Raw genomic sequence first — 135,606 nt, 5'->3', positions numbered from 1 at the left:
CTGTACATAGTGCACCTCTGAACTCTGCAGCCTGTACATAGTGCACCTCTGAACTCTGCACCCTGTACGTAGTGCACCTCTGAACTTTGCACTCTGTGCGTAGTGCACCTCTGAACTCTGCACTTTGTATGTAGTGCACCTCTGAACTCTGCACCCTGTACGTAGTGCATCTCTGAACTCTGCACCCTGTAGGTAGTGCACCTCTGAACTCTGCACCCTGTACATAGTGCACCTCTGAACTCTGCACCCTGTACATAGTGCACCTCTGAACTCTGCACCCTGTACGTAGTGCATCTCTAAACACTGCACCCTGTACATAGTGCACCTCTGAACCCTGCACCCTGTACATAGTGCACCTCCAAACTCTGCACTCTGTACGTAGTGCACCTCTGAACTCTGTATGTAGTGCACCTCTGAACTCTGCACTCTGTACACAGTGCACCTCTGAACCCTGCACTCTGTATGTAGTGCACCTCCAAACTCTGCACTCTGTACGTACTCGTAGTGCACCTCTGGACTCTGTATGTAGTGCACCTCTGAACTCTGCACTCTGTACGCAGTGCACCTCTGAACTTTGCACTCTGTGCGTAGTGCACCTCTGAACTCTGCACTCTGTACGTAGTGCACCTCTGAACTCTGCACCCTGTACATAGTGCACCTCTGAACTCTGCACCCTGTACATAGTGCACCTCTAAACTCTGTACTCTGTACGTAGTGTACCCCTGAACTCTGCACCCTGTACGTAATGCACCTCTGAACTCTGCACTTTGTACGTAGTGCACCTCTGAACTCTGCACTCTGTATGTAGTGCACCTCTAACATTTGATTTTGGAACAAATGGACTTTACCGAATGAAAACCAAATACACTGTTAGAAATTTAAGATGCATTTTCCATCCTGCTCCTTCAGGCCAGGCTCACACCTATGCGAATTAGATGTGGGTTTCACCGCATCCAATTCATATAGCAGGCGAATGTGACTGGTTCCCTATGGAGCCGGTTCACATATCTCTGTTGCGGCTGCGGAGCGCACTGCACAGAACGATGTGCATCTTTGGCTCAGTTTCAGGGCCGAATTCAGGCATAGATTCGGCCCTGATTCCTCCCTGAAATGGGGAATAGGGACGCACAGCGCTCCTGTGTGATCCACAGCCGGTTCCAGTGTAAACCCAGCCTCAAATGTATTCATCGCTGCGGATAAAAATGAATGTCGATTTGACCCCAGGAATAATTCATCAATCAAAGGCCCTTAACTACTTCCAACTTTTTGTTCACATGTAAAAATCAGTATTTTTTGCTAGAAAATAACTTAGAACCCCTAAATATTATATATTTTTTAAAGCAGGGGCCCTAGAGAATAAATTGGTGGGTTTTGCAAATTTTTATGTCACACGGTATTTGCGCAGCGTTTTTTCAAGTGCAATTTTTGGGGAAAAAATACACTTTTTTTATTTTAATTGCAAAAAACACATGTCATGCTTAAAAATTGCACACGCCCGTGCAACGGTAGCAGACGATGTAAAATTTACTATCCGTAGGCGACGCTTTAAAAGCCTTTACGGGTTACCAGTTTAGATCTACAGAAGGGGTCTAGAATTACTGTCTATGATCTGACGTTCGCGGTCAGACCTTATATATTGATGTCCAACTTTCGGCCAACAAATGTTGGATGGCAGGCTAGTAAATTTTCGGCAGACAATGGTCTGTTGTAAGATTTTAGTATCGTCTGTACAGAAGTCCGTCACACAAAAGTCCAAAGTACAAACACGCATGCTCGGAAGCAAGGATGAGCTGGAAGCGGTCGGTCTTGTAAACTAGGGTTCGTAATGGAGAAATAACATTCGTGACGTGTCAAAATATGAAATGTCGAAATGCAGCGCACATTCTCTTCTTCTTTAATGGGATAATAATAAAGCTGCTTTGCTGGTGATACTGATAGAGTTATTGCAAACTTATTTGAAAAGGCTTTTTCTAGTGATATCAAAAACAATATTATTATGCTGTTGTTTTATTTTTTGGGCAAGTTACTACAACACCATTACCCCAGTAGTTTTTAAGATCGAAGATACAACTATGTTGGTGTCCCTTGTTAATTTTACATTGTATTTTTGAAAATTTAACTGCCTACTCCCAAACTGTCATTTGAAGTAAAACACATAGCCAAGTATTATTCTACACACTTGTTTTATTGTGCATTTAAAAAAAAAAGAAAACAAATTAAATTAGAGATGCTATCTACCATCCAAGTATAAAGAACTTAACCATAAAGTGCATTCTTTGCATACAAAAAAATAGAAAAAATATATATTTATATAACAAATAAAATCATTATTCAGCAAAGCAAAACAAAAAAAAATAGTAAAGGAGGTAGGGGTGCAAATCCCCAAGACCAGCTGCCTTGTTGGAGGTCTTGTGTCCACTGACCCCCATGCTCCTGTGGTGGGTGGGGTGGGTGGGGTGGCTGTGGTGTGTGCGTTGGCTGTGGTTTTCAGCAATTTGGCCCCTCACCCCCTTGTTGAGGAGCTGCAGGATGAGTTCCTGACACCTGCTCCTTTGCTCACTGTCCATCTGCCTTACTTTATTGGCAGCCAGCACGGCAAATCCCTCAGCCTGATCTGGGTCTGTCCGGATGGCACTAGTGGCCTGGCTGAGGAAGGCAGCTGTGGCCTCCTCCAGATTCCTGCTCTTCCTGACCTTTTTAGCAGGAGGGTGTAGGGGAGGGATCTGTGACTCCATCTGGCTGCTGACTGCTGGCTCCTCCAGACTGACACTTTCCTGGGTATGAAAATGGGACATAATTAGAATCTTTTTTAGGGTTTGGTCATCAATAACACACAATTTTGATCTCCTCACTGTTACAAATTGAATGTGGAGAAATAGAAAACACTATCATTCTGACCCCATCATTTTTCATTCTCGTTCAAATCATTTTGGTCACTACTGTCTATTGATATAGAAACCACTTTGTTAAGGCAGACATATTTGAACAATAACATCTAGTTATCATCATTGTATTTTTGGATACAAATATGTTCAGCAATGCTATACCTGGGTCAAGCTGGGCTCCTCCACATCTTCATCCTGTGCAGCAGGACCTGTGTGGACCTCAGGAGCTGTGGCCTCAGCGGTTGTCGAAGGGAGCATAGACAGCGATGGCCTGGGTTCTGTCTGGTCAGTCAAAAATTGCAGGCTGTTGTAATATCACAGCCTGGGGACATATAGGTCATCTGCCAAGGACCTTGTTGAGCTCCCTTTTAAACGTACTCCTCAGGTTGAAAATTTTGTTCTTGACATAGTTGATGTCTGCCCTGGGGTACAAAGGCTTCACCAACTCGAGCAGTTTCTCCAACGCTGCCTTCCTCAATATTTTATTGGAGTAATCTCGACTCTTGACCTTCCAGAGGCAGGGCAGCTCCCAGTACAGGTCAATGAATTGTGGTAAAAAATCAGGCGCTGTAAATTTATCCGACTGCTGAGGTGCAATAAGCCCAGGTCCCATCCAACTTACCATGACCACTTAACATACCTTACCCCTTCTTCCCATCCAATAAAACCACATACAACCATTAACGTTGGAAAGGGCAAGGCCACAGCTTTATTTTAACTCAAACATACATTAGATATTTAAACCGGGCCAGTCACAGTTGCACTGTGAGCACTCAAATTCCAAAAGTAAAAGGGAGATGAAGGAGGGGCCTGTCCTTACCATAAGTGCCGGACCGGCCGTTAATCTCCCAATTACCATCAGGGCATAAAAAAGGTTGCATATTTGCTGGCAAGGTCACCAAAACCGCCACCAGCCAGTCAGTGAGCTACTGACCAGCGCCCCACCGCAGCCAGCGCTTGTTCCACCCCCCTCTGAAGTCCCAGGTTAAAGATGTCCATATCAATCTCGTTGAGATGAACACCATCCCTCCTCAGCAAGTCAGTGTTGTTCCCTTCCAGATCTCTGTGACGGACCACAACCCCCCCGATTCTCTGGACAAATTTGGACACTTGAGCATTGACCTTTCTGCGGAAATTCTCCAAACAGGGGCCAGGGACTTCCCTTGCCCATATTGAGCGAGGGACAATTTCTGACCAGACGAAAGTCATGCAGTAAACATTGCAAGGCACTGAGCAATATCGCCCTTTATTGCGGCAATTAGATCCACGGACCGGGTGTAACCAACATCATTTCCGCCGGCGTGAACAACGAGGATAACGTGACCGGACACACGGGCACGGAGCTGCCAACATTCCGTCAAGACCTGATGCCAACGCAACCCGCGCAGGCCAAGCCAGCGGATTCTTGCCACGTCGGATGAAAATCCCAGATTTTTTCCATAACTACGAATCTCAGCACGACGGGCAGCCCAGAAGATAAAGGAATTGCCCAGTATCCATACTTGAGCCGGGGAAAAACCTGAAATTTTAACACAAAAGGTGAGGGCGAACATACAGCGAGAAACGAGACGACTCCCATCTGCCCAGTCGCTGAAGTTCCGTATCAGAAAACCCCAAACCAGAAGTGGCGGTAACAGCGCCTATACGAAACGAATGAGTAGAGAAGTCGCCCGCAGGTAAGCCTAAGGCCTTGAGGCAAAAACAAAAAGTCGGCATGCACAAAAAACGTGGGGCATGGGGGGCGCCCGGAAACAAATGGAAAAGCCAGGGATACGGGGCAAAATGGGGCGCCACAGTGGTGCAGCACCACTCGGCGGCCCCTGCCCAAACTGTCGGTCTTGGATGAGCGCAACAAAACCGTGACGCTGCGCTCAGCCAAAGAAACATCCTCCGACCTAATACCCCCGGGGGACGACCTGGATTTTGAAACTAATTCCCCGATACGAAAGGCTCCGAAAAACGCCCACGAAAAAGCAACCCGAAAAAGCAAGGTCTCGAACTCGGATGAGCACACCTCCGGCAACATAGCCAAAATATCGGATAAGATGTGAAGGGAAATAGGGGCCTGGAATCGGGAAGGTGTGTAATGCGTTTCCAGCCTCGCAATATCCGACGTACCGGAAAAGCTTTTGTGACATCCTCCCACCCCAGGAGTTGGAACCAAAAGGATAGGGCTGACATGGCAGAAGATACGGTGGAACCTGACACACCCTTTTCTTGTAGCTGGACCAGGTAAGCGAATAAGACCAGACGTCTATCATCCGGAGAAAAAACAGAGAACTCACCGCCCGATGCCTGGGACCACTCGTGCCAGACCCGACAATAAGACGCCCACGTCCGCGGAGAAAGCGACGATGGAAGCAGCTCTAGCAATCCCCGGAAACGAGGTTCCATAAGTGGGCCGGACAGGGGAGGCCCTCCAGCGAAGCCGACGGAGCCAAGGAACGAAAGCGAGGAAAATGTTGGCGGGAAAGAGCATCGGCAATATTGTTAGAAACTCCCGGAACGTGTTTTGCCTTAATATAAGTATTAAAATGCAAACATCTTAAAACTAAAAAACGCAACAGCGAAACCACCAGAGGGGAACTGGCCGATTGCTTGTTCACTACCTGTACTACACTCATATTGTCCGACCAGAAGATCACCTGATGATTGCGCAACTGTTCACCCCAAACCTCCACCGCTACAATGATCGGAAAGAGCTCCAAAAGGGTGAGATTGCGCAACAAGTCCATGCGGGCCCATAAGGCCGGCCAACATTCCGCAGACCACTCCCCCCGAAAGAAAGCACCGAAACCACAGGAGCCTGCCGCATCAGTGTACAGCTCCAGCTGTGAGTTCGATACCTCCTCCCGCAACCAACAAGACTGTCCGTTGTACGACTGCAAAAAAGTTAGCCAAATACCCAAATCAGCCCGCATGGGCTTGGTGATACGAATGTAGTGGTGAGGGGCCGTAACACCCTTCGTGGCCCAGGATAGGCGCCTGCAAAAAGCTCTCCCCATACGTATGACCCTACAGGCGAATACTAGGTGTCCCAATAAAGATTGTAGCTGTTTCAGCTGCAGTTTCTTTGACCCTTTCGCCAAACGGACCAAGGATAGAAGCTTGGTCAGCTTCTCCCTCGGCAGACGAAAGACCATAGCCACTGTATCAATCTCAATTCCCAGAAAAGACAATACCGTAACCGGACCCTCGGTTTTGTCCGCGGACAGTGGGACGGCGAAACGCCGACACACATCCTGAAAAACAGAAAGCAGGCATTGACACTGCCCACTGTCCACGGGGCCCACGAAAAGGAAATCGTCCAAGTAGTGCAGCAGGGACTGAAACCCAGCCTCCTGGGTGACCACCCATTCAAGGAAGCTACTGAACAACTCAAAGAAATAACACGAAATGGCGCAGCCCATAGGCAGGCACATATCGAAGAAATAGCTTCCTTGAAAGTAGCAACCCAGGAGAGGGAAACAGTACGGGTGGACCGGAAGAAGGCGAAAAGCGGACTCAATGTCCGCTTTTGCCAACAGAGCGGACCGCCCTGCTGCCCTAACGAGGAGAAGAGCCTTGTCAAACGACGCGTAGTTTACCCGAGATTCCTCGTGATCAATTCCGTCATTAACCGAGGAGCCAGAAGGGTAGGATAAGTGATGAATTAAACGAAATTTACCACTCGCCTTTTTTGGGACCACCCCGAGTGGGGACACCCGCAGGTTGTGAAATGGGGGAAGATCAAAGGGGCCCGCCATGCGCCCCAGTTCCAGCTCCTTCCGGAGCTTATCGGCCACTACTGACTCGAATTCTACAGCCGATTTCAAATTTGAGGACATGGAAGGGGCGTCCGACGGGGAAAAGGGGATCCAGAAACCTCTATCAAGGCCATCCTTCAGGATCAGGGCCTCCCTATGAAGGGGGTACCGGTCTAGCCAGGGAAGCATCCCTAAGACGTTCACCGGTGTCCTCCGGCTTAGGAAGGTCAGTCTTGGCCCCCGCTCTGGGAAGCATCTGTTTTCCCTTCCTAAAACATCGGCTGGCGGGGTGTGCGCCCCCGCAGCTGGAGCACTCGTGCCTGAAGCGACAGGCGGAGTACCATTTACAATGGCTTTCGTTGAATAGCCAGCAGACACCCCTTTTGGACGTGGTCGACGCTCCGGAATGAGGAGCGCCGACCGTGGATTGAAAGGACGAAGGCCTGTGGGGGCACATAAGCAGCAACCACAGGCTACCATCCTGACAGTCAAAGCGAAGCTTCTTTCGCGCCGCCATCTTCTGCCGAAATTGGGTGTCATACTGGAACCAACACTGCCCCCCGTAAACTTTATACGCCCCCCAAATGAGGTCCAGATAACAGAATAATGAAGTCGCCAACTCCGGGAAACGCTCGCAGAGCACTCCCGCGTAGGCACAGAAACCCTGCAGCCAGTTCCCGAAAGTCCTAGGAAGCTGTTTTACTTTATCGCCCTGCGCCGCAACGTCTACCCGCCGAGATTTGTCAACCGTTTCCCTATCCGGTGGCACTAGAGCCAGGAAATCAACGAATTCGCGATGCCAAATCCTCTCCTTCGTCTCCTCCGGTATATGGGTACCAGTGGGCGCTACTGCCCACAAGGCCCCCCCTGGAGGGGAGGTAGGATATGGCGCCGCGCCCGAAACACCCATGCTGGATAGGACCGATTTGACAACCGACGCTATGCAGTCTTTAAGGAAACATCAGCCGACCTACCCCAAATCAATTAACAATCATACTCACTGATCCTGGGGGGCATCATCGATGACGATCGATCGACCTCGTTATCCGGCACACCTCTGGAGGACTGAAGACTGATGCGGCCAGCACCGTGAGGATCCACGTGGCCGTGTATGTTCGGGCCGTCCCGGCCTACGGAGAGATCCAAGGGCGGAGGTCCCGTCACCAACTCGGAAGAGTCCCCTTGGCCGAGGACAGCGACTGTGCAGGTGCAGGAGCGTCTGTGAACTCTGGCCGGCTGACCCGGGGTGGAAGCTGCCGCCAGCCCGGGTCCGGAGCTCGAGTCTCCCGCCCAGCCGGGCGCTGGGAGACTGGCGCGACCCGCCTGATTAAGCGCGTGGGGGGGTAAGCCCCTGTGATGTGGGGGGAGTCACCCGCACGCCCTCCGCCCGCTCAGGAGGGCGGCAATAGGCACGGGGTGGAGGGGGAATGGAATCCGTGAAGGGCGATAAGCCCGAACCCGCCCTGTTGGGCGCAGAGGGGGCACCCCTTACCCGGGAAGCGGTGTGACGTGGCCCAGCCTGGGAATAGAGCCTGTCCCCCGCCCGGTCGGGCGCAGAGGGGGTCCTAAACCGTGAAAAGCCCACTCCTGATTGCCCAGGGGCTGGTTGAGACCCCTGCCAAGAGGGCACAGAGGGATCTTGAAGCAGCCCAAAAGCGTCAGAGGAGGCATTACCCCCCACCCAGCCGGGTGCTGAGGGGATCAACTGCTGCGGATCACCCTGGCTGGAAAAACCGCGGGCCGGCTGATCCCCCGCCCAGGAGGGCGCAGGGGGATACAGCCCATGTCTCTCTATCTCCCTGGGGTCATCTGCAGCATTACTACCCCCCACCCACACGGGCGCAGGGGGGTGCTGGTCACATTCACAATGTGACACATCCATGGCCAGTTCAAAATCTCCCGCCTGTCTGGGCGCAGGGAGTGAACTGGGCGCCAGGGGAAGCTCCGGAGCGCCGCCGACGCCGCTTGCCGAGGGATCCGCCGCTTGCTGGGATGCAGATGCAGGCGAAGGGATCCGGCCCCCGACCGCCGCTCTCTGGGAGTAAATCCTAGCTGAGGCACGGATCGGACGCCCGCCCGCCGCCCCCCCGCCGGCCAAGGGGGCGGAGACAGGTACCGCAGTACTCGAGGCCGAGGGATGGAGCGCTCCGGCCCGGCCTCGCGCCATGCATGGAGAAGGGGAGGGGGACGAGGGGGGGCCACCGAGCGGGGACTGCGCGATCTGGGACACCGAGGGGGGGGCGCGCATCAGACCAGCAAGGAGAGGGAGAACGCCGAGGGGGGGCACGCCGAGAATGGGCAACCCCCGCTTCCTCACCAGGGAAGACCCAGTAGCCCAAACAGGGGACGAGTGGAGGGGGAGAGAAGGAGGGGGGCAGTAAGAGGCCGCAGAAGGACTGGGACTGAGGCGGGAAGGCGGGCAGGCACGTCTGCGGGCCCTGTGTCCCGCTATCTCAGGGGGGGGAACAGGCAGCGGAAGGTGCAGGAAAAGGCACCCCAGGGGATAAGAGGGCAAAGAGCCAGTCAGCCTGACCTCTGAGAGCCTACTCACGGACCTTAGCCAGGAGGTGATCCGTGTCCATGGCTGGAGCCGCAGGGTCAGGTCCAAGCTCTTCCATGCTTTCGTCCGAAAAGGACCATAATCCCCTGGGGTGACGAACTCCTGAGCTCAGGCCCAACCCTTTGTCCCCTCTTGTGCCAATCCTGAGATAGCCAAATCTGGCCAAATCTGGCCCTGGCCATGCCCCATCAGTCAGGGCTCTCTTTCCCGAGGGGCTCAAGAGGCCTTCATGATAAATGATATGCTGCCTGCAAGACAACACAAGACAAACCATAATGTCTGGCTTAACTCACAACCTGCTCCCAATATAGGTCTCAATCTAAACAGTATAGGCCACTACCCACCTATGCCCCAAATTCTAATTGTCCCTTCATTTTATGGCTTCTTTCATGTGTTGGCGATGGCGATCATTCGTCCTTCACTCCAAGATCGTTCCTACGGCCGTTCCATCGACTGTGCGTTCTGGCTTTATATACACTGCGTGAAACTCCGCTCTCAGTGCGTCATGATGCTGGGGAGTGACCATCTCTCTTCTGGATGCGACACACACTGGAGGGACAACATGCCGGATTCTGCAGATTCCAAGCAGCCCCATGGTGGTGGAGCTCATAGGAAGCACAAAGCAACCCCCATGAGCAAAGGTGAGATGGTGGAGATGGTGTGCATCCTAGAGAAGCAGGATTATGACTGCAAGCTGCACAATTACAAAAGACCCAACAGCCGAAAGGACCTCATTTTGGAGAAGGTCATCAATTTTCGGTGGAACGATCAAAGGACCAAATCAGAAAACGATGGTCTGATCTCAAACACCGTGAACAAGAGCAGACGGAGTACATACATCAGATTATAAAAAAAAGTAATCAATATTTGTATCTAACCAATATGGATATGTGAAAATTAGCTGTCTGTATATGTTCTTTATACAAGTAGCTCGAGAGAATGCTATCTAATGTTTTCTAAAATCTTTGTATGACTTGGTATTCTAAAGATGAAGGTAAATGTAAAGCAGATATGAACATTCTTATTTGCTCCTGTTTTTGGACATTTCTTTATTTTTGGATCAAATTTATTTCTCTTCTTTCAACAGGGAGGCACCAAAAAAGGAGGCTACAGCCAAGCCACCACAAGGGATGAAGGGAGGCTACCCCTGCTCAAGCCCCAACAGGGAAGGCAATAAGGTCATCTTCCCCACAAAAACGTAAGTGCCAACTTCAAACACACTCATTTAGCCACCGACAGGGGTGTTTCTAGGTGGGCCAAAGGCCATGGGCTTAGGGCGGAACTTAAGGGGTCAGGAACACTTTCTGGTTGCTGCCTGACTCGTCAGTGCCCATTAATGCAGCCTTGCCAGTGTAGACGTGGGTAGAGGAGAGGCCCCGGGGATCACAGTCACACAGAGTCACACCTGCTAGGATGATCATCATATATCCCCTATCTCATAGGAGACAATAGGGGTGGGGGGCAACTGCTGGACTTTTTCAATGTTGGCACTTGTCCAGTGTTTGCCCTCTGTAAAATGACATCACCTTTCCTTTTCTATGCATTTTTCACAAAAAAACAACCAGAGTGCAGCATAGTGGCATCCACTAGTTGGGAGCAAACATTGACATCAGACCAAGTGCAAGGTTGGTCAACTAATGTAGCAAAATGGATACTAGAAACAGATGGGACTTGGTGTGGCTTAATGAATGGTGTATTGTTTCTTTTTAGAGGAAAGTGAGTGTGGTGAGCTCACACAGGATGTTTGTTTGGATCTTACTCCTGGACCCAGCAAAGACCTTGCCATTATGAACGTCAAATCCCCTGACGCAAGTCACACTGAGGGCCAAAGTGACCCAGAAGAGGAAGAAAGTATTCGGGAGCCTCTTGTTTGTGTAAGTATTCTTGGAATCTGCCTTCAAATGGTTATACATGTTGAGTGTTTAGAGGTCCAAACAAAACACCCACTTCACACATTAGCAAAGTATGTAGTGCCTTAACATTAGCATGGAAAAGGAAGAGGTGGAAGGAGATGGCAGTGTTGCTAGGTCCCCAAGTTTTGGAGACCCAGACACCAGGGTCAAGATTACAAAGTAGTTGCAGTGTGTACATTCCTAGTAGTGTAAGTGTCTGAAGGGCAAGCAGGTTGCAAGAAACAATAAACTGGGTAGGTAAGTATTTATGGAATTTGACTAGTAACTTGACCATAAACTTACTATGTAGGGCCTCAGCCACTTGACAATCGTTCCCTTAATACTTTTTACTCTTCTTACTAGGTCATGTTCTTCCACGATGCACTATTGGCAGAATGATTGCAGATATGTTGCATTGTTTGAAGGATCTGGAGCAAATCAAGGAGGCTGACACTGCTTTACAGCGAACAGTCTGAGATTTTGTGGACATGCTTGCCAAATTTTAATTTCCTCTTGCCTGGTCTGAAGTTTCTTGTTCCACTTGTTGGCTCCTGTATGCCCTTTAAATATTTACCATGTTTTTATGACTTTAAAATGTGAAAGTTTAGGGATAGAACTCAGTGTTTCTCCACTCCTCTAGGTGCACCACCAGGTCCTTTTTTTCTGAATTTTCCTCAGTGTAAAAATGACTATGCTAATTACTAACAGTGAAAATGACAGCATCCTCTGTGCCAAATTCAACAAATATAGAAAACATGACCTGGGTTTGCATCTTGAGAAGGAGAGTTGTGAAACACTGCCATAACTAATGTGAATTGGAATTTTTCTGTGTTTTGAAGAATAGCTAAGCCCAAATTTGAAGATGTCCACAAATTGTGCCTTAACATTCTTATTTTCCTCATGATCCCATGCCTAAAAAGTGTGTATTTCCATACATCTTTTTTGCTAAAGCTCCAAAACACACAGTGTGTCAACATGTGCTACCTCCCTTCACTGGGTATCAATGGACACATTTTGGGGGTGCAACCCCTTCCTCATAACTAAAGTAGGTCAGAGGAAGGGGTTGCACCCCTGAAATACGTTCATTGATACCCTGTGATGGGAGATAGCACATGTTGACACACTGTGTGTTTTGTGGGTTTCAAAAATAACATGTTTTGGAACTACACACATTTTCGGCAGGGGATCATAAGGGAAATTTAATAGTTGTGCCTCTACTTGTCCGTGTCTTCAAATTTTGGCTTTAAGAGGGGTGAGATCACCCCAACTGAGGAAGGCAACAGCCACACAGTCTTGGGGTACTAATGTCTTATTTGGCCTTTACTTTACCAAACTCGAACTTTGTAAGTTCCTGAGTTGGGGATGTTTATCTAATGTTTTCTAACATGCCTGTTTAGCCACAAAAAAGGAGAAATAATGCAAAGCATACATCTTTATACACCAAGATGTTTGTTTTAAAATCTTAAAACGCAAATGTGAATGTGCTTTGAGTAAAATGTTGTTTACTAAACTATGTGTGGCTTATTATTTCAATGCTCAATACCAGTGTATTTGATAAGTTGTTGTAGTTACAGCCACAATGTTCACTTAAATGTGGCCAACTCCGGCACATTTTATGCCTCCAAAAAAACTAAAGGAGTTGAAGAGGCATAATGTTTTTAAACTTCATGCATTAGAGCCATTAATAACCAAAACATTGTGTGTGTATCAGCCCCACAGCACACCATAATAGTTAGCTGAAGAAGAGATTGTCACCTCATGTAGCAAATAAGGAGTGTTTGCACTATTGTAGCAAGTGTCCAAAATAAAGGTACTTTGTGAAAATTTTAGAAACATAGACAACAGTAGTTCAAATGAAATATGAGTTTAGGATCAAAGAAAAATATTATTCCTGATCAGCTACAATTTGCTTCCAAGTGGTATAGTGGTTAGTACTCTGCGTTGTGGCAGCAGCAACCCGAATCCAGGTCACGGCATCTTTATGCGCTGGATGAAGTGTAATGTCCACAGCCACCTCTGTCACGGCCATGCCAGTTCCGACCCCTTAAGATACACAAGGAGGGAGTCTCTCTAAAGCCTCGTACACACTATCCGATTGTTAGCAGGGGATCGTGTGATGACAGAATGTTTGCCTAAAATCCGACCATTAGTATGCTCCTTCAGACAATTGTTGTCCAACTTTCGGCCAACAAATGTTGGATGGCAGGCTAGTAAATTTTCGGCGGACAGCAGTCTGTTGTCAGATTTTCGTATCGTCTGTACACAAGTCCGTGACACAAAAGTCCAAAGTACAAACACGCATGCTCGGAATCAATGCTGACCAAACACGACATTAGCAGAAGGTGCCCGCAGGGTGGCGCTCAAGAGCTGAAAATCCACGTAGTACGTCACTACGTTCGTGTTTGTTGGCCGACAATTGTGTGCCGTTAGTATGCAAGACAAGTTCCCACCATACGCCCTTCGAACAAAATTCTGACACTCTGTTGGCCAACAATCCAATCGTGTGTACTAGGCTTAAGGTTTCATATACACAGGACGTTGTTTAACCTCTCCTGAACGATTTAACTTGACAGCTAGAATCCGACATTTAAAAACATCTGTTCAGCCGCGTTTACATGTCGCGTTTAGCCGCGTTTGCATTTAGGAGCGTTTAAAAAAAAAATTTTTTTTGTTGAAATTAAAATTGTCTGTAATGCCCCGTACACACGGTCAGATTTTCCGACGGAAAATGTGTGATAGGACCTTGTTGTCGGAAATTCCGACCGTGTGTGGGCTCCATCACACATTTTCCATCGGATTTTCCGACACACAAAGTTTGAGAGCAGGCTATAAAATTTTCCGACAACAAAATCCATTGTCAGAATTTCCGATCGTGTGTACACAAATCCGACGCACAAAGTGCCACGCATGCTCAGAATAAATAAAGAGATGAAAGCTATTGGCCACTGCCCCGTTTATAGTCCCGACGTACATGTTTTACGACACCTGGTTCAGAACGATCGGATTTTCCGACAACTTTGTGTGACCATGTGTATGCAAGACAAGTTTGAGCCAACATCCGTCGGAAAAAATCCTAGGATTTTGTTGTCGGAATGTCCGATCAACGTCCGACCGTATGTACAGGGCATAAAGGAAATGCTGCTAAACGCGAGTTACCACGTTTAGTAGCGCTTACAAGGTGTTATAGGCGTTTGGCGTTTCAAATGCCTCTGAACGTCGGTCCTGAACGCATTTTTTTGCGTTCCAAAAAATGCTTCTAAACTCACCTGCCTAGAAATGACTATAAACGACCCTGTGTACATGTACTGATAAGATAACATAGGGTAGAGTTCAGGGGCAGCTGAAAAAAATGCCCAACTGCTCCTAAATGTCTGTTTACCAGCAGCAGTGTACATGAGGCCTTATGCCGCGTACACACAATCGAACTTCACGGCATACTTGGTCCGGCGTACAGGATTTCGTCGGACAATTCGATCGTGTGTGGGCTCCAGCTGACTTTGTTTTCTCAAAAGTTTGACGGACTTAGATTTGAAACATGTTTCAAATCTGTCCGACGGACTCGAGTCCGGTCGAAAAGTCCGCTCGTCTGTATGCTAGTCCGACGGACTAAAACCAACGCTAGGGCAGCTATTGGCTACTGGCTATGAACTTCCTTGTTTTAGTCTGGTGTACGTCATCACATACGAATCCATCGGACTTTGGTGGATTGTGTGTAGGCAAGTCCGTTCATTCGGAAAGTCCGTCGTAAAGTCCGTCGAAAAGTACGCCGAACAAAGTCTGCTGTAAAGTCCGCTCATGTGTACGCGGCATAAGTGTCATTTCTCTCTGCTGTCCTTTTCCTCTGCTATCTGCATGTGTCACTTCTGAGAAATTTTCCTGAGACCAAGAGAAACAAGGTGACAGGGGTGGGAGCTCCAGCAGATTGACAGCCTCAGCTCTGTTTCTGTGTGCTGTGTGAAAGGGGGGTGTGACTCTTCTCTCCAATCAGCTCTTAGAGCTCTCCTCACTGATGTAACTTCAGCTCTCCACCCCCTGCTTTTCATAGCTGAGAGAGCCTGTATAAATTCTGCACTTTGAATGGATGTAAGGGAAATACGGCTATAGATAAACAGGTGCAACTGATGTAGGAGAATTTGATTCATCTCTGTTTATCATCTGAGGCCAGTCACTTCACTGGTTATTTGTAAGGGTTTTGCAACCACTTTAGCTGGTTCAATACAGGGCAATTTCACCCCCTTCCTTCCCAGGCCAATTTTTAGTTTTCAGCACTGTCGCACTTTAAACGACAATTGCGCGGTCGTGCAACTTTGTACCCAAAAAAAATTGACGTCCTTTTTTCCCCACAAATAGAGCTTTCTTTTGGTGGTATTTGATCACCTCTGCGGTTTTTATTTTTTACGCTATAAACAAAAGAAGAGCGACAATTTTGAAAAAAACAATATTTTTTACTATTTGCTATAATAAATATCCCAATTTTTTTTTTAAAAAAACAAATTTTTTCCTCAGTTTCAGCCGATACGTATCCTTCTACATATTTTTGGTAAAAAAAATCGCAATAAGCTAATATTGATTGGTTTGCGCAAAAGTTATAGCGTCTACAAAATACGGGATAGATTTATGGCATTTTTAAAAAAAAAAAATGTATTTATTTTTTTAGCGGCGATCGTGATTTTTTTTTCGTGACTGCGACATTATGGCGGACACATCGGACACTTTTGACACATTTTTGGGACCATTCACATTTATACAGCGATCAATGCTATAAAATTGCGTTGATTACTGTGTAAATGTGACAGGCAGTGAAGGGGTTAACCACTAGGGGGCGGGGAGGGGTTAATATGTTTCCTTGGGAATGATTCTAACTGTAGGGGGAGGGGACGCACAAGGGGAGGAGACCGATCAGTGTTCCTCCGTTCTGGGAACACAGATCGCTCTCCTCAGAGCTGACAGGCTGTGGATCTGTGTGTTTACACACACAGATCCACGGTCCGGCCCGGTCAACAGGCAATCTCGTGTGCCCGGCGGACATCGCGGCCGCCGGGCACACGCATCGGGTCCCGAGCAACGCGGCGGGCGCGTGCCCCCTAGACGGCCGGGAATCCCAGGACGTCATATGACGTCCACCCAGGATGGGAGATCCCATCCCAGGACGTCATATGACTATGGCTGGGTAGGGAACTGGTTAAGGTTATGATCTGTGCTGTGCCTTATGTGTTGCTGTTAAAGTACAGTGGAACCTCGGATTGAGAGTAACTCGGTTTATGAGCTATTTTTGAAAAAAAAAATCCTGACTCAATTTGTGCGCTTTGTCTTTCAAGGAGAGCAGGATTCAAGCCGCTGGGGTGTGCAGTACTGCATTTGGCCAGAGGTGCAGGGGCGCTGGTGACACTTGGAGGCACTCAGAGACACTCTGAGTCACTTGGAGATACTCAGAGGCACTCTGTCCCAGAGTGTCTCCGAGTATCTCTGGTGCCCCCGCACCTCTGGCCACATGCGGTACTGCATACACCGGTGCCCCCGCACCTCTGGCCACATGCGGTACTGCATACACCGGTGCCCCAGCACCTCTGGCCACATACAGGACTGCATAGACCAGCAGTGGCTGTGGAACGGATTATCTGAGTTTCCATTATTTCCTATGGGGAAATTCACTTTACTATACGAGTGCTTTGGATTACAAGCATTCTTCTGGAACGAATTATGCTAGTAATCCAAGGTATTACTGTATACCTTAGGGAAAAGCTTTTTTTTTAGTTTTGGATAGATTGGAGAGGGATTAGAACACCTATCAGCTTTTATTGCTGTCTGTGCCCCCGTTAGGGAGATTTATCCTCTCTATTTATCCTGTTTACCATTATCATTGAAAGTGAACGAAAATCCCCAAATTTGGGTTGCCCCCCAAAAAAGTCACCAAGGGGAAATCTTCCAGTGGGGACACTAGTCCTGGTCATCTAGGGGGGCCAATTAATTTCCTTAATTTGCAGGGATTTCCTATCACTTCCTGTTCTGGCTATGGGACAGGAAGTGAAGGGAAATCTCCCCAATGGGACACAGATAGCAAAAAAGCTCCTTTATAACCACCCCTTACTGCATTCAAAATGAAAAAAAAGAATTTATGCCTAAAGTTCTATGTACATATGGATGATAAAAAATCATTTGTCTACAATTTTCTGATGCTCAAACTTACTATACCTGTCTGGTGGAGGCAGGAAATTCTACTTTCCTCTGCACTTCTTTACTGGTAAAAAAAGAAAAGTCTCTCTGCCCCTTTAACAAGGGTAAGCAAAACCTATAATAAAAAAAACTACAATAATAAGACTTGCCCCTGATTGACCACTATATTAGTAAAGATGGATGGTTATGAATTTGATCTGCTTTACCCCATACCAGTCTCCTTCTGCTGGAGGAAACAAATGCACACAGAGGGTTAACCCCTGGAAAGGAACGCTCCCCCTATGTCTGTACTCTGTGGCTTGTACAGGAATTCCGTATTTTCTTTCCAAAACTTCTACTACTAAGGCTTGGCTGTACAAATGTGTTTTACCAGAAGATGCCAAGCAATACAAATGGCTGTATTTTTAGTACCCCGTGCTTGTATGTGCGCCTGTCTTTTCATCCCATCACTAATTCCATAAATAAAAAGTGTTTCCTTACATGTGTCACTGTAACTTCCTATCTAATGTTAAATGTCAGGAGTCAGCAGGCTGCTTTGATTGTAACTGTTTAATTGTATATACTGTAATTATTTATTGGACCTGTACTTTAACCACTTCACCTTGGGAAGGGTTTACCCCCTTCCTGACTAGGCCATTTTTTGTCATATGGCACTGTATTACTTTAACCACTTCAGCCCCGAAAGGATCTACCACCTTCCTGACTAGAGCACTTTTTGCGATTCGGCACTGCGTCGCTTAAACTGACAATAGCGCGGTCGTATGGCGCTGCACCCAAACAAAATTGACGTCCTTTTTGCCCACAAATAGTGCTTTCTTTTGGTGTTATTTGATCACCTCTGCGGTTTTTATTTTTTGCGCTATAAACAAAAAAAAGCATCAATTTTGAAAAAAAAAATCAATATTTTTTACTTTCTGCTATAATAAATATCCCCCAAAAAATATATAAAAAAACAAATTTCTTTCTCAGTTTAGGCTGATATGTATTCTTCTACATATTTTTGGTAAAAAAAAAAAAAAATCGCAATAAGCGTATATTGATGTTTGTACAAAAGTTAGAGCGTCTACAAAATAGGGGATAGATTTATGGCATTTTTTATTATTCATTTTTTTTTTTAATTAGTAATGGCGGTGATCTGCGATTTTTATCATGACTGCAACATTATAGCGGACACATCGGACACTTTTGACACCATTCTGGGACCATTGTCATTTATACAGCGATTAGTGCTATAAAAAATGCACTGATTACTCTTTAAATGACACTGGCGGGGAAGGAGTTAAACACTAGGGGGCAATCAAGGGGTTAAGTGTGTCCTAGGAAGTGACTCTAACTGTGGGGGGATGGGCTACCACTGACATGACAGCGATCACTGCTCCTGATCACAGGAAGCAGTGATCTCTGTCATGTCACAAGGCAGAACAGGGAAATGTAAATGGGAAGAACCGCGCTAACACAAAAACATATAAGCAGCAGCATATAGTGTGATCACACCAAAATCTAGAGTCCTGTAAAAAGCTGCGCTAAAATTATTAAAAGTTCATATAAATGACATCAAGGGGATTTCTCCAAGTCCTTATTTCAAAGTGAAAACACCACCACCGTGCACTTCTAAGCAGTAGTGACAATCCACCCTAGTAGTAGAGCCTGCTTACCAGATGGCAAGCATAAAAGGGCAAGTGGCTTTAGCCTAGCCAAGGCCTTTTAGCTTGCTGACGCTCCCGATGTTCCTATGGGGGGTAAATCTCCAGGCTCCCTTAGGTTGTCCACATGTCACCATTCAACACGAAAAACCCGGATGACCAAACCAACATGGCGGAAGCAAGCCAAGTGCTCACATCTGAAGGCCAAAAGGTGTGAGCACTTGGCTTGCTTCCGCCATGTTGGTTTGGTCATCTGGTAAGCAGGCTCTACTACTAGGGTGGATTGTCACTACTGCTTAGAAGTGCACGGTGGTGGTGTTTTCACTTTGAAATAAGGACTTGGAGAAATCCCCTTGATGTCATTTATATGAACTTTTAATAATTTTAGTGCAGCTTTTTACAGGACTCTAGAACAGGGAAATGCCTTGCTTACAAAGGCACAGGGGCGGACTGACCATTCAGGCACTCGGGCACTGCCCGAGGGCCCCATGCCACTAAAGGGCCAGCCTCAATAAAACCAGGGACAGTATGTAAAAATCTGTGTTTTTAAAAAAAATCCCAAGATTATAGCTGCCCCGCCTCTCCAGTACCTTCTCTGTGTGTGTGTGTGTATTCTGTGTGTGTATATTATGTGTCTGTGTGTGTATACTGTATGTGTGTATGTGTATGTTGTGTGGCCCCATAATCTCCTATTGCCCGGGGGCCCCATAATCTTCTCCTATTGCCCGGGGGCCCCATAATCTCCTTATTGCCCAGGGGCCCCATGAGTTGTCAGTCCGTCCCTGCAAAGGCATCTACCCGTTCTTCCGCTCTGTGACACGATCGCGGGCCCCTTGTGGACATCAAGTTTCAGGGACCCGCGGGCATGGTCATGGAGTACGCGGCGCGCCCACAATGCTGCGATTTAAAGGGGACGTACTTGTACTCCCATTTCCCAGCCCTGCCATTGTGCCGACGTACATCCTTGTGCGCTGGTCGGCTAGTGGTTAACTGACAATTGCGCGGTCGTACGACACTGTACCCAAAAAAATGATGTCCTTTTTCCCACAAATAGAGCTTTTCTTTTGGTAGTAATTGTTCACCTCTGTGGTTTTTATTTTTTCCGCTAGAAACAAAAAATGACCGACAATTTTGAAAAAAAAACAATATTTTTTACTTACGGCTATAAAACATATCCAATAAAAAAAAATTTAAAAATCTAATTTCTTCTTCAATTTAGTTCAATGTAATGTGTATTCTGCTACATATTTTTGGTGAACAAAAATCCCAATAAACGTATATTGATTGGTTTGCGCAAAAGTTACGGCGTCTACAAACTATGGAATATTTTTGTTAATTTTTATTTATTTTTTTACTAGCAATGGTGGCAATCAGCAACTTATAGCAGGACTGCGATATTGCGGCAGACAAATCGGACACTAACTGACACATTTAATGCTTTTTGGAAACCAGTGACACTAATACAGTGATCAGTGCTAAAAATATGCACTGTCACTGTACTAATGACACTGCCTGGGAAGGGGTTAACATCAGGGGCGATCAAAGGATTAAGTGTATTCCCTAATTGTGCTTTCTTACTGTGGGGGGGATGGGCTCACTGCATGGACACAGTGGTCCGTGTTCCTGATTAGGTCCTGGTTAATAAAAGAAAAAATTATCACCGCTCTAGGAAAGCCGATTGAAAGCAAACATCTCCTCCATGCTGGAAGCAACAGGTGCCGGCAATGCTTGTACAACGAAGTAATTAGAGAAAGTCATAGACAGCCGCACTCAAATAAATTTGTTGCCTTTATTAAATAAAAGTCATAAAAGATACATGCCACAGCAGAAAAATGCAGGAAAGCTGACGCGTTTCACACTGTAGTCAGTGCTTAATCATAGCTATGATTAAGCACTGACTACAGTGTGAAACGCGTCAGCTTTCCTGCATTTTTCTGCTGTGGCATGTATCTTTTATGACTTTAATTTAATAAAGGCAACATATTTATTTGAGTGCGGCTGTCCAGGACTTTCTCTAATTACTGGGAAGGAGTTAATATCAGGGGCGATCAAAGGGCTAAAGGTGTGCCTAGCTAATGTTTCACTGTAGTGGAGAAGGTGCTTTTACTAGTGGAAAACATGGATTGGTGTTTCCGCTTCACAGAAACACAGGATCCATGTCCTCTGTACTCACAGAATGAGTCTGCCTTGCTCGCGCCCAAAACCCGGAAGTGCAGAATTGCATATATATATGTGATTCTGCACAGAGCAGTAGTCCTGTAGCAGTAAATCTGCGATGGGGCGGTCGGAAAGCGATTAAGACATAGTTCACTTTTACCAATGTAGCCATGGTGTTGCAGCTAGTAACAAACAATCCACCAATTCACCCCGCTGCCAGACTTCATGCATCACTTCCAGAGACAATGAACAGTCTTTTGCTGGTTTTGTTTTTATTGTTTTTATTGTTTTATTGGCGGGGGGGTACAACTTGGATAGGGATTGGAATATGGGATGCCCATAGGATTTATCATTGCCATCATATTTATAATTGAAGCACAAACAGCACACTGTTAGAGCCAGAAAATTGGATGTACATGAACATTAAATGTAAATCTCCTGCATCTTCATGCGGACTGTTACTCCCCTTGCATCTCCATGCAGACTGTTTCTTCCTAGAACTCTCCTCCTGCACAAACTTGTAGTTACTCTACCCACACTGGGTTCCTCCTGCACACACTAAAATGAAGCATGTCACATCTTCTTCTATTGGGTAATAGGGAACCACTCTGAATAAGTCCATGGCTCTGGTTGCTCGCTGCTACTAGGAGTGAGGCGTAGTAGGTTAAAAGCATGTCTTTAGGTGGTGAACTACTGTTCCCAGCCAGCCCAGCTTGCAAATCGTTTGCCCTCAGGCCACACCGACTTGACACAGATCCCCACAGTCTCTTCTCTGATCCAGGACTCCCCTTTAACCACCGTGTGTATGATGAAGACTCTGCTAATGACAGTGTAAAAGCAGAGTTCCCTCACAGGCTTCCTGGCACCTCCAGCCCTGCCTAGTTACCAGGGACCACAGTGAGTAACTAAAAAAAGTACTGGAGCAGCATTCTTACCAACCGGAGACAGTGAAACTTCAGTGGGAAACAAGCCAGGGACCCAGCCAGTGGAGATGACGCTTGCAGAGCAGCCTTGTGTGTCAAGCTAGGGACCGAGCAGGCCAGTGGGGTGAGGTATCTAGTGTGCCAAGCTAGGTACCCAGCAGAGAGGCGGGGGTGATGCTTGAGGAAGATACCACCGTGATGATCGGAGGAGCTCAAGGGATTCAGTGGCAGTGAATCAGCGGGTCTAGTGAGAGCCTGGGAGCTCAGTGGGCTGAAGAACTACAAGGAATGATTGTAGTGAAAGAGAAAGGAACTGTTGCGTTTGTGTTAGGAACTGTTAAAGATTGTTGCCATAGGAGACAGCATTCCTGCACATGCAGATATTGCGTCTTGCTGGATGCCTTTCCCTGCATGGCTGTCCTTCAACCAGGGCTGGACTGGGACAAAAATTTGGCCCTGCACTTCATCCAGACTGGCCCACTTTGACAGGTCTCTCCCATGCCGGCTGGACAAACCCGCCTCCCCCGGCCTGCCAAACAAGCCCCCCCTACCCCCCCCCTAGCCATTAGCCGTTCTACATTATTTCTCTTATAGGCAGTACCAGTGGGGAAGCTAGACATTATTTCACCTGGGGCAAAGAATCAGTTTGGCGCCCCCCCCCACTAGCCATTAGCCGTTCTACATTATTTCTCTTATAGGCAGTACCAGTGGGGAAGCTAGACATTATTTCACCTGGGGCAAAGAATCAGTTTGGCGCCCCCCCCCCCCCCCCAATGGGACAAGATTAGGCAGGAAAGTGAGGCCACCCTCCTTCCGGATTGTATGATGAGCTTCTCAGTGTTGACTCCTGAGCATCATGTCTGTATTCAGGCGCGCTGCATAACTAGCCAGGGAGAGGAGGTGAGCACTGCGGGGGGACAGAGGACCGGAGGGAGGCGGCGGTTCACTGTCACTGAAATCGGCCCACTGAGCCATCGGCCCACCGGGAAACTCCCTGTAGTTCCAATGGCCAGTACATGCTTGCCTTCAACTGAAGTCTCGGAGTCGGACAATTAATCTTGCAACTACCTAAGGGTGTCCTGGCCCTAACCCTCTTTACCCCATAAAGATTGTTATAGGAAATAAAACTTTCTTTTGCATTCAAGAAGTGTCTGGCGCCCAATAACTATAACTACTCTGTACCCACCATGCCTCACAACCCACTACATACAGAAGGGTGTCAGCTATCCCTGGCTCTGGAGGTCCTCATTAGACCAAAAGAGGCCTGGGACCTTGCTACACTAAAATAGCATGGGTGGAGAAACCTTCTCAGCCAGGTATTTTATTCACACAGCTACTGTTCCCACAGCTGTCAGCATACATGAACGTGACTGCATGTGGGTGGGGCTTAGGCACCTTATTGGGGACACTAGAACTACACTCATTATTGCCTAGGATCCAGGCAGGAGTTTACTTTCATGTAAAAATCAGCATTAGGTATAACTCACCTAGAAGTGAGCCACTCTGAGCACAGTTAACCTTCTAATAACTCATGGCTAACTGTACGGTTACACTAAGCACTACGAACATTATCACAGTTAAAGAGAACACCAACTCACAGGTGTGCAGAGCTTGCACTGGTATGCACCAACCCAGCAATACCTGTCACCTCCCTCCCAGTGACATATCCATAGTTACCAGTGGATACAGGAAATTACCCTCACTCTGTAATTACATGCTCACGCTCTCTCTCTCAGGGTCCCTCTAATTTTTTCAATCGTGATTTCCGGGCTAGGTCCCTAGGTACTCTGTGCTGCAGGTCTGGTCCCAACTGCTAGTTAAGGGGATGAGCTCAAAACCCCTTCACTACCACAGTAGTCATCACCCTACACCAGTCACCCATTCCCTGGCTGGTTGGGTGCATTAAGCTATATTATATATACAGTTGTCTCTAGCAACAGTAATATAGCCTACACTAGACAGCAAGCTACATCCTGGACTAAAGTGTACAGGGGTTTATTTACTAAAACTGGAGAGTGCAATATAAGGCTCACTTCTGCATAGAAACCAGTCAGCTTCCAAGTTTTATTGCCAAAGCTTAATTGAGCAAGCTGAGGCTAGAAGGTTGAGGTAGCACAGTCCATATAGTCCATGTTTGACAAAGGTCCTTAGAGGCTCCCAGTGGCCCTTCAGGACTGCTGTGGGAGAAACCCATATGACATCTAGGGCCCTGTCCCTTTAGATTCTCCTTAGTTCTTTCAAATGCTAACACTATTCAGTGGGTATGGAGAAACACGGGGTCTGATCCGGAGGGTCGGGACCCTGGCCTTCTGGCCTGAATTGGGGCAGCTCTAGCTCTGGACAGTTATTTGGGAAAGAACGCTGGCTCCCCTTTCTCCCACCGGGGGAGCGGCCAGTATTTCCCGAATGTAATTAGGTAGGAGGGACGGAACGACGGTGAAGCCTGATGAAAAGGGTTCTCTCCAAGCTTCCAGAACTCCATACCTTTCTGCCTGGGGTGGGGGCTGTTGTGGTCTGGGTTGTGGGTCAGGGTTGCTTTGAAAAGCCAGTGGTGAATGTGCCCCTGAAGTGGCAGTTCAGGGGTGCCGTACAGTCACTGTGTTTAGGCACTTGATTTTATGGCACCATGGTCACTTCACCACTACACACGTTTTTCACACCTGCCTCTTGGGCCGAGCCTTTTGGCTGGGACCAGGGGAAATTTTTATTCCTGGCCGTAGGGCCGGCCATTGTATTTCACAATGGTCACTTTCACTCTCCCACCTTCCTATCCCCCCACTCTTTTTATTTATTCCCCCGTTTGTCACTTTTTTGTATTTTTTTTGTTTGATGTGTGTACACGTTTTGTCACTGTGTAGCGAGTAGGGTGTGGGTCCTCGGGCCTACCCTGAAAGTCTTGGGAAGGGGTGGACATAGGGCTTTTGCCTTGGTTTGCCCTCTCCCTTGGGGCCTCCCTTCGGGGGAGCCCCACCTGTACTTGGGATGGTCTGTTTTGGCAGACCTTCCAGTAAACGGGAGTCCGCCTGGTTTCGGCCAGATGGATCCATTGTATAAGTACCTCAGTCCCTGTCTGGAGCCTAACGCCCGCGGGGGAACAGGGTAAGGTCTTTCCCTAGTGGAGGACTCTGAACACCCGTTGCACGTTTTTGTGTGTCACTCTCTATGTGTGTGCATTTTTTTTTGGCACCGGGTGGAAGTTTTTGAGGTGTGTTTCACGCCACTGGCTTTTCTCAACAAAGTGATTATTGCTAATTGAAAACTTTTCCCAATACCCCGCCATGATGACTTGAAATACAGTCAGCACTGGCAATTTTTGAGAGTCTCTGAGGAGACTGAGCAATGTGTTTTAAGCAGCAGATAAGTGATGGCTTCTTACATGCAGACTGAGATGCGTTAGAATTGAGGAAGTGTGTCACGGGCCCAGTGACACCATAGAGAGGTTTTGTGTCATCACGCAGCCTGGGTAGAACAATCTGTGATTGGCACGCGCCGCTCGATCTTCACTTGCCTGTAATCCAGAGTGGACTCTACCTAATTTTTTTGCCTGGGTTTCTTCTGCTGGACCTGGCAACATGAGGCTAAAGGTGAACTGTCTTTATTTGTAACCCAGTCACTGATTAAGAATACTGGAAGCGCAACTACCCCCCCATGCTTAACAAATGCAGGGGTGATCTCGATCGGTGGTCTAGATGTGGTCTGTCCTGGCTGGGAAGGGTACATGCTGTGAAAATGACTCTTCTCCCACGCCTCTTATATTTATTCTGGTCCCTTCCCATCCCGCATAAGAGAAATATCCTCCGCAAATTCCAAGCGGAGGTCACGCGCTTTGTCTGGGGGAAGAAGGGTTATAGATGCCCGTCCAACATCCTCGTTCGCCTTAAATCAGAGGGAGGTTTGGGGTTTGCCAGATCTCTGGGGATACTACCAGGCTGCACAAATAGCTCAGATCTCAATGGTCTTCTCCAGAGGTCCAAAACCTGACTGGCTCTCTATGGAAAGGGGGGCTACTCCTCATAACACACTCAACTATCTCTTATGGTGTAACCCCAAAAATAGACCAGCAATTCTGGCCCCCACTCTATCACACTCTGTTTCACTTAGCAAAAAATTTTTTAGACAAGCCACACTGACCTCGCCATTAAAACCACTATCACATATTTTCAATAACTCCGATTTCCCCCCTGGAGCAAACATTCAAGCATTTAGATGGTGGACGGATAAAGGCATGTACCGGATTGGCCACTTCCTTACCCCTGCAGGTCCCATATCACTCTCTTACTGTAAGACCAAATTAGAAATGCCGGATTCCGAAAAAATTTAGATTCTCCCAATTATCTCATTTTCTACAATCTATTTGGGGCAAATACTCCAAATCTCCATTTTTAACTCCATATGAGCACTGGTGCTCCAACACACAGGACCTGAAGGGGGGCATTTCTCTAATTTATACGGAACTCATGGCTAAGTCAGACATACCAGCCTACGCAAAGACCTGGGAGGAGGACACAGGCTGAACCTGGACATCCACAGAATGGTACAATTCCTGGATACGTTCCTATAAAGGTATTTACAATATCTCTCTTATAGAAGCAAGCATTAAGGTTATTTCAAGATGGTACTATGTCCCTTCTAGACTGGCATTGATCTATCCAGGAACTTCTCCTCTTTGCTTTAGAGGATGCTCGCTGGAGGGTTCAATGATTCACATTTGGTGGACTTGCCCGCGCATTAGAACATTCTGGCGGAAAATTTTTAGAATTATTAGCAATTTATTCCACACCCAGGTGGCCCCCAATTTACATATAGCCCTCCTCAATCAACCCGTCCCGGATTTGCCTAAAAATGCACGGACACTATCTTATTTTATCCTTCTAGGAGCTAAAAGTACCATAGCTAAATGTTGGAAAAAACACACTGTTTCAGCTATGAGCTGTATCAGGAAAGTTACTTGGATTATGTCTCAGGAGCAGTTGGTAGCAAAAATTAATGACAAAGTAGAAAAATTCAGGTTTGTCTGGGAACCTTGGGCCTCGCTCCACAACATTTCACTCATCCCAGGAGTTTCTGCCGGAAATGATATCAACTCTGCCACGCCCTGATCAGAATACGCTTTCACCCCCCTCCCCCCCTTTTTTTCTCACTTTTACCTTCTATATCTTCTGAGACTTCCTTGTCCATTACTTTTCGATAAAACTTTGGGATTACCATCCCTCCTCTAATGATGGACTGTTTACATGTATTTATATCTCCCCCAGAGCTGCCAGGAGTACCTCACTCTTCCTTAAACATTTGTTCTCCACGTCCCCTACAGTGGCATAGCGCCTTAGGGAGAGGATGGTATTCAGCCTACTATCTTCCCCCCTCAAAATTGCACTTAGGTGCTCTCTTTTGGAGTGGGGGGGGTTCTCGCACGTTCCTTCAGAAAGATCCCATTGGGGAGGGGGGTGCGTGACCCCTGTCCCAGTCCATATCGTATAGATCAGAGGAGGACTTGGGGACCCTGGCGGTATGGAGTTTTGAAAGTGCCTTATTGGTAATACAAACTAAAAACTTATCCCATGGTAGCGTTTTTTTTTTTTTTTTTTCCTTTTTTTCTTTCTCGATTGACTTATCTTTATATCCTTTTACATTACTTTTTGCCAGAGGCATCTGATGTCTTAGTTGATTTTACTGTAAATGATTCTATATTCTTGAATGTTTCTGAGTTTGTTTTCTGTAATAAGTTTGAAAATTAATAATAAAAATATAAATATAGAAAAAAGAATACTGGAAGCGTGTTGGTCCAGGGTTAAGGAAGCCAAGCCGCTGAAAGACCATTGACCTGTAGGTAAAACTAAGGCAGAAACTTTAGGCGTTCTCCACCTGTACTGGACTGGACCCTATCTGCATGATTGCAGGTTAGATTCTCCCTTTTATCTTCAACCTGTCCTAGAAAATTAAACAGGAGAGGACGACTGGCTAGTCTGGGCAAGCCAAATACTTGTGCTTTCAAGCACCCGGTCCCCTTGGCTGAATGGTCTTTTTCCACCATAGATGTCAAGATTCAAGCAGCTTGGACAGCTATGGAGAAGGAGCTTTCAGAGCCCGCAGGGCCGATCCTAGGGTCACAGACGCCTGGGTGCAGAAATATTTCTGGCGCCCCCACGTGGGCGTGGTCATCTTTACCAACTCCTCCCCTTTACAAATGTTACTATGGCAACGACTCAAACACAGAGATGATCCCCTAAGAAGTCATGTTAGGATCCTCCCATGATCTTTTAACAATAAAGAAAATACAGGAAGAGCGTACATTAATGAGACCTGGAGGGGAGTTTCTCTGATGCCCACAGAGATGTACCCATAACTCAGAATCATAGTACAGGAGATGGTCAGAGACTGCCGACATGGTACAGGAGATGGTCAGAGACTGCCGACATGGTACAGGAGATGGTCAGAGACTGCCGACATGATACAAGAGATGGTCAGAGACTGCGGGCATGATGCAAGAGATGGTCATAGACTGCAGACATGATACAGGAGATGGTCAGAGACTGCAGACATGTTATGAGAGATGGTCAGATACTGCAGACATATTACAGGAGATGGTCAGAGATTGAGGACAAACTACAGGAGACGGTCAGTGACTGGAGATATAATACAGGAGATGGTCAGAGACTGCAGACATAGTACAGGAGATGGTCAGAGACTGCAGACATAGTACAGGAGACGGTCAGAGACTGCAGACATGATACAAGAGATGGTCAGAGACTGCAGACATGTTACAAGAGATGGTCAGAGACTGCAGACATTTTACAAGAGATGGTCAGAGACGGCAGACATAATACAGGAGATAGTCAGAGACTGCAGACATACTACAGGAGATGGTCAGAGACTGGAGATATAATACAGGAGACGGTCATAAACTGCAGACATACTACAGGGGATGGTCAGAGACTGCAGACATACTACAGGAGATGGTCAGAGACTGCAGACATACTACAGGAGATGGCCAGAGACTGCAGACATGTTACAAGAGATGGTCAGAGACTGCAGACATAGTACAGGAGATGGTCAGAGAATGCGGACATACTACAGGAGATGGTCAGAGATTGCAGACATGATACAGGCGATGGTCAGAGACTAGAGATATAATACAGAAGATGGTCGGCACAGTGGTGCAGTGGTTAGCACTCTTGCCTAGCAGTAAAAAAGGGTCGCTGGTTCGAATCCCAACCACGACACTACCTGCCTGGAGTTTGCATGTTCTCCCTGTGCCTGCGTGGGTTTCCTCCGGGTACTCCGGTTTCCTCCCACACTCCAAAGACATGCTGGTAGGTTAATTGGCTTCTGTCCAAAATTGGCCCTAGTATATGAATGGGGACCTTGGATTGAGGGTAGGGATTGATGTGAGTGTGCGATGTTCAGGGTTAGGGACAAGGGTCAGGGTTGTAGACCCACACTCACTCAGGTTGAACTGGATGGACTGGTGTCTTTATTCAACCTTACTAACTATGTAACTATGTAACTATGGTCAGAGACTGCAGACATAGTACAGGAGACGGTCAGAGACTGCAGACATGTTACAAGAGATGGTCAGAGACTGCAGTTCCTATGGACGTTAGTAAATAATGGCTGATTGGCCCTCTCACCTGACCCAGCGATACAGCAACAACGGTTCCTCTGATCAGGAGTCTGCTCACTCTGAATTGCCTGTGGTGACCCCCGCTGGGTAGCACCCAGATCTGTATTCTGGCAATGACTCCATTCCTTTCTCCGCCTGGGATGGCGCTAGGCTTTGTGGCTTTCCCTCTGGTGGCGCAGGGCAGCGGGGTTCTCTCTCTGATGGTGTTCCCTCAGCACTGTCCTCTCCCTCTGGAGCCCTGGGTGTACTTCCCTGAAAGCTTTCCCGGGCTCCTGGCTCTCTCTCTCTCCCATTCAGCTGAGCATGCTGTGTGGGCTGCAGTTTCCGTGTTACAGTGGGGCTGCCAGTCCTCAGGACTACATATCCCACAATCCTCTTCTTTGCTCCATTTTTTTTTCTTCCCTGGCCGATATGAAGACGGCGGAAGAAACATAGTGCGCCGCTCTCTAGTACAGCAGAGCGCGTGAAGAGGAGAGGGAGAGGGGTGTCGTCCGGTGCGGTAAAACATGGTATCATCCCCCCTCCACCAACTATAGTTGCCCCTCAGTACAGACCCCCCTCTACTAAGTATAGACCCCCCTCCGTCAGTGCAGACCCCCCACTAAGTATAAACCCCTCCCTCAGTACAGACCCCAGGACAAAACACCCCCTCTATCAGTATAGACCCCCCTCAGGACAAACCAACCACCCCTCCATTAGTACAGACCCCCCCTCAGGACAAACCACCCCCCTCCATTAGTACAGAACCACCCCCCTCCATTAGTACAGACCCTCCGGGACAAACCACCCCCTCTCCATTAGTACAGACCCCCGGGACAATCCACCCCCCTCCATTAGTACAGACCCCCCGGGACAAACCACCCCCCTCCATTAGTACAGTCCACCCCCCTCAATTAGTACAGACCCCCCAGGACTAACCACCCCCCCTCCATTAGTACAGACCCCCCAGAACAAACCACCCCCCACCATTAGTACAGACCCCTCCAGGACAAACCACCCCCCCTCCATTAGTATAGACCCGCCCCTGGACAAACCACCCACCCCTTCATTAGTACCGACCCCCCCAGGACTAACCACCCCCCTCCATTAGTACAGACCCCCAGAACAAACCACCCCCCTCCATTAGTACAGACCCCCCAGGACAAACCACCCCCCCTCCCTTAGTACAGGCCCCCAGGACAAACTACCCCCCTCCCTTAGTACAGACCCCCCAGGACAAACCACCCCCCTCCATTAGTACAGACCCCCCAGGACAAACTACCCCCCTCCATTAGTACAGACCCCCCTGGACAAACCACTCACCCCTTCATTAGTACCGACCCCCCAGAAGAAACCACCCTCCCTCCATTAGTACAGACCCTCCCAAAACAAACCACCCCCCATTAGTACAGACCCCCCCACGACAAACCCCCCCTCCATTAGTATAGACCCCCCCAGGACAAACCTCCCCTCCATTAGTATAGACCCCCCCTGGACAAACCTCCCCTCCATTAGTATAGACCCCCCCAGGACAACCCCCCTCCATTAGTATAGACCCCCCAGGACAACCCCCCTCCATTAGTATAGTAGACCCCCCTCCATTAGTATAGATTCCCCCAGGACAAACCCCCCCTCCATTAGTATAGACCCTCCTAGGACAAACCCCCCTCCATTAGTATAGACTCCCCCCAGGACAAACCCCCTCCATTGGTATAGACCCCCCAAGGACAACCCCCCCTCCATTAGTATAGACCCCCCCAGGATAACCCCCCATTAGTATAGACCCCCCAGAACAAACCACCCCCACATTAGTACAGACCCCCCCACGACAAACCCCCCCTCCATTAGTATAGACCCCAGCCAGGACAACCCCCCCTCCATTAGTATAGACTCCCCCCCAGGACAAATCCCCCTCCATTAGTATAGACCCCCCAGGACAACCCCCCCTCCATTAGTATAGACCCCCCTGGACAACCCCCCCTCCATTAGTATAGACACCCCCAGGACAACCCCCCCTCCATTAGTATAGACCCCCCAGGACAACCCCACCATTAGTATAGACCTCTCAGAACAAACCACCCCCCGTTAGTACAGACCCCCCCACGACAAATCCCCCCTCCATTAGTATAGACCCCCCAGGACAAACCTCCCCTCCATTAGTATAGACCCCCCAGGACAACCGCCCCTCTATTAGAAGAGACCACCCAGAACAAACCCCCCTCCATTAGTATGGACTCCCCCAGGACAAACCCCCCCTCCATTAGTATAGACCCCCCCAGGACAAACTCCCCTCCATTAGTATAGACCCCCCCAGGACAAACCCCCCCTCCATTAGTATAGACTCCCCCCCAGGACAAACCCCCCTCCATTAGTATAGACCCCCCCAGGACAAACCCCCTCACCATTAGTATACACCCCCTAGGACAAACCCCCCCTCCATTAGTATAGACCCCCCCAGGACAAACCCCCCATCCATTAGTATAGACCCCCCAGGACAAATCCCCCCTCCATTAGTATAGACCCCCCTAGGACAACCCCCCCTCCATTAGTATAGACCTCCCCAGGACAACCCCCACTCTCTTAGTATAGACTCCCCCCCAGGACAACCCCCCCTAAATTAATATAGACTCCCCCCCAGGACAAATTCCCCCTCCATTAGTATAGACCCCCCAGGACAACCCCCCCTCCATTAGTATAGACCCCCCAGGACAAACCGCCCCCCTCCATTAGTATAGACCCCCCCAGGACAAACCGCCCCCCTCCATTAGTATAGACCCCCCCCAGGACAACCCCCCTCCACTAGTATAGACCCCCCCAGGACAACCCCCCTCCAGGACAACCCCCCATTAGTATAGACCCCCGACAAACCCCCCCCTCCATTGAGATAATTAAAAAACACCCAGGCAGCAGCTGGAGAGGAGAGGACAGTGTGCAGCCGCGCCGCGCCGAGCGTGTCAGGCTTGGGCAGCAGGCGGGAGTTGCTCACAGGAGGAGGAAAACTGTCTGCAACACGGACCGCCCCCACCCCTCAACCCCTGTGACATCACAACGCGGCTGGTCTCTCTGCACACAGAGACACAGCCGCTCCGATCTCCACCTATCTCTGCTCTCCTCCTCTGACATTAGGAGGGGGGATGGGCTTCGGCAAAAAACAAAGCAGCGGCGGCTGCGCTGACCAGCGGAGAGAGTTACGGACAAGGAGAGGAGGAGGAGGAAGGGGGGCACTCTGGCGCTGCAGCGCCCCCACCTCTGTGGCGCCCAGGTGCACTGCACCCATCCAGGATCGGCCCTGAGAGCCTGAATAAATCAGTCGGTAGAGCATCAGACTTTTAATCTGAGGGTCCAGGGTTCAAGTCCCTGTTCAGGCGGTGCCTTTTACCTACCTATGAGGCACTTGAGCTGCCGATAAAGTGGTCTTTATGCACATCTGCCGGGAATACTCACAGGCTGAGAGATGAAATGTCCTAACTTCCCCCTTTCTAGGCTCCTGGAATCTGCCAGAAATAAAGGTGGCTGAAGGTGGTTGCTTGACCAACTGTTTCCCAACAACCCTTGTCTATGGCAGCTTACCTGGGCTCCAGTTCAGGCATGTTGTCTAGCAAACTTTCAACAAAGGGTCCAAATCCTTCCACCCTGGACTTTTTTCAGCAGCATAGCTGTTCAAACACATACGCTCCCAGTGGCCTTTCAGGACTGCTGTGGGAGAAACCATCTGACATCTAGGGCCCTGTCCCTTTAGATTCTCCTTAGTTCTTTCAAATGCTAACACTATTCAGTGGGTAAACACTGCCCACTTAGGCATCGTCCCTGTCTCGTTAGCATGCCGAGTGCCAGAATGCTCAGCGGCCCACTGGATGACACTTATGTGTCTCTCCTCAATGTCAATTTCTCCTCCAAGGAAGGGCAGATGTTGGCAGGCACTGATTTGGTTAGCTTTGCGCAGTGGCAGTATCATAGCCAATGAGGTTTACCCGAGGTGTGATTATTGCTAATTGAAAACTTTTCCCAATACCCTGCCATGATGACTTGAAATACAGTCAGCACTGGCAATTTTTGAGAGTCTCTGAGGAGACTGAGCAATATGTTTTAAACAGCAGATAAGTGACGGCTTCTTACATGCAGACTGAGATGCGTTAGAATTGAGGAAGTGTGTCACTGGCCCAGTGACACCATAGAGAGCTTTTGTGTCATCACGCAGCCTGGTTAGAACAATCTGTGATTGGAACGCGCCGCTCGATCTTCACTTGCCTGTAATCCAGAGTGGATTCTACCTCATTTTTTTGCCTGGGTTTCTTCTGCTGGACCTGGCAACATGAGGCTAAAGGTGAACTGTCTTTATTTGTAACCCAGTCACTGATTAAGATTACTGGAAACGTGCTGGTTCAGGGTTAAGGAAGCCTTTCAGGCGGTGTCTTTTTGCTAGGCCCTTGTTTCCGGTGAAAGAGCATTGACCTGTAGATCAAACTGAGGCAGAAAATTTAGGCGTTCTCCACCTGGACTGGACTGGACCCTATCTGCATGGTTGCAGGTTAGAGTCCCCCTTTTATCATCAACCTGTCCTAGAAAATTAAACGGGAGTGGACAATTGGCCATTGGCCAGGGTTTAGGAGGCCTTTCAGGTGGTGTCTTTTTGCTAGGCCCTTGTTTCCGCTGAAAGACCATTGACCTGTAGGTAAAACTAAGGCAGAAACTTTAGGCGTTCTCCACCTGTACTGGACTGGACCCTATCTGCATGATTGCAGTTTAGATTCTCCCTTTTATCTTCAACCTGTCCTAGAAAATTAAACGGGAGAGGACGATTGGCCAGCCTGGGCAAGTCAAATACTTGTGCTTTCAGGCACCCGGTCCCCTTGACTGAATTGTCTTTTTCCACCATAGATGTCAATATTCAAGCAGCTTGGACAGCTATAGAAAAAGAGCTTTCAGAGCCTGGATAGCTCAGTCGGTAGAGGATCAGACTTTTAATCTGAGGGTCCAGGGTTCAAATCCCTGTTCAGGCGGTGCCTTTTACCTACCTATGAGGCACTTGAGCTGCCGATAAAGTGGTCTTTATGCACATCTGCCGGGAATACCCACAGGCTGAGAGATGAAATGTCCTAACTTCCCCCTTTCTAGGCTCCTGGATTCTGCCAGAAATAAAGGTGGCTGAAGGTGGTTGCTTGACCAACTGTTTCCCAACAACTCTTGTCTATGGCAGCTTACCTGGGCTCCAGTTCAGGCATGTTACCTAGCAAATTTTCAACAAAGGGTCCAAATCCTTCCACCTTGGACTTTTTTCAGCAGCATAGCTGTTCAAACACATACGCTCCCAGTGGCCTTTCAGGACTGCTGTGGGAGAAACCTTCTGACATCTAGGGCCCTGTCCCTTTAGATTCTCCTTAGTTCTTTCAAATGCTAACACTATTCAGTGGGTAAACAATGCCCACTTAGGCATCGTCCCTGTCTCGTTAGCATGCCGAGTGCCAGAATGCTCAGCGGCCCACTGGATGACACTTATGTGTCTCTCCTCAATGTCAATTTCTCCTCCAAGGAAAGGCAGATGTTGGCAGGCACTGATTTGGTTAGCTTTGCGCAGTGGCAGTATCATAGCCAATGAGGTTTACCCGAGGTGTGATTATTGCTAATTGAAAACTTTTCCCAATACCCCACCATGATGACTTGAAATACAGTCAGCACTGGCAATTTTTGAGAGTCTCTGAGGAGACTGAGCAATATGTTTTAAACAGCAGATAAGTGACAGCTTCTTACATGCAGACTGAGATGCGTTAGAATTGAGGAAGTGTGTCACTGGCCCAGTGACACCATAGAGAGCTTTTGTGTCATCACGCAGCCTGGTTAGAACAATCTGTGATTGGAACGCGCCGCTCGATCTTCACTTGCCTGTAATCCAGAGTGGATTCTACCTCATTTTTTTGCCTGGGTTTCTTCTGCTGGACCTGGCAACATGAGGCTAAAGGTGAACTGTCTTTATTTGTAACCCAGTCACTGATTAAGAATACTGGAAACGTGTTGGTTCAGGGTTAAGGAAGCCTTTCAGGCGGTGTCTTTTTGCTAGGCCCTTGTTTCCGGTGAAAGAGCATTGACCTGTAGGTCAAACTAAGGCAGAAAATTTAGGTGTTCTCCACCTGGACTGGACTGGACCCTATCTGCATGGTTGCAGGTTAGAGTCCCCCTTTTATCTTCAACCTGTCCTAGAAAATTAAACGGGAGTGGACAATTGGCCATTGGCCAGGGTTAAGGAGGCCTTTCGGGTGGTGTCTTTTTGCTAGGCCCTTGTTTCCGCTGAAAGACCATTGACCTGTAGGTAAAACTAAGGCAGAAACTTTAGGCGTTCTCCACCTGTACTGGACTGGACCCTATCTGCATGATTGCAGGTTAGATTCTCCCTTTTATCTTCAACCTGTCCTAGAAAATTAAACGGGAGAGGACGATTGGCCAGCCTGGGCAAGTCAAATACTTGTGCTTTCAGGCACCCGGTCCCCTTGACTGAATTGTCTTTTTCCACCATAGATGTCAAGATTCAAGCAGCTTGGACAGCTATGGAAAAGAAGCTTTCAGGGCCCGGATAGCTCAGTCGGTAGAGCATCAGACTTTTAATCTGAGTGTCCAGGGTTCAAGTCCCTGTTCAGGCGGTGCCTTTTACCTACCTATGAGGCACTTGAGCTGCCGATAAAGTGGTCTTTATGCACATCTGCCGGGAATACCCACAGGCTGAGAGATGAAATGTCCTAACTTCCCCCTTTCTAGGCTCCTGGATTCTGCCAGAAATAAAGGTGGCTGAAGGTGGTTGCTTGACCAACTGTTTCCCAACAACTCTTGTCTATGGCAGCTTACCTGGGCTCCAGTTCAGGCATGTTATCTAGCAAATTTTCAACAAAGGGTCCAAATCCTTCCACCTTGGACTTTTTTCAGCAGCATAGCTGTTCAAACACATACGCTCCCAGTGGCCTTTCAGGACTGCTGTGGGAGAAACCATCTGACATCTAGGGCCCTGTCCCTTTAGATTCTCCTTAGTTCTTTCAAATGCTAACACTATTCAGTGGGTAAACAATGCCCACTTAGGCATCGTCCCTGTCTCGTTAGCATGCCGAGTGCCAGAATGCTCAGCGGCCCGCTGGATGACACTTATGTGTCTCTCCTCAATGTCAATTTCTCCTCCAAGGAAGGGCAGATGTTGGCAGGCACTGATTTGGTTAGCTTTGCGCAGTGGCAGTATCATAGCCAATGAGGTTTACCCGAGGTGTGATTATTGCTAATTGAAAACTTTTCCCAATACCCCGCCATGATGACTTGAAATACAGTCAGCACTGGCAATTTTTGAGAGTCTCTGAGGAGACTGAGCAATATGTTTTAAACAGCAGATAAGTGACGGCTTCTTACATGCAGACTGAGATGCGTTAGAATTGAGGAAGTGTGTCACTGGCCCAGTGACACCATAGAGAGCTTTTGTGTCATCACGCAGCCTGGTTAGAACAATCTGTGATTGGAACGCACCGCTCGATCTTCACTTGCCTGTAATCCAGAGTGGATTCTACCTCATTTTTTTGCCTGGGTTTCTTCTGCTGGACCTGGCAATATGAGGCTAAAGGTGAACTGTCTTTATTTGTAACCCAGTCACTGATTAAGAATACTGGAAACGTGTTGGTTCAGGGTTAAGGAAGCCTTTCAGGCGGTGTCTTTTTGCTAGGCCCTTGTTTCCGGTGAAAGAGCATTGACCTGTAGGTCAAACTGAGGCAGAAAATTTAGGCGTTCTCCACCTGGACTGGACTGGACCCTATCTGCATGGTTGCAGGTTAGAGTCCCCCTTTTATCTTCAACCTGTCCTAGAAAATTAAACGGGAGTGGACAATTGGCCATTGGCCAGGGTTTAGGAGACCTTTCGGGTGGTGTCTTTTTGCTAGGCCCTTGTTTCCGCTGAAAGACCATTGACCTGTAGGTAAAACTAAGGCAGAAACTTTAGGCGTTCTCCACCTGTACTGGACTGGACCCTATCTGCATGATTGCAGGTTAGATTCTCCCTTTTATCTTCAACCTGTCCTAGAAAATTAAACGGGAGAGGACGATTGGCCAGCCTGGGCAAGTCAAATACTTGTGCTTTCAGGCACCCGGTCCCCTTGACTGAATTGTCTTTTTCCACCATAGATGTCAAGATTCAAGCAGCTTGGACAGCTATGGAAAAGGAGCTTTCAGAGCCTGGATAGCTCAGTCGGTAGAGCATCAGACTTTTAATCTGAGGGTCCAGGGTTCAAGTCCCTGTTCAGGCGGTGCCCTTTACCTACCTATGAGGCACTTGAGCTGCCGATAAAGTGGTCTTTATGCACATCTGCCGGGAATACTCACAGGCTGAGAGATGAAATGTCCTAACTTCCCCCTTTCTAGGCTCCTGGAATCTGCCAGAAATAAAGGAGGCTGAAGGTGGTTGCTTGACCAACTGTTTCCCAACAACCCTTGTCTATGGCAGCTTACCTGGGCTCCAGTTCAGGCATATTATCTAGCAAACTTTCAACAAAGGGTCCAAATCCTTCTACCTTGGACTTTTTTCAGCAGCATAGCTGTTCAAACACATACGCTCCCAGTGGCCTTTCAGGACTGCTGTGGGAGAAACCATCTGACATCTAGGGCCCTGTCCCTTTAGATTCTCCTTAGTTCTTTCAAATGCTAACACTATTCAGTGGGTAAACAATGCCCACTTAGGCATCGTCCCTGTCTCGTTAGCATGCCGAGTGCCAGAATGCTCAGCGGCCCGCTGGATGACACTTATGTGTCTCTCCTCAATGTCAATTTCTCCTCCAAGGAAGGGCAGATGTTGGCAGGCACTGATTTGGTTAGCTTTGCGCAGTGGCAGTATCATAGCCAATGAGGTTTACCCGAGGTGTGATTATTGCTAATTGAAAACTTTTCCCAATACCCCGCCATGATGACTTGAAATACAGTCAGCACTGGCAATTTTTGAGAGTCTCTGAGGAGACTGAGCAATATGTTTTAAACAGCAGATAAGTGACGGCTTCTTACATGCAGACTGAGATGCGTTAGAATTGAGGAAGTGTGTCACTGGCCCAGTGACACCATAGAGAGCTTTTGTGTCATCACGCAGCCTGGTTAGAACAATCTGTGATTGGAACGCACCGCTCGATCTTCACTTGCCTGTAATCCAGAGTGGATTCTACCTCATTTTTTTGCCTGGGTTTCTTCTGCTGGACCTGGCAATATGAGGCTAAAGGTGAACTGTCTTTATTTGTAACCCAGTCACTGATTAAGAATACTGGAAACGTGTTGGTTCAGGGTTAAGGAAGCCTTTCAGGCGGTGTCTTTTTGCTAGGCCCTTGTTTCCGGTGAAAGAGCATTGACCTGTAGGTCAAACTGAGGCAGAAAATTTAGGCGTTCTCCATCTGGACTGGACTGGACCCTATCTGCATGGTTGCAGGTTAGAGTCCCCCTTTTATCTTCAACCTGTCCTAGAAAATTAAACGGGAGTGGACAATTGGCCATTGGCCAGGGTTTAGGAGACCTTTCGGGTGGTGTCTTTTTGCTAGGCCCTTGTTTCCGCTGAAAGACCATTGACCTGTAGGTAAAACTAAGGCAGAAACTTTAGGCGTTCTCCACCTGTACTGGACTGGACCCTATCTGCATGATTGCAGTTTAGATTCTCCCTTTTATCTTCAACCTGTCCTAGAAAATTAAACGGGAGAGGACGATTGGCCAGCCTGGGCAAGTCAAATACTTGTGCTTTCAGGCACTCGGTCAACTTGACTGAATTGTCTTTTTCCACCATAGATGTCAAGATTCAAGCAGCTTGGACAGCTATGGAAAAGGAGATTTCAGGGCCTGGATAGCTCAGTCGGTAGAGCATCAGACTTTTAATCTGAGGGTCCAGGGTTCAAGTCCCTGTTCAGGCGGTGCCTTTTACCTACCTATGAGGCACTTGAGCTGCCGATAAAGTGGTCTTTATGCACATCTGCTGGGAATACTCACAGGCTGAGAGATGAAATGTCCTAACTTCCCCCTTTCTAGGCTCCTGGAATCTGCCAGAAATAAAGGAGGCTGAAAGTGGTTGCTTGACCAACTGTTTCCCAACAACCCTTGTCTATGGCAGCTTACCTGGGCTCCAGTTCAGGCATGTTATCTAGCAAACTTTCAACAAAGGGTCCAAATCCTTCTACCTTGGATTTTTTTCAGCAGCATAGCTGTTCAAACACATACGCTCCCAGTGGCCTTTCAGGACTGCTGTGGGAGAAACCATCTGACATCTAGGGCCCTGTCCCTTTAGATTCTCCTTAGTTCTCTCAAATGCTAACACTATTCAGTGGGTAAACAATGCCCACTTAGGCATCGTCCCTGTCTCGTTAGCATGCCGAGTGCCAGAATGCTCAGCGACCCACGGGATGACACTTATGTGTCTCTCCTCAATGTCAATTTCTCCTCCAAGGAAGGGCAGATGTTGGCAGGCACTGATTTGGTTAGCTTTGCGCAGTGGCAGTATCATAGCCAATGAGGTTTACCCGAGGTGTGATTATTGCTAATTGAAAACTTTTCCCAATACCCCGCCATGATGACTTGAAATACAGTCAGCACTGGCAATTTTTGAGAGTCTCTGAGGAGACTGAGCAATATGTTTTAAACAGCAGATAAGTGACGGCTTCTTACATGCAGACTGAGATGCGTTAGAATTGAGGAAGTGTGTCACTGGCCCAGTGACACCATAGAGAGCTTTTGTGTCATCACGCAGCCTGGTTAGAACAATCTGTGATTGGAACGCACCGCTCGATCTTCACTTGCCTGTAATCCAGAGTGGATTCTACCTCATTTTTTTGCCTGGGTTTCTTCTGCTGGACCTGGCAATATGAGGCTAAAGGTGAACTGTCTTTATTTGTAACCCAGTCACTGATTAAGAATACTGGAAACGTGTTGGTTCAGGGTTAAGGAAGCCTTTCAGGCGGTGTCTTTTTGCTAGGCCCTTGTTTCCGGTGAAAGAGCATTGACCTGTAGGTCAAACTGAGGCAGAAAATTTAGGCGTTCTCCACCTGGACTGGACTGGACCCTATCTGCATGGTTGCAGGTTAGAGTCCCCCTTTTATCTTCAACCTGTCCTAGAAAATTAAACGGGAGTGGACAATTGGCCATTGGCCAGGGTTTAGGAGACCTTTCGGGTGGTGTCTTTTTGCTAGGCCCTTGTTTCCGCTGAAAGACCTTTAACCTGTAGGTAAAACTAAGGCAGAAACTTTAGGCGTTCTCCACCTGTACTGGACTGGACCCTATCTGCATGATTGCAGGTTAGATTCTCCCTTTTATCTTCAACCTGTCCCAGAAAATTAAACGGGAGAGGACGATTGGCCAGCCTGGGCAAGTCAAATACTTGTGCTTTCAAGCACCCGGTCCCCTTGACTGAATTGTCTTTTTCCACCATAGATGTCAAGATTCAAGCAGCTTGGACAGCTATGGAAAAGGAGCTTTCAGAGCCCGGATAGCTCAGTCGGTAGAGCATCAGACTTTTAATCTGAGGGTCCAGGGTTCAAGTCCCTGTTCAGGCGGTGCCTTTTACCTACCTATGAGGCACTTGAGCTGCCGATAAAGTGGTCTTTATGCACATCTGCCGGGAATACCCACAGGCTGAGAGATGAAATGTCCTAACTTCCCCCTTTCTAGGCTCCTGGATTCTGCCAGAAATAAAGGTGGCTGAAGGTGGTTGCTTGACCAACTGTTTCCCAACAACTCTTGTCTATGGCAGCTTACCTGGGCTCCAGTTCAGGCATGTTATCTAGCAAATTTTCAACAAAGGGTCCAAATCCTTCCACCTTGGACTTTTTTCAGCAGCATAGCTGTTCAAACACATACGCTCCCAGTGGCCTTTCAGGACTGCTGTGGGAGAAACCATCTGACATCTAGGGCCCTGTCCCTTTAGATTCTCCTTAGTTCTTTCAAATGCTAACACTATTCAGTGGGTAAACAATGCCCACTTAGGCATCGTCCCTGTCTCGTTAGCATGCCGAGTGCCAGAATGCTCAGCGGCCCACTGGATGACACTTATGTGTCTCTCCTCAATGTCAATTTCTCCTCCAAGGAAGGGCAGATGTTGGCAGGCACTGATTTGGTTAGCTTTGCGCAGTGACAGTATCATAGCCAATGAGGTTTACCCGAGGTGTGATTATTGCTAATTGAAAACTTTTCCCAATACCCCGCCATGATGACTTGAAATACAGTCAGCACTGGCAATTTTTGAGAGTCTCTGAGGAGACTGAGCAATATGTTTTAAACAGCAGATAAGTGACGGCTTCTTACATGCAGACTGAGATGCGTTAGAATTGAGGAAGTGTGTCACTGGCCCAGTGACACCATAGAGAGCTTTTGTGTCATCACGCAGCCTGGTTAGAACAATCTGTGATTGGAACGCGCCGCTCGATCTTCACTTGCCTGTAATCCAGAGTGGATTCTACCTCATTTTTTTGCCTGGGTTTCTTCTGCTGGACCTGGCAACATGAGGCTAAAGGTGAACTGTCTTTATTTGTAACCCAGTCACTGATTAAGAATACTGGAAACGTGTTGGTTCAGGGTTAAGGAAGCCTTTCAGGCGGTGTCTTTTTGCTAGGCCCTTGTTTCCTGTGAAAGAGCATTGACCTGTAGGTCAAACTAAGGCAGAAAATTTAGGCGTTCTCCACCTGGACTGGACTGGACCCTATCTGCATGGTTGCAGGTTAGAGTCCCCCTTTTATCTTCAACCTGTCCTAGAAAATTAAACGGGAGTGGACAATTGGCCATTGGCCAGGGTTAAGGAGGCCTTTCGGGTGGTGTCTTTTTGCTAGGCCCTTGTTTCCGCTGAAAGACCTTTAACCTGTAGGTAAAACTAAGGCAGAAACTTTAGGCGTTCTCCACCTGTACTGGACTGGACCCTATCTGCATGATTGCAGGTTAGATTCTCCCTTTTATCTTCAACCTGTCCCAGAAAATTAAACGGGAGAGGACGATTGGCCAGCCTGGGCAAGTCAAATACTTGTGCTTTCAAGCACCCGGTCCCCTTGACTGAATTGTCTTTTTCCACCATAGATGTCAAGATTCAAGCAGCTTGGACAGCTATGGAAAAGGAGCTTTCAGGGCCCGGATAGCTCAGTCGGTAGAGCATCAGACTTTTAATCTGAGGGTCCAGGGTTCAAGTCCCTGTTCAGGCGGTGCCTTTTACCTACCTATGAGGCACTTGAGCTGCCGATAAAGTGGTCTTTATGCACATCTGCCGGGAATACCCACAGGCTGAGAGATGAAATGTCCTAACTTCCCCCTTTCTAGGCTCCTGGATTCTGCCAGAAATAAAGGTGGCTGAAGGTGGTTGCTTGACCAACTGTTTCCCAACAACTCTTGTCTATGGCAGCTTACCTGGGCTCCAGTTCAGGCATGTTATCTAGCAAATTTTCAACAAAGGGTCCAAATCCTTCCACCTTGGACTTTTTTCAGCAGCATAGCTGTTCAAACACATACGCTCCCAGTGGCCTTTCAGGACTGCTGTGGGAGAAACCATCTGACATCTAGGGCCCTGTCCCTTTAGATTCTCCTTAGTTCTTTCAAATGCTAACACTATTCAGTGGGTAAACAATGCCCACTTAGGCATCGTCCCTGTCTCGTTAGCATGCCGAGTGCCAGAATGCTCAGCGGCCCACTGGATGACACTTATGTGTCTCTCCTCAATGTCAATTTCTCCTCCAAGGAAGGGCAGATGTTGGCAGGCACTGATTTGGTTAGCTTTGCGCAGTGGCAGTATCATAGCAAATGAGGTTTACCCGAGGTGTTATTATTGCTAATTGAAAACTTTTTTCCAATACCCTGCCATGATGACTTGAAATACAGTCAGCACTGGCAATTTTTGAGAGTCTCTGAGGAGACTGAGCAATATGTTTTAAACAGCAGATAAGTGACGGCTTCTTACATGCAGACTGAGATGCGTTAGAATTGAGGAAGTGTGTCACTGGCCCAGTGACACCATAGAGAGCTTTTGTGTCATCACGCAGCCTGGTTAGAACAATCTGTGATTGGAACGCACCGCTCGATCTTCACTTGCCTGTAATCCAGAGTGGATTCTACCTCATTTTTTTGCCTGGGTTTCTTCTGCTGGACCTGGCAACATGAGGCTAAAGGTGAACTGTCTTTATTTGTAACCCAGTCACTGATTAAGAATACTGGAAACGTGTTGGTTCAGGGTTAAGGAAGCCTTTCAGGCGGTGTCTTTTTGCTAGGCCCTTGTTTCCCGGTGAAAGAGCATTGACCTGTAGGTCAAACTAAGGCAGAAAATTTAGCCGTTCTCCACCTGGACTGGACTGGACCCTATCTGCATGATTGCAGGTTAGAGTCCCCCTTTTATCTTCAACCTGTCCTAGAAAATTAAATGGGAGAGGACGATTGGCCAGCCTGGGCAAGTCAAATACTTGTGCTTTCAGGCACCCGGTCCCCTTGGCTGAATTGTCTTTTTCCACCATAGATGTCAAGATTCAAGCAGCTTGGACAGCTATGGAAAAGGAGCTTTCAGAGCCTGGATAGCTCAGTCGGTAGAGCATCAGACTTTTAATCTGAGGGTCCAGAGTTCAAGTCCCTGTTCAGGCGGTGCCTTTTACCTACCTATGAGGCACTTGAGCTGCCGATAAGGTGGTCTTTATGCACATCTTCCGGGAATACTCACAGGCTGAGAGATGAAATGTCCTAACTTCCCCCTTTCTAGGCTCCTGATATCTGCCAGAAATAAAGGTGGCTGAAGGTGGTTGCTTGACCAACTGTTTCCCAACAACCCTTGTCTATGGCAGCTTACCTGGGCTCCAGTTAAGGCATGTTATCTAGCAAACTTTCAACAAAGGGTCCAAATCCTTCCACCTTGGACTTTTTTCAGTAGCATAGCTGTTCAAACACATACGCTCCCAGTGGCCTTTCAGGACTGCTGTGGGAGAAACCATCTGACATCTAGAGCCCTGTCCCTTTAGATTCTCCTTAGTTCTTTCAAATGCTAACACTATTCAGTGGGTAAACAATGCCCACTTAGGTATCGTCCCTGTGTCGTTAGCATGCCGAGTGCCAGAATGCTCAGCGGCCCACTGAATGACACTTATCTGTCTCTCCTCAATGTCAATTTCTCCTCCAAGGAAGGGCAGATGTTGGCAGGCACTGATTTGGTTAGCTTTGCGCAGTGGCAGTATCATAGCCAATGAGGTTTACCCGAGGTGTGATTATTGCTAATTGTAAACTTTTCCCAATACCCCGCCATGATGACTTGAAATACAGTCAGCACTGGCAATTTTTGAGAGTCTCTGAGGAGACTGAGCAATATGTTTTAAACAGCAGATAAGTGACGCCTTCTTACATGCAGACTGAGATGCGTTAGAATTGAGGAAGTGTGTCACTGGCCCAGTGACACCATAGAGAGCTTTTGTGTCATCACGCAGCCTGGTTAGAACAATCTGTGATTGGAACGCGCCGCTCGATCTTCACTTGCCTGTAATCCAGAGTGGATTCTACCTCATTTTTTTGCCTGGGTTTCTTCTGCTGGACCTGGCAACATGAGGCTAAAGGTGAACTGTCTTTATTTGTAACCCAGTCACTGATTAAGAATACTGGAAACGTGTTGGTTCAGGGTTAAGGAAGCCTTTCAGGCGGTGTCTTTTTGCTAGGCCCTTGTTTCCGGTGAAAGAGCATTGACCTGTAGGTCAAACTAAGGCAGAAAATTTAGGCGTTCTCCACCTGGACTGGACTGGACCCTATCTGCATGGTTGCAGGTTAGAGTCCCCCTTTTATCTTCAACCTGTCCTAGAAAATTAAACGGGAGTGGACAATTGGCCATTGGCCAGGGTTAAGGAGGCCTTTCGGGTGGTGTCTTTTTGCTAGGCCCTTGTTTCCGCTGAAAGACCATTGACCTGTAGGTAAAACTAAGGCAGAAACTTTAGGCGTTCTCCACCTATACTGGACTGGACCCTATCTGCATGATTGCAGGTTAGATTCTCCCTTTTATCTTCAACCTGTCCTAGAAAATTAAACGGGAGAGGACGATTGGCCAGCCTGGGCAAGTCAAATACTTGTGCTTTCAGGCACCCGGTCCCCTTGACTGAATTGTCTTTTTCCACCATAGATGTCAAGATTCAAGCAGCTTGGACAGCTATGGAAAAGGAGATTTCAGGGCCCGGATAGCTCAGTCGGTAGAGCATCGCACTTTTAATCTGAGGGTTCAGGGTTCAAGTCCCTGTTCAGGCGGTGCCTTTTACCTACCTATGAGGCACTTGAGCTGCCGATAAAGTGGTCTTTATGCACATCTGCCGGGAATACCCACAGGCTGAGAGATGAAATGTCCTAACTTCCCCCTTTCTAGGCTCCTGGATTCTGCCAGAAATAAAGGTGGCTGAAGGTGGTTGCTTGACCAACTATTTCACAACAACTCTTGTCTATGGCAGCTTACCTGGGCTCCAGTTCAGGCATGTTATCTAGCAAATTTTTAACAAAGGGTCCAAATCCTTCCACCTTGGACTTTTTTCAGCAGCATAGCTGTTCAAACACATACGCTCCCAGTGGCCTTTCAGGACTGCTGTGGGAGAAACCATCTGACATCTAGGGCCCTGTCCCTTTAGATTCTCCTTAGTTCTTTCAAATGCTAACACTATTCAGTGGGTAAACACTGCCCACTTAGGCATCGTCCCTGTCTCGTTAGCATGCCGAGTGCCAGAATGCTCAGCGGCCCACTGGATGACACTTATGTGTCTCTCCTCAATGTCAATTTCTCCTCCAAGGAAGGGCAGATGTTGGCAGGCACTGATTTGGTTAGCTTTGCGCAGTGGCAGTATCATAGCCAATGAGGTTTACCCGAGGTGTGATTATTGCTAATTGAAAACTTTTCCCAATACCCCGCCATGATGACTTGAAATACAGTCAGCACTGGCAATTTTTGAGAGTCTCTGAGGAGACTGAGCAATATGTTTTAAACAGCAGATAAGTGACGGCTTCTTACATGCAGACTGAGATGCGTTAGAATTGAGGAAGTGTGTCACTGGCCCAGTGACACCATAGAGAGCTTTTGTGTCATCACGCAGCCTGGTTAGAACAATCTGTGATTGGAACGCGCCGCTCGATCTTCACTTGCCTGTAATCCAGAGTGGATTCTACCTCATTTTTTTGCCTGGGTTTCTTCTGCTGGACCTGGCAACATGAGGCTAAAGGTGAACTGTCTTTATTTGTAACCCAGTCACTGATTAAGAATACTGGAAACGTGTTGGTTCAGGGTTAAGGAAGCCTTTCAGGCGGTGTCTTTTTGCTAGGCCCTTGTTTCCGGTGAAAGAGCATTGACCTGTAGGTCAAACTAAGGCAGAAAATTTAGGCGTTCTCCACCTGGACTGGACTGGACCCTATCTGCATGGTTGCAGGTTAGAGTCCCCCTTTTATCTTCAACCTGTCCTAGAAAATTAAACGGGAGTGGACAATTGGCCATTGGCCAGGGTTAAGGAGGCCTTTCGGGTGGTGTCTTTTTGCTAGGCCCTTGTTTCCGCTGAAAGACCTTTAACCTGTAGGTAAAACTAAGGCAGAAACTTTAGGCGTTCTCCACCTGTACTGGACTGGACCCTATCTGCATGATTGCAGGTTAGATTCTCCCTTTTATCTTCAACCTGTCCCAGAAAATTAAACGGGAGAGGACGATTGGCCAGCCTGGGCAAGTCAAATACTTGTGCTTTCAGGCACCCGGTCCCCTTGACTGAATTGTCTTTTTCCACCATAGATGTCAAGATTCAAGCAGCTTGGACAGCTATGGAAAAGGAGCTTTCAGAGCCTGGATAGCTCAGTCGGTAGAGCATCAGACTTTTAATCTGAGGGTCCAGGGTTCAAGTCCCTGTTCAGGCGGTGCCTTTTACCTACCTATGAGGCACTTGAGCTGCCGATAAAGTGGTCTTTATGCACATCTGCCGGGAATACTCACAGGCTGAGAGATGAAATGTCCTAACTTCCCCCTTTCTAGGCTCCTGGAATCTGCCAGAAATAAAGGTGGCTGAAGGTGGTTGCTTGACCAACTGTTTCCCAACAACCCTTGTCTATGGCAGCTTACCTGGGCTCCAGTTCAGGCATGTTATCTAGCAAATTTTCAACAAAGGGTCCAAATCCTTCCACCTTGGACTTTTTTCAGCAGCATAGCTGTTCAAACACATACGCTCCCAGTGGCCTTTCAGGACTGCTGTGGGAGAAACCATCTGACATCTAGGGCCCTGTCCCTTTAGATTCTCCTTAGTTCTTTCAAATGCTAACACTATTCAGTGGGTAAACAATGCCCACTTAGGCATCGTCCCTGTCTCGTTAGCATGCCGAGTGCCAGAATGCTCAGCGGCCCGCTGGATGACACTTATGTGTCTCTCCTCAATGTCAATTTCTCCTCCAAGGAAGGGCAGATGTTGGCAGGCACTGATTTGGTTAGCTTTGCGCAGTGGCAGTATCATAGCCAATGAGGTTTACCCGAGGTGTGATTATTGCTAATTGAAAACTTTTCCCAATACCCCGCCATGATGACTTGAAATACAGTCAGCACTGGCAATTTTTGAGAGTCTCTGAGGAGACTGAGCAATATGTTTTAAACAGCAGATAAGTGACGGCTTCTTACATGCAGACTGAGATGCGTTAGAATTGAGGAAGTGTGTCACTGGCCCAGTGACACCATAGAGAGCTTTTGTGTCATCACGCAGCCTGGTTAGAACAATCTGTGATTGGAACGCACCGCTCGATCTTCACTTGCCTGTAATCCAGAGTGGATTCTACCTCATTTTTTTGCCTGGGTTTCTTCTGCTGGACCTGGCAATATGAGGCTAAAGGTGAACTGTCTTTATTTGTAACCCAGTCACTGATTAAGAATACTGGAAACGTGTTGGTTCAGGGTTAAGGAAGCCTTTCAGGCGGTGTCTTTTTGCTAGGCCCTTGTTTCCGGTGAAAGAGCATTGACCTGTAGGTCAAACTGAGGCAGAAAATTTAGGCGTTCTCCATCTGGACTGGACTGGACCCTATCTGCATGGTTGCAGGTTAGAGTCCCCCTTTTATCTTCAACCTGTCCTAGAAAATTAAACGGGAGTGGACAATTGGCCATTGGCCAGGGTTTAGGAGACCTTTCGGGTGGTGTCTTTTTGCTAGGCCCTTGTTTCCGCTGAAAGACCATTGACCTGTAGGTAAAACTAAGGCAGAAACTTTAGGCGTTCTCCACCTGTACTGGACTGGACCCTATCTGCATGATTGCAGTTTAGATTCTCCCTTTTATCTTCAACCTGTCCTAGAAAATTAAACGGGAGAGGACGATTGGCCAGCCTGGGCAAGTCAAATACTTGTGCTTTCAGGCACTCGGTCAACTTGACTGAATTGTCTTTTTCCACCATAGATGTCAAGATTCAAGCAGCTTGGACAGCTATGGAAAAGGAGATTTCAGGGCCTGGATAGCTCAGTCGGTAGAGCATCAGACTTTTAATCTGAGGGTCCAGGGTTCAAGTCCCTGTTCAGGCGGTGCCTTTTACCTACCTATGAGGCACTTGAGCTGCCGATAAAGTGGTCTTTATGCACATCTGCTGGGAATACTCACAGGCTGAGAGATGAAATGTCCTAACTTCCCCCTTTCTAGGCTCCTGGAATCTGCCAGAAATAAAGGAGGCTGAAAGTGGTTGCTTGACCAACTGTTTCCCAACAACCCTTGTCTATGGCAGCTTACCTGGGCTCCAGTTCAGGCATGTTATCTAGCAAACTTTCAACAAAGGGTCCAAATCCTTCTACCTTGGATTTTTTTCAGCAGCATAGCTGTTCAAACACATACGCTCCCAGTGGCCTTTCAGGACTGCTGTGGGAGAAACCATCTGACATCTAGGGCCCTGTCCCTTTAGATTCTCCTTAGTTCTCTCAAATGCTAACACTATTCAGTGGGTAAACAATGCCCACTTAGGCATCGTCCCTGTCTCGTTAGCATGCCGAGTGCCAGAATGCTCAGCGACCCACGGGATGACACTTATGTGTCTCTCCTCAATGTCAATTTCTCCTCCAAGGAAGGGCAGATGTTGGCAGGCACTGATTTGGTTAGCTTTGCGCAGTGGCAGTATCATAGCCAATGAGGTTTACCCGAGGTGTGATTATTGCTAATTGAAAACTTTTCCCAATACCCCGCCATGATGACTTGAAATACAGTCAGCACTGGCAATTTTTGAGAGTCTCTGAGGAGACTGAGCAATATGTTTTAAACAGCAGATAAGTGACGGCTTCTTACATGCAGACTGAGATGCGTTAGAATTGAGGAAGTGTGTCACTGGCCCAGTGACACCATAGAGAGCTTTTGTGTCATCACGCAGCCTGGTTAGAACAATCTGTGATTGGAACGCACCGCTCGATCTTCACTTGCCTGTAATCCAGAGTGGATTCTACCTCATTTTTTTGCCTGGGTTTCTTCTGCTGGACCTGGCAATATGAGGCTAAAGGTGAACTGTCTTTATTTGTAACCCAGTCACTGATTAAGAATACTGGAAACGTGTTGGTTCAGGGTTAAGGAAGCCTTTCAGGCGGTGTCTTTTTGCTAGGCCCTTGTTTCCGGTGAAAGAGCATTGACCTGTAGGTCAAACTGAGGCAGAAAATTTAGGCGTTCTCCACCTGGACTGGACTGGACCCTATCTGCATGGTTGCAGGTTAGAGTCCCCCTTTTATCTTCAACCTGTCCTAGAAAATTAAACGGGAGTGGACAATTGGCCATTGGCCAGGGTTTAGGAGACCTTTCGGGTGGTGTCTTTTTGCTAGGCCCTTGTTTCCGCTGAAAGACCATTGACCTGTAGGTAAAACTAAGGCAGAAACTTTAGGCGTTCTCCACCTGTACTGGACTGGACCCTATCTGCATGATTGCAGTTTAGATTCTCCCTTTTATCTTCAACCTGTCCTAGAAAATTAAACGGGAGAGGACGATTGGCCAGCCTGGGCAAGTCAAATACTTGTGCTTTCAGGCACTCGGTCAACTTGACTGAATTGTCTTTTTCCACCATAGATGTCAAGATTCAAGCAGCTTGGACAGCTATGGAAAAGGAGATTTCAGGGCCTGGATAGCTCAGTTGGTAGAGCATCAGACTTTTAATCTGAGGGTCCAGGGTTCAAGTCCCTGTTCAGGCGGTGCCTTTTACCTACCTATGAGGCACTTGAGCTGCCGATAAAGTGGTCTTTATGCACATCTGCTGGGAATACTCACAGGCTGAGAGATGAAATGTCCTAACTTCCCCCTTTCTAGGCTCCTGGAATCTGCCAGAAATAAAGGAGGCTGAAAGTGGTTGCTTGACCAACTGTTTCCCAACAACCCTTGTCTATGGCAGCTTACCTGGGCTCCAGTTCAGGCATGTTATCTAGCAAACTTTCAACAAAGGGTCCAAATCCTTCTACCTTGGATTTTTTTCAGCAGCATAGCTGTTCAAACACATACGCTCCCAGTGGCCTTTCAGGACTGCTGTGGGAGAAACCATCTGACATCTAGGGCCCTGTCCCTTTAGATTCTCCTTAGTTCTCTCAAATGCTAACACTATTCAGTGGGTAAACAATGCCCACTTAGGCATCGTCCCTGTCTCGTTAGCATGCCGAGTGCCAGAATGCTCAGCGACCCACGGGATGACACTTATGTGTCTCTCCTCAATGTCAATTTCTCCTCCAAGGAAGGGCAGATGTTGGCAGGCACTGATTTGGTTAGCTTTGCGCAGTGGCAGTATCATAGCCAATGAGGTTTACCCGAGGTGTGATTATTGCTAATTGAAAACTTTTCCCAATACCCCGCCATGATGACTTGAAATACAGTCAGCACTGGCAATTTTTGAGAGTCTCTGAGGAGACTGAGCAATATGTTTTAAACAGCAGATAAGTGACGGCTTCTTACATGCAGACTGAGATGCGTTAGAATTGAGGAAGTGTGTCACTGGCCCAGTGACACCATAGAGAGCTTTTGTGTCATCACGCAGCCTGGTTAGAACAATCTGTGATTGGAACGCACCGCTCGATCTTCACTTGCCTGTAATCCAGAGTGGATTCTACCTCATTTTTTTGCCTGGGTTTCTTCTGCTGGACCTGGCAATATGAGGCTAAAGGTGAACTGTCTTTATTTGTAACCCAGTCACTGATTAAGAATACTGGAAACGTGTTGGTTCAGGGTTAAGGAAGCCTTTCAGGCGGTGTCTTTTTGCTAGGCCCTTGTTTCCGGTGAAAGAGCATTGACCTGTTGGTCAAACTGAGGCAGAAAATTTAGGCGTTCTCCACCTGGACTGGACTGGACCCTATCTGCATGGTTGCAGGTTAGAGTCCCCCTTTTATCTTCAACCTGTCCTAGAAAATTAAACGGGAGTGGACAATTGGCCATTGGCCAGGGTTTAGGAGACCTTTCGGGTGGTGTCTTTTTGCTAGGCCCTTGTTTCCGCTGAAAGACCTTTAACCTGTAGGTAAAACTAAGGCAGAAACTTTAGGCGTTCTCCACCTGTACTGGACTGGACCCTATCTGCATGATTGCAGGTTAGATTCTCCCTTTTATCTTCAACCTGTCCCAGAAAATTAAACGGGAGAGGACGATTGGCCAGCCTGGGCAAGTCAAATACTTGTGCTTTCAAGCACCCGGTCCCCTTGACTGAATTGTCTTTTTCCACCATAGATGTCAAGATTCAAGCAGCTTGGACAGCTATGGAAAAGGAGCTTTCAGAGCCCGGATAGCTCAGTCGGTAGAGCATCAGACTTTTAATCTGAGGGTCCAGGGTTCAAGTCCCTGTTCAGGCGGTGCCTTTTACCTACCTATGAGGCACTTGAGCTGCCGATAAAGTGGTCTTTATGCACATCTGCCGGGAATACCCACAGGCTGAGAGATGAAATGTCCTAACTTCCCCCTTTCTAGGCTCCTGGATTCTGCCAGAAATAAAGGTGGCTGAAGGTGGTTGCTTGACCAACTGTTTCCCAACAACTCTTGTCTATGGCAGCTTACCTGGGCTCCAGTTCAGGCATGTTATCTAGCAAATTTTCAACAAAGGGTCCAAATCCTTCCACCTTGGACTTTTTTCAGCAGCATAGCTGTTCAAACACATACGCTCCCAGTGGCCTTTCAGGACTGCTGTGGGAGAAACCATCTGACATCTAGGGCCCTGTCCCTTTAGATTCTCCTTAGTTCTTTCAAATGCTAACACTATTCAGTGGGTAAACAATGCCCACTTAGGCATCGTCCCTGTCTCGTTAGCATGCCGAGTGCCAGAATGCTCAGCGGCCCACTGGATGACACTTATGTGTCTCTCCTCAATGTCAATTTCTCCTCCAAGGAAGGGCAGATGTTGGCAGGCACTGATTTGGTTAGCTTTGCGCAGTGACAGTATCATAGCCAATGAGGTTTACCCGAGGTGTGATTATTGCTAATTGAAAACTTTTCCCAATACCCCGCCATGATGACTTGAAATACAGTCAGCACTGGCAATTTTTGAGAGTCTCTGAGGAGACTGAGCAATATGTTTTAAACAGCAGATAAGTGACGGCTTCTTACATGCAGACTGAGATGCGTTAGAATTGAGGAAGTGTGTCACTGGCCCAGTGACACCATAGAGAGCTTTTGTGTCATCACGCAGCCTGGTTAGAACAATCTGTGATTGGAACGCGCCGCTCGATCTTCACTTGCCTGTAATCCAGAGTGGATTCTACCTCATTTTTTTGCCTGGGTTTCTTCTGCTGGACCTGGCAACATGAGGCTAAAGGTGAACTGTCTTTATTTGTAACCCAGTCACTGATTAAGAATACTGGAAACGTGTTGGTTCAGGGTTAAGGAAGCCTTTCAGGCGGTGTCTTTTTGCTAGGCCCTTGTTTCCTGTGAAAGAGCATTGACCTGTAGGTCAAACTAAGGCAGAAAATTTAGGCGTTCTCCACCTGGACTGGACTGGACCCTATCTGCATGGTTGCAGGTTAGAGTCCCCCTTTTATCTTCAACCTGTCCTAGAAAATTAAACGGGAGTGGACAATTGGCCATTGGCCAGGGTTAAGGAGGCCTTTCGGGTGGTGTCTTTTTGCTAGGCCCTTGTTTCCGCTGAAAGACCTTTAACCTGTAGGTAAAACTAAGGCAGAAACTTTAGGCGTTCTCCACCTGTACTGGACTGGACCCTATCTGCATGATTGCAGGTTAGATTCTCCCTTTTATCTTCAACCTGTCCCAGAAAATTAAACGGGAGAGGACGATTGGCCAGCCTGGGCAAGTCAAATACTTGTGCTTTCAAGCACCCGGTCCCCTTGACTGAATTGTCTTTTTCCACCATAGATGTCAAGATTCAAGCAGCTTGGACAGCTATGGAAAAGGAGCTTTCAGGGCCCGGATAGCTCAGTCGGTAGAGCATCAGACTTTTAATCTGAGGGTCCAGGGTTCAAGTCCCTGTTCAGGCGGTGCCTTTTACCTACCTATGAGGCACTTGAGCTGCCGATAAAGTGGTCTTTATGCACATCTGCCGGGAATACCCACAGGCTGAGAGATGAAATGTCCTAACTTCCCCCTTTCTAGGCTCCTGGATTCTGCCAGAAATAAAGGTGGCTGAAGGTGGTTGCTTGACCAACTGTTTCCCAACAACTCTTGTCTATGGCAGCTTACCTGGGCTCCAGTTCAGGCATGTTATCTAGCAAATTTTCAACAAAGGGTCCAAATCCTTCCACCTTGGACTTTTTTCAGCAGCATAGCTGTTCAAACACATACGCTCCCAGTGGCCTTTCAGGACTGCTGTGGGAGAAACCATCTGACATCTAGGGCCCTGTCCCTTTAGATTCTCCTTAGTTCTTTCAAATGCTAACACTATTCAGTGGGTAAACAATGCCCACTTAGGCATCGTCCCTGTCTCGTTAGCATGCCGAGTGCCAGAATGCTCAGCGGCCCACTGGATGACACTTATGTGTCTCTCCTCAATGTCAATTTCTCCTCCAAGGAAGGGCAGATGTTGGCAGGCACTGATTTGGTTAGCTTTGCGCAGTGGCAGTATCATAGCAAATGAGGTTTACCCGAGGTGTTATTATTGCTAATTGAAAACTTTTTTCCAATACCCTGCCATGATGACTTGAAATACAGTCAGCACTGGCAATTTTTGGGAGTCTCTGAGGAGACTGAGCAATATGTTTTAAACAGCAGATAAGTGACGGCTTCTTACATGCAGACTGAGATGCGTTAGAATTGAGGAAGTGTGTCACTGGCCCAGTGACACCATAGAGAGCTTTTGTGTCATCACGCAGCCTGGTTAGAACAATCTGTGATTGGAACGCACCGCTCGATCTTCACTTGCCTGTAATCCAGAGTGGATTCTACCTCATTTTTTTGCCTGGGTTTCTTCTGCTGGACCTGGCAACATGAGGCTAAAGGTGAACTGTCTTTATTTGTAACCCAGTCACTGATTAAGAATACTGGAAACGTGTTGGTTCAGGGTTAAGGAAGCCTTTCAGGCGGTGTCTTTTTGCTAGGCCCTTGTTTCCCGGTGAAAGAGCATTGACCTGTAGGTCAAACTAAGGCAGAAAATTTAGCCGTTCTCCACCTGGACTGGACTGGACCCTATCTGCATGATTGCAGGTTAGAGTCCCCCTTTTATCTTCAACCTGTCCTAGAAAATTAAATGGGAGAGGACGATTGGCCAGCCTGGGCAAGTCAAATACTTGTGCTTTCAGGCACCCGGTCCCCTTGGCTGAATTGTCTTTTTCCACCATAGATGTCAAGATTCAAGCAGCTTGGACAGCTATGGAAAAGGAGCTTTCAGAGCCTGGATAGCTCAGTCGGTAGAGCATCAGACTTTTAATCTGAGGGTCCAGAGTTCAAGTCCCTGTTCAGGCGGTGCCTTTTACCTACCTATGAGGCACTTGAGCTGCCGATAAGGTGGTCTTTATGCACATCTTCCGGGAATACTCACAGGCTGAGAGATGAAATGTCCTAACTTCCCCCTTTCTAGGCTCCTGATATCTGCCAGAAATAAAGGTGGCTGAAGGTGGTTGCTTGACCAACTGTTTCCCAACAACCCTTGTCTATGGCAGCTTACCTGGGCTCCAGTTCAGGCATGTTATCTAGCAAACTTTCAACAAAGGGTCCAAATCCTTCCACCTTGGACTTTTTTCAGTAGCATAGCTGTTCAAACACATACGCTCCCAGTGGCCTTTCAGGACTGCTGTGGGAGAAACCATCTGACATCTAGAGCCCTGTCCCTTTAGATTCTCCTTAGTTCTTTCAAATGCTAACACTATTCAGTGGGTAAACAATGCCCACTTAGGTATCGTCCCTGTGTCGTTAGCATGCCGAGTGCCAGAATGCTCAGCGGCCCACTGAATGACACTTATCTGTCTCTCCTCAATGTCAATTTCTCCTCCAAGGAAGGGCAGATGTTGGCAGGCACTGATTTGGTTAGCTTTGCGCAGTGGCAGTATCATAGCCAATGAGGTTTACCCGAGGTGTGATTATTGCTAATTGTAAACTTTTCCCAATACCCCGCCATGATGACTTGAAATACAGTCAGCACTGGCAATTTTTGAGAGTCTCTGAGGAGACTGAGCAATATGTTTTAAACAGCAGATAAGTGACGCCTTCTTACATGCAGACTGAGATGCGTTAGAATTGAGGAAGTGTGTCACTGGCCCAGTGACACCATAGAGAGCTTTTGTGTCATCACGCAGCCTGGTTAGAACAATCTGTGATTGGAACGCGCCGCTCGATCTTCACTTGCCTGTAATCCAGAGTGGATTCTACCTCATTTTTTTGCCTGGGTTTCTTCTGCTGGACCTGGCAACATGAGGCTAAAGGTGAACTGTCTTTATTTGTAACCCAGTCACTGATTAAGAATACTGGAAACGTGTTGGTTCAGGGTTAAGGAAGCCTTTCAGGCGGTGTCTTTTTGCTAGGCCCTTGTTTCCGGTGAAAGAGCATTGACCTGTAGGTCAAACTAAGGCAGAAAATTTAGGCGTTCTCCACCTGGACTGGACTGGACCCTATCTGCATGGTTGCAGGTTAGAGTCCCCCTTTTATCTTCAACCTGTCCTAGAAAATTAAACGGGAGTGGACAATTGGCCATTGGCCAGGGTTAAGGAGGCCTTTCGGGTGGTGTCTTTTTGCTAGGCCCTTGTTTCCGCTGAAAGACCATTGACCTGTAGGTAAAACTAAGGCAGAAACTTTAGGCGTTCTCCACCTATACTGGACTGGACCCTATCTGCATGATTGCAGGTTAGATTCTCCCTTTTATCTTCAACCTGTCCTAGAAAATTAAACGGGAGAGGACGATTGGCCAGCCTGGGCAAGTCAAATACTTGTGCTTTCAGGCACCCGGTCCCCTTGACTGAATTGTCTTTTTCCACCATAGATGTCAAGATTCAAGCAGCTTGGACAGCTATGGAAAAGGAGATTTCAGGGCCCGGATAGCTCAGTCGGTAGAGCATCGCACTTTTAATCTGAGGGTTCAGGGTTCAAGTCCCTGTTCAGGCGGTGCCTTTTACCTACCTATGAGGCACTTGAGCTGCCGATAAAGTGGTCTTTATGCACATCTGCCGGGAATACCCACAGGCTGAGAGATGAAATGTCCTAACTTCCCCCTTTCTAGGCTCCTGGATTCTGCCAGAAATAAAGGTGGCTGAAGGTGGTTGCTTGACCAACTATTTCACAACAACTCTTGTCTATGGCAGCTTACCTGGGCTCCAGTTCAGGCATGTTATCTAGCAAATTTTTAACAAAGGGTCCAAATCCTTCCACCTTGGACTTTTTTCAGCAGCATAGCTGTTCAAACACATACGCTCCCAGTGGCCTTTCAGGACTGCTGTGGGAGAAACCATCTGACATCTAGGGCCCTGTCCCTTTAGATTCTCCTTAGTTCTTTCAAATGCTAACACTATTCAGTGGGTAAACACTGCCCACTTAGGCATCGTCCCTGTCTCGTTAGCATGCCGAGTGCCAGAATGCTCAGCGGCCCACTGGATGACACTTATGTGTCTCTCCTCAATGTCAATTTCTCCTCCAAGGAAGGGCAGATGTTGGCAGGCACTGATTTGGTTAGCTTTGCGCAGTGGCAGTATCATAGCCAATGAGGTTTACCCGAGGTGTGATTATTGCTAATTGAAAACTTTTCCCAATACCCCGCCATGATGACTTGAAATACAGTCAGCACTGGCAATTTTTGAGAGTCTCTGAGGAGACTGAGCAATATGTTTTAAACAGCAGATAAGTGACGGCTTCTTACATGCAGACTGAGATGCGTTAGAATTGAGGAAGTGTGTCACTGGCCCAGTGACACCATAGAGAGCTTTTGTGTCATCACGCAGCCTGGTTAGAACAATCTGTGATTGGAACGCGCCGCTCGATCTTCACTTGCCTGTAATCCAGAGTGGATTCTACCTCATTTTTTTGCCTGGGTTTCTTCTGCTGGACCTGGCAACATGAGGCTAAAGGTGAACTGTCTTTATTTGTAACCCAGTCACTGATTAAGAATACTGGAAACGTGTTGGTTCAGGGTTAAGGAAGCCTTTCAGGCGGTGTCTTTTTGCTAGGCCCTTGTTTCCGGTGAAAGAGCATTGACCTGTAGGTCAAACTAAGGCAGAAAATTTAGGCGTTCTCCACCTGGACTGGACTGGACCCTATCTGCATGGTTGCAGGTTAGAGTCCCCCTTTTATCTTCAACCTGTCCTAGAAAATTAAACGGGAGTGGACAATTGGCCATTGGCCAGGGTTAAGGAGGCCTTTCGGGTGGTGTCTTTTTGCTAGGCCCTTGTTTCCGCTGAAAGACCTTTAACCTGTAGGTAAAACTAAGGCAGAAACTTTAGGCGTTCTCCACCTGTACTGGACTGGACCCTATCTGCATGATTGCAGGTTAGATTCTCCCTTTTATCTTCAACCTGTCCCAGAAAATTAAACGGGAGAGGACGATTGGCCAGCCTGGGCAAGTCAAATACTTGTGCTTTCAGGCACCCGGTCCCCTTGACTGAATTGTCTTTTTCCACCATAGATGTCAAGATTCAAGCAGCTTGGACAGCTATGGAAGAGGAGCTTTCAGGGCCCGGATAGCTCAGTCGGTAGAGCATCAGACTTTTAATCTGAGGGTCCAGGGTTCAAGTCCCTGTTCAGGCGGTGCCTTTTACCTACCTATGAGGCACTTGAGCTGCCGATAAAGTGGTCTTTATGCACATCTGCCGGGAATACCCACAGGCTGAGAGATGAAATGTCCTAACTTCCCCCTTTCTAGGCTCCTGGATTCTGCCAGAAATAAAGGTGGCTGAAGGTGGTTGCTTGACCAACTGTTTCCCAACAACTCTTGTCTATGGCAGCTTACCTGGGCTCCAGTTCAGGCATGTTATCTAGCAAATTTTCAACAAAGGGTCCAAATCCTTCCACCTTGGACTTTTTTCAGCAGCATAGCTGTTCAAACACATACGCTCCCAGTGGCCTTTCAGGACTGTTGTGGGAGAAACCATCTGACATCTAGGGCCCTGTCCCTTTAGATTCTCCTTAGTTCTTTCAAATGCTAACACTATTCAGTGGGTAAACAATGCCCACTTAGGCATCGTCCCTGTCTCGTTAGCATGCCGAGTGCCAGAATGCTCAGCGGCCCACTGGATGACACTTATGTGTCTCTCCTCAATGTCAATTTCTCCTCCAAGGAAGGGCAGATGTTGGCAGGCACTGATTTGGTTAGCTTTGCGCAGTGGCAGTATCATAGCCAATGAGGTTTACCCGAGGTGTGATTATTGCTAATTGAAAACTTTTCCCAATACCCCGCCATGATGACTTGAAATACAGTCAGCACTGGCAATTTTTGAGAGTCTCTGAGGAGACTGAGCAATATGTTTTAAACAGCAGATAAGTGACGGCTTCTTACATGCAGACTGAGATGCGTTAGAATTGAGGAAGTGTGTCACTGGCCCAGTGACACCATAGAGAGCTTTTGTGTCATCACGCAGCCTGGTTAGAACAATCTGTGATTGGAACGCGCCGCTCAATCTTCACTTGCCTGTAATCCAGAGTGGATTCTACCTCATTTTTTTGCCTGGGTTTCTTCTGCTGGACCTGGCAACATGAGGCTAAAGGTGAACTGTCTTTATTTGTAACCCAGTCACTGATTAAGAATACTGGAAACGTGTTGGTTCAGGGTTAAGGAAGCCTTTCAGGCGGTGTCTTTTTGCTAGGCCCTTGTTTCCGGTGAAAGAGCATTGACCTGTAGGTCAAACTAAGGCAGAAAATTTAGGCGTTCTCCACCTGGACTGGACTGGACCCTATCTGCATGGTTGCAGGTTAGAGTCCCCCTTTTATCTTCAACCTGTCCTAGAAAATTAAACGGGAGTGGACAATTGGCCATTGGCCAGGGTTAAGGAGGCCTTTCGGGTGGTGTCTTTTTGCTAGGCCCTTGTTTCCGCTGAAAGACCTTTAACCTGTAGGTAAAACTAAGGCAGAAACTTTAGGCGTTCTCCACCTGTACTGGACTGGACCCTATCTGCATGATTGCAGGTTAGATTCTCCCTTTTATCTTCAACCTGTCCCAGAAAATTAAACGGGAGAGGACGATTGGCCAGCCTGGGCAAGTCAAATACTTGTGCTTTCAGGCACCCGGTCCCCTTGACTGAATTGTCTTTTTCCACCATAGATGTCAAGATTCAAGCAGCTTGGACAGCTATGGAAAAGGAGCTTTCAGAGCCTGGATAGCTCAGTCGGTAGAGCATCAGACTTTTAATCTGAGGGTCCAGGGTTCAAGTCCCTGTTGAGGCGGTGCCTTTTACCTACCTATGAGGCACTTGAGCTGCCGATAAAGTGGTCTTTATGCACATCTGCTGGGAATACTCACAGGCTGAGAGATGAAATGTCCTAACTTCCCCCTTTCTAGGCTCCTGGAATCTGCCAGAAATAAAGGAGGCTGAAAGTGGTTGCTTGACCAACTGTTTCCCAACAACCCTTGTCTATGGCAGCTTACCTGGGCTCCAGTTCAGGCATGTTATCTAGCAAACTTTCAACAAAGGGTCCAAATCCTTCTACCTTGGATTTTTTTCAGCAGCATAGCTGTTCAAACACATACGCTCCCAGTGGCCTTTCAGGACTGCTGTGGGAGAAACCATCTGACATCTAGGGCCCTGTCCCTTTAGATTCTCCTTAGTTCTCTCAAATGCTAACACTATTCAGTGGGTAAACAATGCCCACTTAGGCATCGTCCCTGTCTCGTTAGCATGCCGAGTGCCAGAATGCTCAGCGACCCACGGGATGACACTTATGTGTCTCTCCTCAATGTCAATTTCTCCTCCAAGGAAGGGCAGATGTTGGCAGGCACTGATTTGGTTAGCTTTGCGCAGTGGCAGTATCATAGCCAATGAGGTTTACCCGAGGTGTGATTATTGCTAATTGAAAACTTTTCCCAATACCCCGCCATGATGACTTGAAATACAGTCAGCACTGGCAATTTTTGAGAGTCTCTGAGGAGACTGAGCAATATGTTTTAAACAGCAGATAAGTGACGGCTTCTTACATGCAGACTGAGATGCGTTAGAATTGAGGAAGTGTGTCACTGGCCCAGTGACACCATAGAGAGCTTTTGTGTCATCACGCAGCCTGGTTAGAACAATCTGTGATTGGAACGCACCGCTCGATCTTCACTTGCCTGTAATCCAGAGTGGATTCTACCTCATTTTTTTGCCTGGGTTTCTTCTGCTGGACCTGGCAATATGAGGCTAAAGGTGAACTGTCTTTATTTGTAACCCAGTCACTGATTAAGAATACTGGAAACGTGTTGGTTCAGGGTTAAGGAAGCCTTTCAGGCGGTGTCTTTTTGCTAGGCCCTTGTTTCCGGTGAAAGAGCATTGACCTGTAGGTCAAACTGAGGCAGAAAATTTAGGCGTTCTCCACCTGGACTGGACTGGACCCTATCTGCATGGTTGCAGGTTAGAGTCCCCCTTTTATCTTCAACCTGTCCTAGAAAATTAAACGGGAGTGGACAATTGGCCATTGGCCAGGGTTTAGGAGACCTTTCGGGTGGTGTCTTTTTGCTAGGCCCTTGTTTCCGCTGAAAGACCTTTAACCTGTAGGTAAAACTAAGGCAGAAACTTTAGGCGTTCTCCACCTGTACTGGACTGGACCCTATCTGCATGATTGCAGGTTAGATTCTCCCTTTTATCTTCAACCTGTCCCAGAAAATTAAACGGGAGAGGACGATTGGCCAGCCTGGGCAAGTCAAATACTTGTGCTTTCAAGCACCCGGTCCCCTTGACTGAATTGTCTTTTTCCACCATAGATGTCAAGATTCAAGCAGCTTGGACAGCTATGGAAAAGGAGCTTTCAGAGCCCGGATAGCTCAGTCGGTAGAGCATCAGACTTTTAATCTGAGGGTCCAGGGTTCAAGTCCCTGTTCAGGCGGTGCCTTTTACCTACCTATGAGGCACTTGAGCTGCCGATAAAGTGGTCTTTATGCACATCTGCCGGGAATACCCACAGGCTGAGAGATGAAATGTCCTAACTTCCCCCTTTCTAGGCTCCTGGATTCTGCCAGAAATAAAGGTGGCTGAAGGTGGTTGCTTGACCAACTGTTTCCCAACAACTCTTGTCTATGGCAGCTTACCTGGGCTCCAGTTCAGGCATGTTATCTAGCAAATTTTCAACAAAGGGTCCAAATCCTTCCACCTTGGACTTTTTTCAGCAGCATAGCTGTTCAAACACATACGCTCCCAGTGGCCTTTCAGGACTGCTGTGGGAGAAACCATCTGACATCTAGGGCCCTGTCCCTTTAGATTCTCCTTAGTTCTTTCAAATGCTAACACTATTCAGTGGGTAAACAATGCCCACTTAGGCATCGTCCCTGTCTCGTTAGCATGCCGAGTGCCAGAATGCTCAGCGGCCCACTGGATGACACTTATGTGTCTCTCCTCAATGTCAATTTCTCCTCCAAGGAAGGGCAGATGTTGGCAGGCACTGATTTGGTTAGCTTTGCGCAGTGACAGTATCATAGCCAATGAGGTTTACCCGAGGTGTGATTATTGCTAATTGAAAACTTTTCCCAATACCCCGCCATGATGACTTGAAATACAGTCAGCACTGGCAATTTTTGAGAGTCTCTGAGGAGACTGAGCAATATGTTTTAAACAGCAGATAAGTGACGGCTTCTTACATGCAGACTGAGATGCGTTAGAATTGAGGAAGTGTGTCACTGGCCCAGTGACACCATAGAGAGCTTTTGTGTCATCACGCAGCCTGGTTAGAACAATCTGTGATTGGAACGCGCCGCTCGATCTTCACTTGCCTGTAATCCAGAGTGGATTCTACCTCATTTTTTTGCCTGGGTTTCTTCTGCTGGACCTGGCAACATGAGGCTAAAGGTGAACTGTCTTTATTTGTAACCCAGTCACTGATTAAGAATACTGGAAACGTGTTGGTTCAGGGTTAAGGAAGCCTTTCAGGCGGTGTCTTTTTGCTAGGCCCTTGTTTCCTGTGAAAGAGCATTGACCTGTAGGTCAAACTAAGGCAGAAAATTTAGGCGTTCTCCACCTGGACTGGACTGGACCCTATCTGCATGGTTGCAGGTTAGAGTCCCCCTTTTATCTTCAACCTGTCCTAGAAAATTAAACGGGAGTGGACAATTGGCCATTGGCCAGGGTTAAGGAGGCCTTTCGGGTGGTGTCTTTTTGCTAGGCCCTTGTTTCCGCTGAAAGACCTTTAACCTGTAGGTAAAACTAAGGCAGAAACTTTAGGCGTTCTCCACCTGTACTGGACTGGACCCTATCTGCATGATTGCAGGTTAGATTCTCCCTTTTATCTTCAACCTGTCCCAGAAAATTAAACGGGAGAGGACGATTGGCCAGCCTGGGCAAGTCAAATACTTGTGCTTTCAAGCACCCGGTCCCCTTGACTGAATTGTCTTTTTCCACCATAGATGTCAAGATTCAAGCAGCTTGGACAGCTATGGAAAAGGAGCTTTCAGGGCCCAGATAGCTCAGTCGGTAGAGCATCAGACTTTTAATCTGAGGGTCCAGGGTTCAAGTCCCTGTTCAGGCGGTGCCTTTTACCTACCTATGAGGCACTTGAGCTGCCGATAAAGTGGTCTTTATGCACATCTGCCGGGAATACCCACAGGCTGAGAGATGAAATGTCCTAACTTCCCCCTTTCTAGGCTCCTGGATTCTGCCAGAAATAAAGGTGGCTGAAGGTGGTTGCTTGACCAACTGTTTCCCAACAACTCTTGTCTATGGCAGCTTACCTGGGCTCCAGTTCAGGCATGTTATCTAGCAAATTTTCAACAAAGGGTCCAAATCCTTCCACCTTGGACTTTTTTCAGCAGCATAGCTGTTCAAACACATACGCTCCCAGTGGCCTTTCAGGACTGCTGTGGGAGAAACCATCTGACATCTAGGGCCCTGTCCCTTTAGATTCTCCTTAGTTCTTTCAAATGCTAACACTATTCAGTGGGTAAACAATGCCCACTTAGGCATCGTCCCTGTCTCGTTAGCATGCCGAGTGCCAGAATGCTCAGCGGCCCACTGGATGACACTTATGTGTCTCTCCTCAATGTCAATTTCTCCTCCAAGGAAGGGCAGATGTTGGCAGGCACTGATTTGGTTAGCTTTGCGCAGTGGCAGTATCATAGCAAATGAGGTTTACCCGAGGTGTTATTATTGCTAATTGAAAACTTTTTTCCAATACCCTGCCATGATGACTTGAAATACAGTCAGCACTGGCAATTTTTGAGAGTCTCTGAGGAGACTGAGCAATATGTTTTAAACAGCAGATAAGTGACGGCTTCTTACATGCAGACTGAGATGCGTTAGAATTGAGGAAGTGTGTCACTGGCCCAGTGACACCATAGAGAGCTTTTGTGTCATCACGCAGCCTGGTTAGAACAATCTGTGATTGGAACGCACCGCTCGATCTTCACTTGCCTGTAATCCAGAGTGGATTCTACCTCATTTTTTTGCCTGGGTTTCTTCTGCTGGACCTGGCAACATGAGGCTAAAGGTGAACTGTCTTTATTTGTAACCCAGTCACTGATTAAGAATACTGGAAACGTGTTGGTTCAGGGTTAAGGAAGCCTTTCAGGCGGTGTCTTTTTGCTAGGCCCTTGTTTCCCGGTGAAAGAGCATTGACCTGTAGGTCAAACTAAGGCAGAAAATTTAGCCGTTCTCCACCTGGACTGGACTGGACCCTATCTGCATGATTGCAGGTTAGAGTCCCCCTTTTATCTTCAACCTGTCCTAGAAAATTAAATGGGAGAGGACGATTGGCCAGCCTGGGCAAGTCAAATACTTGTGCTTTCAGGCACCCGGTCCCCTTGGCTGAATTGTCTTTTTCCACCATAGATGTCAAGATTCAAGCAGCTTGGACAGCTATGGAAAAGGAGCTTTCAGAGCCTGGATAGCTCAGTCGGTAGAGCATCAGACTTTTAATCTGAGGGTCCAGAGTTCAAGTCCCTGTTCAGGCGGTGCCTTTTACCTACCTATGAGGCACTTGAGCTGCCGATAAGGTGGTCTTTATGCACATCTTCCGGGAATACTCACAGGCTGAGAGATGAAATGTCCTAACTTCCCCCTTTCTAGGCTCCTGATATCTGCCAGAAATAAAGGTGGCTGAAGGTGGTTGCTTGACCAACTGTTTCCCAACAACCCTTGTCTATGGCAGCTTACCTGGGCTCCAGTTCAGGCATGTTATCTAGCAAACTTTCAACAAAGGGTCCAAATCCTTCCACCTTGGACTTTTTTCAGTAGCATAGCTGTTCAAACACATACGCTCCCAGTGGCCTTTCAGGACTGCTGTGGGAGAAACCATCTGACATCTAGAGCCCTGTCCCTTTAGATTCTCCTTAGTTCTTTCAAATGCTAACACTATTCAGTGGGTAAACAATGCCCACTTAGGTATCGTCCCTGTGTCGTTAGCATGCCGAGTGCCAGAATGCTCAGCGGCCCACTGAATGACACTTATCTGTCTCTCCTCAATGTCAATTTCTCCTCCAAGGAAGGGCAGATGTTGGCAGGCACTGATTTGGTTAGCTTTGCGCAGTGGCAGTATCATAGCCAATGAGGTTTACCCGAGGTGTGATTATTGCTAATTGTAAACTTTTCCCAATACCCCGCCATGATGACTTGAAATACAGTCAGCACTGGCAATTTTTGAGAGTCTCTGAGGAGACTGAGCAATATGTTTTAAACAGCAGATAAGTGACGCCTTCTTACATGCAGACTGAGATGCGTTAGAATTGAGGAAGTGTGTCACTGGCCCAGTGACACCATAGAGAGCTTTTGTGTCATCACGCAGCCTGGTTAGAACAATCTGTGATTGGAACGCGCCGCTCGATCTTCACTTGCCTGTAATCCAGAGTGGATTCTACCTCATTTTTTTGCCTGGGTTTCTTCTGCTGGACCTGGCAACATGAGGCTAAAGGTGAACTGTCTTTATTTGTAACCCAGTCACTGATTAAGAATACTGGAAACGTGTTGGTTCAGGGTTAAGGAAGCCTTTCAGGCGGTGTCTTTTTGCTAGGCCCTTGTTTCCGGTGAAAGAGCATTGACCTGTAGGTCAAACTAAGGCAGAAAATTTAGGCGTTCTCCACCTGGACTGGACTGGACCCTATCTGCATGGTTGCAGGTTAGAGTCCCCCTTTTATCTTCAACCTGTCCTAGAAAATTAAACGGGAGTGGACAATTGGCCATTGGCCAGGGTTAAGGAGGCCTTTCGGGTGGTGTCTTTTTGCTAGGCCCTTGTTTCCGCTGAAAGACCATTGACCTGTAGGTAAAACTAAGGCAGAAACTTTAGGCGTTCTCCACCTATACTGGACTGGACCCTATCTGCATGATTGCAGGTTAGATTCTCCCTTTTATCTTCAACCTGTCCTAGAAAATTAAACGGGAGAGGACGATTGGCCAGCCTGGGCAAGTCAAATACTTGTGCTTTCAGGCACCCGGTCCCCTTGACTGAATTGTCTTTTTCCACCATAGATGTCAAGATTCAAGCAGCTTGGACAGCTATGGAAAAGGAGATTTCAGGGCCCGGATAGCTCAGTCGGTAGAGCATCGCACTTTTAATCTGAGGGTTCAGGGTTCAAGTCCCTGTTCAGGCGGTGCCTTTTACCTACCTATGAGGCACTTGAGCTGCCGATAAAGTGGTCTTTATGCACATCTGCCGGGAATACCCACAGGCTGAGAGATGAAATGTCCTAACTTCCCCCTTTCTAGGCTCCTGGATTCTGCCAGAAATAAAGGTGGCTGAAGGTGGTTGCTTGACCAACTATTTCACAACAACTCTTGTCTATGGCAGCTTACCTGGGCTCCAGTTCAGGCATGTTATCTAGCAAATTTTTAACAAAGGGTCCAAATCCTTCCACCTTGGACTTTTTTCAGCAGCATAGCTGTTCAAACACATACGCTCCCAGTGGCCTTTCAGGACTGCTGTGGGAGAAACCATCTGACATCTAGGGCCCTGTCCCTTTAGATTCTCCTTAGTTCTTTCAAATGCTAACACTATTCAGTGGGTAAACACTGCCCACTTAGGCATCGTCCCTGTCTCGTTAGCATGCCGAGTGCCAGAATGCTCAGCGGCCCACTGGATGACACTTATGTGTCTCTCCTCAATGTCAATTTCTCCTCCAAGGAAGGGCAGATGTTGGCAGGCACTGATTTGGTTAGCTTTGCGCAGTGGCAGTATCATAGCCAATGAGGTTTACCCGAGGTGTGATTATTGCTAATTGAAAACTTTTCCCAATACCCCGCCATGATGACTTGAAATACAGTCAGCACTGGCAATTTTTGAGAGTCTCTGAGGAGACTGAGCAATATGTTTTAAACAGCAGATAAGTGACGGCTTCTTACATGCAGACTGAGATGCGTTAGAATTGAGGAAGTGTGTCACTGGCCCAGTGACACCATAGAGAGCTTTTGTGTCATCACGCAGCCTGGTTAGAACAATCTGTGATTGGAACGCGCCGCTCGATCTTCACTTGCCTGTAATCCAGAGTGGATTCTACCTCATTTTTTTGCCTGGGTTTCTTCTGCTGGACCTGGCAACATGAGGCTAAAGGTGAACTGTCTTTATTTGTAACCCAGTCACTGATTAAGAATACTGGAAACGTGTTGGTTCAGGGTTAAGGAAGCCTTTCAGGCGGTGTCTTTTTGCTAGGCCCTTGTTTCCGGTGAAAGAGCATTGACCTGTAGGTCAAACTAAGGCAGAAAATTTAGGCGTTCTCCACCTGGACTGGACTGGACCCTATCTGCATGGTTGCAGGTTAGAGTCCCCCTTTTATCTTCAACCTGTCCTAGAAAATTAAACGGGAGTGGACAATTGGCCATTGGCCAGGGTTAAGGAGGCCTTTCGGGTGGTGTCTTTTTGCTAGGCCCTTGTTTCCGCTGAAAGACCTTTAACCTGTAGGTAAAACTAAGGCAGAAACTTTAGGCGTTCTCCACCTGTACTGGACTGGACCCTATCTGCATGATTGCAGGTTAGATTCTCCCTTTTATCTTCAACCTGTCCCAGAAAATTAAACGGGAGAGGACGATTGGCCAGCCTGGGCAAGTCAAATACTTGTGCTTTCAGGCACCCGGTCCCCTTGACTGAATTGTCTTTTTCCACCATAGATGTCAAGATTCAAGCAGCTTGGACAGCTATGGAAAAGGAGCTTTCAGAGCCTGGATAGCTCAGTCGGTAGAGCATCAGACTTTTAATCTGAGGGTCCAGGGTTCAAGTCCCTGTTGAGGCGGTGCCTTTTACCTACCTATGAGGCACTTGAGCTGCCGATAAAGTGGTCTTTATGCACATCTGCCGGGAATACTCACAGGCTGAGAGATGAAATGTCCTAACTTCCCCCTTTCTAGGCTCCTGGAATCTGCCAGAAATAAAGGTGGCTGAAGGTGGTTGCTTGACCAACTGTTTCCCAACAACCCTTGTCTATGGCAGCTTACCTGGGCTCCAGTTCAGGCATGTTATCTAGCAAACTTTCAACAAAGGGTCCAAATCCTTCCACCTTGGACTTTTTTCAGCAGCATAGCTGTTCAAACACATACGCTCCCAGTGGCCTTTCAGGACTGCTGTGGGAGAAACCATCTGACATCTAGGGCCCTGTTCCTTTAGATTCTCCTTAGTTCTTTCAAATGCTAACACTATTCAGTGGGTAAACAATGCCCACTTAGGCATCGTCCCTGTGTCGTTAGCATGCCGAGTGCCAGAATGCTCAGCGGCCCACTGGATGACACTTATGTGTCTCTCCTCAATGTCAATTTCTCCTCCAAGGAAGGGCAGATGTTGGCAGGCACTGATTTGGTTAGCTTTGCGCAGTGGCAGTATCATAGCCAATGAGGTTTACCCGAGGTGTGATTATTGCTAATTGAAAACTTTTCCCAATACCCCGCCATGATGACTTGAAATACAGTCAGCACTGGCAATTTTTGAGAGTCTCTGAGGAGACTGAGCAAAATGTTTTAAACAGCAGATAAGTGACGGCTTCTTACATGCAGACTGAGATGCGTTAGAATTGAGGAAGTGTGTCACTGACCCAGTGACACCACAGAGAGCTTTTGTGTCATCACGCAGCCTGGTTAGAACAATCTGTGATTGGAACGCGCCGCTCGATCTTCACTTGCCTGTAATTCAGAGTGGATTCTACCTCATTTTTTTGCCTGGGTTTCTTCTGCTGGACCTGGCAACATGAGGCTAAAGGTGAACTGTCTTTATTTGTAACCCAGTCACTGATTAAGAATACTGGAAACGTGTTGGTTCAGGGTTAAGGAAGCCTTTCAGGCGGTGTCTTTTTGCTAGGCCCTTGTTTCCGGTGAAAGAGCATTGACCTGTAGGTCAAACTAAGGCAGAAAATTTAGGCGTTCTCCACCTGGACTGGACTGGACCCTATCTGCATGGTTGCAGGTTAGAGTCCCCCTTTTATCTTCAACCTGTCCCAGAAAATTAAACGGGAGTGGACAATTGGCCATTGGCCAGGGTTAAGGAGGCCTTTCGGGTGGTGTCTTTTTGCTAGGCCCTTGTTTCCGCTGAAAGACCTTTGACCTGTAGGTAAAACTAAGGCAGAAACTTTAGGCGTTCTCCACCTGTACTGGACTGGACCCTATCTGCATGATTGCAGGTTAGATTCTCCCTTTTATCTTCAACCTGTCCTAGAAAATTAAACGGGAGAGGACGATTGGCCAGCCTGGGCAAGCCAAATACTTGTGCTTTCAGGCACCCGGTCCCCTTGGCTGAATTGTCTTTTTCCACCATAGATGTCAAGATTCAAGCAGCTTGGACAGCTATTGAAAATGAGCTTTCAGAGCACGGATAGCTCAGTTGGTAGAGCATCAGACTTTTAATCTGAGGGTCCAGGGTTCAAGTCCCTGTTCAGGTGGTGCTTTTTACCTACCTATGAGGCACTTGAGCTGCCGATAAAGTGGTCTTTATGCACATCTGCCGGAAATACTCACAGGCTGAGAGATGAAATGTCCTAACTTCCCCCTTTCTAGGCTCCTGATATCTGCCAGAAATAAAGGTGGCTGAAGGTGGTTGCTTGACCAACTGTTTCCCAACAACCCTTGTCTATGGCAGCTTACCTGGGCTCCAGTTCAGGCATGTTATCTAGCAAACTTTCAACAAAGGGTCCAAATCCTTCCACCTTGGACTTTTTTCAGTAGCATAGCTGTTCAAACACATACGCTCCCAGTGGCCTTTCAGGACTGCTGTGGGAGAAACCATCTGACATCTAGAGCCCTGTCCCTTTAGATTCTCCTTAGTTCTTTCAAATGCTAACACTATTCAGTGGGTAAACAATGCCCACTTAGGTATCGTCCCTGTGTCGTTAGCATGCCAAGTGCCAGAATGCTCAGCGGCCCACTGAATGACACTTATCTGTCTCTCCTCAATGTCAATTTCTCCTCCAAGGAAGGGCAGATGTTGGCAGGCACTGATTTGGTTAGCTTTGCGCAGTGGCAGTATCATAGCCAATGAGGTTTACCCGAGGTGTGATTATTGCTAATTGTAAACTTTTCCCAATACCCCGCCATGATGACTTGAAATACAGTCAGCACTGGCAATTTTTGAGAGTCTCTGAGGAGACTGAGCAATATGTTTTAAACAGCAGATAAGTGACGCCTTCTTACATGCAGACTGAGATGCGTTAGAATTGAGGAAGTGTGTCACTGGCCCAGTGACACCATAGAGAGCTTTTGTGTCATCACGCAGCCTGGTTAGAACAATCTGTGATTGGAACGCGCCGCTCGATCTTCACTTGCCTGTAATCCAGAGTGGATTCTACCTCATTTTTTTGCCTGGGTTTCTTCTGCTGGACCTGGCAACATGAGGCTAAAGGTGAACTGTCTTTATTTGTAACCCAGTCACTGATTAAGAATACTGGAAACGTGTTGGTTCAGGGTTAAGGAAGCCTTTCAGGCGGTGTCTTTTTGCTAGGCCCTTGTTTCCTGTGAAAGAGCATTGACCTGTAGGTCAAACTAAGGCAGAAAATTTAGGCGTTCTCCACCTGGACTGGACTGGACCCTATCTGCATGGTTGCAGGTTAGAGTCCCCCTTTTATCTTCAACCTGTCCTAGAAAATTAAACGGGAGAGGACGATTGGCCAGCCTGGGCAAGTCAAATACTTGTGCTTTCAAGCACCCGGTCCCCTTGACTGAATTGTCTTTTTCCACCATAGATGTCAAGATTCAAGCAGCTTGGACAGCTATGGAAAAGGAGCTTTCAGGGCCCGGATAGCTCAGTCGGTAGAGCATCAGACTTTTAATCTGAGGGTCCAGGGTTCAAGTCCCTGTTCAGGCGGTGCCTTTTACCTACCTATGAGGCACTTGAGCTGCCGATAAAGTGGTCTTTATGCACATCTGCCGGGAATACCCACAGGCTGAGAGATGAAATGTCCTAACTTCCCCCTTTCTAGGCTCCTGGATTCTGCCAGAAATAAAGGTGGCTGAAGGTGGTTGCTTGACCAACTGTTTCCCAACAACTCTTGTCTATGGCAGCTTACCTGGGCTCCAGTTCAGGCATGTTATCTAGCAAATTTTCAACAAAGGGTCCAAATCCTTCCACCTTGGACTTTTTTCAGCAGCATAGCTGTTCAAACACATACGCTCCCAGTGGCCTTTCAGGACTGCTGTGGGAGAAACCATCTGACATCTAGGGCCCTGTCCCTTTAGATTCTCCTTAGTTCTTTCAAATGCTAACACTATTCAGTGGGTAAACAATGCCCACTTAGGCATCGTCCCTGTCTCGTTAGCATGCCGAGTGCCAGAATGCTCAGCGGCCCACTGGATGACACTTATGTGTCTCTCCTCAATGTCAATTTCTCCTCCAAGGAAGGGCAGATGTTGGCAGGCACTGATTTGGTTAGCTTTGCGCAGTGGCAGTATCATAGCAAATGAGGTTTACCCGAGGTGTTATTATTGCTAATTGAAAACTTTTTTCCAATACCCTGCCATGATGACTTGAAATACAGTCAGCACTGGCAATTTTTGAGAGTCTCTGAGGAGACTGAGCAATATGTTTTAAACAGCAGATAAGTGACGGCTTCTTACATGCAGACTGAGATGCGTTAGAATTGAGGAAGTGTGTCACTGGCCCAGTGACACCATAGAGAGCTTTTGTGTCATCACGCAGCCTGGTTAGAACAATCTGTGATTGGAACGCACCGCTCGATCTTCACTTGCCTGTAATCCAGAGTGGATTCTACCTCATTTTTTTGCCTGGGTTTCTTCTGCTGGACCTGGCAACATGAGGCTAAAGGTGAACTGTCTTTATTTGTAACCCAGTCACTGATTAAGAATACTGGAAACGTGTTGGTTCAGGGTTAAGGAAGCCTTTCAGGCGGTGTCTTTTTGCTAGGCCCTTGTTTCCCGGTGAAAGAGCATTGACCTGTAGGTCAAACTAAGGCAGAAAATTTAGCCGTTCTCCACCTGGACTGGACTGGACCCTATCTGCATGGTTGCAGGTTAGATTCTCCCTTTTATCTTCAACCTGTCCTAGAAAATTAAATGGGAGAGGACGATTGGCCAGCCTGGGCAAGTCAAATACTTGTGCTTTCAGGCACCCGGTCCCCTTGGCTGAATTGTCTTTTTCCACCATAGATGTCAAGATTCAAGCAGCTTGGACAGCTATGGAAAAGGAGCTTTCAGAGCCTGGATAGCTCAGTCGGTAGAGCATCAGACTTTTAATCTGAGGGTCCAGAGTTCAAGTCCCTGTTCAGGCGGTGCCTTTTACCTACCTATGAGGCACTTGAGCTGCCGATAAGGTGGTCTTTATGCACATCTTCCGGGAATACTCACAGGCTGAGAGATGAAATGTCCTAACTTCCCCCTTTCTAGGCTCCTGATATCTGCCAGAAATAAAGGTGGCTGAAGGTGGTTGCTTGACCAACTGTTTCCCAACAACCCTTGTCTATGGCAGCTTACCTGGGCTCCAGTTCAGGCATGTTATCTAGCAAACTTTCAACAAAGGGTCCAAATCCTTCCACCTTGGACTTTTTTCAGTAGCATAGCTGTTCAAACACATACGCTCCCAGTGGCCTTTCAGGACTGCTGTGGGAGAAACCATCTGACATCTAGAGCCCTGTCCCTTTAGATTCTCCTTAGTTCTTTCAAATGCTAACACTATTCAGTGGGTAAACAATGCCCACTTAGGTATCGTCCCTGTGTCGTTAGCATGCCGAGTGCCAGAATGCTCAGCGGCCCACTGAATGACACTTATCTGTCTCTCCTCAATGTCAATTTCTCCTCCAAGGAAGGGCAGATGTTGGCAGGCACTGATTTGGTTAGCTTTGCGCAGTGGCAGTATCATAGCCAATGAGGTTTACCCGAGGTGTGATTATTGCTAATTGTAAACTTTTCCCAATACCCCGCCATGATGACTTGAAATACAGTCAGCACTGGCAATTTTTGAGAGTCTCTGAGGAGACTGAGCAATATGTTTTAAACAGCAGATAAGTGACGCCTTCTTACATGCAGACTGAGATGCGTTAGAATTGAGGAAGTGTGTCACTGGCCCAGTGACACCATAGAGAGCTTTTGTGTCATCACGCAGCCTGGTTAGAACAATCTGTGATTGGAACGCGCCGCTCGATCTTCACTTGCCTGTAATCCAGAGTGGATTCTACCTCATTTTTTTGCCTGGGTTTCTTCTGCTGGACCTGGCAACATGAGGCTAAAGGTGAACTGTCTTTATTTGTAACCCAGTCACTGATTAAGAATACTGGAAACGTGTTGGTTCAGGGTTAAGGAAGCCTTTCAGGCGGTGTCTTTTTGCTAGGCCCTTGTTTCCGGTGAAAGAGCATTGACCTGTAGGTCAAACTAAGGCAGAAAATTTAGGCGTTCTCCACCTGGACTGGACTGGACCCTATCTGCATGGTTGCAGGTTAGAGTCCCCCTTTTATCTTCAACCTGTCCTAGAAAATTAAACGGGAGTGGACAATTGGCCATTGGCCAGGGTTAAGGAGGCCTTTCGGGTGGTGTCTTTTTGCTAGGCCCTTGTTTCCGCTGAAAGACCATTGACCTGTAGGTAAAACTAAGGCAGAAACTTTAGGCGTTCTCCACCTATACTGGACTGGACCCTATCTGCATGATTGCAGGTTAGATTCTCCCTTTTATCTTCAACCTGTCCTAGAAAATTAAACGGGAGAGGACGATTGGCCAGCCTGGGCAAGTCAAATACTTGTGCTTTCAGGCACCCGGTCCCCTTGACTGAATTGTCTTTTTCCACCATAGATGTCAAGATTCAAGCAGCTTGGACAGCTATGGAAAAGGAGATTTCAGGGCCCGGATAGCTCAGTCGGTAGAGCATCGCACTTTTAATCTGAGGGTTCAGGGTTCAAGTCCCTGTTCAGGCGGTGCCTTTTACCTACCTATGAGGCACTTGAGCTGCCGATAAAGTGGTCTTTATGCACATCTGCCGGGAATACCCACAGGCTGAGAGATGAAATGTCCTAACTTCCCCCTTTCTAGGCTCCTGGATTCTGCCAGAAATAAAGGTGGCTGAAGGTGGTTGCTTGACCAACTATTTCACAACAACTCTTGTCTATGGCAGCTTACCTGGGCTCCAGTTCAGGCATGTTATCTAGCAAATTTTTAACAAAGGGTCCAAATCCTTCCACCTTGGACTTTTTTCAGCAGCATAGCTGTTCAAACACATACGCTCCCAGTGGCCTTTCAGGACTGCTGTGGGAGAAACCATCTGACATCTAGGGCCCTGTCCCTTTAGATTCTCCTTAGTTCTTTCAAATGCTAACACTATTCAGTGGGTAAACACTGCCCACTTAGGCATCGTCCCTGTCTCGTTAGCATGCCGAGTGCCAGAATGCTCAGCGGCCCACTGGATGACACTTATGTGTCTCTCCTCAATGTCAATTTCTCCTCCAAGGAAGGGCAGATGTTGGCAGGCACTGATTTGGTTAGCTTTGCGCAGTGGCAGTATCATAGCCAATGAGGTTTACCCGAGGTGTGATTATTGCTAATTGAAAACTTTTCCCAATACCCCGCCATGATGACTTGAAATACAGTCAGCACTGGCAATTTTTGAGAGTCTCTGAGGAGACTGAGCAATATGTTTTAAACAGCAGATAAGTGACGGCTTCTTACATGCAGACTGAGATGCGTTAGAATTGAGGAAGTGTGTCACTGGCCCAGTGACACCATAGAGAGCTTTTGTGTCATCACGCAGCCTGGTTAGAACAATCTGTGATTGGAACGCGCCGCTCGATCTTCACTTGCCTGTAATCCAGAGTGGATTCTACCTCATTTTTTTGCCTGGGTTTCTTCTGCTGGACCTGGCAACATGAGGCTAAAGGTGAACTGTCTTTATTTGTAACCCAGTCACTGATTAAGAATACTGGAAACGTGTTGGTTCAGGGTTAAGGAAGCCTTTCAGGCGGTGTCTTTTTGCTAGGCCCTTGTTTCCGGTGAAAGAGCATTGACCTGTAGGTCAAACTAAGGCAGAAAATTTAGGCGTTCTCCACCTGGACTGGACTGGACCCTATCTGCATGGTTGCAGGTTAGAGTCCCCCTTTTATCTTCAACCTGTCCTAGAAAATTAAACGGGAGTGGACAATTGGCCATTGGCCAGGGTTAAGGAGGCCTTTCGGGTGGTGTCTTTTTGCTAGGCCCTTGTTTCCGCTGAAAGACCTTTAACCTGTAGGTAAAACTAAGGCAGAAACTTTAGGCGTTCTCCACCTGTACTGGACTGGACCCTATCTGCATGATTGCAGGTTAGATTCTCCCTTTTATCTTCAACCTGTCCCAGAAAATTAAACGGGAGAGGACGATTGGCCAGCCTGGGCAAGTCAAATACTTGTGCTTTCAGGCACCCGGTCCCCTTGACTGAATTGTCTTTTTCCACCATAGATGTCAAGATTCAAGCAGCTTGGACAGCTATGGAAGAGGAGCTTTCAGGGCCCGGATAGCTCAGTCGGTAGAGCATCAGACTTTTAATCTGAGGGTCCAGGGTTCAAGTCCCTGTTCAGGCGGTGCCTTTTACCTACCTATGAGGCACTTGAGCTGCCGATAAAGTGGTCTTTATGCACATCTGCCGGGAATACCCACAGGCTGAGAGATGAAATGTCCTAACTTCCCCCTTTCTAGGCTCCTGGATTCTGCCAGAAATAAAGGTGGCTGAAGGTGGTTGCTTGACCAACTGTTTCCCAACAACTCTTGTCTATGGCAGCTTACCTGGGCTCCAGTTCAGGCATGTTATCTAGCAAATTTTCAACAAAGGGTCCAAATCCTTCCACCTTGGACTTTTTTCAGCAGCATAGCTGTTCAAACACATACGCTCCCAGTGGCCTTTCAGGACTGCTGTGGGAGAAACCATCTGACATCTAGGGCCCTGTCCCTTTAGATTCTCCTTAGTTCTTTCAAATGCTAACACTATTCAGTGGGTAAACAATGCCCACTTAGGCATCGTCCCTGTCTCGTTAGCATGCCGAGTGCCAGAATGCTCAGCGGCCCACTGGATGACACTTATGTGTCTCTCCTCAATGTCAATTTCTCCTCCAAGGAAGGGCAGATGTTGGCAGGCACTGATTTGGTTAGCTTTGCGCAGTGGCAGTATCATAGCCAATGAGGTTTACCCGAGGTGTGATTATTGCTAATTGAAAACTTTTCCCAATACCCCGCCATGATGACTTGAAATACAGTCAGCACTGGCAATTTTTGAGAGTCTCTGAGGAGACTGAGCAATATGTTTTAAACAGCAGATAAGTGACGGCTTCTTACATGCAGACTGAGATGCGTTAGAATTGAGGAAGTGTGTCACTGGCCCAGTGACACCATAGAGAGCTTTTGTGTCATCACGCAGCCTGGTTAGAACAATCTGTGATTGGAACGCGCCGCTCAATCTTCACTTGCCTGTAATCCAGAGTGGATTCTACCTCATTTTTTTGCCTGGGTTTCTTCTGCTGGACCTGGCAACATGAGGCTAAAGGTGAACTGTCTTTATTTGTAACCCAGTCACTGATTAAGAATACTGGAAACGTGTTGGTTCAGGGTTAAGGAAGCCTTTCAGGCGGTGTCTTTTTGCTAGGCCCTTGTTTCCGGTGAAAGAGCATTGACCTGTAGGTCAAACTAAGGCAGAAAATTTAGGCGTTCTCCACCTGGACTGGACTGGACCCTATCTGCATGGTTGCAGGTTAGAGTCCCCCTTTTATCTTCAACCTGTCCTAGAAAATTAAACGGGAGTGGACAATTGGCCATTGGCCAGGGTTAAGGAGGCCTTTCGGGTGGTGTCTTTTTGCTAGGCCCTTGTTTCCGCTGAAAGACCTTTAACCTGTAGGTAAAACTAAGGCAGAAACTTTAGGCGTTCTCCACCTGTACTGGACTGGACCCTATCTGCATGATTGCAGGTTAGATTCTCCCTTTTATCTTCAACCTGTCCCAGAAAATTAAACGGGAGAGGACGATTGGCCAGCCTGGGCAAGTCAAATACTTGTGCTTTCAGGCACCCGGTCCCCTTGACTGAATTGTCTTTTTCCACCATAGATGTCAAGATTCAAGCAGCTTGGACAGCTATGGAAAAGGAGCTTTCAGAGCCTGGATAGCTCAGTCGGTAGAGCATCAGACTTTTAATCTGAGGGTCCAGGGTTCAAGTCCCTGTTGAGGCGGTGCCTTTTACCTACCTATGAGGCACTTGAGCTGCCGATAAAGTGGTCTTTATGCACATCTGCCGGGAATACTCACAGGCTGAGAGATGAAATGTCCTAACTTCCCCCTTTCTAGGCTCCTGGAATCTGCCAGAAATAAAGGTGGCTGAAGGTGGTTGCTTGACCAACTGTTTCCCAACAACCCTTGTCTATGGCAGCTTACCTGGGCTCCAGTTCAGGCATGTTATCTAGCAAACTTTCAACAAAGGGTCCAAATCCTTCCACCTTGGACTTTTTTCAGTAGCATAGCTGTTCAAACACATACGCTCCCAGTGGCCTTTCAGGACTGCTGTGGGAGAAACCATCTGACATCTAGAGCCCTGTCCCTTTAGATTCTCCTTAGTTCTTTCAAATGCTAACACTATTCAGTGGGTAAACAATGCCCACTTAGGTATCGTCCCTGTGTCGTTAGCATGCCAAGTGCCAGAATGCTCAGCGGCCCACTGAATGACACTTATCTGTCTCTCCTCAATGTCAATTTCTCCTCCAAGGAAGGGCAGATGTTGGCAGGCACTGATTTGGTTAGCTTTGCGCAGTGGCAGTATCATAGCCAATGAGGTTTACCCGAGGTGTGATTATTGCTAATTGTAAACTTTTCCCAATACCCCGCCATGATGACTTGAAATACAGTCAGCACTGGCAATTTTTGAGAGTCTCTGAGGAGACTGAGCAATATGTTTTAAACAGCAGATAAGTGACGCCTTCTTACATGCAGACTGAGATGCGTTAGAATTGAGGAAGTGTGTCACTGGCCCAGTGACACCATAGAGAGCTTTTGTGTCATCACGCAGCCTGGTTAGAACAATCTGTGATTGGAACGCGCCGCTCGATCTTCACTTGCCTGTAATCCAGAGTGGATTCTACCTCATTTTTTTGCCTGGGTTTCTTCTGCTGGACCTGGCAACATGAGGCTAAAGGTGAACTGTCTTTATTTGTAACCCAGTCACTGATTAAGAATACTGGAAACGTGTTGGTTCAGGGTTAAGGAAGCCTTTCAGGCGGTGTCTTTTTGCTAGGCCCTTGTTTCCGGTGAAAGAGCATTGACCTGTAGGTCAAACTAAGGCAGAAAATTTAGGCGTTCTCCACCTGGACTGGACTGGACCCTATCTGCATGGTTGCAGGTTAGAGTCCCCCTTTTATCTTCAACCTGTCCTAGAAAATTAAACGGGAGTGGACAATTGGCCATTGGCCAGGGTTAAGGAGGCCTTTCGGGTGGTGTCTTTTTGCTAGGCCCTTGTTTCCGCTGAAAGACCATTGACCTGTAGGTAAAACTAAGGCAGAAACTTTAGGCGTTCTCCACCTATACTGGACTGGACCCTATCTGCATGATTGCAGGTTAGATTCTCCCTTTTATCTTCAACCTGTCCTAGAAAATTAAACGGGAGAGGACGATTGGCCAGCCTGGGCAAGTCAAATACTTGTGCTTTCAGGCACCCGGTCCCCTTGACTGAATTGTCTTTTTCCACCATAGATGTCAAGATTCAAGCAGCTTGGACAGCTATGGAAAAGGAGTTTTCAGGGCCCGGACAGCTCAGTCGGTAGAGCATCGCACTTTTAATCTGAGGGTTCAAGGTTCAAGTCCCTGTTCAGGCGGTGCCTTTTACCTACCTATGAGGCACTTGAGCTGCCGATAAAGTGGTCTTTATGCACATCTGCCGGGAATACCCACAGGCTGAGAGATGAAATGTCCTAACTTCCCCCTTTCTAGGCTCCTGGATTCTGTCAGAAATAAAGGTGGCTGAAGGTGGTTGCTTGACCAACTATTTCACAACAACTCTTGTCTATGGCAGCTTACCTGGGCTCCAGTTCAGGCATGTTATCTAGCAAATTTTTAACAAAGGGTCCAAATCCTTCCACCTTGGACTTTTTTCAGCAGCATAGCTTTTCAAACACATACGCTCCCAGTGGCCTTTCAGGACTGCTGTGGGAGAAACCATCTGACATCTAGGGCCCTGTCCCTTTAGATTCTCCTTAGTTCTTTCAAATGCTAACACTATTCAGTGGGTAAACACTGCCCACTTAGGCATCGTCCCTGTCTCGTTAGCATGCCGAGTGCCAGAATGCTCAGCGGCCCACTGGATGACACTTATGTGTCTCTCCTCAATGTCAATTTCTCCTCCAAGGAAGGGCAGATGTTGGCAGGCACTGATTTGGTTAGCTTTGCGCAGTGGCAGTATCATAGCCAATGAGTTTACCCGAGGTGTGATTATTGCTAATTGAAAACTTTTCCCAATACCCCGCCATGATGACTTGAAATACAGTCAGCACTGGCAATTTTTGAGAGTCTCTGAGGAGACTGAGCAATATGTTTTAAACAGCAGATAAGTGACGGCTTCTTACATGCAGACTGAGATGCGTTAGAATTGAGGAAGTGTGTCACTGGCCCAGTGACACCATAGAGAGCTTTTGTGTCATCACGCAGCCTGGTTAGAACAATCTGTGATTGGAACGCGCCGCTCGATCTTCACTTGCCTGTAATCCAGAGTGGATTCTACCTCATTTTTTTGCCTGGGTTTCTTCTGCTGGACCTGGCAACATGAGGCTAAAGGTGAACTGTCTTTATTTGTAACCCAGTCACTGATTAAGAATACTGGAAACGTGTTGGTTCAGGGTTAAGGAAGCCTTTCAGGCGGTGTCTTTTTGCTAGGCCCTTGTTTCCGGTGAAAGAGCATTGACCTGTAGGTCAAACTGAGGCAGAAAATTTAGGCGTTCTCCACCTGGACTGGACTGGACCCTATCTGCATGGTTGCAGGTTAGAGTCCCCCTTTTATCTTCAACCTGTCCTAGAAAATTAAACGGGAGTGGACAATTGGCCATTGGCCAGGGTTAAGGAGGCCTTTCGGGTGGTGTCTTTTTGCTAGGCCCTTGTTTCCGCTGAAAGACCTTTAACCTGTAGGTAAAACTAAGGCAGAAACTTTAGGCGTTCTCCACCTGTACTGGACTGGACCCTATCTGCATGATTGCAGGTTAGATTCTCCCTTTTATCTTCAACCTGTCCCAGAAAATTAAACGGGAGAGGACGATTGGCCAGCCTGGGCAAGTCAAATACTTGTGCTTTCAGGCACCCGGTCCCCTTGACTGAATTGTCTTTTTCCACCATAGATGTCAAGATTCAAGCAGCTTGGACAGCTATGGAAAAGGAGCTTTCAGGGCCCGGATAGCTCAGTCGGTAGAGCATCAGACTTTTAATCTGAGGGTCCAGGGTTCAAGTCCCTGTTCAGGCTGTGCCTTTTACCTACCTATGAGGCACTTGAGCTGCCGATAAAGTGGTCTTTATGCACATCTGCCGGGAATACCCACAGGCTGAGACATGAAATGTCCTAACTTCCCCCTTTCTAGGCTCCTGGATTCTGCCAGAAATAAAGGTGGCTGAAGGTGGTTGCTTGACCAACTGTTTCCCAACAACTCTTGTCTATGGCAGCTTACCTGGGCTCCAGTTCAGGCATGTTATCTAGCAAATTTTCAACAAAGGGTCCAAATCCTTCCACCTTGGACTTTTTTCAGCAGCATAGCTGTTCAAACACATACGCTCCCAGTGGCCTTTCAGGACTGCTGTGGGAGAAACCATCTGACATCTAGGGCCCTGTCCCTTTAGATTCTCCTTAGTTCTTTCAAATGCTAACACTATTCAGTGGGTAAACAATGCCCACTTAGGCATCGTCCCTGTCTCGTTAGCATGCCGAGTGCCAGAATGCTCAGCGGCCCACTGGATGACACTTATCTGTCTCTCCTCAATGTCAATTTCTCCTCCAAGGAAGGGCAGATGTTGGCAGGCACTGATTTGGTTAGCTTTGCGCAGTGGCAGTATCATAGCCAATGAGGTTTACCCGAGGTGTGATTATTGCTAATTGAAAACTTTTCCCAATACCCCGCCATGATGACTTGAAATACAGTCAGCACTGGCAATTTTTGAGAGTCTCTGAGGAGACTGAGCAATATGTTTTAAACAGCAGATAAGTGACGGCTTCTTACATGCAGACTGAGATGCGTTAGAATTGAGGAAGTGTGTCACTGGCCCAGTGACACCATAGAGAGCTTTTGTGTCATCACGCAGCCTGGTTAGAACAATCTGTGATTGGAACGCGCCACTCGATCTTCACTTGCCTGTAATCCAGAGTGGATTCTACCTCATTTTTTTGCCTGGGTTTCTTCTGCTGGACCTGGCAACATGAGGCTAAAGGTGAACTGTCTTTATTTGTAACCCAGTCACTGATTAAGAATACTGGAAACGTGTTGGTTCAGGGTTAAGGAAGCCTTTCAGGCGGTGTCTTTTTGCTAGGCCCTTGTTTCCGGTGAAAGAGCATTGACCTGTAGGTCAAACTAAGGCAGAAAATTTAGGCGTTCTCCACCTGGACTGGACTGGACCCTATCTGCATGGTTGCAGGTTAGAGTCCCCCTTTTATCTTCAACCTGTCCTAGAAAATTAAACGGGAGTGGACAATTGGCCATTGGCCAGGGTTAAGGAGGCCTTTCGGGTGGTGTCTTTTTGCTAGGCCCTTGTTTCCGCTGAAAGACCATTGACCTGTAGGTAAAACTAAGGCAGAAACTTTAGGCGTTCTCCACCTGTACTGGACTGGACCCTATCTGCATGATTGCAGGTTAGATTCTCCCTTTTATCTTCAACCTGTCCTAGAAAATTAAATGGGAGAGGAGGATTGGCCAGCCTGGGCAAGTCAAATACTTGTGCTTTCAGGCACCCGGTCCCCTTGACTGAATTGTCTTTTTCCACCATAGATGTCAAGATTCAAGCAGCTTGGACAGCTATGGAAAAGGAGCTTTCAGAGCCTGGATAGCTCAGTCGGTAGAGCATCAGACTTTTAATCTGAGGGTCCAGGGTTCAAGTCCCTGTTCAGGCGGTGCCTTTTACCTACCTATGAGGCACTTGAGCTGCCGATAAAGTGGTCTTTATGCACATCTGCCGGAAATACTCACAGGCTGAGAGATGAAATGTCCTAACTTCCCCCTTTCTAGGCTCCTGATATCTGCCAGAAATAAAGGTGGCTGAAGGTGGTTGCTTGACCAACTGTTTCCCAACAACCCTTGTCTATGGCAGCTTACCTGGGCTCCAGTTCAGGCATGTTATCTAGCAAATTTTTAACAAAGGGTCCAAATCCTTCCACCTTGGACTTTTTTCAGCAGCATAGCTGTTCAAACACATACGCTCCCAGTGGCCTTTCAGGACTGCTGTGGGAGAAACCATCTGACATCTAGGGCCCTGTCCCTTTAGATTCTCCTTAGTTCTTTCAAATGCTAACACTATTCAGTGGGTAAACAATGCCCACTTAGGCATCGTCCCTGTCTCGTTAGCATGCCGAGTGCCAGAATGCTCAGCGGCCCACTGGATGACACTTATGTGTCTCTCCTCAATGTCAATTTCTCCTCCAAGGAAGGGCAGATGTTGGCAGGCACTGATTTGGTTAGCTTTGCGCAGTGGCAGTATCATAGCCAATGAGGTTTACCCGAGGTGTGATTATTGCTAATTGAAAACTTTTCCCAATACCCCGCCATGATGACTTGAAATACAGTCAGCACTGGCAATTTTTGAGAGTCTCTGAGGAGACTGAGCAATATGTTTTAAACAGCAGATAAGTGACGCCTTCTTACATGCAGACTGAGATGCGTTAGAATTGAGGAAGTGTGTCACTGGCCCAGTGACACCATAGAGAGCTTTTGTGTCATCACGCAGCCTGGTTAGAACAATCTGTGATTGGAACGCGCCGCTCGATCTTCACTTGCCTGTAATCCAGAGTGGATTCTACCTCATTTTTTTGCCTGGGTTTCTTCTGCTGGACCTGGCAACATGAGGCTAAAGGTGAACTGTCTTTATTTGTAACCCAGTCACTGATTAAGAATACTGGAAACGTGTTGGTTCAGGGTTAAGGAAGCCTTTCAGGCGGTGTCTTTTTGCTAGGCCCTTGTTTCCGGTGAAAGAGCATTGACCTGTAGGTCAAACTAAGGCAGAAAATTTAGGCGTTCTCCACCTGGACTGGACTGGACCCTATCTGCATGGTTGCAGGTTAGAGTCCCCCTTTTATCTTCAACCTGTCCTAGAAAATTAAATGGGAGTGGACAATTGGCCATTGGCCAGGGTTAAGGAGGCCTTTCGGGTGGTGTCTTTTTGCTAGGCCCTTGTTTCCGCTGAAAGACCATTGACCTGTAGGTAAAACTAAGGCAGAAACTTTAGGCGTTCTCCACCTGTACTGGACTGGACCCTATCTGCATGATTGCAGGTTAGATTCTCCCTTTTATCTTCAACCTGTCCTAGAAAATTAAACGGGAGAGGACGATTGGCCAGCCTGGGCAAGTCAAATACTTGTGCTTTCAGGCACCCGGTCCCCTTGACTGAATTGTCTTTTTCCACCATAGATGTCAAGATTCAAGCAGCTTGGACAGCTATGGAAAAGGAGCTTTCAGAGCCTGGATAGCTCAGTCGGTAGAGCATCAGACTTTTAATCTGAGGGTCCAGGGTTCAAGTCCCTGTTGAGGCGGTGCCTTTTACCTACCTATGAGGCACTTGAGCTGCCGATAAAGTGGTCTTTATGCACATCTGCCGGGAATACTCACAGGCTGAGAGATGAAATGTCCTAACTTCCCCCTTTCTAGGCTCCTGGAATCTGCCAGAAATAAAGGTGGCTGAAGGTGGTTGCTTGACCAACTGTTTCCCAACAACCCTTGTCTATGGCAGCTTACCTGGGCTCCAGTTCAGGCATGTTATCTAGCAAACTTTCAACAAAGGGTCCAAATCCTTCCACCTTGGACTTTTTTCAGCAGCATAGCTGTTCAAACACATACGCTCCCAGTGGCCTTTCAGGACTGCTGTGGGAGAAACCATCTGACATCTAGGGCCCTGTCCCTTTAGATTCTCCTTAGTTCTTTCAAATGCTAACACTATTCAGTGGGTAAACAATGCCCACTTAGGCATCGTCCCTGTGTCGTTAGCATGCCGAGTGCCAGAATGTTCAGCGGCCCACTGGATGACACTTATGTGTCTCTCCTCAATGTCAATTTCTCCTCCAAGGAAGGGCAGATGTTGGCAGGCACTGATTTGGTTAGCTTTGCGCAGTGGCAGTATCATAGCCAATGAGGTTCAACTGAGGCGTGAATATTGCTAATTGCTTCTCGGCCTTTTGGCTGCGATCTTGAGTCGTGGTTGAAGGGTTTACAGAAGGCACCAGTCCTGCTCGGCCTGGGGGTGTTTCCTTAATTGGTGCATCCCCTGCTGCTATTGGGTAGGATGCTGCTGGACGTTCACGAGAGGGCGATTGTGGGCCACAGGGCACGACTGGTCGGTGGTGAAGCATTGTTCCGGGGGCCCCCCTAGTGGGTGTACTCTTGGTTCTTGGAGGCGACTGGTGCTTTTGTGCCCATTAAAATGGCGAACCGAGGTCTTCGGGACTCGTTGCGTTTTCTGGTCAAGCCAGAGTCCAAGGACAAGATTTTGTTGAAGACGGTGGTGGTCGATGTGCTGATTGATGCCTGTAATGTTGGGTTAAGAGATATATTATGTCTGCAAGACTTTCCCATGCAAGGTATTTATGACGTAACTTTTTCATCTGCCGAGGTATGCTGGAATGCGTTTGAAAGAACAAAAGAGAAGAAGGAGACGGAGGTTATGAAATGTTTGGAAGTAATACCCCCGTTTATGCAAGATGAGAAAATGGTGATTGTTCATATGTATAATCCCTTCGCAGATCCAGCCATGGTAAGGGCCTTCTTGGGAGGGTATTGTGAGGTATTGAGAGGAGGGGAAAAAGTGCTTAACCGTTTCAAGATCTGGACAGGGAAATACCGTTTCTTTGCTAGGTTTAAGTTGGATAAAGAATGTATTGGGGGGGTAAGACATCCTCCATCTGCTTTTACCATAGGAGGGGAGAGAGGATTTCTTTATTATCAGTGTCAGCCGAAATATTGTCGGAAATGTTTCTCTTACGGACATGTGAGTACAGATTGTGATTTATCACAGAGATGTCGATTCTGTAAACAAACAGGCCATAAAGCTAGTGACTGTGGAGCTAGCCGGACATGTGACATATGTCACAAAGCAGGACATTTTGCCAAACAATGTGGTGAATACCAAAAGTGGAAAAAGACTTTTGCCTGGGCCGCTGCTGGTGGGAAGAGTCAAGAGGGAGAGCGGAGGTCTGCTAGTGGAGGGGAAGGGGCCAGCGGGACTCCAAAAGTTTGGTTTCCGGCAGGCAAGTCCCCCATGGCTCAGACCAATGAGGCAGTGCCCGAGGAGACAGCTGGGAGTAGTGGTGTGGTGGTATTTACCGGAGTATCGGCTGTGGTGGCGGCTGATATGGCTGGTGTAGCCCCCGCTGCTCCAGGGATCGATGCTGTGGAGGGCATGAAAACAGGACAAGCGGAAGATCTGGGTGTGGCTTCTGGGCCCCCCCGTGAAGAGGAAGGGATGGAGACCAGCATGCCGGATGGACAGTGCCAGGACCCCCCTGGGGAGGTGGAAGTAGCTAGTTAAGGGGAGGAGCAGGCTGTTAGCTTGCCAACCAATCAAGATCTACTTTCCCCCATAGGACTATTTGGTGATATGTCTTCCAGTGATGAGTCAGAGATGGTGGAGGTGGAGGAGGGGAGTGAGGAAAGTTTTGAATGTGCTCAGCGAGAGATCTTGCCAGTGGAGGTTGTTATACAGCCTGCCGTGAAACGGGGCCGGGAGGAGGGGGAGGATACAGGGAGTGAGGCAGAGACCCCTCCCCTTGCAATAACCTTTTCTGGGGCCTCAGGAGATGAGGCCGCCAGTTCCCCGGGCCCGAGAAGGAGACAGATGAGAACGGATGATGGAGTAGTTTCGGATGATGACCTTTAAAAAAGTTATGATGGCTTTCTTTTTATTTGTGATGGCTTTAACCATCTGTTCTCTGAATGTAAGAGGGATGAGGTCAGGATGGAAAAATGCGGTGGTTCTAGATTATCTGAATACTATGAGTACGGATATTATATGCTTGCAGGAATGTGAATTAGATGGACCGACTGGCATTACGGAGTGGAGAGGTGGAACGGCTGTATGGGAACCTTGTTGTCGCTCAAGGGCAGAAGGGGTGGGTGTTCTAATTAAAAATAGTAATGTCCAGGTGGTGTCGCATGAGATTTTAATCCCGGGAAGATGTCTGTCTGTGGTATTGGAGTATGTTGGTGAAAGAATACGGTTGATCAACTGCTATGCTCCGGCAGACAGAAGCGAGCGTAAAGACTTTCTTGAGGCACTGAGATTACAGCTTCCTGGTAGGATGACTACGATTGTAGCTGGGGACCTGAATTGTGTCAGAAAGAGTGAGGATCGGAGAGGGGCAGGGGATGGTGGTGTGGATTCTACCTCAAGGTTCCTTAATGATCTGGTCGTGGATCTTAGGTTAAGGGATGCTGCAGTTTTGGTGCAGGGGAACACACCTTCACATACTTATTTTTCTGACAGTGGAATAGTCTCATCCCGTATTGATTTTTTCTTTGTGTCTGAGTTTTTGGAAGTGACAGATTATACGACTGATGCTGTTTTATTTTCTGATCACAGGCTGATATCCTGTAAGGTGGAGGTGGGGGTTGGAGTGAGGTTTGGTAGTGGATTATGGAAACTAAATTGTGCTATTTTAGAAGATGAAGATGTGTGTAGGAGGTTTGAAATGTTTTTTGAGGGGTTGGTGGAGGAGAAAAAGAAATACGAAAATATATTACTGTGGTGGGATTGGATGAAGGGAAGAGTGGCTGGTTTTTTCAAGAAGATATGTGCTCAGAAGGCGAAAGAAAGGAGGGAGGTGGAAGAACGGCTGATGCAGAGGATTCATTTTCTGCACCAATGCAGAAGGATGGGATTAGTGGTGGATGAAGAGCTTGAAGAAGTTAGGGTTGAGAGAGCGACTATATTGAAAGGGAAGGGCAAGAAGATAATCTTCGAAGCAAAAATACAGGACATGGAGGAGGGGGAACAATGCTCCCGCTTCTTCTTTAAAAAAGTGGTGGATACCAAAAAAGTGATGAGATCAATTTTGGCTGGAGAAGTGGAGGTGGAAGGAGAAAGAATGATGGAGGAGGTGGTGGCTTTCTATAAAGAACTTTATAGTGTGAAGAGTGTGGTGCGAGAAGAAGAGATGACGGAATATTGTGAGGTGGTGGAAGGGTGCCTAGGGGAGGAGGAGGTGGCAGGTTTGGTTGACCCTGTGATGGAAAAGGAGGTGGAGTGTGTCCTGGAAAAAATGTCCAAAAATAAGACCCCTGGACGAGATGGTTTGCTGGCAGAGCTGTATGTGAGGTTTTGGGCAATTCTTAAAGAACATCTAGTGGAATTGATAAGGTTCTGTATTAGTACTGGAACAATCTCCCAATCCATGAAGGAGGGGGCGATTGTTTTGATTTTTAAAAAGGGTGAAAGACGTGACATTAAGAACTGGCGCCCAATTACGCTGCTTAATGAGGACTATAAGCTGTTGGCTAAGTTGCTGGCAAGTAGATTAAGTGTGGTGGTGGGGAAGTTGGTAGGTGAATGGCAGACCTGCGCAGTTCCTGGGCGTAGGATCATGGATAACCTGGTCTTGTTAAGAGACTTATGGTATTATGCCCAGATCAATAATATACCTCTGGCCCTGTTGGGGATTGATCTGGAAAAGGCCTATGATAAGGTCTCGCATACCTTTTTATTTAAAGTGTTGGAGAAAATGGGCTTGCCTGGGCCAATGTTGAGAGTTTTAAGGGGATTATATTCTGGTGTGGTGAGTCAGGTTCTAGTTAATGGGTACCTGTCTGACTTCTTTCCGGTTCTCTCAGGGGTTAGGCAGGGGTGCCCCCTCTCGCCTATCCTCTTTATTTGTGCGATAGAGCCAATGCTAAAACATGTACAGAGAGATAAGAGGCTGAGAGGAATGTTTATCCCTGGTAGTAATGGCGGATATATCAAATCAGTTTGTTATATGGATGACGTGACTTTTACCTGTACATCGGAAGCAGATGTGAAAAGAGCAGAGTTGCAGTTGAGTCTACTGAGCAGTGTATCTGGCCTAAATGTCAATTGGCATAAAAGCCAAGTATGTGTAATGAGCGGTACGTGCAAATTGGAGAATGTCAGGGTTAAAGTGACAAAAGAAATTGTTATACTGGGAACACACTTTGAAAGAGATCTGTCAAACCAAGTTAATGCCGAAAGGGTAATGGGAAAAATTTCTAAGAAGTTGGACTTTTGGAGATCGAGGCGTCTAATGTTGACTGGCAAAACTCTGATCGTCAAGGCAGTGGTGTTACCGCTGCTCTTGTACTTCAGTTTGATCTTTCTGCCTAGTGTCAGATGGGTCCAGAAAGTGACGCGCAACCTTTTCGTCTTCTTTAGGGGCGCAAGAATGGAGAGAGTCGCTCGAGCTCTGGTCATCAAGAAGATAGAATTGGGGGGTATGGATTTCCGGATGTCCCTACCTTCCTCAGTATGCATTATTGGCTAGGCCATTTTAAAACCTTCTCAAGTGGCGGGAAAGTGGCATGTCTAATGTGGTATTTGGCTGGTTGGTCCTTGGAAAAATGGGACTGGTGCGGAAGGGATTTGTCGAGGCCTGTAGCGTTGGTTCCTCCTTCCTTCTACTCCCGATTGGAACAGTTCCATAGGGAGCGTGGGTTGAGAGATTTAGGGGCTGCAGCAGTTGGGAAGACTGGACTAAAGAGGTGGCTGAATAAAGATAATGTGGTGACTAATATTAGATGACTTGGGTCCAGATTAACTGAGACATGCTGGAAAAAGTTTTCTGTAGTCGGAGTCACGAATAAACAGAAAGAGATCACTTGGATGGCCTTTCAGAGGTGTCTTTTGACTAGAACCTTCCTTAGGGCAAGAGATTTGTCTAGAGTGGAGGTATGTCCTAGAGTAGGATGTGGTGGTTTGGAGACGGTTGAGCATGCACTTTTTGATTGTTTATTTGTTCTTGGGGTTAGGAGGAAGCTGGCTCCTATAGTGGACGTTATTCTTGATGTTAAGGATATGGATTTTGTGTGCTGGTTTTTTGGGTTGGTGGAGGGAAGTGTGGATAGGCAAAGGAAGGTGTGGATTTTTATGGCCATTCTGAGGGAGGTGTTATGGGATGTAAGGTGTTGGGAGGTGAGAGGAAGGCGGGCTGTATCTGAGGAAGACTGTGTTAATTTATGTCTGGCTAAATTGTATGTGGTGCTGTTGGTGGATAGGAGGAGGATGGGTGTGGAGGTTGCGGATGAGTTTTGGAAGTGGGGAAGGTGGAAGGGTGGGGGAGGTGAGGGATGGATTTTACTTACCTGTGTTATATTTTATGTGTGTTTTTTAAAGGGAAAATGTTAATAAGAGAAAATTTGACTTACCTGTATGATGATTGAAGCGCAGTACTAGAAAGAATCGCTGGCTGGTTCTTGATGGATGAGTATTGTACGCTGGAATCTGAAGGAAAATAAAAAAAATCTGTTCTTATCAGTTTCCAGGAGGTGGCGCTTGCTTCCGTCCCTGATCTATGGCGAAATAGAGACGGGATTGCTGTTGCTATGCAAAGCCTGCTGGAGTGAAGGTGACCTGGAGCCGTTTGTAGCCGAAAGGGAAGCCTTCTGATGGGGATGGAGAACCACAGGGTCTGAACCGGAGGGTCGGGACCCTGACCTTCTGGCCTGGATTGGGGCAGATCTAGCTCCAGACAGTTATTCGGGAGAGAACGCTTACTTCCCTCTTGAGGAGGGGGGAGTGGTTAGTACTTCCCGAATGTAATTAGGAGGGAGTGATGGGAGCGACGGCAGAGCCTAATAAAGGACTCTTTCCGGCTTCCTGATCTCCATATCCTTTCTGCCTGTGGTGGGGACTGCTGTGGTCTGGGCTGCGGGGTCAGGGCTTTTTTGAAAAGCCAGTGGTGAATGTGCCCCTGAAGTGGCAGTTCAGGGGTGCCGTATAGTCACGGTGTGTAAGCACTTGATTTTATGGCACCATGGTCACTTCACCACAACACACGTTTTTCGCACCTGCCTCTTGGGCCGGGCCTTTTGGCCAGGACCAGGGGAAATTTTTATGCCTGGCCGGAGGGCTGGCCATTGTTTAGCACAATGGCCACTTTCACTCTCCCATCTCACTATCTTCCCCACTCTTTCTTTTACCCCTGTTTGTCACTTTTTTGTCTTTTTTTGGTTGTCTTTGTATACACGTTTTGTCACTGTGTGGCGAGTAGGGTGTGGGTCCTCGGGCCTACTCTGAAAGTCTTGGGAGGGGGTGGACATAGGCCTTTTGGCTTGGTTTGCCCTCTCCTTTGAGGGGTCTCCCTTCGGGGGAGCCCCACTGTACTTGGGTCGGTCTGCTTCGGCAGACCTTCCAGTTGTGGGGGTCCGCCTGGTTTCGGCCAGATGGACCCTTTGTCTGAGTACCTCGGTCCCTGTCTGGAGCCTAACGCCCCGGGGGATCAGGGTAAGGTCCTTCCCTAGTGGAGGACTCTGTACACCCGTTGCACGTTTTTGTGTTTCACTCTCTATGTGTGGGCACTTTTTTTTGGCACCGGGTGGAAGTTTTTGAGGTGTGTTTTGCACGCCACTGGCTTTTCGATAGAGTGATTATTGCTAATTGAAAACTTTTCCCAATACCCCGCCATGATGACTTGAAATACAGTCAGCACTGGCAATTTTTGAGAGTCTCTGAGGAGACTGAGCAATATGTTTTAAACAGCAGATAAGTGACGGCTTCTTACATGCAGACTGAGATGCGTTAGAATTGAGGAAGTGTGTCACTGGCCCAGTGACACCATAGAGAGCTTTTGTGTCATCACGCAGCCTGGTTAGAACAATCTGTGATTGGAACGCGCCGCTCGATCTTCACTTGCCTGTAATCCAGAGTGGATTCTACCTCATTTTTTTGCCTGGGTTTCTTCTGCAGGACCTGGCAACATGAGGCTAAAGGTGAACTGTCTTTATTTGTAACCCAGTCACTGATTAAGAATACTGGAAACGTGTTGGTTCAGGGTTAAGGAAGCCTTTCAGGCGGTGTCTTTTTGCTAGGCCCTTGTTTCCGGTGAAAGAGCATTGACCTGTAGGTCAAACTAAGGCAGAAAATTTAGGCGTTCTCCACCTGGACTGGACTGGACCCTATCTGCATGGTTGCAGGTTAGAGTCCCCCTTTTATCTTCAACCTGTCCTAGAAAATTAAACGGGAGTGGACAATTGGCCATTGGCCAGGGTTAAGGAGGCCTTTCGGGTGGTGTCTTTTTGCTAGACCCTTGTTTCCGCTGAAAGACTATTGACCTGTAGGTAAAACTAAGGCAGAAACTTTAGGTGTTCTCCACCTGTACTGGACTGGACCCTATCTGCATGATTGCAGGTTAGATTCTCCCTTTTATCTTCAACCTGTCCTAGAAAAATTAAACGGGAGAAGACGATTGGCCAGCCTGGGCAAGCCAAATACTTGTGCTTTCAGGCACCCGGTCCCCTTGGCTGAATGGTCTTTTTCCACCATAGATGTCACGATTCAAGCAGCTTGGACAGCTATGGAAATGGACCTTTCGGAGCCCGGATAGCTCAATCGGTAGAACATCAGACTTTTAATCTGAGGGTCCAGGGTTCAAGTCCCTGTTCAGGCGGTGCCTTTTACCTACCTATGAGGCACTTGAGCTGCCGATAAAGTGGTCTTTATGCACATCTGCCGGGAATACTCACAGGCTGAGAGATGAAATGTCCTAACTTCCCCCTTTCTAGGCTCCTGCAATCTGCCAGAAATAAAGGTGGCTGAAGGTGGTTGCTTGACCAACTGTGTCCCAACAACCCTTGTCTGTGGCAGCTTACCTGGGCTCCAGTTCAGGCATGTTATCTAGTGAACTTTCAACAAAGGGTCCAAATCCTTCCACCTTGGACTTTTTTCAGCAGCATAGCTGTTCAAACACATACGCTCCCAGTGGCCTTTCAGGACTGCTGTGGGAGAAACCATCTGACATCTAGGGCCCTGTCCCTTTAGATTCTCCTTAGTTCTTTCAAATGCTAATACTATTCAGTGGGTAAACAATGCCCACTTAGGCATCGTCCCTGTCTCGTTAGTATGCCGAGTCCCAGAATGCTCAGAGGCCCACTGGATGACACTTATGTGTCTCTCCTCAATGTCAATTTCTCCTCCAAGGAAGGGCAGATGTTGGCAGGCACTGATTTGGTTAGCTTTGCGCAGTGGCAGTATCATAGCCAATGAGGTTCAACTGAGGCGTGATTATTGCTAATTGCTTCTTGGCCTTTTGGCGAAGATCAAGTGTAGTATCTATTCTTATCAGTTTCCAGGAGGTGGCGCTTGCTTCCGTCCCTGATCTATGGCGAAATAGAGATGGGATTGCGGTTGCTATGCAAAACCTGCTGGAGTGAAGGTGACCTGGAGCGGTTTGTAGCCGAAAGGGAAGCCTTCTGATGGGGATGGAGAACCACGGGGTCTGAACCAGAGGGTCGGGACCCTGGCCTTCTGGCCTGGATTGGGGCGGATCTAGCTCCAGACAGTTATTTGGGAGAGAACGCTTACTCCTGCCTTGCAAGGGGGGGAGGGAGTGGCAAGTACTTCCCGAATGTAATTAGGAGGAGTGATGGGAGCGACGGCAGAGCCTGATGGTAAAGGGCTCTTTCCGGCTTCCTGATCTCCATATCCTTCCTGTCTGTGGTGGGGTCTGCTGTGGTCTGGGCTGGGTGGTCAGGGCTTTTTCGAAAAGCCAGTGGTGAATGTGCCCCTGAAGTGGCAGTTCAGGGGTGCCGTATAGTCACGGTGTGAAAGCACTTGATTTTATGGCACCATGGTCACTTCACCACAACACACGTTTTTCGCACCTGCCTCTTGGGCCGGGCCTTTTGGCCAGGACCAGGGGAAATTTTTATGCCTGGCCGGAGGGCCGGCCATTGTATAGCACAATGGCCACTTTCACTCTCCCATCTCACTATCTTCCCCACTCTTTCTTTTACCCCTGTTTGTCACCTTGTTGTCTTTGTATACACGTTTTGTCACTGTGTGGTGAGTAGGGTGTGGGTCCTCGGGCCTACTCTGAAAGTCTTGGGAGGGGGTGGACATAGGCCTTTTGGCTTGGTTCGCCCTCTCCTTTGAGGGGTCTCTCTTCGGGAGAGCCCCACTGTACTTGGGTTGGTCTGCTTCGGCAGTCCTTCCAGTTGTGGGGGTCCGACTGGTTTCGGCCGGATGGACCCTTTGTCTGAGTACCTCAGTCCCTGTCTGGAGCCTAACGCCCCGGGGGATCAGGGTAAGGTCCTTCCCTAGTGGAGGACTCTGTACACCCGTTGCACGTTTTTGTGTTTCACTCTCTATGTGTGGGCACTTTTTTTTGGCACCGGGTGGAAGTTTTTGAGGTGTGTTTTGCACGCCACTGGCTTTTCGATAGAGTGATTATTGCTAATTGCTTCTCGGCCTTTTGGCGAAGATCAAGTGTAGTATCTATTCTTATCAGTTTCCAGGAGGTGGCGCTTGCTTCCGTCCCTGATCTATGGCGAAATAGAGATGGGATTGCGGTTGCTATGCAAAACCTGCTGGAGTGAAGGTGACCTGGAGCGGTTTGTAGCCGAAAGGGAAGCCTTCTGATGGGGATGGAGAACCACGGGGTCTGAACCAGAGGGTCGGGACCCTGGCCTTCTGGCCTGGATTGGGGCGGATCTAGCTCCAGACAGTTATTTGGGAGAGAACGCTTACTCCTGCCTTGCAAGGGGGGGAGGGAGTGGCAAGTACTTCCCGAATGTAATTAGGAGGAGTGATGGGAGCGACGGCAGAGCCTGATGGTAAAGGGCTCTTTCCGGCTTCCTGATCTCCATATCCTTCCTGTCTGTGGTGGGGTCTGCTGTGGTCTGGGCTGGGTGGTCAGGGCTTTTTCGAAAAGCCAGTGGTGAATGTGCCCCTGAAGTGGCAGTTCAGGGGTGCCGTATGGTCACGGTGTGAAAGCACTTGATTTTATGGCACCATGGTCACTTCACCACAACACACGTTTTTCGCACCTGCCTCTTGGGCCGGGCCTTTTGGCCAGGACCAGGGGAAATTTTTATGCCTGGCCGGAGGGCCGGCCATTGTATAGCACAATGGCCACTTTCACTCTCCCATCTTGCTATCTTCCCCACTCTTTCTTTTACCCCTGTTTGTCACCTTTTTGTCTTTTTTTTGGTTGTCTTTGTATACACGTTTTGTCACTGTGTGGCGAGTAGGGTGTGGGTCCTCGGGCCTACTCTGAAAGTCTTGGGAGGGGGTGGACATAGGCCTTTTGGCTTGGTTCGCCCTCTCCTTTGAGGGGTCTCTCTTCGGGAGAGCCCCACTGTACTTGGGTTGGTCTGCTTCGGCAGTCCTTCCAGTTGTGGGGGTCCGCCTGGTTTCGGCCGGATGGACCCTTTGTCTGAGTACCTCAGTCCCTGTCTGGAGCCTAACGCCCCGGGGGATCAGGGTAAGGTCCTTCCCTAGTGGAGGACTCTGTACACCCGTTGCACGTTTTTGTGTTTCACTCTCTATGTGTGGGCACTTTTTTTTGGCACTGGGTGGAAGTTTTTGAGGTGTGTTTTGCACGCCACTGGCTTTTCGATAGAGTGATTATTGCTAATTGCTTCTCGGCCTTTTGGCGAAGATCAAGTGTAGTATCTATTCTTATCAGTTTCCAGGAGGTGGCGCTTGCTTCCGTCCCTGATCTATGGCGAAATAGAGATGGGATTGCGGTTGCTATGCAAAACCTGCTGGAGTGAAGGTGACCTGGAGCGGTTTGTAGCCGAAAGGGAAGCCTTCTGATGGGGATGGAGAACCACGGGGTCTGAACCAGAGGGTCGGGACCCTGGCCTTCTGGCCTGGATTGGGGCGGATCTAGCTCCAGACAGTTATTTGGGAGAGAACGCTTACTCCTGCCTTGCAAGGGGGGAAGGGAGTGGCAAGTACTTCCCGAATGTAATTAGGAGGAGTGATGGGAGCGACGGCAGAGCCTGATGGTAAAGGGCTCTTTCCGGCTTCCTGATCTCCATATCCTTCCTGTCTGTGGTGGGGTCTGCTGTGGTCTGGGCTGGGTGGTCAGGACTTTTTCGAAAAGCCAGTGGTGAATGTGCCCCTGAAGTGGCAGTTCAGGGGTGCCGTATAGTCACGGTGTGAAAGCACTTGATTTTATGGCACCATGGTCACTTCACCACAACACACGTTTTTCGCACCTGCCTCTTGGGCCGGGCCTTTTGGCCAGGACCAGGGGAAATTTTTATGCCTGGCCGGAGGGCCGGCCATTGTATAGCACAATGGCCACTTTCACTCTCCCATCTCACTATCTTCCCCACTCTTTCTTTTACCCCTGTTTGTCACCTTTTTGTCTTTTTTTTTGGTTGTCTTTGTATACACGTTTTGTCACTGTGTGGCGAGTAGGGTGTGGGTCCTCGGGCCTACTCTGAAAGTCTTGGGAGGGGGTGGACATAGGCCTTTTGGCTTGGTTCGCCCTCTCCTTTGAGGGGTCTCTCTTCGGGAGAGCCCCACTGTACTTGGGTTGGTCTGCTTCGGCAGTCCTTCCAGTTGTGGGGGTCCGCCTGGTTTCGGCCGGATGGACCCTTTGTCTGAGTACCTCAGTCCCTGTCTGGAGCCTAACGCCCCGGGGGATCAGGGTAAGGTCCTTCCCTAGTGGAGGACTCTGTACACCCGTTGCACGTTTTTGTGTTTCACTCTCTATGTGTGGGCACTTTTTTTTGGCACCGGGTGGAAGTTTTTGAGGTGTGTTTTGCACGCCACTGGCTTTTCGATAGAGTGATTATTGCTAATTGAAAACTTTTCCCAATACCCCGCCATGATGTCTTGAAATACAGTCAGCACTGGCAATTTTTGAGAGTCTCTGAGGAGACTGAGCAATGTGTTTTAAACAGCAGATAAGTGACGGCTTCTTACATGCAGACTGAGATGCGTTAGAATTGAGGAAGTGTGTCACTGGCCCAGTGACACCATAGAGAGCTTTTGTGTCATCACGTAGCCTGGGTAGAACAATCTGTGATTGGCACGCACCGCTCGATCTTCACTTGCCTGGGTTTCTTCTGCTGGACCTGGCAACATGAGGCTAAAGGTGAACTGTCTTTATTTGTAACCCAGTCACTGATTAAGAATACTGGAAGCGTGTTGGTCCAGGGTTAAGGTAGCCTTTCGGGCGGTGTCTTTTTGCTGGGCCCTTGTTTCCGGTGAAAGAGCATTGACCTGTAGGTCAAACTAAGGCAGAAAATTTAGGCGTTCTCCACCTGGACTGGACCCTATCTGCATGGTTGCAGGTTAGAATCCCCCTTTTATCTTCAACCTGTCCTAGAAAATTAAACGGGAGTGGACGATTGGCCATTGGCCAGGGTTAAGGAGGCCTTTCGGGTGGTGTCTTTTTGCTAGGCCCTTGTTTCCGCTGAAAGACCATTGACCTGTAGGTAAAACTAAGGCAGAAACTTTAGGCGTTCTCCACCTGTACTGGACGGGACCCTATCTGCATGATTGCAGGTTAGATTCTCCCTTTTATCTTCAACCTGTCCTAGAAAATTAAACGGGAGAGGACGATTGGCCAGCCTGGGCAAGCCAAATACTTGTGCTTTCAGGCACCCGGTCCCCTTGGCTGAATGGTCTTTTTCCACCATAGATGTCAAGATTCAAGCAACTTGGACAGCTATGGAGAAGGAGCTTTCAGAGCCTGGATAGCTCAGTCAGTAGAGCATCAGACTTTTAATCTGAGGGTCTAGGGTTCAAGTCCCTGTTTGGGTGGTGCCCTTCACCTACCTATGAGGCCCTTGAGCTGCCTTTAAGGTGGTTTTTATGCACATCTGCCGGGAATACTCACAGGCTCACAGAGATGAAATGTCACTAACTTCCCCCTTTCTAGGCTCCTGCAATCTGCCAGAAATAAAGGTGGCTGAAGGTGGTTGCTTGACCAACTGTTTCCCAACAACCCTTGTCTATGGCAGCTTACCTGGGCTCCAGTTCAGGCATGTTATCTAGCAAACTTTCAACATAGGGTCCAAATCCTTCCACCTTGGACTTTTTTCAGCAGCATAGCTGTTCAAACACATACGCTCCCAGTGACCTTTTAGGACTGCTGTGGGAGAAACCATCTGACATCTAGGGCCCTGTCCCTTTAGATTCTCCTTAGTTCTTTCAAATGCTAACACTATTCAGTGGGTAAACAATGCCCACTTAGGCATCGTCCCTGTCTCGTTAGAATGCCGAGTCCCAGAATGCTCAGCGGCCCACTGGATGACACTTATGTGTCTCACCTCAATGTCAATTTCTCCTCCAAGGAAGGGCAGATGTTGGCAGGCACTGATTTGGTTAGCTTTGCGCAGTGGCAGTATCATAGCCAATGAGGTTTACCCGAGGCGTGATTATTGCTATTTGCTTCTCGGCCTTTTGGCGAAGATCAAGTGTAGTATCTATTCTTATCAGTTTCCAGGAGGTGGCGCTTGCTTCCGTCCCTGATCTATGGCGAAATAGAGAAGGGATTGCGGTTGCTATGCAAAGCCTGCTGGAGTGAAGGTGACCTGGAGCGGTTTGTAGCCGAAAGGGAAGCCTTCTGATGGGGATGGAGAACCACGGGGTCTGAACCAGAGGGTCGGGACCCTGGCCTTCTGGCCTGGATTGGGGCAGATCTAGCTTCGGACAGTTATTTGGGAGAGAACGCTTTCTTCCCTCTTACAGGGGGGGAGTGGTTAGTACTTCCCGAATGTAATTAGGAGGGAGTGATGGGAGCGACGGCAGAGCCTTATAAAGGACTCTTTCCGGCTTCCTGATCTCCATATCCTTTCTGCCTGTGGTGGGGTCTGCTGTGGTCTGGGCTGGGGGGTCGGGGCTTTTTCGAAAAGCCAGTGGTGAATGTGCCCCTGAAGTGGCAGTTCAGGGGTGCCGTATAGTCACGGTGTGAAAGCACTTGATTTTATGGCACCATGGTCACTTCACCACAACACACGTTTTTCGCACCTGCCTCTTGGGCCGGGCCTTTTGGCCAGGACCAGGGGAAATTTTTATGCCTGGCCGGAGGGCCGGCCATTGTATAGCACAATGGCCACTTTCACTCTCCCATCTCACTATCTTCCCCACTCTTTCTTTTACCCCTGTTTGTCACCTTTTTGTCTTTTTTTTGGTTGTCTTTGTATACACGTTTTGTCACTGTGTTGCGAGTAGGGTGTGGGTCCTCTGGCCTACTCTGAAAGTCTTGGGAGGGGGTGGACATAGGCCTTTTGGCTTGGTTCGCCCTCTCCTTTGAGGGGTCTCTCTTCGGGGGAGCCCCACTGTACTTGGGTTGGTCTGCTTCGGCAGTCCTTCCAGTTGTGGGGGTCCGCCTGGTTTCGGCCGGATGGACCCTTTGTCTGAGTACCTCAGTCCCTGTCTGGAGCCTAACGCCCCGGGGGATCAGGGTAAGGTCCTTCCCTAGTGGAGGACTCTGTACACCCGTTGCACGTTTTTGTGTTTCACTCTCTATGTGTGGGCACTTTTTTTTGCTATTGCTAATTGAAAACTTTTCCCAATACCCCGCCATGATGACTTGAAATACAGTCAGCACTGGCAATTTTTGAGAGTCTCTGAGGAGACTGAGCAATGTGTTTTAAACAGCAGATAAGTGACGGCTTCTTACATGCAAACTGAGATGCGTTAGAATTGAGGAAGTGTGTCACTGGCCCAGTGACACCATAAAGAACTTTTGTGTCATCACGCAGCCTGGGTAGAACAATCTGTGATTGGCACGCGCCGCTCGATCTTCACTTGCCTGTAATCCAGAGTGGACTCTACCTCATTTTTTTGCCTGGGTTTCTTCTGTTGGACCTGGCAACATGAGGCTAAAGGTGAACTGTCTTTATTTGTAACCCAGTCACTGATTAAGAATACTGGAAGCGTGTTGGTCCAGGGTTAAGGAAGCCTTTCGGGTGGTGTCTTTTTGCTAGGCCCTTGTTTCCGGTGAAAGAGCATTGACCTGTAGGTCAAACTAAGGCAGAAAATTTAGGCGTTCTCCACCTGGACTGGACTGGACCCTATCTGCATGGTTGCAGGTTAAGGATGCCCCTTTTATCTTCAATCTATCCTAGAAAATTAAACGGGAGTGGACGATTGGCCATTGGCCAGGGTTAAGGAGGCCTTTCGGGTGGTGTCTTTTTGCTAGGCCCTTGTTTCCGCTGAAAGACCATTGACCTGTAGGTAAAACTAAGGCAGAAACTTTAGGCGTTCTCCACCTGTACTGGACTGGACCCTATCTGCATGATTGCAGGTTAGATTCTCCCTTTTATCTTGAGCCTGTCCCAGAAAATTAAATGGGAGAGGACGATTGGCCAGCCTGGGCAAGCCAAATACTTGTGCTTTCAGGCACCCAGTCCCCTTGGCTGAATGGTCTTTTTCCACCATAGATGTCAAGATTCAAGCAGCTTGGACAGCTATGGAGAAGGAGCTTTCAGAGCCTGGATAGCTCAGTCGGTAGAGCATCAGACTTTTAATCTGAGGGTCCACGTTTCAAGTCCCTGTTCGGGCGGTGCCTTTCACCTACCTATGAGGCCCTTGAGCTGCCGATAAGGTGGTCTTTATGCACATCTGCCGGGAATACTCACAGGCTCAGAGAGATGAAATGTTCTAACTTCCCCCCTTCTATTCTCCTAGAATCTGCCAGAAATCAAAGGTGGCTGAAGGTGGTTGCTTGACCAACTGTTTCCCAACAACCCTTGTCTATGGCAGCTTACCTGGGCTCCAGTTCAGGCATGTTATCTAGTGAACTTTCAACAAAGGGTCCAAATCCTTCCACCTTGGACTTTTTTCAGCAGCATAGTTTTTCAAACATATATGCTCCCAGTAGCCTTTCAGAACTGCTGTGGGAGAAACCCACCTGACATCTAGGGCCCTGTCCCTTTAGATTCTCCTTAGTTCTTTCAAATGCTAACACTAATCAGTGGGTAAACAATGCCTACTTAGGCATCGTCCCTGTCTCATTAGCATGCCAAGTCCCAGAATGCTCAGCGGCCCACTGGATGACAGTTATGTGTCTCACCTCAATTTCAATTTCTCCTCCAAGGAAGGGCAGATGTTGGCAGGCACTGATTTGGTTAGCTTTGCGCATTGGCAGTATCATAACCAATGCGGTTTACTCAAGGCGTGATTATTGCTAATTGAAAACTTTTCCTAATACCCCGCTACCCTGCCATGATGTCTTGAAATACAGTCAGCACTGGCAATTTTTGAGAGTCTCTGAGGAGACTGAGCAATGTGTTTTAAACAGCAGATAAGTGATGGCTTCTTACATGCAGACTGAGATGCGTTAGAGTTGAGGAAGTGTGTCACTGGCCCTGTGACACCATAGAGAGCTTTTGTGTCGTCACGCAGCCTGGGTAGAACAATCAGTGATTGGCACATGCCGCTCGATCTTCACTTGCCTGTAATCCAGAGTGGACTCTACCACATTTTTTTGCCTGGGTATCTTCTGCTGGACCTGGCAACATGAGGCTAAAGGTGAACTGTCTTTATTTGTAACCCAGTCACTGATTAAGATTACTGGAAGCGTGTTGATCCAAGGTTAAGGAAGCCTTTCGAGGGGCGTCTTTTTGCTAGGCCCTTGTTTACGGTGAAAGACCATTGACCTGTAGGTAAAACTAAGGCAGAAAATTTAGGCGTTCTCCACCTGGACTGGATTGAACCGTATCTGCATGGTTGCAGGTTAGAGTCTCCCTTTTATCTTCAACCTGTCCTAGAAAATTAAACGGGAGATGACGATTGGCCATTGGCCAGGCATAAGGAATCCTTTCGTGTGGTGTATTTTTGCTAGGCCCTTGTTTACTGTGAAAGACCATTGACCTGTAGGTAAAACTAAGGCGGAAACTTTAGGCGTTCTCCACCTGGACTGGACCCTATCTGCATGGTTGCAGGTTACATTCTCCCTTTTATCTTCAACCTGTCCTAGGAAATTAAACGGGAGAGGACGATTGGCCAGCCTGGGCAACTACTGGCCAAATACTTGTGCTTTCAGGCACCCGGTCCCCTTGGCTGAATGGTCTTTTTCCACCATAGATGTCAAGATTTAAGCAGCTTGGACCACTAAGGGGGAATAGCTTTCAGGGCATGGATAGCTCAGTCAGTAGAACATTGGACTTTTAATCTGAGGGTCCAGGGTTCAAGTCCCTTCTCTGGGGGTGCCCTTCACCTACCTACAAGGCCCTTTAGCAGTCCAATATGCACATCTGCTATGAATACTCAGAGAGATGAAATGTCCTAACTTCCCCCTTTTTAGGCTCCTGGAATCTGCCAGAAATAAAGGTGGCTGAGCGTGATTCCTTGACCAACTGTTTCCCAACAACCCTTGTCTATGGCAGCTTACCTGGGCTCCAGTTCAGGCATGTTATCTAGTGAACTTTCAACAACGGGTCCAAATCCTTCCACCTTGGACTTTTTTCAGCAGCATAGCTGTTCAAACACATACGCTCCCAGTGGCCTTTCAGGACTGCTGTGGGAGAAACCGATCAGACATCTAGGGCTCTGTCCCTTTAGATTCTCCTTGGTTCTTTTAAATGCTAACACTATTCAGTGGGTAAACAATGCCCACTTAGCATTATGTCTTTGGCATTTAAGAGTTCTCATACTCCCAATCCCTCAGGGAGCCCCGAGTGGCCCCATAGTTGGGGGCACCGTCCAGCAGCATAACAGCCTAATCGTGTCAGTATTTTAGCAGCTCTCTCTTGGGGCAATAAAGATCCTCTTTTTATGTGGATTTGAGAAAAAATTGGAAGGAAAATCTAGCCATTCAGACCATCATATCCACCACACATCTACATTGTAACAGTTTCTCAGAAAAGATAACAGACTTGACCCAGGTAACTGCAGAACATGAGTCAGCATAGAAAAAAAAACATGAATCCTTCTGTAGGCACCTGCCTACATGTATCTGATTGGCTGCAGTCACTGTTTCGCTGAGAATTTTCCACCTGGCTACTTTGATTTTTAGATCGAAGTATATTGATCCTGGGCCATAATAATTTGGGCCCTGCTGTGTCCTTGGATTCTCTGCAATTTGCTTCAGGGTGCAAGATTTCACACATACGCAGACGTACCCCAAGTCTATAGTGTTTGGCAGAGATTGTGCATGCAGTTTTCTACCAGATGTGCATGTGCAAGATAATGAAAGATGGTGGGACTGACGAGGAGGAGGATGATAACAACATCAATTGGGTGAAGTTCCACTTTTAGGAATATGTATGGGGTAAAGGCCATCGGGACACTGTGGGGCACTGCTGGTGTCCACAGGACCCAGTGTTGCCAACCGTCAGTATTTTTACTGGAAGCCAGTAAAAAACAGGCAATTTTCTTCTGCCAGCAAATGCCAGTAAATGGAAAAAGTTGCCAGTAAAAAATATATTTGTGATGTTCGGCTTGATCCAGAGCTGGCCGAGACCATCCAAGTCCCTGCTACAGTGTGTTCGGGCAGCTCTGGTGGAGGCGGTGTCCGAGCTTGTCGTGTGATGTCATGGTGCAATGGAGCCAAGCAGAGCTGCCAGAGCCTCGTGTGTGGGTCTGCAGTTCAGGAGCAGGGCAGGTCGGGAGCGAGACTGTCAGTGTTGTTTAGACTGGAGTGGACTGAAGGGACCAAGAGTCAACTTCATGTGTGTGTGTGCATTCCTATTCTAATTTCTTGCCCTCCTGTGTCCTGTCCCTGAGCTACTTACTCACTATATCGAAAATAAAATAAGAAATATGTTTTTTGCCCTAATATCTACCTTGAATCACATTGCTATTGCATATTGTATTTGTTTGTAGCCTAAATACTAAAATTTGCACATAAAACTGTAATTTTTTAACTTTTGGAAATGCCAGTAAAAACTTGGCCAGGAAATTTTGGGTGTCGTGTCAGTAAATTTCAATCTGGTAGGTTGGCAACACTGACAGGACCCCAATTTTTTGCATCACTTGCAGAAAAATCCCATTGGACCCGGGTTAGTTGGTGGTTAATGTTGTTCAATTGTTGTGCCTTGATGATCCTCTTTATTCACCAGAATTCTAAAGGAGACAGAGGCTGAAAACACTCTGCCATTTGTAATGCCCATAATGATAACCAAATACTATGTGACCTTTTCCACAGATTAGGTCTCATGAAAGAATGCAGATATTTGTCCAAATGTACTGGAACAAACTACAAACTCATTGAATGAGGAATGCAGTAATCTAGTGATTACAAAATGGTTGACCTATCCCTAAGCACACAGAGTCCGGATATCTCAGTCGGTAGAGCATCAGACTTTTAATCTGAGGGTCCAGGGTTCAAGTCCCTGTTCGGGCGCTCAGTTTTATAATACTCACATAAATTACTATAAACTTAAAAGGACCTGAACTCCAAAAGTGAACATTTAAATGGTACAGGAAACGTCTAGAAATGTTAAAGCAGAATTCCGCCTGGGAAAGAAAAAAGTAAAAGTCAGCAGCTACAAATACTGCAGCTGCTAACTTTTAATATAAGGACACTTACCTGTCCAGGGAGCCTGTGATGTCAGGAATCAAAGCTGACCCATCGATCGGCTTCGGGTGGAGGTGTCGGCATCCTTACTAAGGTAAACAGGAAGTGAAGCCTTGCGGCTTCACAGCCTGTTTCCTAATGTGCATGCTCAAGTCGAGCTGCGCTTTCTGAATGGTCCCTGCTGTCTTCTGGGACCTATGTGTGTCTCCCAGAAGGCAGCGGGGAGAAGGAGAAGGGGGCGCAATCTGTGGAGCGATCTTTCTTCGGAAGTGGGAGCAGATACCTGGATTTGACAGGTATCTGCTCCCCCCTAAAAGGTGCCAAATGTGGAATCCGATATGCAGAAGTTCCTATTTCTGGGTGGAACTCCCCTTTAAGTGTACCAAAGCAGTATACTACTCTTATATGAGGAAGCAAAGCCCTATCTCCACCAAGATGGCCACCCCTACACAGAGACACTGGGTTGGTAAGGCAATTATGGGGAAAAATTAGCTATGGCAGTGGTTATGTGCTAAAGGGGGCTGCAAATGCAGCCCCTGACATCACCAAAGGGCTGCACATAATTTTCAATATATATATATAATGCTTGAGGGGAATGTCAAAAACTGCAGACCTAATGGAGGAAATTTGGGTCAGAGAGTGTGGACATGCAACATTTCTGGCTGGGTATATGCTGCATAAGACAATACAAAACTGGGGCTTGTAGGGATCAGTGCTATTACCCTAATCAATGTGCCCACTACAGACTGCTGAGGGACACACATGCACATCATATACCAAAGGCATACCTCCCAACTTTTTGAGATGGGAATGAGAGACATCTATCAGCAAAAGTATGTAGGCATAGGACACACCCCTTGCTACGCCCCCTTAAAGGAGAATTGTACAAGATTTGTTAAACGCACAAATGCTTTTTTTTACCACTACTATTCCTTTATATTTGTTTTTGGAATTTACAAATGCAGCAATTTAGAAATCAGATGAAAAGTTTATCCCTGGGAAACACTTTTTGATAGATAAAAAGTGTGTTTTATATACAACTATATAGATCAGATCAAAATGAGGGACAAATGAGGAGGAATAAGGGACAGAGGGACATTGTTCCAAATCAGGGATAGTTGGCCAAAGGGCTGCAGGTTGGGCACTAGAAGCTATGGGGAGACCACAGGCAATACTGGTGACTAGTCCACTGTACTCTGCTTCCTCTGCAAACCTTCCACAGGTCTAACCTCTTGTCGCGCTTACCTACAAAGAAGACGCTGATGTATGGGTCCCCTGATTCTGGATAACAACGAACCTTCCGGCAATGCCACGCCCTCTGACACACCAAGGCTGAAGAAGGAGGATTTAGTTGGGCTACACACCCACCAAGGCAACAAAAACAAAATGACAACAGCAATAAACAATAACAAAATAAACAAATTTGTACAATGCAACGAACAATGAGAAGACCAAGTATTTCTGTACCTGAACCCAAAATCTAGGGGGTCCTAATTAAAGGTGGTACTAAAAGCTGAAAGGTCCTTCAATTTCTCCAATGTGAGTCCTGCATTGGAGTGCTCAGGCATATTTGTATCCCAAATATATGGGCTTAAGTCCCCTGTTAAGCTGGCGCTGTCCTTTTAACCACTTGCTTACAGGGCATCTAAACCCTCCTCCTGCCCACACCAATTTTCAGCTTTTAGCTCTGTCACTCTTTGAATGACAATTGCACAGTTATACAACACTGTACCCAAATGACATTTTTATCATTTTTTTCCCACAAATAGAGCTTTCTTTTGGTGGTATTTGATCACCTCTGGGTTTATTATTTTTTGTTAAAAAAATTTAAAAAGACAGATTTTAAAAAAAAGAATACAAAACCGTTTTATATTTTGTTAATAAATTTTGCAAACAGGTAATTTTTCTCCTTCATTGATGTACGCTGATGAGGCTACACTGATGGGCACTGATAGGCTGCATTGATGGGCACTCATGGGCTGCATTGATGGGCACTGATAAGGAGACACTGATGGGCACTGATAAGGCGGCACTGATGGACACTAATAGGCGGCACTGGTGGGCACTGATGAGGTGGCACTGGTGGGCACTGATAGGTAGCATTGGTGGGGACTGAGAGGTGGCACTGATGGGCGGCACTGAACGGCATTGATAGGTGGCACTGAAGGGCACTAATAGGTGGCACTGATAGGTGGCACTGATAGGTGGCACTGATAGCTGGCACTGATGGGCACTGATGGGTGGCAGTGATGGGCACTGATAGGCACTGGTAGGTGGCATTGATAGGCAGGACTGCTAGGTGGCACTGATGAGGCACTGATTGGCACCACTGGTGGGCATTGATAGGTGGCACTCCTGGGGATTGATAGGTGGCACTGATTTCTGGCACTTATGTACTGGTGGGCACTGATTTGTGGCACTGTGGGCACTGATTTGTGGCACTTGCAGGTGGCACTGGCAGGTGGTACTGGTGGGCACATATGAGGCGGCTTCACCTCTTCCTCTTCGATGTGTGATCGGCTCTTTTTTCTCCTCACGCTGTCAGCGTGAGAAGAAAAAAAAATACGATTACTGATCTTCTGTTTACATCACGTGATCAGCTGTCATTGGCTGACAGCTGATCACGTGGTAAGGGGTCGGGATCGACCCCTTATTCTGATCTGTAATCACCCGAGTCTCATTGACTCGGGTGATCACAGTGCATGCCGCACAACGCCCTTCAGGGGGGCGTGGCGAGCGTGCAAAGGGGAGGACGTCTATTGACGGCCTCCCGGCAAAGCAGATCTGTGCTGTAGCTGCCATTCGGCTATAGTGCGGATCTGAAGGGGTTAATATGAAGGTAAGGGAATTGTGGCCAGTGACCCCTCTGCTCTCTGATGACCAGAACTCTCCGATGGACTCTGGACTATATAGCGGAATCTCTCACAAAACCAGTGACACCTCTCTCTTCCAGCTTGCTGTACCTCTCCGATGGCTGTGGTCTCCGTGCCTAGTCTTCCTCTTCAGATTTTTTTTTTGTCAGAAAACCGTACTAATGAAAAGAAATTCGCATGTCAGGAGCCTGTGACTGGCTCTCAATGGAGCTGGCTCACACAGCTCCAGGACGGCTGCAGATAGGGTTGCCACCAGTACACTAAGATAAATCAGGGTTCTTAGAGCACCCCTTACATCAGAGTTCCCCTTTACACCAGAGATCACAGTGTTCCCCCTTACATCACAGTCCTCTCCGTACATCAGAGTTCTCAGTGTTTCCCCTTAAATCAGGGTTCCCAGAGCATCCCTTATGGCAGAGTCCCCAGAGTTCTCCTTTACATCAGTCTGCAGAGTCCCCCTTACAGTGTAAGGGAACTCTTCAAGTTCAGATGTAAGAGCAGACTCGGCGTATTCAGATGTAAAGGGGAACGCTGCGGATTCAGATTTAAAGGGGAACTCTACGGATTCAGATGTAAAGGAGAACTCTGCAGATTCAGATGTAAAAGGGAACTCTGCGGATTCAGGTGTAAAGGGGAACTCTGCAGATTCAGATGTAAAGGGGAACTGTGAGGATTCAGATGTAAAGGGAGAACTCTGTGGATTCAGATGTAAAGGGGAACTCTGCGTATTCAGATGTAAAGGGGGAACTCTGTGGATTCAGATGTAAAGGGGAACTCTGTGGATTCAGGTTTAAAAGGGGAACTCTGTGGACTCTGATGTAAAGGAGACCCTTTTGATTAACATCATATGATTATAAATGTTATTTAATCACAAAATATATGTACTGTATAGTATATACTGTAAATAAAAAATTGCTCTGCGCCACTAAACTGTTCGGGTTTGACTTGAAGAAAAGGTGGCAACCTTAGCTGCAGAGTTAATTGCACATTGCGAATTGTCCTGTGTGTCTTCTGGTCTGTTTCAGGTCCGAAGTCAGCCAAAAAAATCTGTCCTGAAACAATGAACAGGGATGCACCAGAGCCCTGCTGTGAGCCGCTCTGCACGGAGATGTAAACCCAGCCTTAAAAGTGTGAGAGCACTAAAAGCTGAAAAATGTCCTGGGCAGGAAGGGGTTAAAAGTGCCCGGTAGGCAATTGGTAAATGGTACTTTTTTTTTTTAATGGGACTATGATTTAGAACCTGTTCACACCGGTGCGACTTGTCATGCGATTTCACAGTTCCAAATCGCATGACAAGTCGCACCCCATTGCCAGCAATGGAATCATTGATATGGCCGCAACTCATGTCACAGCGATTATGAAAAAGGTTCCTGTACTACTTTTTACTGGTTTCATTGTGACTTGCATAGACTTCCGTTAAACGAAGTCGCAAGCCGCAATGCAAATCGGCGGTGCAAATCGCACTGATGTGTGGCTTTGATAGCGCACTGAAGTAGCACAATTTCAAAGCCACACCGGTGTGAACGGGGGGCTTCATTTTTTGCACAATTTTTGTTAATTGATTTTGATTCATCACTGCGCAGCCTCACCTATGGATATGAATACGGTGTATGGCTTTGTGATTTTTAGGAAAAGGCAGCAGCAGAAGTTTGTTAAGACCTTCAAAAGTTTGAGTGTTTTGTTTTTTTATATTTTTGGTTTGTTCACTTAAAAGCCGAGTTCCACTCAGAAATGGAACTTCTGCTTTTTGGATCCCCCTCCCCCTCCCGTGTCACATTTGGCACCTTTCAGGGGGGAGGGGGGATAATCCAGGTATTTGCTCCAACTTCCGGCGAAAGATCGCTGCAGAATCCGCGGTGATCTACACCATGTCCGGCCCCTCCACTGTCTTGTGGGAGACACACAGGTCCCAGAAGATAATAGGGTCCGCTCAGAAAGCGCAGCACGACTCGCACATGTGCAGTAGGGAACCAGGATGTGAAACCGTAAGGCTTCGCTTCCTGATTCCCTTAGGCCCCTTTCACACTGGGGCGGGGGCGTTGTCGGTGGTAAAGCGCCACTATTGTACCGTCGGTATTCGGCCGCTAGCGGGGCGGTTTTACCCCCCTGCTAGCGGCCGAGAAAGGCTTAAAACCACCGCAAAGTGCCTCTGCAGAGGCTATACTGCACGGTATAGCCGTGCCGTCCCATTGATTTCAATGGGCAGGAGCGGTGAAGGAGCGGTATACACTCCGCTCCTTCACCGCTCCGAAGATGTTGCTAGCAGGACTTTTTTTCTGTCCTGCTAGCGCACCGCTCCAGTGTGAAAGCCCTCGGGGCTTTCACACTGGAATTAAAGCAGCGGCACTTTCGGGTCGGTTTGCAGGCGCTATTATTAGCGCAATAGCGCCTGCAAACCGCCCCAGTGTGAAAGGACCCTTACTGAAGATGCCGGCGCCTCCACTCGGGAGCCGAGGGACGGGTCGGCTTCGGGTGAGGACATTGCGGGTACCCTGGACAGGTAAGTGTCCTTATTTTAAAAGCCAGCAGCTGCAGTATTTGTAGCTGCTGACTTTTATTGCGGAACTCCGCTTTAACTTGTATGCTCATCATTGGCGCAGTATGTGGTGTCATTTTATTTACAATATTAGGACATTAGAGGCTGAAAATACTCTTTTTTCTAATAATGTAACTCTCATAGTGACAACCAGAGATTAGGTCTCATGAAAGAATGCAGAGATTTGTCCAAAGGAATAGGAGCAATTGACCGAGGAATGTGGTTCTCCAGTACTTACAAAAAGGCTGAACTATCCCTGAGCACACAGAGCCCGGATAGCTCAGTCGGTAGAGCATCAGACTTTTAATCTGAGGGTCCAGGGTTCAAGTCCCTGTTCGGGCGCTCAATTTTATAATACTCATATAAATGACTATAAACTGAAAAGAACCCGAACTAAAAAAAAATAAAATTTCAATGGTACAGGAAACATCTGGAAATGATTATTGTACCTAAACAGTACCCTACTCTGGTATGAGGAAGCAAAGCACCACCTCCATCGAGATGGCCACCCCCACACAAAGACGTTAAGCATGGTAAGGCAGTTATGGTGAAAGACCATCTATGGCAGAGCTTTGTGTTACGTTGGTCCAACCTGGATCAATATAACTGTATAGAATATCTATTCCTGCGATTCTTCTTTAACCATTTGCCTACAGGACACTTTCACCCCCTTCCTGCCCAGGCCAATTTTAAGCTTTCAGCGCTGTCACACTTTAAATGACAATTGCGCGGTCATGCAACACTGTATCCATATGAATTTTTAATAATGTTTTTCGCACAAATAGAGCTTTCTTTTGGTGGTATTTAATCACTGCTGGGGTTTTTATTGTTTGCTAAAAATAAAAAAAGACCGAAAATTTAGAAAAAACAAAACATTTTTCATATTTTGTTATAAAATTTTCCCAACAAGTAATATTTCTCTTTCACTGATGGGCACTGATGAGGTGGCACTGAAGGGTACTGATGAGATGGTACTGGTGGGCACTGATCAGGAGGCACTGATGAGGCTGCACTGATGGGTGGCACTGATGGGCACTGATGAGATGGTACTGGTGGGCACTGATCAGGAGGCACTGATGAGGCTGCACTGATGGGTGGCACTGATGAGATGGTACTGGTGGGCACTGATCAGGAGGCACTGATGAGGCTGCACTGATGGGTACTGATGAGATGGTACTGGTGGGCACTGATCAGGAGGCACTGATGAGGCTGCACTGATGGGTGGCACTGATAGGCACTGATGAGATGGTACTGGTGGGCACTGATCAGGAGGCACTGATGAGGCTGCACTGATGGGTACTGATGAGATGGTACTGGTGGGCACTGATCAGGAGGCACTGATGAGGCTGCACTGATTGGTACTGATGAGATGGTACTGGTGGGCACTGATCAGGAGGCACTGATGAGGCTGTACGGATGGGTGGCACAGATGGGCACTGATAGGCGACATGGAGAGGTGGCACTGATAGGCACTGATAGGTGGCACTGATAGGCGGAACTGATGGGCACTGATAAGTGGCACTGATGGGCACTGGTAGGCAGCACTGATAGGCAGCACTGATAGGTGACACTGATGATGAGGCACTGATAGGTGGCACTGGTGGGCACTGATTAGCGGTACTGATGGGCACTGATAGATGTCACTGGTGGGCACTAAGTGTCATTTCTCTCTGCTGCTTTATTCCTCTTCTATTAGCATGAGTTGCTTCTGACAAGTTTTCCTGACACCAAGAGAAAATGGTGACGGGGAGGAAACTTCATCTAATTGACAGCCTCAGATCTGTTCCTGTATGCTGTGTGAAGGGGTGTGTGTCTCTTGCCTCCAATTAGAGTGCTTTTACAGTGTGTAACTGTAGCTCTCCGCCCCCTGCTTTTTGAATCTGTATAAAATCCTTTTCATCTCTGAATTTTGCAACAATGTAGAGTACAAATGACTGCAAATAAACAGGTATAACGTATGTAGGAGGGTTTATTTCCTCTCTGTGTGTCACTTGAGGCCAGTCACCTAATAGGGTATATGTAAGGGTTTACAACCACTTTAAGCACCTCAATGCAGTGCAGTTTTATTCACTCTCTGCCCAGGCCAATTTTCAGCTTTCAGAACTCTCTCACTTTGAATGACATACAACACTGTACCAAATTACATTTTTTTTGAGACAGATAGAGCTTTCTTTTGGTGGTATTTAATCACCACTGCGTTTTTTTATTTTTTGCAAGGCAAATAGAAAAACACTGATTTTTTTTTCTTAAGCCTCGTATACAAGATCGGATTTTTGTCCGGGAATTGTGTGATGACAGACTGTTTGCCTAAAATCCGACCTTTAGTACACTCCATCAGACAATTGTTGGACAACTTTCCGCCAACAAATGTTGGATGGCAGGCTAGTAAATTTTCGGTGGACAACGGTCTGTTGTCAGATTTTCGTATCGTCTGTACACAAGTCCGTCACACAAAAGTCCAAAGGACAAACAAACATGCTTGGAATCAATGCTCACCAAACACGACATTAGCAGAAGGTGCTCAAAGGGTGCTGCTCAAGAGCTAAAATTCCACGTAGTACGTCACTACGTTCGTGTTTGTTGGCTGACAATTGTGTGCCGTTAGTATGCAAGACAAGTTCCTGGCACACGCCCTTCGGACAAAAGTCTGACGCTCTGTCTGTCAACAATAGGATCGTGTGTACGAGGCTTTAGTTTCTTAGAGGCTGCACTGATAGGCGGCACTGATGAGCACTGATAGGCGGCACTGATGAGAACTGTTAGGCGGCACTAATGGACACTGATAAGCTGCACTGATGGGCACTGATAAGTTGCACCGATGGGGCTGCACTGATAATCAAGTAAATAGAAATGAAAAAATACTATGCCTGAGCCAACTCTGATAAAGTACATGAGCTGCAAACACATCAGTGACATATTTATCACAATAAAGATTGGTATACAAAGCTTTGTGCTAACATGAAAATTCAAGTAAAAATAAATTCAGATACAGATATAAATAAAAGTGTTCAAACATGAATATGTGTTTAAACATGTAACAGTCCTAAAGAGATGATGGTGAGGAGATTGTGCAGCCAGAGATCAAAGGTGAGTCACATCACACTCCCTTCACCACAGAGGCCGACCACCAACACATGGACAAGATGTACTCTTACCAAAACGCCAGGACCCCCTGGTGACAGGCAGGTCTGGCAAGCTTTGGGGACTTTCCCTTTAAAATCACACTCCAGTACAGGTCATGGATTGAATAAAGATACTGCCTCAGAGTATACTTCACAGTGGAAATCCAGAACTCTCAGACACGTAATGTATATAAATGAAAAAACACTGTAAAACCTTAAAAGCATTGTTTTTTTAAATAGAGTGTCACTCGCATAGATAAAATGTGCATAAACATCCTGCAGGTAAAAATGGCACCCGCCGTCACTTCCAACACGATGACGTAGATAAGCCTCTATGCCCTACGTGTTTCGTCATCAAATGACTTCTTCCAGGGGCATCATCTCTTTAGGACTGTTACATATTTAAACACATATTCACGTTTGAACACTTTTATTTATATCTGTATTTGAATTTGTTTTTACTTGAAATTTTATGTTAGCCCAACACTTTGTATACCACTGATGAGCAGTGCCCTAATTATCAGTGTGCCTGTGCCCCTTCAGCCTTGCTGGTTATCGTCTCTCCTTTCCTCACATGGTGACAGCGCATGAGGAAAGGAATGCGATAACCGGCAAGTTTGTTTACATGTGATCAGCTGTGACTGAACACAGCTGATCACATAGTAAAGGGCTGCTGTGATTGGACCTTTGCCTCAATCTGTGATTAGCTGTGTCCAAAGGACACACCGCTCATGGAGCATGCCTGATATGCGCCCCAAGGGGTGCGCCGGAGGAATGCTCTGGGAGGACATCCATGGATGCCCTCCCAGAACTAGATTGCCACGCTGTAGCCGCCTTTTGGCTATGGTATTGAAGTGGTTAAAGTATCCGTTAACCCATATATTAGAAGTGGACCACTGGCTCACCCAGCCTAAGCTAAAGCTGCCTCCACATGTCAAGGATTAAATTCCCATTTAGGTCTGGTGGAGAGGAAGAATCAGTTCTACTTACCTAATCTTCCTCTGTGCTTCTACACTGGTCCCCGCAGCCTCTTGTATTGTATACTGCAACTGTCAGAGGTCTTCAGACATCATCAAGTACAATGCAGAGCTCATAGTCCTATACTGGACACATAAGTGATCTGACTCCCTCCTTAGCTGTCTTTCTACTCAGGTCTCCGGGATCAGGTTAGCGTTATGGAGATCTAAGGCCTGATCACTAGGTAGGGGAAGGAAAGAGAGAATGTGCATGCCTGGGACCCGCTAGGTGCTCAGCGGGACTCCATTCTGTTACTGGGAGTGAGGTACCAGAAGTACACTGGACTGGTGGAGTGGGCAAGGGCTCTGCGTGTCCCTTTGAATGCAACAAACATCAGTCACAAGTGTCTAGTGACATAGGATGAAAAATTTCGTAATTCCGTACATTATTGCTGCACACAAGGGGCTCATTTGTAAGTCGGGGAAATGCCTTAATGTTTTATTCTTCACATGACTGCAGCCTCTGCCTGGTCACGGGCATTGGCGAGCACGTGTTACTCCACGTGCACAGGTGCATTAGACCCACAAGTTAAGCTTTGCAAACGAAAGATAGAATCTGATTGGCTGCAATGCACAGCTGTTCCAGATTCTGTCTACTATGACAAAATCCCCCCCAATGGTATATAATATGAGAAAATATAAATTATTTATATAAAGATGCCGATAAAAACACACATAATATTCTAAAGGGGAATGGCGCTGTTCGCAAATATAAAGAACCAACAAATATGATGCGCAACCAAAAAAATTTTTTGTTTGTAATAGAAAAAAGAAGAAAAAAAAATATATATTTAAAACAGTAAATGTGCAAAGTGCCCCAGAGTTCACTGCAACATGTATAAGAAAACTCTAACTGAAATAATATAAATTAAACCAATACATGATGGCATAGGGTGTGAATGGGTGGATCACAACCATAAGTAAAGTATTGTTGCAAAATCGTGCATGATAAAAAATATCAAAGAAATATATCATAAAAAATGTCATAAAAAGTAATGTCGTTGTTTAGGAAATCCACTCAAGTGTCCAATATCATATGTAATACATACAGAATGTGTATAAGTGTCCCAAATGAACTTAATGTTCTTCCTGATGTGAATAGTGAATGAAAAAATGTGTTATGAAAGTGAAAAAAGTAAAAAATAAAACATAAAAAATGTTAAATGGAATATAAATAAATTACCATATGTATTGCAATCAAAATTGTCCAATATAAATTGTCCAATGGAGGTATGTCTGACAGGTGTATTATCCTCAACGAACAATGATGTTTGGTGTTTGATAATAAACTTTTATTTCCAAACGGATTTATACTATGAGGATTCCTTGTTTCTCCACACATATTTTGTTCCGGTGGATACTTATGTGAAGGACAACGCGGATCCAGAAGGAGGGGGCTCGCTGAACCTGAGAGGGGGATTTCGGGGCTCCAGGATTCCGGACACAGGATCTACTTTTGCCCTTCACCCCTGCAGGGGTTGGGCTTTCTGGTGAGTGGGGGCACAAGAGGGGGCCTGCCAATCACGGATACACCAAACATCATTGTTCGTTGAGGATAATACACCTGTCAGACATACCTCCATTGGAAAATTTATATTGGACAATTTTGATTGCAATACATATGTTAATTTATTTATATTCCATTTAACATTTTTTATGTTTTATTTTTTACTTTTTTCACTTTCATAACACATTTTTTCATTCACTATTCACATCAGGAAGAACATTAAGTTCATTTGGGACACTTATACACATTCTGTATGTATTACATATGATATTGGACACTTGAGTGGGTTTCCTAAACAACGACATTACTTTTTATGACATTTTTTATGATATATTTCTTTGATATTTTTTATCATGCACGATTTTGCAACAATACTTTACTTATGGTTGTGATCCACCCATTCACACCCTATGCCATCACGTATTGGTTTAATTTATATTATTTCAGTTAGAGTTTTCTTATACATGTTGCAGTGAACTCTGGGGCACTTTGCACATTTACTGTTTTAAATATATATATTTTTTTTCTTCTTTCTTCTTTTTTCTATTACAAACAAAAAATTTTTTTGGTTGCGCATCATATTTGTTGGTTCTTTATATTTGCGAACAGCGCCATTCCCCTTTAGAATATTTTGTTTATGTGGATTTCACTTCGGTGTCTCCATTTTGCTTGGGGGGCTGCAGTTCCTTGTTATCACTGATCCTAAGCGCGGAATATTTGTTTCCGATAAAAACACACATACTGCAAAAAAATGAATTTATTATATAAACAGAAAACAAACTGAAAAGCTGATAACATAATATGTTATACTTAAAGCGGTAGTAAATTGTGGGCGTGGCTTAAAGGGGCATGACTCAAAGGGGGTGTGGTTAGAGTCTGAGATGAATGAGGGATGGAGGGGAGAAACAAAGGGAGAAAGAGAGCAAAAGAAAGAAAGAAAGAGGGATGGAGGGACAGCAGGCCCAGATCCTACACCACAATAGAAATATGTGTATTCCAGAAAGTTTAACAATCAACAGATAAAGATACTCCAAACACCTGGTGTTAGCGCTTCAATCATCACGGCACCATGGTTGTTATGGTGTCAGGATGATTAAAGCGCATTATTTCTATAATTTCATTGTAATATAAAATTAAATAGTTCAACTCAGTGGGAGCCCCGAGTGTGTCACTTGCCACGTCGCCTGCCACCAGATGCCATCAGGTGTCCCCAGCAGAGTCCATCCTTATATCAGGCATTCTCAGTAGAGTCCCTCCTTACATTAGGCATTCCCAGTACAGTCCCTCCTTACATCAGGTGCCCCCAGTGGAGTCCCTCCTTACATCAGGTGCCCCCAGTAGAGTCCCTCCTTACATCAATCATTCCCAGTAGAGTCCCTCCTTATATCAGGTGCCCCCAGTAGAGTCCCTCCTTACATCAGGAGCCCCAGTAGAGTCCCTCCTTACATCAGGTGCCCCCAGTAGAGTCCCCCCTTACGTCAGGCATTCCTAGTAGAGTCCCCCCTTACGTCAGGCATTCCTAGTAGAGTCCCTCCTTACATCAGCTGTCCCCAGTTACCAGTGGCATCACTATGGTTGGTGTCACCCGGTGCGGAAAAACATGGCGTCACCCCCCTCCCCCCATAGTCCTCCTTCAGTACAGACCCTCCTCCATCAGTATAGAGCCTCCTCCATCAGTACAGACCCCCCTGGACAAACCAGCCCCATCTGTACAGACTCCCCCAGGACAACTCAACCCCCTTCATCTGTACAGACCCCCTCCAGGAGTACAGACCCCCCCAGGACAATTCACCCCCCCAGGAGAATTCACCCCCTAAGAGTACAGACCCCCCAGGACAATTCACCCTCCCAAGGAGTACCACCCCCCCATTCATGCACCTGGGCGTGCAGCCGTCCAGAGAGTTACTTGCTCAGACTGTCACTGACTCTCCGGGTGGCACGATGTGATAGGAGGCAGCCAGTGAGAGAGATAGCTGAGTCTCAGTCAGACAGGGATAGTGCGGCGCTGGGACCCAGGACTCTCCATCGGGCCTCAGCGCAGCTCAGGACTCACTGTGCTCGTCTCCGTGCCTTTTACAGAACCAGGAGGTGGAGCCTGTGTGGCAAGAAATCAGTCAATTAAAAAAAAAAAAAGTTGGCAAGTACAGTATGCATTCCTCATCCTCCCCGGGCCCCACTCGGCTGCGGACCCCATCCTGTCCCATAACTAAAACAGGAAGTAAGAGGAAATTCCACCAAAGTGAAGGAATCCAGGTTTGTCGCCAGAACTAGTGTCCCCATTGGAAGATTTCCCCTCTATTACTATTCTGGTGTCAACCCAAAGTTTAGGATTTTCTTTCACATTCACTCTGTGATAACAGTAAACAGGACAAATAACAAGGGTGAATCTCCCTAATGGGGGCACAGACGGCAATAAAAACAGGTGTTCTAATCCATCTCCACACTATACAAATCTACAAAGAAAGTTTTGCCTTTAGCTACACTTTAAGGCTTGCTAATGTTGTTTCTTTCAATGGCCACATGGTGTCACTATTGCCTAAGACGTGATTCAAAGTTGTACATTGTTTTCTGTAGATCAGAAAATATATAGAATTAGTCTATCGATATGTCTCTGAAAAAACTAGTAAAACACTCAGCTGTTAAAGCTAACAAATAGATAATACATTTGTATTCCCCTCCTTTTTTTATATATGTAGTACTTTATGGGTAATGCCTTTTCAACAGCCCGGCTAGCTCAGTCGGTAGAGCATGAGACTCTTAATCTCAGGGTCGTGGGTTCGAGCCCCACGTTGGGCGGCTAACTTTTGTTGTTGGGTTTGAAAATCTTTTATTGATTAAAATACTGCATGGAATAATGGATCTTTCTTAGAACAGTACATGCTATCGCATATCTTAAAAGTAAGAAGGTAAGAGAATTATCCTCAATTTCTGGACAGTGAGCTGATGAAAATCATTCCTTTACTCCCTAATGCACATCCAAAACCACTGATGTATACTGCAAGTATAGCATATTGTATATCATCAATGCAGTGTATGGAAACTATGGCTTCTATGGCACAGGGCTTGGGACCGCACAATAAAGCATAACCACATAGATTATGGTAAAATAAAGAAACCCCTTCTTACCATAATCTATATGATTACATTTTCTCACTAATTAAAAAAAAAACAAGTTGGAAAAATAAGACTATTGAAACTTACTTAGATATAATAACTATACTTTCAGTATATAAAAAATGAAATTGTGAAAACTGCAAGCTCCAGGAGCCCGGATAGCTCAGTCGGTAGAGCATCAGACTTTTAATCTGAGGGTCCAGGGTTCAAGTCCCTGTTCGGGCGACTGCTTTTTTTTTTTATACCGTTTAAAAAATAAAAAGATGACTTAAAACATATCTATAACCAGGAACAACATAAATTAAACGACAAGAATCATAGTTAAATACGAGGCACTTTTAACCCCTTACTGCCCAGGCCAATTTTCAGCTTTCAGTACTGTTGCAGTTTGAATGACAATTGTGCGGTCATGCAATGCTGAACCCAAAATAAATTTTTTATCATTTTTTATCATTTTTTTGAGACAGATAGAGCTTTCTTTTGGTGGTATCGGCGTCGGCGGTAAAGCGCCGCTATTGTTAGCGGCGCTTTACCGTCAGTATTCGGCCGCTAGCGGGGCGGTTTTACCCCCCACTAGCGGCCAAGAAAGGGTTAAAAACAACCGCAAAGCGCCTCTGCAGAGGCGCTTTGCCGGTGGTATAGCCATGCTGTCCCATTGATTTCAATAGGCAGGAGCAGGGAAGGAGCGGTGTATACACCGCTCCTTCCCTGCTCCGAAGATGCTGCTAGCAGGGCTTTTTTCCCCGTCCTGCTAGCGCACCGCTCCAGTGTGAAAGCCCTCGGGGCTTCCACACTGGAGACACAGCAGTAGCTGTTTTGGGTCGGTTTGCAGGCACTATTATTAGCGCAATAGCGCCTGCAAACCGCCCCAGTGTGAAAGGGGCCTAAAGAGTTTGACCATAGGTTCTGTGGATTGAAGCTACAAGTAGAGCAAAAGGCGATGACCTAGGATGTCACCTCCCTTTGTACTTCTATACTGACTGCAAAGACTTTTGAGGCTGAAAAAAAGAAATGTGTGAAATTAGATTAGACCCTTCATAGTAAACAAAACCCAAGTCAAACTAAATGTTATTCAGGTTCAACCTTTGGCTTAACAACACCTATCTAAACCACAAATTTAGCTTCAACAGACAGAAACGTGGCCGTGCTATGGGATCTCCATTGTCTACAATTGAAGCCAACCACTATGAAGAAGATGGAAGAAATCACTGCTATTTCCCCTTTACAAATCCATGCTCCCACTCCCACTACAGAGTGCTGGGTTCCAAGGGCTGTGCAACAAGTCGCAAAGGCTTGCATTTTGGGTAGCAGAGATACTGTATTTGTGGTGGATGCATGGGGCAAGATTAAAGCTTCAAAAGTACAAGCTTTTAGTAAACACATGCATTCAACGGCTGAAAAGGCACGCAGAACAAGAAGATACCAAATTCAGACAGTGTGTTAGATGTTAAAGGCTTGGCTGCTGTGAAGGTTTATGAAAAAGGGCAAAACTTGGCCAGATCACAATGCATACCTTGTCTATGGTTTAGAAGTGTGTGGGTTTGCCTCCTACCTGGCATACTGACAGTGCTGTGATCGTATACTGGTTAGTGCTCTGCATTGTGGCTGCAGCAACATCAAGCCACACCATAATTATGCCACATTTATGCCACAGGTGTTCTCTATACCACCATGTTTATTTCTTAGGGAAGCTTTGACATGCCTGCATGAACTTCCACAGATAGTAAATGGAAGATCCTCTCCAACACCAGTTGTAAGCTGCATCAAATCATTGATTTATATACCTAACATTGCAAAATATTTAACTGCAATCTTAGTGCCTTGAGGTGGCAGCCAGGTACTCCACTATCAAAACTTTAAAGAATTTGACCATAAGTGTGCATGCAGAGGAGAAGGGTGTCTCTTATGATGTCACCTCCCTTTGTACTTCTATACTGACTGCAGAGTCAATTGAGACAGCAAGGAAACATCTGAAATGAAATAAGACCCTTCACAGTCAAACAGAACTTAAGCCAAACTAAGTGTTTTTCTTGTTGGACCTTTGTGTCAACACCACCTAACCTCCACTCAGAGGATCAATTGCAAGGTTAAAAGTTGAAAAATGTGACACATATCTTCAGAGCTTATAGAACTCTTAGGTTAAGGGCTACATACTTCACCCTGGCTATGTCCTATGTGAGCTCTCTGAGAGTTAACCCACTCTTGCTGCTTAACAGTTTTTTCTTTATAAGCTGTGAAACTACCATAGTATCTGTGAGTCCTGGGGGTTACAGGGTCGCTTGGTACAGTCTGGTGCTCAAATGTTAGGCCTGGGTTTTTACCTTCTGCACTGCAGATTGACCTCTATCACTTAACAACAGGTACCTTTCTGCTGATTGTGAAAAACCTGCCACCAAGTGCTCACCCCTGAAGGAGCCACTGGAAAAAGACAATTTCTTCCTACTAGTAGTACAGAGGCCAGAGGCCACCAATCTTACCAGGACACCAACAATTACATTTCAGTCTAGGGGATATATTTTCTTTTACCTTAGGGGATATCTTTTCAGGATTTATTGCAGCAGAACTTTAACAGAAGGAAGGGGTTCGGGGTCTTGGGATACTCGAAAATGTTCAGCACAGTACAGGAGAACAAACTATCTCGATAACAGCTTTCTGAAAGTAGCAGGGGATGGTCAGAATGTCTAAGACCCTACAACTGCAAACTACAAAGCAATCTCTGGCTAGATTCCTTCTGCTTTGCTCAGCTATCAGTCCCCAGTAAGATCTTTACTTACAGTGTCTTAGGAGCTGTCTGCCACCCAGCTTTCACAGGTAGATCTTTTGTAAGGAAGATAACAAAGTCGTTTTCCTGTCCTTCAGCAGATATGCCTCCTCTGCAGGTATGCCTTCTAAGGCCCTCAGCCCAGCAACCGCTGAGGCCCAAATTGTAGTCTCTTTTCCTAGTGATTCTTCTCCTAGAGGGAACGGCCCCAGGATTGCCAGAACCCATCCTGATGGGGAAAGAACCATCTGCTCAAGCCTCCTGTCTATTTTCACCTCCCCAGCCATCTTCTGGATGCTCCATTCTAGGGACTGGCCAGGATATGATAAATATTCAACTGATCATTTGAATCTCCCCCCCTATGCTTTAGAAGTTTGCTCCAGAGGCAACTCTCAGCTTAGCAGCCCTGAGATCAGACCAAAACAATCAACAACCACCCCATTCACTATAGTGGGACCAAAAACAACATTTACTTAACAGCCTATCTGGGGACAACCACTTCACTCACTATAGTGCAGCCAATAACTAAATTTACCTAACAGCCTAACTGGGAGGACGCTACACCAGATTTCCATTGCCGGAACCTGTAGGAACACAAATTTTGGTGTCCAGTGCCACATAGTGGATACATTGGAAAAAGCATAGAAGTGATGAGAAGCCAGAAAAAAAATACACGTCACCGTAAAGAAGAGTTCTCTAGGTTCACTTCCTTCACAATGGATTATTTGATGCCTATATTTGTAGGGATGTGTTCCTTAAGGCCTGCTTAAAGACTTAGTCCACCTTTGTGTCCAAGTTTCATGTTATACCCATATTTAGGTTATGACATGAAACATGGTAACATTCTCCAACTCCCCCTCCTTCATCTGCTTCTCTCTTTCTCTTCAATTTGGGGCAGGGATCTGTCAGTGGAAGACTTCAAGTAGTGCCAGAACAAGGTCATTTGGTGCCTATGGCGAAGATGGCAAACTGCGCCCCCCCCAGTCAGTGTCATTTCCAAACAAGAAAATACTTAAAACAATACAAATTAAATTAGGTTTAACTCATCGCTGGAACAATCGGGTCCAAGTAAGTAAAAGGGGGGCTCTGGGGGGCAGCTGCAGCGCAGAAGGTTTTTTGTCTTAAAGCATAATGCATTAAGGTGAAAAACCTTGATAAACATATGATGAACGAAAGATTCCGAGAGTGATGCAAATTCTGTATTGACCTAGTCCTAGATGATATTGGGAAGGTGCAGTGGTCTAGAGGAGGCTAATTGGACTTATAGTGGGACTGTGATAGTGACACTAAACTGCCGCTTTGTGGGAACTGACTAAGGGCTGGTTCACACTGCTGCGATGTGAGAACCCGTGTGAACCCAGTGCGGGTTCCTGCATCGCATGTCATCTGCCGGCAGTTCACACTGCCCTATGTGAACCCCTGGGAGTGTCAATACAAAGTTAATGACACCCCCAGATCGGTTTGCATATTGCACTGCGAACTGTCAATTCGGACAGGAGTCGGATCGCATTGGGTGTGAAAACATGCGGTCCAATTCTGGTGCAAACAAAAAAAAGGGGCCTGCACGAGTTTGGTACGAATGCAATGCAAATTCAGCCATACAATCTGTATGTCTGAATTCGCATCGCACAGACATCGCATGTGATTTGCATATGTAGCAAGGTCTCTGGCCTTGTCCAGTCTAATGAGAACTTTCCCGGCCAAAGATACCTGACATCTTTCTGTGGTGGGCTGTGAGGCATAGTGGGTGCAAGGTGGAAGAAGTTATCGGGCGCCAGACACTTCTTGGATGTAAAAGAGGTTTTATTTCTTCACTACAACTGCCTCTTGTAGTTCCTTTAACACTGAGCTCCCAGTCTCTCACTAGACCTACTGATTCACTGACTCTGAATCGCTTGAGCTCCTCCAATATTTGCAGTGGTATCCCCCTCAAGAATCACCCACGCTTCCCCGCTGGGTCCCTAGCTTGGCACTCCAGATACTTCTCAAGCTTCACCCCTGCTGACTGGCTCGGTCCCTGGTTTGACTCACAAGGCTGCTCTGCAAGCATCACCTCCACTGGTTGTGTCCCTGACTTGATCACTGCCTGAAGTTTCCAGTTTCTCCACCGTGCCCGTTCGGTGAGAATGCTGCTCCGGTACTTGCTTCAGTTACTCACTGTGGTCCCCGGTAAGAAGGTGATGTCCCTTTGTGGTGACAGATTCCCTTCTACCTCCGACCACTGACAGGTTTTCAGAACCGTCGCTTCTGGTTGGACTGCAAGCCGCAATCCCAACCCTGCGCTGCTCTCTTACTTCTGGATAGGCCCTCACACAGCCTAGTAGCCAGATGCCCCCTGGATAGGCCCAATCTCTGGCCTAGCAGCCGGGGGCACACGACACATGTCCAACCAGACAGCCGTCCAGGTGGTAGAGAACACAGATCACCTGACTCCACCCAAATATGTAGGCTCTCCCAGCAGGCCAAGGGATTCAAGAAAACCCCTGCCCATTTGCTGAGATACCCCATATACCCATAACCTGACCTTGAGTTGTCCTTCTCATATCTAGTACCACCAAGTGCATGGCCACCCAGTGGTAGAAGAGAAAAGTACAACCAGGCCAAGCTTAGGGAGAAATCAATGGATCTCTAACAATTGACCAAGGTAACTGCCCCTGGCAAGTAAATTTCTGAGGAGCATCCCTGACTAAACCCCAGGGTGATACACATAGCAGTGCGGTGCAAATCACATGGGACGTCTGACATCGCAGTAGTGTGAACCGGCCTTAACTGCCACATCACCAGTCACACTAATACAATGATCAGTGCTATAATATACACCGTCACTGTACTAATGACACTGGCTGGGAAGGGGTAAACATCTAGGGGCAATCAAGGAGTTAATTGTGTGCCTAACAATGTTTAATGTGTGCTGCTTTTTACTGCAGATCAATTTGTTTATATTCCCTGCTTTTCATCATTTCCTCTGTAAAGAGCACTGTGTTGCTTGTCAACACAGGACTCTGGGCTGTGATTTGACACAGCTGGTCAGCATGTCCCGGCCATGAATTATTGGCTGGGGATCTGCTGACAGACTCCCACTGTGTCAAATCACAGGGGAGTAGGCGGGCAGAAGCATGCGTCGGAAACCCTTAAACAGGGTAGTAGTATATGTACTGCGGCAGGTCGGCAAATGGTTGATTATCAATGTTATTTGTATTATGCAGTATGACGGGATTTTATGTATTGCCACTGGTTACTGCTGCATTAGTAACCAGTGGCAGTAAATTAACCCATTTTAATTAACACTGCTACTGGTGCCACTAATGCAGCACAAAGGGGTTAATTAACTGCCACTGGTCACTAATGCATTAGTAACCAGTGGCAATACATAAACTCCCTCCATGCTGCATATGCAGACATAAAGCACCATTGGTAATGTAATTAATCTCCCTTCAGCCACCCCCTAAATCCAAAAAGTTAATTTACTAATCAATGGCAATCATTATCTGCTTACTTGTGCAATGCTGTGTACACACTAGTTCCTTCTCTCCTTGGCTCTTCTAGGTCTCAGCTCCGACAGGAATACTCTATGTTCCTCCGAGTCTTCCCATCCCGCCTCTGGCATGCCTCTTGGTGAGTGACGTCACTACGATGTGCCTGTCAGGGGGAGTATCTCCACATGGAGTGTAGAAGTGAAGGGCTGGTCTGTTTTAAGCTTGTGCCGGGTGCAGGAGCGCACTCTGAACATCGTTGCAGTTGCAGCCAGATACAGAGCTATTAGCGGCTGGTGAGTCCAGCCAGATTTTGGAAGCACACTGCCAGGCCAGCACTTCATCTGCGCCCCCCCCTTCTTCCAGTAAATAGTACCGCCCAGGGCAGCCGCCCCTTCTGCCCCCCACCCCTGTACCGGCCCTGACTACAAGTCCCATCTCCAACCGCAGCAGAAAAACTTGTGGATCTCTACAGGTGCAATGATGTCACCGTACATGTAGTCCATTGATTGCTTCCTCCAGTTACATGATTAGAGGTCTGTACACACCTACAGAGATTGCAGGAGCCTGTGCACTGCACCCCCCTCATTACATCAAGGTCCCCAGAGAGCCTTCCCTTACATCAGGGTCCTCAGATAGCCCTTCCTTACATCAGGGTCCCCAGAGAGCCCCGTTTACATCAGGATCCCCAGAGCCCCCCTCATTAGATCAGGGTCCCCAGAGAGCCTCCCCTTACATCAGGGTCCCCAGAGAGCCTCCCTTACATCAGGGTCCCCAGAGAGCCCCCCTTACATCAGGGTCCCCAGAGGGCCCCTCTTACATCAGGGTCCCAAGAGAGCCCCCCTTATATCAGGGTCCCCAGAGAGCCCCCTTACATCAGGGTCCCCAGAGAGCCCCCCCTTACATCAGGGTCCCCAGAGAGTCTCCACTTTACATCATGGTCCCCAGAGAGGGCCCCCCCTTACATCAGGGTACCCAGATACCCCCCTTACATCAGGGTCCCCAGACGGCTGCCCCCTTCCAGGGGTTCCCCTCTACTGGCTGGTCTCCGCTGTGCACCTCCAACCTCCAGCACATCTCTGTGGGAGGAGGTGAACGGCAGCTGTATGGTGCCCGCAGGATCTCCCTGGGGCTTGTAGTTCTCTTCCCGAGTGTATACAGTGGAGGGGGAGGGGCCTTTGACCCGAGCATGTATCAGCAAGAGTGCACCAGCAGAGTGACTCACTTGTACACTGAAGAGTGATGTGGATACATGCCCGGTTCAGAGGCCCCTGCCCCCTCCTCTCCACTGTATACACTCGGAAAGAGAACTACTATCCCCAGGGAGATCCCACCACCCACGGACACCATACAGCTGTCAATTGCCGCCTCCCACCTCCCCCCACCGCATCCCAAACTGACAGCCAGAGATGCAGGGGGAGATGCCGGGTCGTGGGACCCCCCCTACAGCGGCAGAATGCCAGGGCCCCGTTGCATGTGCGACTGCTGTGACCCTGAAAGTTCCGCCACTGTCCCATGCACTTTATGCTGGTTGTGTTCCCATATAGCTTTTAGGCTTCCTACTTTTCACTTCCAGGCAGTCTGTGTTCAACCCCCAGTTTGGGAAGCATGTGTGTTTTGACCAGTCTTTTCATCATTAATGCAAACCTCTAATAATTCAATATTTGCTTATAAAGATAGCTAAAGCTGTGACTTTTAGTTAAGCAGTACTCTGACAAATCTAGATTTTGCCTTCAAAAATAGCAATGCATTTCCTGACATGGGACTGTGCCTAGGCATTCGGTTTTATTGACTCATAGTTGTTTATCTACAGTGTGGGATCATCTAAGGCACTTCTGCCTCTGACTGCTAGTAGTCTCAGCAGATTTGGGGTAAAATTTGGTGATGCCACTACTGTGTTGTTCACTGTTCACTTGCTGTAGGTAGCTGTACCTGAGGACCTGTAGTGCAAGGATCTCCCTGCTACTACCTCATTCATTCTTTGAGCCAGTGGCATCGATAGGCTATTGGGGCTATAGCCCCGAATCTGGGGCTCATAGCCCCGAGTCTCTTGCCGCAGGGTCCCTGCCTAACCAGCGGCCCTCGGCTGTGGCGGGCGGGCTGCATGAGAGAGGCGGATGAGAGGAAAGAATGAGCGAGCGGACAAGCAGAGATGACATCATCTCTCTCCACCCGCTCCACATCACCGCTCTTCCGCCCTCACAGCCAGACCTCTTCAATGTGGGAGCGAGGTGTGACAGGGAGCAGAGTGATGACATCATCTCTCACTGCCCGCTACACATCAGCGCTCTTCCGCCCTCACAGCGCGGGCCTCTTCAATTTTGGAGGTGCAGTGTACAGAGAGCTGCGCACTCTGTACACTGTGCATCCCTGAGCTCTGCACCCTGTACACTGTGCACCCCTGAGATCTGCTCCTTGTACTCTGCGCACCCCTGAGCTCCAAACTCTGTACACTGTGCACCCCTGAGATCCGCACCCTGTACACTGTGCACCCCTGAGCTTTGCCCCCTGTACACTGCGCACCCCTGAGCTCCATACCCTGTAAACTGCGCACCCCTGAGCTATGCACCCTGTACACTGCGCACCCCTGAGCTCCGCACTCTGTACACTGCGCACCCCTTAGCTCTGCACACTGCGCACCCCTGAGCTCCACACACTGTACACTGCGCACCCCTGTGCTCCACAACCTGTACACTATGCACCCCTGAACACTGCGCACCCCTGAACACCTCACTCTGTACATTGCGCACCCCTGATCCCTGTACTCTACACTGTATACCCCTGAACTCTGCACTCTATACACTACGCACCCTCTGCACTCTATATGCTGCACACCCCCGAACTCCCCGTGGTTGAGTTCCTGCACCAGGAAAAAAGCCATATACAGTATGTCACAAAAGTGAGTACACCCATCACATTTTTGTAAATATTTTATTCTATCTTTTCATGTGACAACACTGAAGAAATTGCACTTTGCTACAATGTAAAGTAGTGAGTGTACAGCTTGTAAAACAGTGTAAATTTGCTGTCCCCTCAAAATAACTCAACACACAGCCATTAATGTCTAAACAGCTGGCAACAAAAGTGAGTACACCCCTAAGTGAAAATGTCCAAATTCGGACCAAAGTGTCTATATTTTGTGTGGCCACCATTATTTTCCAGTACTGCCTTAACCCTCTTGGGCATGGAGTTCACCAGAGCTTCACAGGTTGCCACTGGAGTCCTCTTCCACTCCTCTGTGACAACATCATGGTGGATGTTAGAGACCTTGCTCTCCTCCACTTTCCGTTTGAGGATGCCCCATAGATGCTCCATAAGGTTTAGGTCTAAGACATGCTTGACCAGTCCATCACCTTTACCCTCAGCTTATTTAGCAAGGGAGTGGTCGTCTTGGAGGTGTGTTTGGGGTTGTTATTATGTTGGAATACTGCCCTGCGGCCCAGTCCCTGAAGGGAGGGGATCATGCTCTGTTTCAGTATGTCACAGTACATTTTGGCATTCATGGTTCCCTCAATGAACTGTAGCTCCCCAGTGCCGGCAGCACCCATGCAGCCCCAGACCATGACACTCCCTCCGCCATGCTTGACTGTAAGCAAGACACACTTGTCTTTGTACTCCTCACCTGGTTTCTGCCACACACACTTGACACCATCTGAACCAAATAAGTTTATCCAGTTCAATTTCCAGTAACAAGTTCCAGTAATCCATGTCCTTAGTCTGCTTGTCTTCCGCAATATGTTTGCGGGCTTTCTTGTGCATCATCTTTAGAAGAGGCTTCCTTCTGGCATGACAGCCATGCAGACCAATTTGACGCAGTGTGCGGCGTATGGTCTGAGCACTGGCAGGCTCAGACACCCCTTCAACCTCTGCAGCAATGCTGGCAGCACTCATACGTCTATTTCCCAAAGACAACCTCTGGATATGACGTTGAGCTTGTGCACTCAACTTCTTTGGTCAACCATGGCAAGTGGAACCTGTCCCGCTGTATGGTCTTGGCCACTGTGCTGCAGCTCAGTTTCAGGGTCTTGGCAATCTTCTTAGAGCCTAGGCCATCTTTATGTAGAACAACAATTCTTTTTTTCAGATCCTCAGAGAGTTCTTTGCCATGAGGTTCCAGTGACCAGTATGAGAGAGTGAGAGCGATAACACCAAATTTAACACACCTGCTCTCCATTCACACCTGAGACCTTGTAACACTAACGAGTCACATGACACCGGGGAGGGACAATAGCTAATTTGGCCCAATTTGGACATTTTCACTTAGCGGTGTACTCACTTTTGTTGCCAGTGGCTTAGACATCAATGGCTGTGGGTTGAGTTATTTTGAGGGGACAGCAAATTTACACTGTTATACAAGCTGTACACTCATTACTTTATATTGTAGCAAAGTGTCATTTCTTCGGTGTTGTCACATAAAAAGATATAATAAATTATTTATAAAAATGTGAGGGGTGTAATCACTTTTGTGAGATACTGTGTGTATGTATATATATATATATATATATATATATATATATATATATATATATATATATATATATACACACACACACACACAAGCATGTGTGCTTGAGCTTTGAGGTGCACATCCTAATGCAGTTGGCTGCACACACCTATGCATTATGCAATACCATTGCACAGGGCAGGTAAGTATAACATGCTTGTTAATAAATTTTAATTAAAAAAAATGCCTTTACAACCAATTTCACCTTTTATTCAAAAAATAAAAGTAAACTAACATGTATCCCACCCAAAGAAGATGTGAGCTGTTAATTTTGATCTTTTATTAGGAAAGCCTCAAAATGTACAGTGTGAAGCAAAAGAACATGCAAAGGAAGGCTTTTTTTTTTGCTGTAGCAAATTGTATCATTTATTGCTGAATACATGTTGATTTCTGTAACTGTCTTCTTTTAGGAAGGCTGCTTCTTCGCAAGATGCTGTTGTTTGCTGTATGAGTATCGGTTTCACTTTTAACATCCAGCGGTAAAATGGTTCAAATCCCTTCCTCTGCAATGATTCCTCCAGGCAACCCTGTAAGTCAGAAAAAAATGAAAAAAAAAAAAAATTCACCATGAAATTGTCTTTTATAACAATGTGTGTCATTATTTCTTTCATGTCACCTTTACTAATACAATAGCAAGGGCAGAGTAAAAGGTGCACCTCCTCTGGCTTATTACTCACCCTCCCTGTGCTTCCTTTTTGCCCTAATCAGTTGGATTCCCACATATGAGGGAATATGTGACTATTCCCCTTCATCCCATGATGCATTGTCAATATTCAGCACAAAGGGTCACATTGCAGGTGAGGTGAGTGTGCAGACAAGGTGTAAAATGTATCTACAGCCATGAAAAGTAATGTGAGATGTTGCAGCTTAGTGGTCCTTAGCGGTGTTGGCTATGTTAGTTTTTTTTATGATACTTTTTATTCTTTTTTTCCTTTATTCTCACCTGGTGATCTGTGAGTTGTGAAAATGTGGAACAGACTCCCTCCAGAGGTGGTTCTGGCCAGCTCAATAGATTGCTTTAGAAAAGGCCTGGATTCTTTCCTAAAAGCGAAGTTCCATCCAAAAATGGAACTTCCGCTTTAAGTACTGGTGACCCCCTGACAAGCCGCATTTGGCATGTCATTTTTTTTGGGGGGGGGGGGGCAGGTACCCAGATTTGACAGACACCCAGCTCCCACTTCCCCCTCCCTCCCTGCAATCTTCTGGACCATGTCACAGGTCCCAGAAGATTGCCCGGCCATTCACAAAGCGCAGCGCAGCTCGTGCATGCACAGTGCCCAGCCGGCTGTGAAGCCGCAGCCAGGTGCCCACAGTTACAATGCCGGAGCCGCGGAGAGGAGGGGGAGAGGAGCAAGGCTTCATTCGCCTGCATCGCTGGACCATGGGACAGATGAGTGTCTGTTTATTAAAAGTCAACAGCTACACTTTATCTAGCTGCTGACTTTTAAATGGGTGGAACTCTGCTTTAATGTACATAAAATAACTGGGTACTAACATTTATAGGTAAAGTTGATCCAGGGAAAATCCAGTTGCTTCTCTGGGATCAGAAAGGAATTTTTTCCCCTGCTGTAGCAAATTGGATCATGCTTTGCTGGGGTTTTTCGCCTTCCTCTGGAATGTTTTTTTTATTTATTGGTTGAACTGATTGGACTTGTCTTTTTTTCAACCTAACTATGTAAGTCCTAAGATGACAACGGTCTCTCACTGTACTGTATATACAGTATGAGGAAGCAATGTTGTCACCTAGGACAGGAAGTGTGTTATGCCCCGTACACACGGTCGGAATTTCCGACAGAAAAAGTCCGATGGGAGCTTTCATTGTATATTCTGACCGTGTGTATGCCCCAACGGACTTTTTACATCGAAAATTCAGACGGACTTAGAAAGAGAACATGTTCTATATTTTTCCATGGTACAAATTCCTATCGGGAAAGCCAATCGTTTGTATGCTGTTCCGACATACCAAAAATGATGCATGCTCTGAAGCAAGTACGAGACGTCGTACGTGTTGTCCCATCGTACTTGTTGTACGTCACCGCGTTCTTGACGGTCGGAAATTTGGTGTGACGGTGTGTATGCAAGACAGCTTGAGCGGAATTCCGTCAGAAAAACCTTCAGAGTTTATTCCAATGGCAAAACCGGTCGTGTGTATAGGGCACAAAACACATCCACCTCTCCTTATCTGCATATCATAGGACTGGACAGAGTTGATAAAACTGGGATTTCAGTGGAGCAGAGGTAGAGTCCAAAGGAAGCTATGAGCTCAATAGGTTTCAGACAGGCTCACACTCCTACTCTGCAGCCTATCTGCCCAACCACTGCCACTGTTGGTAACAGAGACAACAACCTCTCTTCTCCCATTAGCCACTGATGGCCACTCTCTCCTGCCCAGTTGGGTCTCCACTGCTGAGCAATAGGTCCCACTTGATAGACTGCATCCACTATACTCCAGGTTGCCCGTGAAGGCACTAACTTCATGCAGAGTCCTATTGCTAGATGGCAACTTGGTGGGTGCTGCCTGTTCCACCTGCTCTGCTCTGATTGGCTGCCCTGTGACACTCTATTTGAGGTTCATAAGCTCAGGACTCTGAGCTTATCATAGCATTAAGCTACCTTGCATCTGTAACCTTATCTTGCCATGTGTGTTCCTGTCTGCCTTGTCTTTGAAATCTCCTGTTACTGACCCCTTTCTTGAGCTATGGATTATGCTTGTCTGCTGCCTGCCTAAAGCTCAGACTGTATATAAATAATGCTTATCATCTGCCGCCCACCCTGACCACTACCCTGACCTCCCGACATCAGGGCGGTCTTTAATATTGATTGGACCCTGGGCAAAAAGTTTCTTGGGCCCGCCTCCTCCATGCAGTTTCTCCACCTGCTCTGAGACATACAATAAATATCAACTAGACTCAAAATTTGTTTACTAAATCAGATCAGGCTGCGATTGGTTGCCAGAGGTTACAGTGTATCATTACCGCTCACTGATTAGTTGCTAGAGGTTACAGCACATGATTTCTGCTTGTTGATTGGTTGCTAGAGACTACTGTGCATCAATACTGCTCACTGATTGGTTGCTAGAGGTTACTGCACATCATCTCCTCACTGCCTGCACACCATGGACTAGGGAGGTGAAGGGACCCATTAACAGACAGAAAACACCTAGGGATCCTGGAAAAGCTGATTTTTTTACCGACTACCAATATAAAGAGGACTTTCAACACTGGCCACCAATGTAATAGGGGTTTACATTGACCACTAATGTAATAGAAGCATTCACAGTAAGCACTAATGTAACAAGGGATTTACACTGACCACCAATGTAAGGGGGCCTTCACACTGGCCACTAGTGTGAATGAAAGGATTCGACAGCAAGCACCAATGTAATGAAAAGATTTACACTGACCACCAATGTAACTGAGACATTTAGCCTGCGTTCACATTTGTGTGTGTTGGGAACGCATGCAAAATCGCTTTCCTTTGCCCTTTAGCAGATGCATAGCAGTGCCATTAATTGTTAATGACACCCTCACACATCTGCTGAGATGTGCCTTGGCACCGTGTGATTTTGTAAAAGGGTTTGGGACTTTCTTCCGCATTTGTAGTGCATAGAGCAGCTGCCCTACACAAGACCTACAGCTTTATCCACCCTGTCAGTACACCTTTGCATCCTAAAACCCCTGCTAACCTCTGAACCCCAAACCTCTCCCATCCTCTCCACTCTAGTCCCCCTCCCCTTTAACTCCACCTGCCTCCTCTGCTCATTTTTGCACCCACCTTCCTTACCTCCATACATCCCCTCCTTGCTCACCTATGCACCCCAAACTAATTCCTTCTCTGCCTTCCTCTGCACACCCCACACTATCCCCCTCCCCCCCCACACACACACACACTAATTTGCTTACCTTTGCAGAACAGGCTGATGTTAGGCTGAATGACCACAGTTTTAGGCAGGACTTTCAAGCATGCCCCTTTATCTCCCCAGTGGGCAACATTCAGTATAGGTGATGGTGGCTATGACCTCAGGGGGGCATGATATACACATGAATACCGCCTCTATTTACATATGAATGCCGCCCCTATTTATATGTCAATGCCGGTTATTTACATGTAAACACAGGGTCTGCAGGTGAGTCATCTGTACACAACAATAGGGCAGAGCTGGCATAACAGAACTTCACAATGAGATAGCAGGACACAGCATGGTACTAAAATCTCAAGGGATGAGGGAATTTAAACTGGTATAGTTGGCAAGTATGAGGCAGCTGTTTGGGCCCCACAACAATGACAGGGCCCAGGGCAGCTGCCCCTTTTGCCCTGCCTTAAAGACGGCTCTGCCCGACATTCTGAGATGGGAATGAGGGACACCTACTAGCAAATGTATGTAGGCATAGGACACGCCCCCTGCCACACACCCTTAAAGGAGAATTAACCAAAAAAAAGGTTAATTAAATCCACAAGGACTTTTTTTTACAACTACTATTCCTTTATATTTGCTTTCAAAATTTACAAATGCAATAATTTAAAAATTGGTTGAAAGGTTTAGCAATGGGAAACACTTTTTGAAAGATAAAAAGTGCATTTTATATACAACTATAAAGATTAGACCAAAATGAGGGACAAATAAAGGTGAAAGAGGGACAGAGGGATATTGCTCCAAATCAGGGAAAGTCCCTCCAAATCAGGGACAATTGGGAGCTATGCCACTACCAGCCTTTGGGCTTCCGTACACTATACCCTTCAGCTGTAGGATGGTCCATGCCTGATACTGCTGAGACCCACAGGTACTCTCTTCCTTTACCTTCACTCAGTCCCTTTGGGCTACCTGGCCAAGAACTACAGTATTGTGTATTAATTGGAGCAACCAAATATTAGCAAGCTTGTTCGCCTTACGGGAATGGGGATGCTTTCGATGAAAGTACACTCCCCAGCTATAGTTACTGGCCTCTGGTACATGGGCAAGAGTTACAGAAAGATAACCTTCCACAGCAGAAAAAAAAAAAAAAACATTTCTGAAGTTTTCTTCAATTATAGTAATATTTATAATAAACACATTAATATTATACTATTTTAAGTAAAATGACTGCTCTACCACCACTTACCAAGCCGAGATTCCGTTAGGATCTCTCACAACTCTCTTGGCACATTCAATGTCATCGCGGATGTTACTATCGAGAAGACCTGTAATGAAACAATAAAGTGGATATCAGAAATCATCTCTAGAACACCAATGACTATGGAAACCTGTTGTTAGAGAAACGCGGAGGCTGCCACCGCTGACCTTTAAAATTGCTGCATGCTTGGCAGGCATGCTGATCTTCTTGCTTCTATACTGCTTCCATACCTGAACAAGTATTCAGATTTGGACCTCTGACTTTACTCCAAATTTCCTGATGCGCTCACTTGTTCCAGGAATGGAAGACAGTGGATCAGCATGTAAGCAAGTCAACTGGCAGCACAGCAATGACAGCTCCAGTTTTTGTCTCATGACAGGTTTGCTTTAAAGTTGAACTCCAGGCAGCAAAAAGGAAAACGAATGAATACATTCACACGGCTCTATATTTATTTAATATGTCCTTAAATGCATTTTGTAAACGTGGTCGTAAAGGTATTTTTTTTTTTAAAAGGTTGTAAACCGCTGGGTGTTTCTTAGTTTTTTTTGCGGACCTGCATAATGTGCTACTATGGATCTCATACTAGCACATTATGTGAAACTTACCTGAAAACAAAGCCCTCCAGCCAGTGGCGTTGCGTGGGGGGTGCGAGGGGGGCCCCCGCCCGGGCACAAAATTTAGAGGTGCGATGTCACAAGTGTGGACAGTCTAGCACAGGGATAAAAGCCCCTTGTTAAACTTATGACGCCAGAGAGTCCACGTTGTTCAGGCAGCAGCGGCTGCACTTGGGGTGCGGGCGGGCGGTTGGGGGATCCATCTCACGGTGGTGATCAGTGAGGGGCCAAGCCGAGGACAGATAGGCTGGCCGCCTGAGAGCCTGGGACTTGGGAGAATAGTTCCACCGTGGCCACCTCTGCCTTGACCTAGCCCCCCTTACCCCGCCCTCCCACCCCCAAGAGATATGAAGCGGCAGGCGCAGCATCTCCCACGCCTCCAAAGCATGGATTATTCCAACTTCCTCTCCACAGTAACATGAGGCCCAGAGAACAGGCTAACTGGGGACTCAGAGGATGGGCGAGGCGCACACTGCCAGGGAGCCACTGGAGGAATCAAAGCACCCCCGGATCAAGGAGACAGACTGGCATGGAAGGTATGGCTAGCAGTCTCTCTCATCTGCCCCTCAGGCCCCTCGCCCTCTCTCAGCCCCACCCCCTTTCCCTCAGCTCCACCGTCTCTCTGATCCCAATGTCTCTCTCTGCCTCTCTCTCAGTGAATCCAAATCACCAGTGCGGCAAAAACACACAATTGTGCAAATATATAAACTCATTTTATATAATAATCAAGATAAAGTTCATCCATAGCCATAAAGTTCATTCATAGCCATGTTTTTTGGATGCTTTTTATTGATTGTTATATGAAATTAGTTTGTTTATTTATATACAGGTATTTGCACAATCACATTACATGCAGCTGATTACATTATTGGCACATGTACTCTAAAGGAACGGCCATAGCGTGGGTTGTCAGCTCCCGGGGCGAGGCAAGTAATTTGCGCTCCCCTGACCCGTGGGCTTACCTATTTTCAGATAG

The 135,606-nt window shown here is 47.2% G+C and overlaps 1 protein-coding gene, 34 non-coding genes and 10 pseudogenes across 35 annotated transcripts in view; 44 read left to right on the top strand and 1 right to left on the bottom strand.

Moving 5' to 3' along the window:
* The first annotated feature begins 25,188 nt into the window (after window positions 1-25,188).
* LOC141135295 (U4 spliceosomal RNA) lies at window positions 25,189-25,312 on the top strand (annotated as a pseudogene).
* An 8,199-nt stretch (window positions 25,313-33,511) lies between these two features.
* On the top strand, window positions 33,512-33,652 carry LOC141135222 (U4 spliceosomal RNA). Its single transcript, XR_012243504.1, has one exon. It is a non-coding gene; the product is annotated as a U4 spliceosomal RNA (small nuclear RNA).
* Window positions 33,653-35,143: 1,491 nt separating this feature from the next.
* LOC141135255 (U4 spliceosomal RNA) lies at window positions 35,144-35,284 on the top strand. The gene has a single exon (XR_012243536.1). It is a non-coding gene; the product is annotated as a U4 spliceosomal RNA (small nuclear RNA).
* Window positions 35,285-36,775: 1,491 nt separating this feature from the next.
* Window positions 36,776-36,916, top strand: LOC141134991 (U4 spliceosomal RNA). The gene has a single exon (XR_012243301.1). It is a non-coding gene; the product is annotated as a U4 spliceosomal RNA (small nuclear RNA).
* Window positions 36,917-38,407: 1,491 nt separating this feature from the next.
* Window positions 38,408-38,548, top strand: LOC141134989 (U4 spliceosomal RNA). The gene has a single exon (XR_012243300.1). It is a non-coding gene; the product is annotated as a U4 spliceosomal RNA (small nuclear RNA).
* A 1,491-nt stretch (window positions 38,549-40,039) lies between these two features.
* LOC141134988 (U4 spliceosomal RNA) lies at window positions 40,040-40,180 on the top strand. The gene has a single exon (XR_012243299.1). It is a non-coding gene; the product is annotated as a U4 spliceosomal RNA (small nuclear RNA).
* Window positions 40,181-41,671: 1,491 nt separating this feature from the next.
* LOC141135240 (U4 spliceosomal RNA) lies at window positions 41,672-41,812 on the top strand. Its single transcript, XR_012243521.1, has one exon. It is a non-coding gene; the product is annotated as a U4 spliceosomal RNA (small nuclear RNA).
* Window positions 41,813-43,303: 1,491 nt separating this feature from the next.
* LOC141135284 (U4 spliceosomal RNA) lies at window positions 43,304-43,445 on the top strand. Its single transcript, XR_012243564.1, has one exon. It is a non-coding gene; the product is annotated as a U4 spliceosomal RNA (small nuclear RNA).
* Window positions 43,446-44,723: 1,278 nt separating this feature from the next.
* LOC141135231 (U4 spliceosomal RNA) lies at window positions 44,724-44,864 on the top strand. Its single transcript, XR_012243513.1, has one exon. It is a non-coding gene; the product is annotated as a U4 spliceosomal RNA (small nuclear RNA).
* Window positions 44,865-46,355: 1,491 nt separating this feature from the next.
* Window positions 46,356-46,496, top strand: LOC141134986 (U4 spliceosomal RNA). Its single transcript, XR_012243298.1, has one exon. It is a non-coding gene; the product is annotated as a U4 spliceosomal RNA (small nuclear RNA).
* Window positions 46,497-47,987: 1,491 nt separating this feature from the next.
* Window positions 47,988-48,128, top strand: LOC141134985 (U4 spliceosomal RNA). The gene has a single exon (XR_012243297.1). It is a non-coding gene; the product is annotated as a U4 spliceosomal RNA (small nuclear RNA).
* A 1,491-nt stretch (window positions 48,129-49,619) lies between these two features.
* Window positions 49,620-49,760, top strand: LOC141134984 (U4 spliceosomal RNA). The gene has a single exon (XR_012243296.1). It is a non-coding gene; the product is annotated as a U4 spliceosomal RNA (small nuclear RNA).
* A 1,491-nt stretch (window positions 49,761-51,251) lies between these two features.
* LOC141134983 (U4 spliceosomal RNA) lies at window positions 51,252-51,392 on the top strand. The gene has a single exon (XR_012243295.1). It is a non-coding gene; the product is annotated as a U4 spliceosomal RNA (small nuclear RNA).
* Window positions 51,393-52,883: 1,491 nt separating this feature from the next.
* LOC141135239 (U4 spliceosomal RNA) lies at window positions 52,884-53,024 on the top strand. Its single transcript, XR_012243520.1, has one exon. It is a non-coding gene; the product is annotated as a U4 spliceosomal RNA (small nuclear RNA).
* Window positions 53,025-54,515: 1,491 nt separating this feature from the next.
* On the top strand, window positions 54,516-54,657 carry LOC141135280 (U4 spliceosomal RNA). The gene has a single exon (XR_012243561.1). It is a non-coding gene; the product is annotated as a U4 spliceosomal RNA (small nuclear RNA).
* Window positions 54,658-55,935: 1,278 nt separating this feature from the next.
* On the top strand, window positions 55,936-56,076 carry LOC141135230 (U4 spliceosomal RNA). Its single transcript, XR_012243512.1, has one exon. It is a non-coding gene; the product is annotated as a U4 spliceosomal RNA (small nuclear RNA).
* A 1,491-nt stretch (window positions 56,077-57,567) lies between these two features.
* LOC141134982 (U4 spliceosomal RNA) lies at window positions 57,568-57,708 on the top strand. Its single transcript, XR_012243294.1, has one exon. It is a non-coding gene; the product is annotated as a U4 spliceosomal RNA (small nuclear RNA).
* A 1,491-nt stretch (window positions 57,709-59,199) lies between these two features.
* Window positions 59,200-59,340, top strand: LOC141134981 (U4 spliceosomal RNA). Its single transcript, XR_012243293.1, has one exon. It is a non-coding gene; the product is annotated as a U4 spliceosomal RNA (small nuclear RNA).
* A 1,491-nt stretch (window positions 59,341-60,831) lies between these two features.
* Window positions 60,832-60,972, top strand: LOC141134980 (U4 spliceosomal RNA). Its single transcript, XR_012243292.1, has one exon. It is a non-coding gene; the product is annotated as a U4 spliceosomal RNA (small nuclear RNA).
* A 1,491-nt stretch (window positions 60,973-62,463) lies between these two features.
* LOC141135238 (U4 spliceosomal RNA) lies at window positions 62,464-62,604 on the top strand. Its single transcript, XR_012243519.1, has one exon. It is a non-coding gene; the product is annotated as a U4 spliceosomal RNA (small nuclear RNA).
* Window positions 62,605-64,095: 1,491 nt separating this feature from the next.
* Window positions 64,096-64,237, top strand: LOC141135282 (U4 spliceosomal RNA). Its single transcript, XR_012243563.1, has one exon. It is a non-coding gene; the product is annotated as a U4 spliceosomal RNA (small nuclear RNA).
* Window positions 64,238-65,515: 1,278 nt separating this feature from the next.
* On the top strand, window positions 65,516-65,656 carry LOC141135229 (U4 spliceosomal RNA). The gene has a single exon (XR_012243511.1). It is a non-coding gene; the product is annotated as a U4 spliceosomal RNA (small nuclear RNA).
* A 1,491-nt stretch (window positions 65,657-67,147) lies between these two features.
* LOC141134979 (U4 spliceosomal RNA) lies at window positions 67,148-67,288 on the top strand. Its single transcript, XR_012243291.1, has one exon. It is a non-coding gene; the product is annotated as a U4 spliceosomal RNA (small nuclear RNA).
* A 1,491-nt stretch (window positions 67,289-68,779) lies between these two features.
* LOC141134978 (U4 spliceosomal RNA) lies at window positions 68,780-68,920 on the top strand. The gene has a single exon (XR_012243290.1). It is a non-coding gene; the product is annotated as a U4 spliceosomal RNA (small nuclear RNA).
* Window positions 68,921-70,411: 1,491 nt separating this feature from the next.
* Window positions 70,412-70,552, top strand: LOC141135228 (U4 spliceosomal RNA). The gene has a single exon (XR_012243510.1). It is a non-coding gene; the product is annotated as a U4 spliceosomal RNA (small nuclear RNA).
* Window positions 70,553-71,829: 1,277 nt separating this feature from the next.
* On the top strand, window positions 71,830-71,971 carry LOC141135281 (U4 spliceosomal RNA). Its single transcript, XR_012243562.1, has one exon. It is a non-coding gene; the product is annotated as a U4 spliceosomal RNA (small nuclear RNA).
* Window positions 71,972-73,249: 1,278 nt separating this feature from the next.
* LOC141135227 (U4 spliceosomal RNA) lies at window positions 73,250-73,390 on the top strand. The gene has a single exon (XR_012243509.1). It is a non-coding gene; the product is annotated as a U4 spliceosomal RNA (small nuclear RNA).
* Window positions 73,391-74,881: 1,491 nt separating this feature from the next.
* Window positions 74,882-75,022, top strand: LOC141134977 (U4 spliceosomal RNA). The gene has a single exon (XR_012243289.1). It is a non-coding gene; the product is annotated as a U4 spliceosomal RNA (small nuclear RNA).
* Window positions 75,023-76,513: 1,491 nt separating this feature from the next.
* Window positions 76,514-76,654, top strand: LOC141134975 (U4 spliceosomal RNA). The gene has a single exon (XR_012243288.1). It is a non-coding gene; the product is annotated as a U4 spliceosomal RNA (small nuclear RNA).
* A 1,491-nt stretch (window positions 76,655-78,145) lies between these two features.
* Window positions 78,146-78,286, top strand: LOC141135226 (U4 spliceosomal RNA). Its single transcript, XR_012243508.1, has one exon. It is a non-coding gene; the product is annotated as a U4 spliceosomal RNA (small nuclear RNA).
* A 1,491-nt stretch (window positions 78,287-79,777) lies between these two features.
* Window positions 79,778-79,917, top strand: LOC141135277 (U4 spliceosomal RNA). Its single transcript, XR_012243558.1, has one exon. It is a non-coding gene; the product is annotated as a U4 spliceosomal RNA (small nuclear RNA).
* A 1,491-nt stretch (window positions 79,918-81,408) lies between these two features.
* LOC141134973 (U4 spliceosomal RNA) lies at window positions 81,409-81,549 on the top strand. Its single transcript, XR_012243287.1, has one exon. It is a non-coding gene; the product is annotated as a U4 spliceosomal RNA (small nuclear RNA).
* A 1,491-nt stretch (window positions 81,550-83,040) lies between these two features.
* Window positions 83,041-83,181, top strand: LOC141134972 (U4 spliceosomal RNA). The gene has a single exon (XR_012243286.1). It is a non-coding gene; the product is annotated as a U4 spliceosomal RNA (small nuclear RNA).
* Window positions 83,182-84,672: 1,491 nt separating this feature from the next.
* LOC141135522 (U4 spliceosomal RNA) lies at window positions 84,673-84,737 on the top strand (annotated as a pseudogene).
* Window positions 84,738-91,128: 6,391 nt separating this feature from the next.
* On the top strand, window positions 91,129-91,250 carry LOC141135466 (U4 spliceosomal RNA; annotated as a pseudogene).
* Window positions 91,251-92,742: 1,492 nt separating this feature from the next.
* Window positions 92,743-92,807, top strand: LOC141135308 (U4 spliceosomal RNA; annotated as a pseudogene).
* A 1,159-nt stretch (window positions 92,808-93,966) lies between these two features.
* LOC141135900 (U2 spliceosomal RNA) lies at window positions 93,967-94,099 on the top strand (annotated as a pseudogene).
* Window positions 94,100-95,145: 1,046 nt separating this feature from the next.
* Window positions 95,146-95,278, top strand: LOC141135899 (U2 spliceosomal RNA; annotated as a pseudogene).
* A 1,006-nt stretch (window positions 95,279-96,284) lies between these two features.
* On the top strand, window positions 96,285-96,406 carry LOC141135500 (U4 spliceosomal RNA; annotated as a pseudogene).
* Window positions 96,407-97,859: 1,453 nt separating this feature from the next.
* Window positions 97,860-97,924, top strand: LOC141135462 (U4 spliceosomal RNA; annotated as a pseudogene).
* A 1,072-nt stretch (window positions 97,925-98,996) lies between these two features.
* Window positions 98,997-99,113, top strand: LOC141135287 (U4 spliceosomal RNA; annotated as a pseudogene).
* Window positions 99,114-100,609: 1,496 nt separating this feature from the next.
* On the top strand, window positions 100,610-100,758 carry LOC141135285 (U4 spliceosomal RNA; annotated as a pseudogene).
* Window positions 100,759-109,677: 8,919 nt separating this feature from the next.
* On the top strand, window positions 109,678-109,750 carry TRNAK-UUU (transfer RNA lysine (anticodon UUU)). The gene has a single exon. It is a non-coding gene; the product is annotated as a tRNA-Lys (tRNA).
* Window positions 109,751-118,319: 8,569 nt separating this feature from the next.
* TRNAK-UUU (transfer RNA lysine (anticodon UUU)) lies at window positions 118,320-118,392 on the top strand. Its single transcript has one exon. It is a non-coding gene; the product is annotated as a tRNA-Lys (tRNA).
* Window positions 118,393-129,170: 10,778 nt separating this feature from the next.
* Window positions 129,171-135,606, bottom strand: part of LOC141133264 (lysozyme C-1-like) — a 19,857-nt gene continuing 13,421 nt past the window's right edge. The window contains exons 4-5 of the mRNA XM_073622532.1: window positions 134,005-134,083; window positions 129,171-129,432 (exon numbers count right to left, since the gene is read on the bottom strand). Coding sequence (XP_073478633.1) covers window positions 129,372-129,432; window positions 134,005-134,083 — 140 coding nt within the window. The 3' untranslated portion in view covers window positions 129,171-129,371. The remainder of the gene's footprint in view (window positions 129,433-134,004; window positions 134,084-135,606) is intronic.

Source organism: Aquarana catesbeiana, linkage group LG03, assembly GCF_042186555.1.
Source record: "Aquarana catesbeiana isolate 2022-GZ linkage group LG03, ASM4218655v1, whole genome shotgun sequence".
Lineage (NCBI taxonomy): Eukaryota > Metazoa > Chordata > Amphibia > Anura > Ranidae > Aquarana > Aquarana catesbeiana.
Note: the sequence above shows the minus strand (reverse complement) of the source record. Positions and strands in the feature narration are given on the sequence as shown.